Source organism: Muscardinus avellanarius (genome assembly GCF_963383645.1).
Source record: "Muscardinus avellanarius genome assembly, chromosome: 9".
Lineage (NCBI taxonomy): Eukaryota > Metazoa > Chordata > Mammalia > Rodentia > Gliridae > Muscardinus > Muscardinus avellanarius.
In genome coordinates this window covers 52,037,222-52,161,969 of record NC_137795.1, presented here as the reverse complement: position 1 = coordinate 52,161,969, position 124,748 = coordinate 52,037,222, and the positions used below count along the sequence as shown (strand labels likewise).

At 35.4% G+C, this 124,748-nt stretch overlaps 1 protein-coding gene across 1 annotated transcript; it reads left to right on the top strand.

Moving 5' to 3' along the window:
• Window positions 1-4,053: 4,053 nt before the first annotated feature.
• GNAT3 (G protein subunit alpha transducin 3) lies at window positions 4,054-55,567 on the top strand (the record flags this gene model as incomplete). Its single annotated transcript, XM_080701321.1, has 8 exons — window positions 4,054-4,171; window positions 16,185-16,227; window positions 21,388-21,529; window positions 27,092-27,249; window positions 37,462-37,590; window positions 52,011-52,140; window positions 52,329-52,482; window positions 55,377-55,567. 8 exons carry the CDS (start codon window positions 4,054-4,056, stop codon window positions 55,565-55,567), a joined length of 1,065 nt encoding a protein of 354 aa, XP_080557447.1.
• Window positions 55,568-124,748: the final 69,181 nt, after the last annotated feature.

Below are 124,748 nucleotides of genomic sequence, written 5' to 3'. Positions count from 1 at the left end.
GCTCAAATCTCATGAGAATATGCAAGCATAAAGGTTATTGCTAAGGCAGCCAGGACTCAAACCACTCAGGGATCCGAGGCCTGAAATCAACACCTCACATAAGATATGGAATCACAGAATAACACAGAGGACAGCCCGTCTTGACAATTTCAGGAAGAGCTGAGCCATTGAAGTCACTCAGTGATTAGGCACAGACAATGTCCCCAAGGGAAATTCAACTGGATGACTGTAGAAACCCAGGTAATTAATATTGACAAAAAGACATACTGAAAACATAGGATGGAACCTGGTTATTAAAAATAGGTCACCTTTGGCTGTATGTTGAATTAGAAATGTAAAATAGTTGTGACTCAAACTTTTTAGAAACTAATGTCCCTGGCAGAAGGCTCCACAGAGAACCTAACCAAAAATAGCAGGGGAAAAGTCTTCTTACTACTCAGGCTTGTGATATTCCAGCCATGTTAAGAGCTTAAGGGCTTACCTTCTTTATTCAACATCCAGTCATTTTTTCCTCGTACAAGACAATGCCAAAAGAAGATATCTCCATTCAAACTGATGTGTGATGCAGAAAAAAAAATTCATATACAGTGATTATTCTGAAAGACCCCACACAACACTGAAACACACTCTCTTGCTGTTGGTGTGAATATGTGTGTGTGTGTGTGTGTGTGTGTGTGTGTGTGTGTGTGCATGAACATGTGTGCTTATATGTGTATACAGAACAATCTATTCTTGGTGGCCAGTGTACAACTCTAACACCATAATATTTTGGATAGCTTTATGTTTCTGTTTTGAAAAAGAACTGACATTTCTGGTCATACTATCTAATTTAGTTTTCTTTTTCTGTTGGAATCCTCTATAGATTTTTAGTCATTGCACAGCAAGTTTTAATAACTAAAATGGAGCATCTTGCTATTATTTTTAAAGCTGAGGAAGGAAAAGAGTGAATAGTGGACTAAAAACTGAAATTGTGTATACTGATATCCTCTAAGACTAAAATTGGGCTTCTTCTTTGTATTTGAGTTTCTCTAAAATTTTTAGTGTACTGAGATAGATCAATCCTGACCCTAACCCTCACAGAGAAACCTAACCATACAGTTGTTGAACAAAAGAAAGGAAGGAGTTTCGGATCTCGATTGATTTTTCAGCAAGAAATAATTTTGAAGCATTTCCTATTGCAAGTGCTTTGACAAATACTGTGGAGAACATTTGAGCTAGTAAAATATAATTCCACTCTAGTGGATTTTTTTGATATTTTCATCATTTCTTTAGGTACAGAAATCTACATCCCTAAGTAAAGCAACATGTACTAATAGGTGGATTAACAATGCCAGCTCATTAGCAGTGCTGTGTCCCAGGCACCCAGGGGACGGGGCTGAAGAGGAGCGGCTCTTTTCTCACTAGCTCTCTCCAGCCTCTTTACCCAGAACACAGGCACATCTGGAATTTTATGTTAGAAATATTTTAGTCACTGATGGGAAAATAACATAACAATCTCACAAAGTTGATGACTGAATATATCTGGTTATGTATAAATGTGAAAGTTCATTTTTTTTTTTTTTTGGTGGTGGTACTAGGGGTGGAACCCAGGGGCTTTCTTCCTCTGGGCTACACTCCCAGGCCTATTTTACATTTTATTTGGAAACAATGTCTCACTAAGTTGCTGAGAGCCTCACTAAATAGCTAAAGCTGGCTTCGAACCTGTGCCATCCTCCTGTCTCAGCCTCCCAAGTGCAGGGATTACAAGCCTGCGCCACCATGCCCAGTTAAAGTTCATCATTTTTATACAATGCAGAAATATTTCTGTGTGTGTGTATTAATAGGGATTAAATTAGAGGTGTTCTACTTCTGTGCTACATTCCCAGTCTTATTTTGTTTTTTATTTGAAACAGGCTTTTCCTAAGTTGTTGAAGGCCTCCCTCGTTTTCTGAAGCTGGCCACAAACCTGCAATCCTCATGTTTCAGTCTCACAAGTACTGGATGTGCACCACTATGCTTGGCTATACTTCTGTTTTTGGCAGATTTGATCAGTTTTAATTAGTAATCCAATTAGAAATCATTCATAAATATATGTCCTTTCAAATCAAAGTACATCCTTGCAAGAAATCTGTGGGCTACATTTATGCTTGAATGCAAATTTATATAATGTGTCTTGTCTATTCATTGACTTCTATGGTATATACAGGATTCCTGACATTATGGGTACCACATACATTCAATTTCGTGTGTGTGTGTGTGTGTGTGTGTGTGTGTGTGTGTGTGTGTGACTAGGATTTGAACTTTGAAACTAGGGGAATTCTACCTTTAAGCCACACCCCTAGCCCTATTTTTTTATTGTTTATTTTGAAATGGCATCTCACGAAGTGGCGGAGGGCCTCACTAAGTAGCTGAGGTTGTGAAACTGCAATCCTCCTGTCTCAGCCTCCCAAGTACTGGGATTACAAACGTGTCAATTTTTATATAAAAGTAATAGAGAAAAAGCAATTTAATGTGTTAAGTATTTCTCTCATAGTGGGCTATGTCTCCATGGGTAAGGATAAATAAAGTAAGTAGTGCAAATATCATTTCTTTGGGATAGGCCCTTTGCACTGTAAAAACAGTAGCACATGATTTACACAAATCTTTGCATATGTACCTTTGCAAATCTTAAAAATATCCATAGTATGGCTTTGGAGGGATAAAAGCCAGGATGTTTTGACTATGTTTATATATCTTAGGTCCCATATTTTTAATGCATAAAAGTAAACAAAGTAGGAATATGAATTTAATCTGACAGCCTATTTCCTTGTATGAATATTTCAAAACCCACCTGTTCAAACTTTGCATACTATCCCACAAGAACAACACTGGCAGATTGATGGACTAACTATATTCTAGCATTTTCTAGTTAAGCACTTTCATAAATCCCAAAATGTGAATTGGGAGACATACCCATTATCACAGGCAATCAGCTCTGATCATAAAGAAAATATTTACGGACTACCAACGAAATACTCTCTGTGATAATATAAGTGAAAAATTGTACATCATCTTGGGCTGGGACCTGCAGATTTTCAAGAGGAATATGCTATCCATTGGGTTCTTAAAAGGAGTAGACATATCTATGTGTATTCATTGCTTTTACTTATCAGGAATTACTAAATTCAATTTCAAGGAACATTGGTCCTTATTCCCTTGGTACCAAATCAATAAAACCCCTCCAGTACATCAGCTGTTCCTTAATGGCCCAAAAGAGTTAATATATTGCCCAAGTTGAACACAAGTCAGTATCTACACTAAGTAGGCCCTCAATTAGTGTTGATGGATTGATTTTCCATTAGTGTTCTGGAGTGACAGACACTAAAAGCATAATTTAAAGAGATGGAGCCAATGAGACTAAAATCAATCATTTAAGACAACTGTTTTTTAAATTCTATGTTGGTGACAATAGATTATACATAAAGATAAAAACTATATGAATTCATTTTATTGCTTATAAGGAAATGTTTATAGTTTTCTGACTAAATAAGAGAATCCCAATAATTTTGTCATAAGCCAAACATAGACCAACCAACAAATTTGGTGAACAATATAATTATTCCATTTGTGACATAATGGTTAGAGAGAATTGAAAGAACCAAATATCTGAAGATTAGATTCAAACATTGTTGGTTAGTAAGAACTTTTCTTCTCAGTAATAGAGATTGTCTGTTAATGAGAAACATTCCATTTGAATTTCTCATTGCCAGTCATCTATAGATTCTGATAATTTCCTACATTATTTGATTCTACTAAGATAAAAAGCATGTTTTGAAGGTGTGCCAGATGTTACCATTTAATTTGATTGCATAATGAATTTCCTCTTCAGCTTCCATTAGGGTGATAGAGTTTTATCCCTTGATCAGGTGACAGATTTGAAAGCATCTCCTTAGTCAAAACAGAACCTTAGTGTGTGGGAATGGGCTGTGGGCTACTTAGCAAGCACTGCTCTTAAGTTCTATGTCCAGAATAGAGCTGTGTTGTGCAACTGAAAAAATCTGAGCAGATAAACTGAGATTTATCTAATATCACGAGATGGGAAGTGGAATTAGTTCAGAGAGCAAGGAATCAGCCAAAAGATCCAAAGAACTGGAGAAAAAGCTTCAGGAAGATGCTGAGAGAGATGCAAGAACTGTAAAGTTGCTGCTGTTAGGTAAATCCCGCCCCTTTTCTTTCAAAACTCTTTTCTTCCATTCTAACGTTTTCACTTTTCTCAAACTTTAATTTCAAGTGTATTACCATATGGGCGATTTCTTATAAAAAGTGTTTGGAAACTTAAGTTGATTATATGTGTACACTATAAAGATTTCCTATTTTTATACTTTTATTAGTGCATTGTAATTATATATCATGTAGGGGTTTAAAATGCAAAAATCATAGATTTCATATTTTTATGTTTAGTAATTTTAGTAGTTTTTATTAAGCAAGAGGTAAATATTTGGTGTCTCAATTTATCTATGCCAGTTTAGCTTTAGTGCACCTAGTCAGCTTTTAGTACTGAGAACAATGTTTAATTACAAGTTACAACGATCTACATCATCATCATCATCATTATTATTATTATTATTATTATTATTATTATTATTATTATTGGTACTGAGGACTGAATTCGTAGACATTCAACCTCCAAGCTACACACCCAGCCATTTATTTATTTATTTATTTATTTATTTATTTATTTATTTATTTGGTGGTACTGGGGTTCCTGGAAGCCCGTCTACCTCTGGTCTACACTCTCAGACCTATTTTATAGGGTTTTGTTTATTTGGAAACAGAGTTCGAACCTGCACGATCCTCCTGTCTCCGCCTCTCAACAAGCGTGCGCCACCATGCCTGGCTATTTATTTATTTATTTATTTATTTATTTATTTATTTATTTATTTGAAATAGAGTCTTGCTAAGTTGCTGAGGCTGGCTTCAAATCTGTGATTCTCCTGTCTAAGCCGCTCAAGTCCTGGGATTATAGGCATAAACCACCATTCCCAGTTAGCTATTTCATTTTGTTTGAAGAGAAATATGTTGAGTCTTTTGACACCAAATATGTTATTTACTTGTTCTGTTAAAATCAAATTGCATCACATAATTTAGCTAATAATGACAAGGTCCTTTAATCTACATCAATAATATTATTCAGACTCCTGACTGCTACCTGTAATATTATGGGTGCATTAGGAAAACATTATATTTAATTCCTTTTAGAACATATATATGTATATATGTATATATATGTATATATGTATATATGTGTATGTATATATGTACATATATAAGTGAGAAGGGGAAAAAACCAAGAATTTTTAAACATTAATTTATACTAAAAGTTATGTATATCATTATTTCCAAAAATAATAAACAGCCAGACAAAGGACCATTTGGTTATCTAAAATAAGCTTGCATAGAAAAAAATTATATAATTCTATTTTGCTATCTTTATTTACTGGCCTAAATGGCATATTAATAAAGTAATAAAAACAAATATTTATAAAAATACTTTTTGAAATGCAAGAAATCTCATATAGCACTTTAAAAAACACTATATACAGGTATGATTGACATCCAAAATCTACTTAACATATACAATTTTATAAGTGTGGAAACACCATGAAAACCACACAAATCTATTACAGTCTGTGCCATTCACATATTCATCACCTCTAAATGGTTCTTCCCATTCCCTTATTTATCATCATTGTTATTATTTATAAGAACACTTAACAAAATGTATTAGCAAATATTTTAGGTATAGAATACATTATTGTTAACTATGGGTACTATGAATAGTATAAGCTAGTTTTTAGAAAGACTATAGAATTAGAAGTTGCAATATTCAAATAAAATACCACCAAAAATAACACAGTATTCATTATCATAAATGAAACATGCTTAGTTTGGCTATCAAGAGATTCCATAGACTCTGAAGGCTCATTTTTTCTATATTATAAAAATACTCAGCCATACCAATGGCCATATAAATTAATTTTACACCACTTACTAATACAATATAATAAAAAACCACAGTATTTCTTATGTAATATTTATATTAAAATATCTACATTGGATATAATAACCAGACAAAAGAGTATTAGACATTGTATTAGAAAATAATTACAGGCTTTAGGAAAATGCTAAAATTAGGAATGTATAACAAAAGCATTATAAGAGAAATATTCTATGTTAAAAATAATTTAAATAACATGAATAAAACAAATGTGTGAACTATAATTGGAACTTGAATCCAAATAATATTAATTATGTGTAAAACATTTTTGGAACAATTATGTAAATATGGATATGGTGTTCATAAATAGTTTGGATTAATATAAATTTAAAGTATAAAATAGTATATTTTATTTTAAAATCCTTATTATTGTTACTAATTTATTATTAATAATATATATATATATTTTTTTGGTGGTACTGGGGTTCCTGGAAGCCCTTCTACCTCTGGGCTACACTCCCAGACCTGTTTTTACATTTTTATTTGGAAACAGGGTCTCCTAAGCCAGCGCGCGCGGCTGGCTTCGAACCTGCGCGATCCTCCTGTCTCTGCCTCCCAAGCGCGGGGATTACAAGCGTGCGCCACCACGCCCGGCTTAATAATATTTTTATACTAGGGATTAAACTAAGGGGTATTCTACATCTGAGCTACATCTCCAGCCCTTTTTCATCTTTAGTCTGAAACCAGGTCTCACTAAGTTGCTGAAGGTCTTGCTATATTGCTGAGATTGGCTTTGAATCTGCAGTCCCTCTGTTTCAGCCTTAGTACTGAAATTACAGGCATAAACCACCATATTTAGTACTTAGTACTGAAATCACAGTACTTAGTACTGAAATTACATACTTAGTACTGAAATTACAGGCATAAACCAACATTATTCTTAGAAGATGAATTTCGAAGTACTTATGAGTGAAGTGTCTGATTGTTTTCAAAGGTCCAGCAGGGCTAAGCATATAAAATATATGCATATATATTAATGAAAAAGAAGGCAAATATGACACAGCATTAATAATTGCTAAAGGCTGCCGGGCGTGGTGGCGCACGCTTGTAATCCCCGCGCTTGGGAGGCAGAGACAGGAGGATGGCGCAGGTTCGAAGCCAGCTGCGCGTACTGGCTTAGGAGACCCTGTTTCCAAATAAAAATGTAAAAATAGGTCTGGGAGTGTAGCCCAGAGGTAGAAGGGCTTCCAGGAACCCCAGTACCACACACACAAAAAATAATAATAATAATTGCTAAAGGCAAAGAGTATAAAATACAGGCTTCTAAAGTACTACTTTTTCAAATCTCTGTAAGTTTTAAATTATTAAAATTAAAAATTTAGCCAGGCGTGGTGTTGCACGCTTGTAATCCTAGTAGTGGGAGGCTGAGACAGGAGGATCTCAGGTTTGTGGCCAGCTTCAGCTACTTAGTGAGGCTCTCCACAATTTAGTGAGACTCTGTTTCAAAATAAAGACTAACAAATAGGGCTGGGGGTATTTCTTGGAGGTAGAGTACCCCTGGGCTCAATCCTGAGTACTGCAAAAAAATAAGTAAATTAATTAAGTAAATTATTTGATTTAATTGAATTAAAAGTTTGAGAAAAATGAACATTGGATTATTATTCATTTTAATAATAAAGGAAAAGGAAGTGTCTAAAGGAAATGTCTATATTTATCTGCAAAGGATAATTTTGTCTACAAAGATAAATTTATCTACAGGGGAAGTGTCTAAATTTATCTGAAAATTTCTTCATATTGCTTTACAATTAAATTGTACCAAACAGTCCATGGACAGATCATTTTAACATTGTATAAGCTTTTTTTTTATGGTACTGGGGGTGGAACCCAGAGGCTTCCTACCTCCAGGCTACACTCCCAGACCTATTTTTTAATATTTTATTTGGAAACAGGGTCTCACTAAGTTGCTGAGAGCCTCACTAAGTAGCTGAGGCTGGCTTCAAACCTGTGCGATCCTCCTGTCTCAGCCTCCCAAGCGCTGGGATTACAAGCGTGTGCCACCACGCCCGGCTGTATAAGCTTTTTAAAGAGATTATTCTTAATTTATTGTTTGACAACCTTTAGTTATCTGATTATTAAAAAAGAGAAAAAGATGAGAGAGGGAAGAAGGGAGGTTACCCCAAGAATGTATGGTTGAAATACTTGTCAGAACATTAATGAATATTATTTACCACATTATCATATTAAGAGAGAAGGTTCATCACAATTATATCAGGAGATGAGAAAAATAAATCAACAGAAAATTCAATGTAAAATTCTTAACTTCTGATTAGAAACACTTATCAAAATAGAAAGAAATTCCCTTAGCCAGATAAACAGTTATGTTTATAAATCTTTCCAACTTGTATTTACTGATGCACATCTAGGAGTGAAAAAGAGCTTATAATGACTAACGGGTTTCCTGTTAGCAGAACAGACTCTCGGGTCTATAATAGATGGCTTCCTGTCCCTGACCTTTACCTCTGTAGTTCTCTCATCAGGTATGTGGGTGAAGGTGGATAAGACTTACATTTCAAACTTGGGAGAGATTTAATTGAAATAACATAGTGAGAGAACAAAGATCTCAACTAACAGAAAACTTTTACATTTTATTTTGCCAGCAAAATAAAATAAATAGTAGCCCAAAATTTATTCAATATAGAAACTAATAGAAATTCAAGAAATCAGTACTTTAGAATCTGTGTTTTAAGTTAGTAAATTAACAAAAGAGGAGTTAATAGATATTTTTATTGAGGTTAAAAATCATATATATGTATATATACATAATAGCTTATGTATAAATATACATAGTTATAGTTACATATCTATAGAGAAAGTTTGTGTAAAAAAAGCTTTTTATATATATTATATATACATATCAGATATAGCATATACACACATGTAAAATGGCGCATGCTTGTAATCCCAGCATTTGGGAGGCTGAGACCAGAGAATTGTGGTTCACGGACAGCCTCAGCTACTTAGTGAGGTCCTTTGCAACTCAGTGAAACCCAGTTTCAAAATAAAGAATAAAAAATAGGACAGGGTGTGTAGGTTGGGGATTAAGTGCTCCTGGGTTCCATCCCCAGACCCCCCCCACACACACACACGCCAAAAAAAACTCAAAAAACAAAAAACCAAACTTTATCAACTGCAGGCTCATAGGTGAAGAATGTGATAAAGTGACTGGGGTGGGGGGGCAAGCTAAACATGGTCCCCATTATGAAAAGTATTCTATTTACAACCAGGCAGCAAATGAAGCAAACATATGCATCCCTAGCCCACTGTATCAGAATATAAGTGCTCTTCATAAATATTGTATCTACAGCACAATTGACATTTCAGAAGAACTTTGGCTCTTGCATGGAGTGTGGTTCAAATCAAGCCTGGCGTGGTGGTGCATGCTTGTAATCCCAGCATTTGGGAGGCTGAGACAGGAGGATTGTAGTTTGTGGACAGCCTTAGCTACTCAGTGAGGCCCTCTGCAACTTAGTGAGACCCTGTTTCAAAAAAAAAAAAAATAGGGCTGGGGATGTAGCTCAGAGGTAGACTGCCTCTGGGTTCCATCCTCAGTACCAGAGAGAGAGATAGATAGAGATAGAAGAAGAAGAAGAAGAAGAAGAAGAAGAAGAAGAAGAAGAAGAAGAAGAAGAAGAAGAAGAAGAAGAAGAAGAAGAAGAAGAAGAAGAAGAAGAAGAAGAAGAAGAAGAAGAAGAAGAAGAAGGAAAGAAAGAAAGAAAGAAAGAAAGAAAGAAAGAAAGAAAGAAAGAAAGAAAGAAAGAAAGGGAGAGGGAGACGGAGAGGGAGAGGGAGAGGGAGAGGGAGAGGGAGAGGGAGAGGGAGAGGGAGAGGGAGAGGGAGAGGGAGAGGGAGAGAGAGATCTAAAAATCATGTTCCACATGAAAAAAATTAAAGGAATGGAAGATACTATAATTGAAAAATGTCCTTGCAAAGATGGGAGTATTCTTAGAATATGAGAAAATGTTGAGAGCTTGCTATAAGTTATGGTACGTTCTAGACATTAATATCACAAACCCAAAGATATAAATATTAGTTACCCATTTTGATAAAAGAGGAAACTGATTCTCATAGAAATTAATTTTATCAAGACACTCATTCAAAGTCGAAAATGAGTGCAAGCCCATATTTTAAAAATTCTTATCCCACTTTCCCTCTGGAAATCCAAACTATTTGAAGAGTTGTCATACAGAAGAGACAGAATTTTGATGGTGGTCCATGAGATGGAGGAATAACGAGTGAAACAAAATCGTTTCAATAAAGATTATTAAAAAATGTTTACGGCTAACAGTCTATCCAACAGATGACAAGCTTACACTGTTACACAATGTCTATGAAAGCACATATCTATATTTTATTTTATTATTTTAGCATGTTGTACCAAGTGAACAATCCAGCCTTGTGTGAATTTAGCCCAAGTTCAGTATCAATATCATGTAGCATTGATATTTTTTATATTTGCACAAAAATATGAAATAAATTCCTAACTTATTCTTATTTAAAATAAAATGGCGATTATTAAATGATAAACTAAAACAGTTATTTGAAATATTATCTATCTAAAAGGAATGAATAAATATATTGTTAAAATTCCCTTAATGCCTCCTGACCCAGAAGGTAATATTAGTGAGAACCGCAATTTGGAGGAAGAGACTATTTCAGGACACTCAGCCTATGTGAACAAGTTGTTATGGTATCTATATTTGACTCTGTAAAATGACCTAATCCTACAAGAATGGAATGGTGATTGTGAACTGAGACCTACAACCACTGTGAGATGGGACTGAAGAGTTTATATCCAAAATAGCTTTGATATGAAGTTTAAGTAAAAAGAGACTTTAGATAGATTAGATTTTCTTTAGAATTTGTAGTTATTATATTGGACCTTCTTATAGATCACCATAGTCGCTACATAGAGCAAAGACAGTCCAGGGACCTTTTTATAAAAAAAAAAAACACCAAGAGAGACTATTAATTCTCAATATGTAGTTTACATAAAAGTTGCTGGTAGCCGGGCATGATCACACACACTTGTAATCCAAGTAGTTGGAAGGCTGAGACTGGAGGATCATAGGTTCATGACCAGCTTCAGCTACTTAGTGAGGCTCTCCACAACTTAGTGAGACCCTTTTAAAAAATAAAGAATAAAAAGTTGCTGGGCATGGTGGCACAAATTTGTAATCCCTGGGCTTGGGAGGCTGAGACAGGAGGATCGCACAGGTTTGAAGCCAGCCTCAGCTACTTAGTGAGGCTCTCAGCAACTTAGTGAGACCCTGTTTCCAAATAAAATATAAAAAAATAGGTCTGGGAGTATAGCCCAGTGGTAGAAAAGCCCCTGGGTTCTACCCCCAGTACCACAAAAATAAATAAATAAATAAAAATTATATATATAATAAAAATAAAATAAAGAATAAAAAGTAGAGTTGGTGTGTATTTCAGAGGTAGAATGCTCCTGTGTTCAATCCTCAGTATCATACACACACACACACACACACACACACACACACACACACACACAAACACACACACACACACACACACACACACACACACACAAGTTGCTGGTCATTTTAAAAGGTGATTATTTGGCCTGCCCTTAGACACATCATGGAATTCCCAGCTAAATTAAGAATAATTATGTAATAACATACTGTCTATCCTCAATTATTTTGGGGATATTCCAGGTCATAATGTCATCAATATGATTATCAATTGACTGCCAGTCTGAAAATTCAACCAACCCCAGATTAAATAATTCTAAAACAATTAAAAAAAAAATGAGCCCAGCATGGAGGTGCATGCCTGCAATCCTAATACATGGAAGGTCAAAACAGGATCACAGATTCAAAGACAGGGTGTCATAATAGAACAACTTATTTATTTGTTTATTTTTAATTTATTTATTTATAGTACTGGGGATTGAACATAGAGACATTCTACATCTCAGTCTTTTTTTCTGTTTATTTTTCTGTTTTTGTTTTTTGTGGTAATGGGGATGGAACTCAGATGCTACTATTTCTAATGTCTGCTTCTACTGTTAGAGATTTTTAAAGAAAAACTATCAAGGAGAATTTTCTAATTGTACTGGGTAACTTTCCACTCAAAGTAATGTATATCCTACAGCAAAGTGGGGCAAATTGTCTAAAGCCAGCAAACTAGATTAGTGTGGAGAATTCATTGGTTTGCTCTTTCCACTCTCAGAAACAACTCTTAGCCGTGCAAAAAGTATGAAGAATGTCTTCATATTCGAACATGATATTCGGGCATGATTTCATTTTATTTTTTCAGTTCCTAGACATTTTATTCTTGGGTATAGCCATCTCCATTAAATGAAGCAGTCATGCCTAATCTGTCAGTTAGTGGTGATTAGTCATATTAAGTAAAGTCTATGAAGAAATATGAACAAATTACTTAGCTTGATTTTTACATTCAACAACTATTTTGCTATTTCACTCCCAGTTGGTGTGGTGGCACACACCTGTAATTCCACTATTTGAGAGACTAATGTAGGAAAATTGCAGGTTGGGGGTGTAACACGGAGGTAAAAACACCCCTAGGTTCAAATCCCCCATTCCACATAGAGTGCACTAGAACAAAGTCATAAAGACAATTCTAAAGTTTTACCTAAGGTAAAGAATTTGTATATCATCATGAGGTGATGAACATTCCCCATAGCTTCACTAGTGTTATTTCCTTAATATTATAAAAGGTAGGCAGCTGATTTCAACAAGTACAGAAAAGATACATTTTAAAAAGTTGGGGCAACAAAACCTGCTGTGAAACAAACTCAAATTTAGGTGTAGCTATATCTATTCCAGGTTTTAAAAAACATTGTAAATTATATGAAAATGTTCCATTGATAAAAAGTACAAGTTTATAGAATTTATTTGTTTCATTGAGATTCTACAGAGTTAGGCACAGGTGCTTTGGATACATCGGTGAACTAAACAAAGATCTTTCCTGTGGAATTTACCTTGCAGTATCAGAGGGCAGATAAGAAAAATTAAAATCAATGTACTAAATAATAGTAAATATTTAGAAGAAAATATATGCCAAGGAAAAAGTGCAAATAGAATAGGATAAGGAGACTTGAGCTCTTGGGAACGGGTTATCATAATCAGCATACTTTTGTTTACATATAAATCATACTAGTTTGGGTAAAACAAGGTAGTTGACTGACAAGCTGGCAAAAGATATGTTTATGTTTATCCTGAATTCCAGTGTTGCTGAGACATTTGAAAACAGCTTCAGTTGTGTAACTTATAAATCTGCCCCAAATTAACGGGCATATTTAGTCTTCAAAGATGTACTGCAACCTAAATTCTGAAACAGCCCTAATTTATCAAGCTCTTTGCTTCTCCTACAGATAGAGAACTTAGTATTAGAAGACTAAAACTCAACTCACTGGCATTTTATATCACACCTTTGGTCTTTTTGTTTCAATATCATATTTTGTCAATAAATGTCAGTTGTAGACTGGGGACACGGTCTAAAAGATATGACCACATTAGTTGCAAAATGCTGAGTTTTCTTCATCAACACTTTAGAAACTAATTAGTAAATAAATCAAAAAATTTATAGCATAATTTACACTATTAGATTTTATTCATTTTGGTGACTTCCTGCTTTTCTCCTATTTGTGAATCCTGAACTTTAAAATTCCAAGAAGTTGCCAGGCATGGTGGTGCACGCTTGTAATCCCCGCGCTTGGGAGGCTGAGAGAGGAGGATCGTGCAGGTTCGAAGCCAGCCTCAGCTGGCTTAAGAGACCGTATTTCCAAATAAAATATAAAATAGGTCTGGGAGTGTAGCCTGAAGGTAGAAGGCCCCTGGGTTCCACCCCAGTACCAAAGAATAAAATAAAATTCCAAGAAGTTGCCTCAATTTACTTCTTTCCTTTGCTTACCCCCAACTCATCTAATATTTATAGACAAGTGTCTTAACTTCATTTTCTGTTGCTAACAACACAGTGCCAAGACTGGGCAAATTATGAAAAAAAGAAAGCTTTCTTTTGACTGATGTTTCTGGTTCTGGTGCAAGGTTAAAGGGCCATATCTGATAATGGCATTATGGTTGGCAGAGTTCCAAGGCAGCCAAGGGCATTTACTTGGTAAGAGACAGGGGAAAAGGAGAGAGAGAGAGAGAGAAAGAGAGAGAGAGAGAGGATATGAATATGAATCCTGGCAAAACTGGCTTTTATGGCAGATCCACCACCACCTGGTCCCATCTCTTACTATCCCTTCTTGGGGATTAAATTTCAACATGAGTTTCTAAGAGGACAAACCATTTTCCACCTAGAGTAATACATAAAAATTTCATCAAATTCTTTCATTTTCATTCTCTGAAATCATCGTTAGAATTTTTTCATGTGTATATCTATTTGTTTTTCTTTTTTTTTTTGCAAACTTCTTTATTTTCTATATACTTTCATTGGTGCATTGTAGTCTTACATCATAATGTGGTTGATAGTGATAGGGACATGCATGCACACAGCACTAAATGAGCTTCTCCCCCCACCCTACGTACCTCCCCATACACGATACTGAAACTGGAATTGGTAATTCTGCTTAAGTGTTTTCTTCATTAATTCTCCCTCCCCACAACATCACCTCCCCGACTCCTCCATCCCTCCACTAAGGTTTCTCCACCATCAGCTAAAATGCTTCTGTGTCCCAATTACTCCCTAACATCTATGTATACTTTTATTCCCTGTACATACTTTTAAACATTCTTAATGATAATCTTCTTGAGCCCACTGCACTTACACTATGGGCTACATATCCTATGTCTAAGACAAATGCTATAAATATCTTCTCTTGGTCAGCAGCTTGCCCATTTTTAATTTTGATGCAGTAAATTTGCAATAGTTCAAGATTTTGAAGATTTTTAATTTTAAATGTTCCTAGAACTTCAGTAATAGGTTTTATATGCATGTTTATGAGTGATTTCAAATTCATTTTTGATACCTTATGATGAGCCAATATTTTTCTATAGAGATGTTTAATTGCTTCAGCATCATTTGCTATATATACGTAGGGCATCTACAGTAGGAAATTAGATTGTTCTCTTTATGAAACACTGTACAGTTTTTAGATCGCTGGATTTTCAGGTAACATTGCCTTATCTTAATTTTACTCTATAGTTTGCAAATAATCGCATGTCTATTATATCCTAAGAGTTCTCTAACATCCTTGGTAAGGTAAGTATTCTGTTTATAGATGAGGGCTTTAAGAATTTAAAGAATTTACTAAAGATATATATACACACACACAAACACACTCATACACAGGCACAGAGGGATGGAAACAAAAACTTAAATCTAGTAAACCACATTCTCATTGAGTATTTGTCAATTTTCATTTCCCAAAGAAGTACTTGTTAGTGACAAGGGACAGTCAAGAATTATCCCCCAAAGGCCTTTGGACATGGTCTGAAAAAACCACTGGTTTTTCATTAAGCGTTCATAGTTTATCTTTTAAAAATCATATTTTTATTCCTCTTTAAATTGTACATAGAGTTGACTTGATACCAAAGTTAAAGTTTTACATTGTATATCATCAACTAAAATAGACATTCTAGATAAATGTAACAGATTTCTCTATATAATTACAATAGGTTCCTCACTCCTAAACCCCCCCCCACACATCTTCTTCTTACTCATAGGTAAGAAGGAATGTGCAAGGAATTTCGAGACATTCTCATATCAGTTTTTACACCCACCACTTCTTTAGGTTTGCAACTGCTATGTTGCAACAGCCTTCCTTTAAGTGGAAATAAATATATTTGCCCAAGGTAAATGGGCTGCTGGAGAGACAAGCTCACCCTGGAATCAGAATAGGTTATGAACAATTTGGGAAATAAAAAGTTATTGCCTTGTTATTTTTTATTCTCTTCCCATTTATTCAAATAGGATATAAAAGGAAACATTCTGAGAGGTTGAGAGTAACTTAGAGCCTGGGAATTGTGGGCCATTTCCTTTGGTTGCAAAGCTAGGAGATAGAAGCTTCTGAAATTATATGCAGATGTAATGGTAATATTTTTCTGATAGTGTCCAATCTTTGCTTTAAAACACATATTAGAAAAGGTGACTTAAAGATTTACAAACAAGTGATAGGCCTTCAAATTTGTACAAATCTGGTGTATCACTTGATAACATTTCTTTTTTTTGGTTGCAGGGGCAGGTGAATCTGGAAAAAGTACTATTGTTAAACAAATGAAGTAGGTACAGAACTATTTCAAATGCTTAATATTTGATGTCTGTCCATGTATTTGACCATTCTTAAAATAGTGCTTTTGGAAACGCTGATTGGTAATCTCTTCTAAATCACAGGTTATGACAAAGCTATCACAGTTCCTAGGTAAATATTCCTTCTAGCCTTCAAGAAAAAGCATAATAGATGAAGAATATTATGTTTTTCTTTTAAATTTTGCCTCTAAACAAAATAAATACTAAAAGCATTCATATTTTAATTGGATTAATCTGGGAATTATTTAGAGGTCTTACAATGTAGGCATCAACTACAAACAGTTAAAAATGTGTCAATCAAGCCAGACATGGTGATGCATGCGAGACAGGAGATCGCAGGTTCACAGACAGCCTCAGCTACTTAGTGAGGCCCTCTGTAACTTAGTGAGACCCTGTTTCAAAATAAAGAATAAAAAGAATAAAAAATAGGGCTGGGGGTGTAGCTAGGAGGTAGAATGCCCCTGGGTTCAATCCCCAGTAACAAACACACACACACACACACACATACACACACACACACACACACACACACACACACATACACACATAGTATATATAATATATATTTCAACCAGTGATCCATTTGAATTATTGAGTAACCATATTATTAATCTCATTGATATTTTGCCTATGTGAAAATGAAATGCAATTTTAAATGATCACTATGATAAATTTTAATTTTTTGCTTTTATATTCTCTACTCTTTCCCTTAAAATTAAATAATTAGACCTGAATTTCTACTTCTTATATTTTCTGTAATAAATACAAAAGTGCTATAAATAAAAAGTTCAATGTCCAAATGAATAAAATGGTGGTAGATAAGTAAAACTGGTTGAGTGAAACCTTACAACTTTGTCATTGCTAGAAAATCTTAGGAAATAATTGTTGCTGTTGAAGGAGGAGGAGCAGGAGGAGGAATAAATTTTTATCTTCTTTAAAATTATGTGCTAAAGCATTCCTTCAGATTATTAACTTAATAAGTGATCCCAGTCAATGATGTAACTGTCTGGTTACAATCTAAACCCCAGGTTTTTTCCTACTATGTTATAATTTAATGTAAATTGCATGTCAACAGTATTTTAAAACCCTCAATTTAGAAACCCATCACCTATATTTGCAGAGAATGTATGACATTTCCTTTTCAGTCTCTGGTCTCCAAAAAACAGACCTCCTTCATGCGGTTCTCTGATCAGAATACTTTTGAGTTCTCAAGTCCATCCTAGCAACTAAGTCATCTCTCATTTATTTATAACATCACTACCCTGTTCTGCTTTTTCTTTCAGTTTGTAATCATACTTGTATCTATCTTATCTTTTTATGTCTCCATTTTTAAGTTCAAATACAGCAAAAGAAAAGAAAAAGTGACCAATTATTTGGCTACAAATAATACATTAAACTATAAAGAAAATTAGTCAAAAAATAGAAAAAAGGAAAATATATAATAAATATGATAATTGAGTACCCTAATAACCAATAGGTTGTTAAATAAAACAGTAAACTGCCTAATATAGATAAGTGGGAAAGTCTATGAGCAGATGGTTCACAAAAATCAAAATTAGAAGCTGGGCATGGTGGTACACACTTGTAATTCCAGTACTTGGGAGGCTGAGACAGGGGATCACAGGTTCTCTGCTAGCCTCAGCTACATAGTGAGGTTTCCACAACTTAGTGAGACCATGTTTCAAAATAAAGAATAAAAAATAGGGCTGGGGTGTACTTCGGAGGAAGAATGCCTCTAGGTTCAATCACCAGTACCACAAAAAATTAAAATATCTACTAAACTGAATGTAAGTAAATAATATAATTGAATTTCACTAATTATAATACTAAACTATAAATCAATAATTAGGTGCTTTAACTCTTAGCAAATTTACAAATGGTAATTTAAAAATAATATTACTAAGCCGAGTGTTGTGGGGCATGCCTGTAATCCCAGCACTTGGGAGGCAGAGACAGGAGGATAGCACAGGTTCGAAGCCAGCCTCAGCTACTTAATGAGGTTCTCAGCAGCTTAGTGAGACCCTGTTTCCAAATAAAGTAGAAAATAGGTCTGGGAGTATAGCCTGGAGGTAGAAAGCCTCTGGGTTCCACCCCCAGTACCATCAAAAAACTAAAACATAAAAATAATATTACTAAATAAAAGTGAGGTTTTGAGAAATAAATATTTTTGAACTGTGTGTGGTGGCTCATTTCTGTAATCCTAGTACTTGGGAGGCTGAGGCAGAAGGATCACAGTACAAGAACGAAGGAAGGAAGGAAGGAAGGAAGGAAGGAAGGAAGGAAGGAAGGAAGGAAGGAAGGAAGGATTCTCACCATTATTTGTAAAATTATTATATTATGGAAATTTTACAAAAATAATTATTTTAAAAATGCATAATAAGCCAGAAAAAATATAGTTATCATTTAAATATATTTCTCAGAAATTTCAATAATAATTAAAAGTAGGCCACTGTGAAATAAAGTAATTTAAATATATAAGATATAAAAATGTATGTATAATAAAGATATTATTTATTATTATTATTATTATTATTATTATTATTTTGGTAGTACTGAGGTTCCTGGAAGCCCTTCTACCTCCGGGCTACACTCCCAGACCTATATATATTATATATATATTTATATATATATAATATATATATTTATATATTTAAAAATAAAATATAAATATAAATTCTTTATTTTATATAAAATATAAATTCTTTATTTTTATATAAATATATATTTATATATATTTATATTTATATATAAATATATATAAATATAAATATATATATATATATTTTTTTTTAAATTTGGAAACAGGGTCTCTTAAGCCAGTGCGGCTGGCTTCAAACCTGCGTGATTCACCTGTCTTCATCTCCCAAGCGCGGGGATTGCAAGTGTGCGTCACCACGACCAGCTTATGTTATTATTTAAAATGATGAAATATAGAATATAATAAGGTACATAAGTTGAAAGAATACACAAGAAAATAGTTTGTAAAATTATACGACTATTCATCCTTCAATTGCAATATTATGCAACCATTACATTTGCATATGAGAAATTTAAGTTACTATAGATCTTGATACATATTGAAAACTTGATAATTTAAAACACCTATTTGCTCATACTAATATTTCTATCTAGAATAATCTGTGAATATAACTGTCTTCCAGATATAATTATTTTGATCATTTGACCATCTAGGAATAATTATTTTTCCATCCTTTGCTCCTGGAAAACCTTCCTTAGTATCTTATATTCACTCATAATAGAGTTTTACTTTGTTTTATTTTCTTCTTCTTTTTTTTTTTTTGTATGTATGTGTAGATGCACACAGGGGGTGTGGGAAGGCTCAAGATTGACCCCAGGGCATTCTATCTCTGAGATAAACCCCAGCCCTGTTTTATTTATTTTTTTACTTGATACAGGGTCTTCCTAAGTTTTAATGGTCCTGCTAAATTGCTAAGGCTGGCCTTGAACTTGCAATTCTCCTGTTTCAGCCTTCCAAATACTGATTTACAGGCATGCACTACTACTCCTGGCTCATTCTTTTTTCTTTTCTTGCCCTTCTTACCACATTTAGAGGTAATTGCTATAAATTTTACATATAAGAGAAATAAAATATGCTTTTTTGTTTATAAACCAATACTAATAGAACTTTATACAATGATAGGAAAGTTCTATATCTATGCTCTCCTTAAAGGTACCCGTAGCCAACATGTAGCTTTCGTAGCCACCTAAATGTCACTAGTGTGATTGAAGAACTATCTTATTTTATTTAATGCAGCTAGTGTGCACACAATTGTACAAGGAGCTCTGATCTGTATGGTTTGGAGTCAGAGAGATGAGTATGATTCATTCATTCTCTTTAGCACATATAATGCAGTGTGTTACAGAAAATGCCCAGAAAAGCTTATTAATTTGAATATAACTAGAAAAGAGCTTGTAGCTAGAGGGCTCTAGGTCACAGAAATTTATGTGTAGCTCATGGAAAATTCATGTTGCTTAATGCCCACTTCAACTGGACATTTTTAATTCAGCTTGCATCATTTTGTTTTGTGATGGTTGTTTCTTCGTCTTCTGATATAAAGGGAGCCATGAGAACTTGTTCAATCAAGAAAACCTAAATGCTGCAAGTTTATTTTGTATTACTAGTTTAACTAAATAATTTAAAAATCTTCCCAATTCAATTTTTATCTCAGATTTCTTTGTTGAACTTAATTCCTGATCTGACCATAAAGATGTTTCACTGCATTTTTCTGTCTATATTATTTGTTTAGTAAAGAAAAGCTGCATTTATTTGCAATTAAATCTAAATAAGTAAAGTGCCTTTATGACTTTCATCTCCAAATCCTTGTTTGATAAACAACAAGAAGAAAAAAGAGAAAAGAATAAGTACATGATACACAGCAGCAATGCAAAAAGCATAATTAGCACAGCCATAATTTTAACTTCTAATATATAAATCTATTTTAAGCTATTATTCCAGTGTTAGTAAAGCCTTGGCATGACTCAATCAGTGGAAGGAAGAGAAGAGTTCAGCCAAATACAACGTCTAGATATTTCAACTTGAGAACTCAGTGGCACGTACACACATGGAGAGGAGACAAGGAATTTAATAGAGGGTGATTACCTCCATTGAAAACTGCCTCACTAATGCTGTAAATAGAAAGCAGGCACTCCTATTTTCCAGGGTGTCTTAAGTGATAGGAAAAGACATGAATGGTCTACTAAATGACTTCACTTCCTCATGACATCCTGTTGTAAGCACAGCTCAGGTTCAGAACTCTGTATATATCTTTGTCCTGGAAATGTGGGAATGTTTCTCCTGTAAGAGAAATGTGCGTTCTAAGTACAATCTTCATAATTTACCCAGTTAAAAAAGTGTTATATCTACAGCAAATACCAAATCCTCTTCATATTTCACATGAATGGCCCAGAAAGAAAATTCTGTGTTAAAGGAATAATGATAATAAAAATACAAAAATATAACATTGCCCATACCTCGTATATACATATGTGATTTAAATTCTTCCTTCTAATGACTATGTACGATAATCTTATTCTAGGAATTTATTGTTGATGTGCTTTAGTGTTACAATCAATGGTTCATCTCACAAAAACTTTTCATGTTTAAATTATAGGATCATCCATAAGAATGGTTACAGTGAGCAAGAATGCATGGAGTTCAAAGCAGTAGTTTACAGTAACACCTTGCAGTCCATCCTCGCCATTGTTAAAGCCATGACTACACTTGGAATTGATTATGTAAATCCCAGAAGTGCTGTAAGTACAGAAATGATGACAATTACAGCTCCCACAACAGAGTTTGAGCCACAAATTTGTGGGAATTAAAACGATTGTAGTTCTAGTCAATATCAAACATTTTAAACACACAATAAGAATTTTGGAGCCATTACATCTGTCTTGCCTTGCTTTCTTGAATAGAACTCTTTTTTATTGTGCATCATAATTTTACCTAATATTCACTGCTATCCTAAAGATCAAACCTAACACCAATCTTATACTATAAGAAAGGAAAATATTCATAATATTTTTGTATATAATGTATTGACAAAATTGAATCTGTAATTCCTAGCATGAATCATTTCATAGGGACTATAAACATTTTAAATAATAACAACACCATAATTATCATCAATGATCAATGATAAATATAAAAACTGTGTGGCAATAGAAAATTGCTATTTAATTTTTTATTTTGGTACTGTGGATTAAAATTTGAGGCATTCTACCTCTGAGCTAAATGCCCAGCCCTTTTGATTTTTTATTTTGGAACAGGGTCTTGCTAGCTAGCTCCACTTTCCTTCTCACGTGTAAAAGGGGATCTTAGAAGAACTGAGCTCCAAGATCTTTTTATTCCTTTATCATTATGTGACTTAGCAACCACATTCTACTTAAAGGTAGTTCAATTATCTCTGACCCTACATTTTCCTAGGAACTCAAGATTTTTAAACTGGCCCTTAAAAGGGAACTTAGTATAAACTGGCTGTGGTGGTGCATGCCTACAATCTCAGTTCTTGGAAAGCTGAGAAAAGGAGATCACAGGTTTAAGGCCAGCTTCAGCAAGTTAACAAGACCTTTAGCAACTTAGTGAGATACTGTTTCAAAATAAAAAATAAAAAGGGTTAAGGGTGTATATTGGTGGTAGAATGCCCCTGTGTTCAATCTCCAGCATGCATATGTGTGCGCGCTCACAAATACACACACACACACACACACACACACACACACACACACACACACCCCTAGTTCTTATAACCCCTGTTTATTTATTTGTTTGTTTGTTTGTTTGTTTGTTTATTTATTTATTTATTATTTTTGTGGTACTGGGGTTCCTGGAAACCCTTCTACCTCCAGGCTACACTCCCAGACCTACTCTTTATATTTTTTTTGTTTGGAAACAGGGTCTCCTAAGCCAGCAAGGCTGGCTTCGAACCTGCGCAATCCTCCTGTCTTTGCCTCCCAAGTGCGAGGATTACAAGCGTGCGCCACCACGCCCAGCAACCCCTGTGATTTAAAGATGAGAAAAATAAAGACCAAAGAAGATTCATTGGTTTACATTAAGTAGCTAAAAGTTTAGAGAAAAAAGGCCACATCTCCTGGCTTCCACTACAGTGCTTTTCCCTAGGCAAAACCTTTTTCTTTCCAGTACTTATAATGATTAGAAATATTTATTTTTTTTTCCAGGCAATAATAGTTACTGAAGTAGACATACCTTCCAAATTCCTTTGGCAATAATTTAATGGTGTTGAAATTTGCATGTATAATATTTTATGTATTTATATCAGAGAAGTTGGAAATCACAACATTCACGTTGTTACTTTTCTTAAATAGGCATGCGTTGCACAGCTCTGTGTTTGCAAATCAGGGATGCCAGACCACACTAAATACCTGCAATCTGTTGGCTAAGAGACTTAATGATCTGGCACAATTGTGGCCTGAAAAATCACAAATTCTACACATTGCTGCCACTATGTCAACCAAAACTAAAAATAAGTAACATTTATTCAAACAGTACCTTGAATAATATAAAAAACGCAACTTCTGCAGCCCTACGCAACTGCCACAACTTCTCCGGAGTGTCTATGTCCTCAAGTGTCAGACATCCTGGTTGTCAGGCACTGCATAGCTCCTATTTTGATTTTGACTGATATAAACATTTGCAGTTCCAAGCACATTCTTTATTGTTTAATTTTAAGATTAATGTGCTCTCTACCTGGTTTAATTGTTCACTCAACAGATTAATTGCTAAGTACTCCCAACGTGTGGCGTTCAGAGTTCTGATTACCTTTTGATTTGTTTATACAAGTGTGTGTATTTTTTTTCATAACCACGTGCACATCATCCCACAGACCCCCATTCAAGGAAAGTCCTGATAGAAAATTTACATCAGCTGTACTAGTAATTGGCTCTATGAAGTCTGGACATGTTCCTAAATTCTTTCAAGTTTTAGTTTTTTTATACACAAAATCTTAGTGCTTTTCTCATTGAATTACAATTAAAGGAAGAAGCAAAAATCTACCTTTGCAGAATATTGCCAAATGTAAGCTCCCAGCAATTACTAGCTATTATATTTTTTCAAAATAATCTTGAATAGAGGCTCATTGAAATTTATGTATTTAAAATTAGTCATCCAACATCACTTGAAAAATAATATTTCTCATTAAGCTATTATTTTTGTGGTGGGCATTGGGTTGGATACTGGGGGGATACTGAGCACTCAGCAGCAACTGAGATAGAAATAGTCTTTGTCTTCAAGTTTGAAGTTTAACAAAAAATTCCAAAGAATCTGCTATTTCAGAATGGCAGCTGGGAGGAGCGTGGAGCTCTACAGATCCTGATTTATAGAATTTCTGGGAAAAGAAACACTAACACCAAGTATTCATGCAGGAATAACTACTTTTCATGCATTAATTTAAAAAGTAAAAATTACAGCCGGGAGTGGTGGCGCACGCTTGTAATCCCCGCGCTGGGAGGCGGAGACAGGAGGATGGCGTAGGTTCGAAGCCAGCCGCGCTGGCGTAAGAAACCCTGTTTCAAAAATATACAAAAAATATAGGTCTGGGAGTGTAGCCCGGAGGTAGAAGGGCTTCCAGGAACCCCAGTACCACAAAAAAAAAAAAAAAAAGTAAAAATTACAGAAAGACAAATGTTAATCTGATAGCGTATTTCTTTGGGGAAGGTGCTAGTGTTGAAGGCGTGGTCAAAGAGGACTTCTGGACATTTAAATATTTAAAGTGAGACTTTATATGCCATTGTCAACATGGTCCACATTATGATGTGAGACTATAGTGTACCAATAAATAAAATAAATAAAAAAGCGAAACTCCATTCAGGATCCCTATACAAATAAAGTGTATTTCAATTTAAAATGAAATATTTTAAAAGATAGGAAAGAGTACATTGGTTTATGAAGAAATGCTGGCCAGGCATGTAATATTTTCCCTTTAGGGATTGAACTGCTTGGGCAGCTGTTTCACTGAAACATTTGTCCTAATAGCACTTTTGTAGTGAAAAGAACCCATTAGAACCCTGCCAATAGAAGAGACCTGATCATATTTCACTGGATTTGCAGTTTTCTCTCACATCTAACTGATAGGGAGAAAGTCTTAAAAAAATGTTATCCTATGTTGATATAAGAAAATGGGGTCAATCCTTCATTTGGACCATTTAATAGTTAGCTAGACACAGTGTGTTTTTAACAATAAAATGTGATTTTGAAGAAAGATAAAGTAGGAATTTTTTCAGTCTTGACAGTCTAACAAAAAGATATACCTTAATTTTTATACAAAAAACAGATTTCTGATAAAATGACTAAATAAACCTGTCTTCAAATTAATATAATAATACATTGAATCCTATAAGAAAAGCAGCAGACTCTTATTGAACATACTTCATTCCTAGCAGTCTGATATTACTTTTAATGTTTCTGGGTTTGACTTGTCTTCTGATGCTATTGTATGTATTGGTTTAGCAAATTAATATTTTTAGAGTTTTTAGATCCCCACATGTAAATGGAGAAAATATAGTGTTTATCTTAATAATGTTATTGTGAGGATTATATTAGATATTTTATGTGCTCTTTTATAAATTGTTCTGATAAGCCACCAATGTTGTGTCCCTATTGCACGAATGTTATATAAATGGAATCGCGCAGTGTATCATATTTGAGTCTGGTTTCCTTCACTCAGAATGATGCTTCTGAGGCTTACCCATGTCGTTTGCATGAATAGTTCATTCCCTTTTGTTGCTGAACATATCCTGTTTCATTGGTGTGTCATAGTTTATTTCTGTATTCTCTACACTAGAGGTATATTTGGGTTGCTTCCAATTTAACAATTCTGAATAAAGTTGAGTTGTATAAAGAAAAAAAATAAAAAAATAAATTGTTGTGATAATATTCATTAGAAGGATTACAGGTCTGAAAGAACATGAACTTTGGAGTCTGGACTACCAGGCATTGAGCCCAGATTCCACCATTTGCCTGAGCTATTACTATTATCAATTTAATTGCTCTGAAACTTAAATTTTTTTTTTTTTTTTTTTTTTTTTTTTTTGGTGGTACTGGGATTCCTGGAAACCTTTTTACTTTCGGGCTACACTCCCAGACCTGTTTTATATTTTTATTTGGAAACAGGGTCTCTTAAGCCAGAGCGGCTGGCTTCAAACCTGCATGATCCTCTTGACTCTGCCTCCCAAGCTCAGGGATTACAAGCGTGAGCCAACACGCCTGGCTCAAATTCTTAATCTTTAAAAAAAAAAAAGTTTTTTTTGTCATAAGAGTCTTAATTATTATTTTAAATAAATTGTAGACCATAATAAACCCAGTAGGTTTAGTTTATTTACTCCACAAACTTTTACTTCCCTTTTCCCTTGTAGCTTCCAAATAGCAAATAACAGAACTAACACAGTAGTTGCTTTATTCTTTTCTTTTTTAAAAATTTCTTAATCATTGCTTCAAAGGAATGCATTCTGTACCTACAAGGAAATTTAAAAGCTTTGTGTAGATCTAACTGTTTATCTTTGCTTATTTATATAATTACAAAGAAGTACCGAAATGATATTGTATATTAATATAATATATATGTGTGTATATGTGTGTATGTATGTGTGTATGTATGTACAAATATATATATATACATATATATATATGTATATATATATATTTATATATGGATTTATTTCCCATTTTTCCTCTAATTCTTTTTTTTTTTTTTTTTGGTACTGATGGTGGAACCTAGGGTCTTTTCTACATTTTGATTACACTCCCAGACCTATTTTATACTTTATTTGGAAAGAGAGTCTCACTAAGTTGCTGAGAGCCTCACTAAGTAGCCCAGGCTGGCTTCAAACCTGTTTATTTTTCTGTTTCAGCCTCCCAAGCCTGGGAATACAAGCCTGTACCACCATTCCTGGTGACTCTATTTCTTACATTTTTTTCTTGAAAATATGTATGGCTATCATTTGTAAAAGACAAAATGCTAGCTTAGATAATTTCCATTATTCTTACCCCCAGAACTCAATGCATGTGTACCAAAGTATTAGCATTTTTGACATTATATTCAAAAGTCAATAGTATAGACCAAAATATATTAATTTCTCCATAAAATATTTTGCAGTTTTTGCAGAGAAGTACTTTTATGGAAATCCACCAGCTATTATAAGGAACTTTAACTGTATAGATTTTAACACATTTTGAAAAGATATTCAGTGGAATTATTACTGAAAGAAATAAAATAAAAATAATCAAATTAAAATATTCTATTAAAAACAAAATTAGATGGCAAATTTCCCATTTTTATCCTTATCAAAACATCTTTTTAGGAAGATCAACAACAACTTTGTACAATGGCAAATACCCTAGAAGATGGTTCCATGACACCTCAACTGGCTGAAATAATAAAACGACTATGGGGAGATCCAGGAATTCAAGCCTGCTTTGAAAGGGCATCTGAATACCAGCTCAATGACTCAGCAGCTTAGTAAGTGAACTCGCTTTAGGAATTGCAATTGAGACACAATTTCATAATTCTGTATACTATATACTGTGCATTTCTTTCTTTTTTATTTTTTTAATTAATTAATTAATTTATTTTTTAAATTGGTGCATTGTAGTCATATATCAATCACATTGGAGTACAAGACTTGAGAGGATATACAAGCACACATCATCCAATTAGCCCTCATCCAGCCCCCATCCCATTCCCTCCCCCTCCCTCGATCCCATGCTTCTTTGATGATTAACTTTGATACATTTGTTTATGTACCTCCTGCGTTTTAAAGGGGCTCCGTCCTCCACTATTACATACCCTCTGATTGGTCATATTAGTTGCTTCACTATAGGGCCCTTTATATAGCTCAACCTCTTCCTGTTGCCCCTTTCCTCCTAGTTAGTGCTGATTAAGAGAAGCGTCTGATTTATATTTTCTGCGATATTTCTCTGTGCATGCTGCATTGCAAGTACCAATCCCACTCTTGATGGCCCCAGTAGTGGCCTGGCTATTCAGTGGACTGATCCAGACCTTGCTGGCTCAAGCAGTGGCCTTGCCTCATGGGAGGCCCCGGTTCTGGTCTTGCTGGCCCCGACACCGGCCTAACCCCTCAGCTGGCTTCAATCCTGGCCTTGGAGGCTGCAGGAATGGCCTTGCATCACTGCAGGCTCCGATGCTGGCCTTGCTGGCCCCTGCACAGGCCTAACCCCTTGGCAAGATTCCGATCCCAGCCTCGGAGGCCCCAGCACCAGCCTAGCCTCACGGCAGGCTCTGATGCCGGCGTCGTTGGCCCCAGCACTGGCCTAACCCCTCGGCAGGTTCTTATCCTGGCCTCGGAGGCCCCAGTACCAGCCTTGCCTCATGGCAGGCTCCGATGCCGGCCTCGCTGGCGCCAGCAACAGCCTAACCCCTCGGCAGGTTCCGATCCTGGCCTTGGAGGCCCCAGCACTGGCCATGCCTCATGGCAGGCTCCGATGCTGGCCTCGCTGGCCCCAGCACCGGTCTAACACTTCGGCAGGCTCTTATCCTGGCCTTGGAGGCCCCAGTACCAGCCTTGCCTCATGGCAGGCTCCAATGCCGGCCTCGCTGGCCCCAGCACCGGCCTAACCCCTCGGCAGGCCCTTATCCTGGCCTCAGAGGCCCCAGTACTGGCCTTGCCACAAGGCAGGCTCCGATCCCGGCCTCGGAGGCCTCAGCACTGGCCTTGCCTCACGGCAGGCTACGATGCCGGCCTCACTGGCCCCAGCTCTGGCCTAACCCCTTGGCAGGCTCTGATCCTGGCCTCAGAGGCCCCAGCACCGGCCTTGCCTCACAGCAGGCTCCGATGCCGGCCTCGCTGGCCCCAGCACCGGCCTAACCCCTCGGCAGGCTCTTATTCTGGCCTCGGAGGCCCCAGTACCGCCCTTGCCTCACGGCAGGCTCCAATGCTGGCCTCGCGGTCCCCAGCACCGACCTAACCCCTTGGCAGGCTCTGATCCCGGCCGTGGAGGCCCCGGTACTGGCCATGCCTCACAAAAGGCTCCGATGCTGGCCTCACCTCACAAAAGGCTCCGATGCTGACCTCGCTGGCCCCAGCACCGGCCTAACCCCTCGGCAGGCTCTTATCCCGGCCTCGGAGGCCCCAGCACCGGCCTTGCCTCACCGCAGGCTCCGATGCCGGCCTCACTGGCCCCAGCTCCGGCCTAACCCCTTGGCAGGCTCCAATCCCATCCTCGGAGGCCCCATTAACGGCCTTGCCTCAAGGCAGACTCCGATCCCGGCCTCGGAGGCCCCAGCACCAGCCTAGCCTCATGGCACGCTCCGATGCCAGCCTCACTGGCCCCAGCCCCGGCCTAACCCCTCGGCAGGCTCTTATCCTGGCCTCGGAGGCCCCAGAACTGGCCTTGCCTCACGGTACACTCTGATGCTGGCCTCGCTGGCCTCAGCATCGGCCTAACCCCTCAGCAGGCTCTTATGCTGGCCTCGGAGTCCCCAGCACCGGCCTTGCCTCACGGCAGGCTCCGATGCCGGCCACGCTGGCCCCAGCACCAGCCTAACCCCTCGGCAGGCTCCAATCCTGGCCACGGAAGCCTCAGTAGTGGCCTTGCCTCACAGCAAGCTCCGATGTTGGCCACTGGCCCCGGCACCCGCCTAACCCCTCAGCAGGTTCCGATCACTGTCTCTGTGGTTATTATTTCAAAGGTTCCAGGTGTAATGTATCAGATCTCTGCCTCCCCTGAGTACTGGCCACTGCCATTGCCACTGCCTCCACCATTTCACATCCTTCCCAGGCTCTTATTCCATTCTGAATATTGTCCAGTGTTCCTAAGCATGAGTGACGGTAGCGTTCGACATTTGGTGTAATTTCTCCAAAAAAATGAGGTTGGTAGGATACGGTTTCTGCTTCTCCTGAATACAAGTCTCCACCACCATCACGGAGACCTGTTTCAACACCAGCTTTCTCCTTGGTCTCTGCTAAACTCTCTCCTTACAGGTGATGTCCGAGATTCTTAACAATATAGGGAAATAGCAGTCCTCCTTCAGGGGAATTTTTCCATAAGTTCCAGTGCATTTAGTTAAGTTTTGTCTGCATCTCCAGTGTCCTGGCATCCGCCATGGCTTTCTTAACTCCTCTCCGATATTTTTCTTTTTCTTTTTCTGTTCCTTTTTTTTTTTTTTTTTTTTTTTTAAATAAGAGAAGACAGTATATGTGGTTTGAGGAGGTAGTGGGATCAGGCACTCACTCAGTAGCACTGTAACCCAGTTGGTTTCCCCATGGGTCAAGAGTGCTCCGCACTACTCTGCCTGGGGCCCAGGGTCCCGCAACCCGGGCCCCGGCTGGCGTGCTCTGCAAGACCCCCGCCCGGAACCCAGGGTACTGAGCCTGGTTTCTCCAGGGGTCTGGCGTGCTACACGCAGTTCGGCCTGGGGCCCAGAGTCCCAAGACCCGGGCCCCGGCTGGCGTGCCCCGTGTGACCCCAGCCCGAAACCCAGCGTCTTACTGGGCCCGGTTTCTCCAGGGGTCTGGCGTGCTACGAGCAGTTCGGCCACATTGCTCTTGAAGGAAAGTGGTTTTTTTTCTTTTTTTATGAAGGTGAGTGTGGATGTCATTCTGAGATTTCAAAAACTTGTTAACTACTTTTTTAAGTGTCTGAGTGTCTGCACATTTTAATAGTAAAAGGGATCTCTGCAGTGTAGTAAAATATTACTTACCTACATTAACCATTGTTAAAGGCAGTCACAAGAAGTTGGAATCTAATTTACATAATATGCCCATAAAATGTTGCTTGGTAAATTTCAGGGGAGGGAAGGAGAGAAAAACACATAGGTATTGGTAAGCTGTAATTAACATATTTGGTTTAGATGTTAATTTTGAATTATTTTTCCCTTATAATTTTGAAAGAAATATACTTTTTTTTGTTTTGATGGTCCTGGGGTTTCTGGACACCCTTCTACCTCTGGGCTATACTCCCAGATCTATTTTATATTTTTTTATTTGGAAACAGGGTCTTTTAAGCCAGGATTCCTCCTGTCTCCGTCTTCCTTCCAAGCATGGGGATGACAAGCTTGTGCACTACCACGCCTGGCAGAAATAGACTTTCAATTATGCTACCATTATGTTTGTCAAATCCTTTGATCTCTCATAGCAAAAGGCTATCTACAACTCACATAGTCAAAAATGGGCCAATAGAATGACATTTATTATACATTTAGCTTTATTTCTTTTGTTAAATATTTAAAATATTCTTTCTATCCCAAAATAGATTAATTTTTTAAATATTTATGTTCTTCAAGTTATATACAGCTAAACATGCAGTTACATTGATTTTGTAAAAGTTGCCCATATTGTTATAGTTTTTTCCTACCCAGATTAATCTACACAGAAGTAAAATAACAATAAAAAAGCTGATTTCTCTCCGTGTTTCAGAAATGTGTATAAGCTAAAAAATGTAACTGTTAACATTTTCCTGCCTTTTAGTATCCTTAAGGGCAAATTAAGTTGAAACTTGTTAAGTAAAGTTAGCAAAAGCCATTTGATTCCTTCAAAAAATTTGAACAGGGGTTTTTACAAATACTGAATTACACTTGTAAATCTAAATATAAAATCAGATGGGTACAATATCACATGCCTGTTTCATATGAATTACATAGAGCATTGTCTCTAACATTTCTTTCCTTTATTGAGGGAGCAGCTATAATATTTGTTGTTTTCTGAACTCTAGAGGTCCCCCAAACTGGGGATTCAAAGAGATGAACCTAATTAGAGTAAAAAAAAAGGAATATTGAATGTTGTGATTAGCAACATAGCCACCCCATCAATTCTAGTAAAATGAAAAGATACTCAGCAGTGGCAAGCAGGGGAAAGCTTTCCGTTTTACTGAGTGGGATCATCTACTGCACTGTTTAAATTCCACATGCTTCAGCCGGGCGTGGTGGCGCACACTTGTAATCCCCGCGCTTGAGAGGCTGAGAAAGGAGGATCGCACAGGTTCGAAGCCAGCCTCAGCTACTTAGTGAGGCTTTCAGCAACTTAGTGAGACCCTGTTTCCAAATAAAATATAAAAAAGGTCTGGGAGTATAGCCCAGGGTAGAAAGCCTCTGGGTTCCACCCCCAATAGCACCCCCCCAAAAAAAAATTCCACATGCTTTAAGAATTATTATGGACTTCACCAGGAAAGATACCATTTTTATATGACTAGAAAAAGAATCAAGTATTTTTAATGATTTAAGCCATACGTTTTAAGAGTCCTCATTTGGTCTAAGTTTTACACTACAAGCTTGAACACTCAAATTCTCTCTTTGTTTATTAAAATGAGCATTTTAAATGCAAATTTGTCAGGCTGCTAAGGCCTCTGCTTTGCCTGAAATCATTTGTAGATGCAAATACAAATGCATTAAAACTTTTATTTATCATTAAAATGAATTTAATTTTTATTTTGGTAGATATGCTTATTTATTTATTTTTAACTCAGGCATGAACCAAATCCCTAATAGTATATCCATTGTATATGGAGGCTAAGTCAATGAAGAAATTCACAAAGAGATTGGTTTCCCCAAAGAGAAAACAAAAAACTAGAAAAACTTGTCTATATCTTCTTTGAAACATATATATTGTGATTTATCACTCTTGGTTTTTTTTTTTTTTTTTTTTTTGGATACTGGGGATGGAACTCGAGGCATTCTACTTCCAAGTTATATCCCCAGCCCTATTTTATTCCTTATTTTATTTTATTTTTTTATTTTTTTATTTTTTTTTTGGGGGGGGGGTCCCAAAGTGGATGTTCTTTTTACCTTCATTACATCTGTGAGAAATTTATCAATTTTATTTTATATTTTCAGAACCAAGTGGTTTTTTATCCATTTTTATGTTTTAATTAATTTTTATTTTCTCTTTAGTGCTCTTTCTGTCTGATTGGATTTTTCTAACATCTTGATAGAAAGGCTTGCCTTTTGCTGTTGGCAAGCCTTTGTCCTTTAAGTCTATTAACTTGTCTGTATACGTTTGAAAACATCTCATAAATGTTGCATGATTTTTATGACTTTCTTTTTTTTATTTTTTTTATTTTTTCATATTTATTTTTAATTGGTGCACTGTATTCATACATCATAGTGGGATACATACTTTTGTAGACATACATGCACACATTGCCCAGTCAGCCCCCACCCGATCCCCACCCCGTTCTCTCCCTATCCCCCCCTCCTATGCTTGGCTTAGTAGTTGACATCTAGTATTATGGCAATTTATCCAAAATTAAAAATGATAATCTCTCATAACAGTTTCATTTGTCTGATACCAAGCTTTTGATGACTTAAAGATAACATTTCAATATTTCTTTTTGCTTTCTTTCTTACCAGAGAATCTATTTTTTTTCTATTTTTTAGGTGAAACTATCATATATTTATATATTTATTTTTCATAAAAAAAAATCTATCCTAATATGGAATATGGACTCTAGGTACCCACATCGATCTTGAAAAAGAACAAAGCTAGAAGATATATATTTTCTGATTTCAAACCATATAAAGCTACAATAATTGAAACAGTGTAGTACTATTCTAAAGGCAGATATATAAACCATTGGAGTTAAATAAAAGCCTAGACCTAAATTCTTCCCTATATTGTCGTTATTTTTGACAAGGTTTCCACGAATATTTGGTGGTAGAAATAATAATCTTTTAACTAAATATTGTTGAAACATAATAATTACATGGAAAAGAATAAAATTGGACCCTTACCTAATCCCATATACAAGTATTAACTCAAAATAGAGAAAAGACCTAAATATAAATCTTAAGACTATAAACTTTTAGGAGAAAATCTGGGTCATAAAACCTCACAACATTGAAATTGGCAGTGATTTCTTGGTTATGATTTCAATGGCACAGGCAACAGAAGAGTATACAAACTCCCTAAAAAATAAAAAACATATTGTATATCCAAAGACAATGTAAACAGAGTTAAGAGTTACTAATAGAATGGGATAAAATATTTCCAAATGCTATATCTGAAGGTATATTAATATTCCAACTAGAAATCCTAAAAATTAACAACAATAAAGGCAAACAATACCCTTTAGAGATAAGTAACAGACTAACATAAATAATGAATCTCCACAGATAACCAATCTTAGTTGTCTGTTGGATGGAAAATCTTGTTTCTCTAGTTCTGATGTGTGTTACCTATTTCTTCTTTGTAGTTAATCTCTTTGAGTATTTTCTCTAGTGCTGGTTTTGAAGACATAAATTCCTTCAGTTTCTGTTTGTCATGGAAGCTTCTTATTTCTCCATCTAATTTGATAGAAAGTTTTGCTGGGTAGGAAATTTTTGGCTGGAAGTTGTTTTCTTTCAGAGTTTGGAATATGTTACTCCAAGCCCTTCTGGCTCTCATAACTTGGTTTGGGAAGTCTGGAGTGATTCTAATTCGTTTGCCTCTGAATGTCACTTGGCCCTTTGCTTTTGTTGCCTTTAAGATTCTCTGCTTGGCTTCCACATTGGTCATTTTGACAATTATGTGGCGTGGGGATCCTCTTCTCCGATCCTGTCTAAAGGGAGTTCTATAAGTTTCCTGGACCTGCGTATCGACCTCTTGCTCTATGTCTGGAAAATTTTCTGCTATTACTTCCTTGAAGAGATTGTTGATCCCTTTAGTTTCACTTTCTTTTCCCTCCTCTATTCCAATTATTCTTAGGTTAGCTCTCTTAAAATGGGCCCATATTTCTTCAATATCAGATTCCTGCTGTCGGATATTTTTTCCTAGATTAGAAACTATGCGTTCATTTTTGGAATGATCATCTTCTAAGAGCGAGATTCTGTTCTCCATGTGTTCTAATCGGTTGTTTGTGCTTTGAATTGAGGCCTTTACTTCATTAATTGCATCCTTTATCTCTTTTTGGCTCTCTCTGAGTTCTTTTCGAAGCACCTCTATTATTTCTACAGTTATTTTCCTGATTTGATCTTCTAGAAATCTCTGATTTTCTGTTTTATCGGGTTCTGATGTTGTGGGGTTGTGAGCATTCATTGCTCCAGTATTATTCCTCTTTCCCATGATTTCGGAAGTTTGTGCCTTCTCTGGGTTCTTCCCTTGGGTCACTATGACTTCACTTAAGGTGCTCTGGATCTCGAGTCAGTAGTATCTCAGACTCCACTACTCCTTTACTGGGTTGTATCACAGAGTCTCTGACCCAGAGAGTCGATAGAGGCTGCTTTAGACCGTGGGGGTTGCCAGGTTGCACGTTCTCCTATGGTGTGATATCACTGCCACCGCCCCTCTCCCACTGGGTCAAGTCCCAGTGAGTACAGTACTGGGATTCCTCTGCTGTGGCCCGCAATTTGACTCACTGTTCTTGAGTACGCAGATGTAGCTGTAGTGAATTCGCTGCTGCTGCCGCCAGTGGCAATATGGCGCCGCTGCTACGCACTCGGCTGTTGGGCTGGCGTTTTTTTTTTTCTTGATTTTGATTTCCACTCTGAATTCCTGCAGCGTGTGCTGAGCTCAGACACTGGGAGCTTTAGATGTCCTCTGCGCAGAGAAATCCCGCCTGGCTGTTCCACAGCGGCTCCCCTCGGCTTGCTGTGGCCGTCCCGTGAATTCGCCGGCAGTATGGCGCTGCTGCCGCGTCCTCGGGTGGGAAGCCACGTCCTCGGGCGTGAGGATCTCCTCTGTGGCTCTGTTCTCAGTCCGCTTTCTCTCTGGAGCCTGGTGATTTTTTTTGTTTTTCTGGTGATGTTGTTTTCTGGCTTTGAAAGGCGCTGATTTTGTGGTAATGGATATTTGTTGTTAGCGGGGCTCTTAAGCCCCGCTTTTCTCGGTCGCCATCTTCCCGGAAGTCTCTATTCCTTATTTTAAAACAGGGTCTCACTGAGTTGTAAAGGGCCTCACTAAGTAGCTGAGGATGTCTGCAAACCTTGATCCTCCTTTCTCAGCCTCCCAAATGCTAGCATTACAAGTGTGCGCCACCACGCCCAGCTAAATAACTCTTTTAAGTCACTGTGCTAGATGCAAGGCATAATACCTCCTCAGTTTAATACCTGAACAAATTTAACTTTTGAACAATAACATGTAGCAGGATTCTACCTCTCAAATCTTAACTCAGTAGAAGTGCTTCAGTTTTTATCTTTCTTTAAGCTGAAGAGACACACACACATATATACACACACACATATACACACACATATACACACACACACACATACACACACACACTTGCTTCAACATGATAGTTAAATTTGTCATAAAAATTACCATGCTATTGCTATTTGTTTCTAAGCTTTTCACAGAAATAGTCATGTTGCCATGATACTAAAGCTTTAGTATCAAATGTCTAGAATGATGGTTTAAAAATCTACCCAATAAAACACTTTATTTTAATTTATACCCACTATCTGGCTTTAAGGATAAAGAAGCCAAGCGCAGTTTTCTGCTTCAAATCTAACAGAGGTATAGAATACACAACTTAATCTGATTTACTTGTCAGATTACTGCCCCTAGATCCTATGAGGAGTAAAAAGACAGTATTAATTTTGCTGAAACAGGGATTTTTAACATGCCTGTCTGGAAGGGTTATGGACATAGCAATACACTAACAGAACAGGAAGGAAGTGGGTACAATGTATAAGTTCAGCCTTCTGTCCCCAGAAGTCTTGAGTCAGGACTAGTTTTGCAGTTTCATGAGTTACTTCCAGTGTGGACCAGCAAGAGACCTAGGCAATTCTTTCATTGAGCCTTCTAGCTACCATCATGGCTCTTAATGGCAATGACTACGTCTTGAACTAGACAGCCCATACGAAAATAACAACAACCTACAGATTTTAACATTTAAAACAATTCCTCTACTAAAATCTAAAGTACCTGAATTCAAACTACAGAATTTTGAGGTAAATTAGAAGTCTAATAACTACTATTTTAAGTGATAAAAGTAGACAAATATAAATTATAATATATATTTATTTAAAATATATATAACTATATACTACATTGGATATAATATATATTATATATTTATATAAAAATAAAAATGTATTCCAATATATTTATATATAATACAATATATTTTACATAAAATGCAAATTTATATTTTAATATATTATACACACATAAATATATATTTAATATGTATGCATAAAATTTTTCCAGGCAAATGTAGAGATAGAGACATATTTATGGTCCAGGCCCTATAAAGATAAACTTTCTTTTATATTCTTTTCTTCATGCTATTTTACTCTATTAAAAGCTAAAGTGCCTAAATTCAAACTATAGAGCTTTGAGGAAAATATAGTAACTACTATTATAAGTGATACAAAGCACATGCATGTATGTGTGCATGTCTATATATACATACATGTAATATATATCAATATTTACGTTCCAGGCCCTAAAGAGAATTTTTTTTTTAATCTTCATACTAGCAACTTTATCAGCTAAGCCTCATAAAGTCTGGGCTAAGGCTGTGTTGATTGGCTTCCTTTAGAAGAGGCCCCAGTTGTAGCCATGTGCTGTGCTCAAAGGTACAAATCTAAAACATCCCAACCACCAAACTCTTGTAAATTAAATCATCAGAATTTGCAAAGCTAGGGTCAGAGTTTATTATTTTAACAAACTGAAATAAAAATTAATTTATACTAAATTATACTGTCTTCCAATGCAAACTTAAATATATATGTATATGTATATGTATATATGTATGTATATTCTATCTCATATTTGTTTTTGTTTTGTTTTATTAGCTACCTTAATGATTTAGATAGGATAACTGCTCCTGGTTATGTGCCAAATGAGCAAGATGTTCTACATTCTCGAGTGAAAACAACTGGAATCATTGAGACTCAATTCTCCTTTAAAGACTTGCACTTCAGGTATGATTAAATATATTTTCTAAGTGTGGGGAGAAGGATAGGTCAGGCTCAATACTTCTTCCTGGAAAAAAGCTCTAACCCACAGACAGGGGGCAGTGAATTGCTGAGCATGTGCCCTAGGCCTTGTCAACTTGCAGCAACACTTCCCTTTACCCCTGTGACCTCTCACTCCACTTCACATCAGAGCCTCATCCTTCCTCGAGGCCAAAATGTTTCTGTGTTGAACAGGGGGAAGATAGCTTTTTTTTTTCATATTTAAAAGTGATGTTGTACTTTGGATTAAAATAAAAGAAATATATTTAAATAGCATTTAAGCAACAGGTGACAGAGATCCTATTTCCTTCTGCCCTTTTACTTTCCCATTTGCTTGAAATATTCCTATTAAATCTGTTTCCTTACCTTAAAAATGCAAATGATTATAGAGAGAAAGTATTTGAATATGATGTTTTACTTAGAATAACAAGGTATATTTCATAAGCAGGTTTTAGGTATGAAAATGGATCATTATTTTTATTGTTGCATGTTATCAAGCCTTTCTGAGAAATTCTACTGCAAAATTACTCTTTGAATACACTGAATATTCAACCCATAGTGTTAGAGAATATGACTTGATACTGAACACTTTTCTCTGGATAATGGGCAAGGAGGAATACTGAACATTAATACTAAGTTCTAGTTGTATTCTTCAGAATAAAAATACCAATAAATTATCACTAATAAGGTCATTCATACATGCAATAATGGAAACATTTACAGAGTAAAAAACTGGATAAAAGCTGGCGTGAATAATGTATATCCACTTGTGAAGTCAAAGTAAGTGAATGACAAAGTAGTTTCATAAGAGTTGTTTCAGTGGCATGGAAAATTTTAAATTTTTTAAATTATGAAAATGGGCTAGCCAGGCATGGTGATGCACGTTTGTAGTCCCAGCACCTTGGAGGCTGAGACAGGAGGATCACACAGGTTTGAAGCCAGCCTCAGCTACTTAGTGAGGCTCTCAGCAACTTAGTGAGACCCTGTTTCCAAATAAAGTATAAAATAGGTCTGGGAGTATAGCCCAGAGGTAGAAAAGCCCCTGGGTTCTATCCCCAGTACCACACAAAAAAATAAAGTAAAAAGAAAGAAAACTGGTTATACATAATATTCCATTAGAATGGCTGTAATGTAGATAGAATATTTTCAGTTAGTGTAAAAGAAATCTCTTCAAAATTCACACTAAATGCCAGGTCTTCAAAGAGTTAATTTTCTGAAAGATTAGCCAGAGATCAAACCAGCAGAAAGGGACTGCATGGACTGCAATCAACATCCTCTCTTGGCAAATGTAATAGAAGTTTGTCATCAGTTTTGACTCCACAGCTCTATAGTCAGTTCCTTTTTGGAAAGGACTCTTTTCAGACTGCAGATCTCTGATCCATTTTCTGAATTCTTCCTTTGGGAAGTCTACTTGCTTCACCCCTCTACCTGTCCTAACCCCAACAGTATGTGTTTTGTTTTTGTGGGTTTTATTTGTTTGTTTGTTTTGTTTTGTTTTGTTTGTGATACTGGGGATGGAACCCACTGGCATTCTACTCCCAAGCTACTCCCCCCGGTCCTATTTTTTAATTTTTTTTTTTTGAAACAGGGTCTCACTGAGTTGCAAAAGCCTCACTAATTAATTAGCTGAGGCTGTCTGCAAATCATGATCCTCAGGTCTCCACCTCCCGAATGCTGGGATTACAAGTGTGCACCACCACGCCCGGCTCCAACACTGTGTTTTTGACACACTTCTTTTTCTGTCTTATCTTTATCCTTCCAGAATTCCTGAATAAGGCAAACACTAGAACTGCGTGTATGTCTTGAGGCTAATCAGTCCAAAGTTCTAATCCCATGTTCTCCAATAAACAGCAACTGGAGTTAAGAAACACTGGCCTGTAAGTTTGTCATAAAGATTAGATCAGCTGAAGTCTTAGTAGAAAGTTATGTAACCTGATATAGCTTATTTTACATAGTCTCATGAACTTTTTTGTGTCTCACATTATGTGGGTCATAAACAAGTTATGACAAAATAATTAACGTCACCCATTGGATATCTAAAAGTTCATAGTCGTGGTCACTTTCAAGAACATTGACCAGTTTAGTACCTTCTCAGGAAAGGTCACTTGGAAATAATATTGTTATCTATTCTCTCACGTCCCAGACCCTTTAGACTTTGGGCTTGCTGTTCTTTTTGTCTAAATGTTCTGCCCTTAGGTCTCAGCAAGAACTAGCTCCTTATCAGGAAGATCCTAATTCAAATGCCAACTTCTCTTGGATCCTTGTCCATTTTTATCTATTTACTACCTCTGCATATCTTTGTCATGATTACTCCCGGCAATGTGCAGAAAGACATTTAACTACAGGCTTACTGGAGCCATGGAGTGAAGGGAAAAGGAGAAGGCAGATCTGCAGCTCTTGATCTTTTCTTCTTTTCTTTGGTGTAAATACACCCACCACAGACAATTTTGACCAGTTTTATAGTATTATGTTACTAAAGGCAGAGTTAGAAAAAATGCAAATAAACACCTGTCACTAGCCATGCCAGTATTCACTGTCTCGATTATAATATTGATATATCAGAGTACTTAATAAAGGAACTTACTAGTATATGAGATTTCCTTGCTTCTATTTTCATTTTCTCTTTTTGTTTCTGTTTTTATCTCAGATACCTTGAGCATCAGGAGGCCAGGGACCTTGTCTGTTTATAGCTCTACTTCCAGTATTTATCACAGTGGCTAGTACAGAGTGAGCATATTGTCAATGATTGATAAATGAATAAATATAGTATGTCAAGCACTCTAAACCCACAATCTCTACCCCTTCAAGAACATAAACTGGGTAATGCTTTCATTATGTAGGATATAGAACCAAGAAATAGAAGCCAAGTTTGGTACTTGCAAGCCTATAATCCCACTATTTGGGAGGATGAGAAAGGAGAATCACAGGTTCAATGACAACATCAGCAAAGTAGTTAGGAACTAACTAAATAATTTAAAATATTGGGGGTATATTTTGAGGCAAAACATCCCTGAGTTCAATCACTAGGACTTCCCACTCCACAAAAAATGAAAGAAAGAAATAGAATGGAAGTAAATGAGGTGAAAGATTTCCCTTAGGATCTTACATAGAAGTGCTAGGGATTGCGGTGCAAGATGGTATAAAGCCATGATCCCAGTACTTAACTCAGACACAGAATGCCTCTGGGTTCAATCCCCAGTAACACACACACACACACACACACACACACACACACACACACACACTAAAAGTGGTAAAAGTGTTAGTGATCAAAAAATGCATATCCTTTTGTCTTTGAAGACAGTGCTCTTTTCACTGTATGTCACTGATGAGTTTTTAGATAAACTGGGGAGAAAATTTTTCTTTACTGTAGGGTAAATGCTTTTTTCCAATGTTGATTATATATTATAATTGTATTCAGAGAGAAGGGGAGAGGGAATCAAATGACAGTTTGCTGGGGAGATGCAAAATATTCTTTAATATTTTTTCTCCTGGAACTATTTAAAAATTTTAAATTTAGTCACAATTGAGGCATGTTCATAATTTAATAAATCTTCATAGTTAAATCACACTTCTTTCAAGTGCTGCATAAAACTGTCCAAATGTGCCCTGGCTTATGTAGTATAAAATTTTGTATTTTAAAATGGGAAACATAAAAATAATGAACCTTTCAACTTCACTTCGGCAGTTGCCCAGGTGTTAAAATATATTACATTAGCATTGATTTGTATTCATATAGCACATTTCATCCTATGACTATTTAAAACTCAAGACTTAGTTTACATATTAAATTAGAGAACTCTAGAATTTTAAATAGGAACACCAAAATAAAAAAATTTCTCTGCCAAGGTAGGATATCATCTCCATGTATCATCTAATTTAATGTAAATTATCTCAGAGTTCTTATCAAACCTTAACTCCAACTGTCAAACTGATAAATCATCTCATAGTTCTTATCAAACCAGACCTTCACCTGTCAAACTGATAATTATTTTTACAGATGTTCAAAGTACTATGTAAGTGAAAAATACAATGCAAGTGGGAGAGTTTCCATTGTTCGAGAATAATCCCTCAGAACAAGTAACTTAGAAACAGATCTACAAGGATTCATCAAACAATTATAGAGAAGTCACTTTCTTCCTAAATGTTCCAGAATTGAGAGTCTTTCAAACTATACAGAAAAAAAGATCTGCATCTGTTACAGCATGGGTCTTAATATTTTGCAAATTTATTTCAACTACTTTTTTGAACCTTTGAGATCTCTGATAGGCAATAGACGAGCGTTTTCCAGAACATGAAGTTGAAGCATGTTTGTTGTATTCATTTGTGTGGAGTTTGAGTCACCTCAGCTTAGAAGTGAGTCTGGGTGTCTACCCAGAAGCCTCATCTTTATTTAGCTTTGTTATTTACTATTACATCTCATTAGATCTCAGTGCACATTAACTCATATATACTATATATTTGTTTCAGGTATCTTTAAGATTCATATTACCCAAATAATGTGATATCATTTGATGTGTATTTATTCTAATGATGAAATTTGTTGTATTGACTCCACAAATTACAATATAAAATAATTATAGAATAATCTATTCAGCATTTAGAGTTATAAATGCCTAGACATATGGTGAGTAGAAAATAGTTAATCATGCTGGGCATGGTGGCGCACGCTTGTAATCCCCGTGCTTGGGAGGCGGAGACAGGAGGATTGCGCAGGTTTGAAGCCAGATGCGCTGGCTTAAGAGACCCTGTTTCTAAATAAAAAAGTACAAAATAGGTCTGGGAGCATAGCCCAGAGGTAGAAGGGCTTCCAGGAACCCCAGTACCACCAAAAAATCAAAAAAGAAAGTAGTTAATCATAAATTAGTATTATATACTAGTGTTACTATTATAGATGTTCAGAGACCCTGGTTCCCCTCTGGTATATGTCCTTTTTTTTGTTGTTGTTGTTGTTCAGGATTGAACCCAGGGATGTTCTACCTCTGAGTTAAACCCAAGCCCTATTTTTTATTCTTAGAAATGGGGTCTCACTAAATCGGGGACGGCCTCACTAAGTAGCTAAGGCTGTGAACCTGTGATCCTCTTGTCTCAGTCTCCCAAGTACTAGGATTACAATCTTCAGCCACCACATTGGGCTTCTTTCTAAAATCATGAGTAAATAAGGGATTTAGAAAAACCTCTGTGCATATTCTTGTTGTCTATAAGTATCTACCCTTTTCTATCTCTAGAAACGAGGTAAGTGAAAGATGTACATAGACCATTTTGCTATGTCTATGGAGTGACACAGATACACTGGTGAACTGTCTTGTGTACAGCCATCATAGCGAGGTATGTCGCCTCTGATAGAGCCAAACATCTTGAATAATTTCCGTCCAATAGAGGAGTTTAAAATACATTTCTGCTCAGATTAGATCTAACTTTTATGTGGTTAAATATATAGTAAAGGTCAGAAATGGTAATTTTTCAAGCAGTCACATGATATAGGGTGAGTCACATACTGATTTTATCAATCTTAGATTACACAGTAATTTGTTAGGAATTATAAAGGGCAGATTATTTCAAAATAATTTAGTTACTATGAAGTGAGACTAATCTTGGGTGGTCAAATATTTAGCCAATTGTTTAACATAAACCTCTAAAACTCAACAGTTCTCTAACTGCCTAAAATAGCACTGCAAAACTTAACTATTTTGTCAACTTTTCAATATAAAGCATTATAACCCTGATGGCTCACCCTCTATTAATACTTTGGTCAATTTAACACATAATCAATATTCAATGGTCGCTTAAAAGCATGGCCTGTAATTTTTACCTCTATCACGATCAATCATTTAATAAACTTCCTTTTAGCTTTAAGAATTCTAATTTAAACAAAAGATTTATTAAGGACATATTTATTACCTTTTCTGCCCCCACCTGCAAAATTAAACAAATAAAACCAAATAAAAGCAAAATTAGAACTGTATATTACATTTAGCATCCCTGAAACTCTGCTGAGAGCGTTGTCAGTCATCTGCTTTGAGATCACCTCCATCTGGCTTGGGAGGGGCACAAACTGCCCATCCAAGTGGGAATTATTTGTACACAGACACATTCCCAAGGATTAAATGGGACCAATAACAAGGGACCCTGACAGATAAGCAAAAACCCTGAGTTTACCCTTTCCTTGCCTGATTCATCTGTGACTACCTTGGTTTTATTCCTTGATTCATCCCATGATTTCTTTGTTATTTCCTTTGATTAATAATATCTTATAATGTTTTGGTTATAACCCTCAATAAAACCAAGATGCTAGAGGAAGGACAGTAGGAATAGAGACATCTCTCTCCTTTCCAGCCTCCCCAGTTGCCAAGTTGACCTCATTGTCATTCATGTGAGAGATGAGTTCTCATCAATCATTATCAATGCCATCTGCTACAAAACTCCAGTTACTTTATTCAGGGAACTTAGGTTATTTCAAGAATGTCCATTTTTCTCATTAATTGTGTGTTACAATTAATCATTCTAAACATCTAGGTAACAACTATATCTTTTCTTTTAATTTTATTTTTCACAGAATGATCACAATGAAGTTTATTCATTTATTCATTTATTTATTTATTTATTTTTATGGAAGTAGGGATTAAACCTGGGGTCATTCTATATCCATCTTTATTATTATTATTATTATTAATATAATATATAATTTTATTATTTTTATTTTTGGTGGTACTGAGATTCCTGGAAACTCTTCTACCTCCGGGCTACACTCCAGACCTATTTTTTATATATTTTTTTTATTTGGAAACAGGGTCTCCTAAACCAGGGAGACTGGCTTCTAACCTGCGCGATCCTCCTGCCTCCCAAGTGCGGGGATTATAAGCATGCGCCACCACGCCCGGCTTTATTAGTTTTTTGAAACAGGGTCTCACTATGTTGATGAGTCTCACTGCTTGCTGAAGCTGTCCTCTAACCCATAATCATCCTCTTATTTAAGCTTCCCAAGTACTGGGATTATAGAAGTGTGTCACCACACCTTGCTTGCTTTGGTTTTTATATATGAGAGAATACTTCTATAGTAAAATTTTAAGTAAATATTCCACTTTGGAATTCCCTAAATTATTTTAACAGAATGTAATACTTTATATCTCTAAAAACAGGTCTAGGTTAAAACTTAAGAGAAAAATCTAAAACTGAAAAAATACATAAAAAACAAATTGCTACAAAAATAGTGAAACCAAATTTAACTTATTTTAGAGCCAACGTGATGTCCAAGAGAATCAATATGAAAACAAAACTCTGGTCCTTAATATGATTTACTAATAAGTATTTTAGTTCAATAACAGTAGATGGAATTAGAAAATTGTTTAATGTTCCTAGTATTGGGTCTACTACATCAATGTGTACAGAAAAAATACTATTTGTCTAGTGAGTCATAAATTAGAAGATCATAAGAATTCAATATCAGAGAGACTTTCAGAAGCCAATTTATCAATTACATAAAGACTGAATAATCTTTATCTTCCCTTCCTTGGGAGAAAACTAAGCCTATTATTTTGGGCATGGGGGTGCACGCTTAAAATCTTAGTACTTGGGAGGTGTAGATGGGAGGATCTCAGGTTCGTAGTCAGCTTCAGCAACTTGTGAGGCCTTCCAAAACTTAGTGAGACCCTATTCCAAAATACTGAATAAAATAGGGCAGGAGGTATATTTCGGAGATAGGATGCCCCTAGATTTAACCCCCGGTGCTGCAAGAAAAAAAAAAGTTTATTGGAAGCTACATAATGTGCTGAAAGAACACTGGTTTCAGGGTCATAATGCAGAAATTCTACCATGACTAAGTGTGCCTTTGTAAATGAACCACTGAGCTTCTCAAAGTTTCACTGTTTTCATTTGTAAAGTGGGTATAATACTATTTCCCTTCTGACACACAATATAAATGAAGACAACTATAGATATGAACTAATTTCTTTTTTAATTTTTTATTAGTGCATTGTATTTATACATCATAATGGGGTAAAAAACTTGTGTAGACATAAATGCACACATCACCCAGTTAGCTCCCACCAAGTCCCCACCTCACTCCCTCCCCACCCCTCCCTCTTATGCTTGGCTTAGTGGTTGATTACAATATGAAGTACATCCTATACTTTAAAGCGTTTCATATGATTCCAATATGACTTTCATACAACTGTAAGGTATTATTCTCACTATTGTTACTTATTTTTGCAGCACTAGGGATGGAAGCCAGGGACATTGCAACTCCGAGCTAAATCATCTCTAGCCCTATTTTTTAGTCTTTTTATCTTTTAAACAGGGTGTCATTGAGTTGCGAAGGGCCTCGCTAAGTAGCTGAGGCTGTCCACAAACCACGATCCTCCTGTCTCAGCCTCTCAAATGCTGGGATTACAAGTGTGCATCACCATGCCCTGCTTTCACTACTGTTACTTATTGCAATTGTTTCTACATACCTGAGAAGTGCTACTTCTCATACCTGGCTTTAATGTGTCACTAGTGGGCAAAAAGGTCAAATTATCAGAGACTGTGGGGATACAGCAGTGAGATCGCTGGGCTTGCTTTCATGTTGATTTTTATCTCAGAGACTCTAAATGCTTTCATTTGGAGAAAAGCTATTTGAGACCATTATGTGATAGAAAATTAACATGTAGGAAGAACTTAAAATTTTTTTCCTGGTCCTATATAATTTATACCATCTATAAAGTTCTTAAATTAGAATTCCCATAGCTGGATAATTCTTACTATTTTTTTTCTGGGGTCCCCCTGTCAACACTAAACAAAACTATGAACATAAGAGAAATAGATTTTTTTCCTTTAAGGTAAAAATACTTGTTCTCCATACAGGGAATTAGAGCAGTTTACTCAAAATCACTTCAAATATAGAAAATTTTTCCTCAGACATTTACAACTTAAATATAAATCTAGTTGAAATATAAATGCTATTTAAAACGGAAAGTATCAACTAGAATAATGGGAAATGGATAGTTAAGCGTGAAAGCTAGAAAAGGAGACTTGAGAGAAAGTGTTAACGGGTAAGGTCAAGTTCTGTTCATTGGAGACAAAGGTACCCTGGAGTAGTTTGATTCCTATAGCACAGCCATTTTCCCTGAAGAAACTGAAGGTTGGGCCCTCCTACCACAGATATTAGATTCATCCAATCACCTTTGCCTTCATTCCATTATAAGTTAATTTTGCATCCAGTAAACCCTGGGGAAGAGTTTAGAGTAGAAAAGGGAACTAGAACTAAAGAATTTCTTATCTATTAAAATGTAGTGAGCAGAGTTAAGACTGGTGGTTTGAGTTCAAAAGGACCCAAAATTTAGCCTTAGGGATGTATATTCTGTCTTTAGCTCACCAAAATCTATGTGTTAATGCAACTTTGTTCAATCACAGTGTCACATTACAGTTCCAACAAATAAAAATGATCCATAACATAACCAAATGGAGAGTACTTACAATGCCTAGAATCCAGAAGGTCTATACAATTGATATCTAGGGAGTTTAATAACTTATCTGAGCTCTCATAGCCACAGAACCTGTCCTGGTGCCTAGAACATAGCAGTCCAACAAGTATCAGTTGAATTAATCATCTGTAAGCAAGGAGCTTAAGACCTCATATGATAATTAAGAAAAAGTAATTATACATAACTTAGTTTATGGGAGGTTTGTTTGTTTATTTATTTATTTATTTATTTAATCTGTGGCACTGAGGTTCCTGGAAGCCCTTCTACCTCCGGCTACACTCCTAGACCTATTTTATTTTTTTGGAAACAGGGTCTCCTAAGCCAACGCGGCTGGCTTCGAACCTGAGCGATCCTCCTGTCTCCGCCTCCCAAACTCGGGGATTACAAGCGTGCGCCACCACGCCCGGCTTATGGGAGGTTTAAATGAGTTAATTGCTGTAAAATGCTTACATGCCTGGCAAATAGTAAATTCTTAAGTGTGATAAATTACAATCAATCCACTACAGTTTGTGGTATGAGAATTTAAGGAAGAAATAAGAGTCATGATCAGAACTATTTTAATTTCTCTCTAATTTTATATTTTAGGTTATTTCAATAAAAGGATTAGAAAAAATTTTATTTTGCAATGTCTCAAAGAAATACCCTAAGATAGTGTTTATGGATGACAAAAACATTCAGCTAAACATTTAAGTTTCAGAATGCATACCTATAATGCTTGTTTATAGAATGCTGAGTGTTAAAAATTAAAGTTATTAGTCTGGGCATGGTAGCATACCATCTGTAATCCCAATACTTGGTTTGATGAAACAGGAAGATTACAGATTTGATAACAGACTCAGCAATGTAGCAAGTCTCACAGCAACCTAGTGAAACCCTGTTTCAAAACAAAAAATAAAAAAGGACCAAGGACATATCTTGCAGGTAGAATGCACCCAGGTTCCTGAGTATCAAAAAAAAATTAAAGTTATTATTTAATTCTCAAATTATTTAACCTTAGAGTCAAATTTCTGTCACCTTTCATCTGTTTTACAAGTCAAAAATTTTAATAATTAGTAGCACAGAAAATATTCTTTATTGATGGGTATGGTGGCACACTCTAGTAATTCCCATGCTTGGGAGGCTGATACAGGAGGATTGCGCAGGTTCGAAGCCAGCCTCAGCTACTTAGTGAGGCTTTCAGCAATTTAGTGAGACCCTGTTTCCAAATAAAATATAAAATAGGTCTGGGATTGTAGCCTGGAGGTAGAAAGCCTTTGGGTTTTACCCCTAGTACCACAAAAAAGGAAAGTATTCATTATTAACACTAAATTTAAATTTCCAATTCACACAACTATTGCACTTTTAGCCATTATGTTCAATACTATATTTTCTCTTTTCATTTACTATTGAATAGTAGAATTTTGCATTGTTGCTATAAATCCAAACTTCTAGAGACCAAGAGATACCTGAAGTAGAAGGATTTATTGAACCTAACACTTGCTAGCCAGAAAGAAAACACTAGTACTGAAACAAATTTCCTAAGCTACTGGCAGCATGGCTTGGTAGAGATTGGGAAAAAAAAAAGTTCATTGGATCTAAGAAGCCAGAGTATCTTATAATAAACATTAGAAGAAGCAAAAATACAAACTGCTTACATCGAACCTATTTTGACTAGAGATAAGAATAAGCAATGTGAAGAAAGCAAAAGTTTGGGCTAAAAGGAGCATCCGTAAGGAGAAGCCCTTGTTTCTCAAGGAGTTGGAGCTGTAAGAATAATGCAAAGATATCTTGATAGTCATCCTTCTGGGGTTCATTTTTTTTTCTTTTCTGTTTTCTACTGGGAATTGATACTAAGGACATTGTACCTCCAAGCTATGCCTCCAGCTCATTTTTCAAATTTTACTCTGAAACAGGGTCTTGATAAATTGCTACGGTTCTGGTAAATTGCTGAGGCTGGCCACAAACATGCAATCCTCTTGTCTCAGCTGCCTGGGATTACAGGTGTAAACCACAGCCCCCATATCTCCTGGGATTCTGAGTCGGGGATTGCAACATATGCTAGGAGTGTGTCATGGTTTGTTGTTACTTTCTCCCTTTTGGTTTGGCTGGATTTCTTTTCTTTCTTTCTCATCTACAATATCTTGTATTCTCCAGCCTGTATACTAAATTTGGTATATCCAAGATTGGATACATGCATATTGGATATTTAAGTATATATTTGAGTGATTTTTGTTCTATATATCTATTCCCTATGTGGTTCATGTGGAAAATGTGAAGTACAATGTATTATATTTTTAATTATCTTCAGAAAATCATCTAATAGAAATTTATTATACCAAGTAGGGTTATTGCCCTTGAAGTCTGCATAGATGCTTAGAAGCTTACATGCTTTATAGTAATTAATATCTTGGTCTTAAACTATCTCCATAGACTTATAATGTATTCCTCTGCCTCTAGTCTCCTCCTCATCAAATCCATCCTCTGGATTCAGTTCAATGTAACTTAAAAATAAACAAACAGTGTTAATTTCTTACTACAAATCTCTTCCAGGCCCCCATTGACTACAACATGAAATCTAAATTAATTTCTCATGCAACACGAAAGATTCAGTTAACCTATTGCTGGTTTATCATGTCAACCTTACTCTTGTACCTCAAACTCTTTATCTGTTTTTTGCCATTGCCTAGAACATTCTTTTCCAGGCATTTGCCAAATTTAATTTCTCATTACCTTAGGTTTTTACACCTCTGCCATTTACCACAGTTTCTGATAACTCTACTTCTAGTAAAGGCCCTATTTTATCTTGCCTATATGTATGTTTTAAGCTTATTCCCAAATAAACACACCCACTTCAAGTTATCAAGGCATGAGAAAACATAGCATGTTTGGGGTAAGCAAGTAATTTCTACATTTAGAAACATGATGATTAAGGTTAAAACATTAAGATATATTACCTAATAATTGTGATTCAATATTCATTCAACATTATTTATTACAATTTTTAACCTTAATCTTTATGTTTCTAACCACAGAAATGACTTGCTTACCCCAAACATGCTATGTTTTCTCATGCCTTGATAACTTGCATATGTATTTTGTGTAAAAGTCACCCCCTCCATTTCATTAACCTAAAACTCTATTCACTTACTTGGCGAGTATTTACTGCATGTCAGTTATGTGTCCATCACAGTGCCCAGCACTGGAAATAAAGAGTTACTAAGATAAAGTCCCTGCCCTCAAGAGGATGTTATCCTATTAAAGAAACAATAGATATCACACATGTAAACTTTTTCAAAGATCATTATTGATTGCAATGATTACTATAAAGGTAAGAGAGTGGTTCTATAGAAAGCAAACAGGGTAAAGAGAGACACATTACATAAACTCTGAGAAAGGCTCATTTATGGAGGAGATAATGATACTAACACCTGAAAGTAGAGAAAGAGCAGTTATGTAAGAAAGAAAGAAATCTCTGACACAGGAAAAGGAAACAGCCTGTGCAAGAATTTCCAGAGAGAAAAAGCTTAGATTTACCCTAAAGGCACTGAAAGAATAGTCATGTGGTTAGAAGGCACTAAGAAGAGAAAAATGACATGAAATGTGCTTGGAAAGGTGGGCAGGAAGCCTTGTAAACCCTCATAAGTTTTCTTTTTTTTTTTTTTTTTTGTTCTAAGAGAAAGAGTCCCATTTAAAGATTATAAGCAGAAAAATGATATAATAAGAATTTTAAAGTTCATTAAAATATTAAATTAAATATATTAAACTGGGCCTGGTGGCTTACATTTGTAGTATCAGTATTTGGGAGGCTGAGATAGGAGGATCACAGGTTAAAGGCCAGACACACACACACACACACACACACACACACACACACACACATTGAATACCTTAAGACAACATATTGAGTACTTGTGATAATTAACTTTTGGGGCTGCAAGAGTCAAACAAAAGAAACCACTCAGAACACTTGTGTAGGTGAGCTGTTGGTGAATTGGAGCAGAAGAGATAGAAAGAAATGGATGATTTAGAGGTTGTATTTTGGATGCATAATATTTGGACATATGGAAAGGATGCATAAGACATAACTCCATTGACTTTATTGAATGTTTCTGTCCATGATGGTGCCTTTTACCAAAGTACATAGTAGAGGATGTCCAAGTTTTTAAGCACATCCTATAAGCTTCAAGATTCCACAGGCTGGCTTAGATTTTCTTGTGTGCTGACAATTTTTCCCTGGGTGTTACAATATTTATTACATAATTTTATAATAACTTGTTTGATTTTCTCTCTAGCAAGCAGGGAGCTCTTCGAAGAGAGTGGACATATCTTTTTATCTTTATGTAAGAGTATCATCCGGTCTAGGATGTGGAATACAAACAATATTTACTTGAAAAAACAAATGCATGTAGTAAGTGCTAAGAGCAAAATTCATAGCATCAGAATGGTAGCAGTTTGTGGTCCTTCAGGGATTGTTTTCATTCTAGAGAATATGTATAAACATTGACATCTTCTAAAATTCATATATTTTTTAATAAAATGTTAAGCTGCTTTAAATCTTCCAATTGCTCAGTGTGAAAATCATTTTACTCTACTGTAGACTGAAAAAAAACTGAACCTGAATTGCAAAAAAAAAGAACTTAAATTGCATGTTGACCAAATAAAATTTATTTTATTAGCAACAAAAATAAAAAGAACACTGCTGCTTTAAGTCTTCCAATTGCTCAAACTCAGGATAAAATTTATTTTACTCTATCATGAACATAGATTGAAAAAAAATGAAACTTAGTTGCAGGTTGAATAAATAAAATTTATTTTATTACCAACAAAAATCAGAAGAATACCTTTCAAAAATATGGGAATAGCGCTTTATAATTTGAAATGTTAATCTTTCTACAAAATTTGGAGGATCTTTGCAATGTTCATTATTTATTTGTTTTTTTTTTAAAGAATGTTTGATGTAGGCGGGCAGAGATCAGAGAGAAAGAAATGGATTCATTGCTTTGAAGGAGTTACATGCATTATATTTTGTGCTGCGCTCAGTGCCTATGACATGGTCCTAGTAGAAGATGAAGAAGTGGTAAGTCTGAAAGAGAAAAAATGCCATGGTAAAAAGCAAATGTTTGTGTTGCCAAGTAGCACAACCACACTTCCAACACAGTGAAGTCTTTCCAAGATCGATGTCACTTCTAGGATCTTGTGTATGATGCTTAACTCTCACATTCTGCAAATAATAATTCTACACATTCTTATTTTTATGCCTAACAGAACAGAATGCATGAAAGTCTCCACCTGTTCAACAGTATCTGTAATCACAAGTATTTTGCCACCACCTCCATTGTCCTCTTCCTCAATAAAAAAGATCTCTTTCAAGAAAAAGTAAACAAGGTGCATCTTAGCATCTGCTTTCCAGAATACACTGGTAAGATTTTATTTTTATAATCCTATATTTCTGTATAGAGATATAGTTTTCTATCTGAATTTGGACATTTAATACTTAAGAAGATGAGCCATATAATCATATTTGATCCGTGCATATGATCCAAAGTGAAAAAAATTTCCAAATAAAGAGCAATCTTCTTTATGCTGTTATATTAACACAAATTCCCATTGAACAAACTGGAAAAGCTAACATGACAGTCACTACTCTGTTTAATGCATTGAATAATACTGAAGTATTGTCTTCAACATTGTAATAGAAAAGTAAATTTTCTTTTTTTTTTTCGGTACTGGGGATGGAACACAGGGGCATTTTACCTCCAAAATACACCCCCAACCCTATTTTTTATTCTTTATTCTGAAACTGGGTCTCACTGAGTTGCAAAGGGCCTCACTAAGTAGCTGAGGCTGGCTGCGAACTGCGATCCTCTGGTCTCAGCCTCCCAAAGGTGCAATTTTTTTTAAATGTACATACTGATGAAAGCCAGTAATGCTATACTAGATTTCAGTGGCTGTTCAATACCTGAATTGTCAGAGACTGAGAGCATGAACAGATTTGAGAATCATGACATCTTTTCCTCTTTTGGTTTTTTTTGGGCCCTGGAATTTTATTATCTGTCCTGTGAGTCAGTGACTATAAAGGTTAAGTTCCATAGAAGGATTACTTTAATATAATATCAGTAGCAATTTTGTTTTTTGTAATAGTTAAAATGCTTTGTTGTTAATAAGATTATGTATGATGGAAATACTTTCAACTCAAATAAAAATACAAACCCAAATTCACCCTTTAGGTAATGTGGGATAGCACAGATGTAACTAGGAGCATGATATTCTGTCAAAAAATAGGTACTTAGGCTGATTAATCTATATAGTGCTATGTCTTTATTCTATAGTTATAAATGGTATTTAGATATTTATCAGGTGATTAAATATAAGAATTATTTTATGTTCAATATTATGAATTAAATATTAATATAATTAAGGGTTATTTATACATATTTAAGTAAAAGGAGTTTATTTTTTAAAGCACTTTTTAGTTAAAGAGAAACTGTTTAAGTTAAAGTACAAAAGGTTCCCATATACTTTCTTTGCTTGATTCTGTTCTTTGAACATCTTGCATTGTTGTGGGACATTCATTATAACTGCTTCCCTGATATTGATACATTAACTAAAGTCCATAGTTTAATCAGGGCTGACTCCTTGTGTTGTACAGTTCTATGTGTGCCAAATGCATATCATTTATCTACCTGGATTAGTCAGCTTTCTGTTACTATAGCAAATGTCTGAGTTAAATAAACTTATAACAGGAAAGAGTTTATTTTAGCTCACAATTTTGGAGATTTTAGCCCATGGTCATTGGCCTTGCTGTGTTTGGGCCTGTGGAGAGGCAGGGCATCATAGTGTGTGTGGGGGGCAGAGGAAGCTCATTCATGTCATGGCAGCTGAGAAAAAATGAGAAGGAAGAAACCAAAGTTCCATGATCCCCTTGATGGCACACCCTCAGTCTCAATGCCTGGAACACCTCTACTTGTTCTCACCTTCTGTTTTTTTTTTTGTTTGTTTGTTTTGTTTTGTTTTGTTTGCTGTTGGAAATAGGATCTTACTAAGTTGCTGAGACTAGTTTCTAACCTATGATCCTCTCGTCTCAGTCTGCCAAGTACTATGGTTAAAAGCATGCACTACTACCTCCCACATAGTATATGTGTGTGTTTTTTTTTTTCAGTACTGTGGATGGAACCAAAAGACATTCTACCTCCAAGCCACATCCCAGCCCTATTTTTTATTTTTTATTTTGAAACAGGGTCTCACTGAGTTGCAAAGGGCCTCACTAAGTAGAAGTTGAGGCTCTCTGCAAAATGCAATCCTCCTGTCTCAACCTCCCAAATGCTGAGGTTACAAGTGTGTGCCGCCACGCCTGGCTTGTTATATGTTTTTTTTTTGTTGTTTTTTTGTTTTTTTGTTTTTGTGGCACTGGGGTTCCTGGAAGCCCTTCTACCTCCAGGCTACACTCCCAACCTATTTTATACTTTTTTTTATTTTTGGAAACAGGGTCTCTTTAGCCAGCGGGGCTGGCTTCGAACCAGCATGATCCTCCTGTCTCTGCCTCCCAAGCACGGGGATTACAAGCGTGCGCCACCACGCCCAGCATGTTATATGTTTTTAAAGATAGTCCTTGATAGAAATCTGATCCTAAAAATAATAAATCAAAGAACAAATCCTTGGGAAATCTTTATGATCCTTTCTATGTAAAATCCTCACAAAGCATATTCTGTTATAATGTCAGTCCAATTAGTTGTCAATGCTACTGATTTCTACAGTTCTACAAACACATCAGTTTCTATTCAACCAGATCCTGCAACTCTCAACTCGTTTCTCAAGTCTAGGAGAACAGGCCATGCTCACTTTCACTCTATTGTTTTTATTTATGCTTTTCTCCCCTCCCTTCTAAACTGCCTCGCAAAGTCTATTTCAAATACTATCTTCATTTTTACTTAGTGGTCTGTTATTTCCATTATTTTCACTTTTAGCTCATATTAAACATATAAATACCCACAGAAACACAAATACCCATCACTTAAAGCATAGAGTGGTTTATTTTACTCACTTGCTGTGTAAATATATCGGTGTTTCTATTGCACTGTGAGCTTTTTTATAGACAAGATTACATATTTAGACCCCAAAACCTTCAGAAGGAAGCACAGGTTCCAATACCAAGCATGTTGCATAAATTCCTAAAGAGGACTCTTTCCATTTTGATTTTTTCAATACCTAGTTTACAAAGCAAAATCCTAAAACTTACTGGTATTATTTACAGTTCTATTTTTATTTTTTGTAACATGCAGTTTAATGTTTACTTCTTTACTTTTATTTAATAAGGGCCAAATACATTTGAAGATGCAGGGAACTACATCAAGAACCAGTTTCTAGACCTGAATTTAAAAAAAGAAGATAAGGAAATTTACTCGCACATGACCTGTGCTACTGATACCCAAAATGTCAAGTTTGTATTTGATGCAGTTACAGATATAATAATCAAAGAAAATCTGAAAGACTGTGGGCTTTTCTAATCAACCATTTTCTCTTCTGTTCTTTGATTACTCTTTACAAGATTGAAAAGGTGCTGTGCAATTAGTATGAATAGATATTAACTTATCTTAAAATATAATTATCATTATACAGCAAAAAAAATTGTACTGAAAAATTTTATTGTGTTGCCACCTGTATTTCAATAAGTTTTAATTTATCTGTGACTTGGAAAATTGGTTTCTGATGTCCTCAGGTCCAAACATAAGTATATTTCAGTAAGTATAAAAGTACATAATAGTGAACCTAATTTTCTTAGAAATAAACTTCCATAAGTTGCCTATTTTAAATCAGAGTGAAAAATGCGGAGCATTCCACATCATTTCCAGTGAACATATTTTTTAAATTTTTTTATTGGTGTAATGCAGTGAACATATTTTAAAGACATTCTATTTTACTGCTAATGTAACCATGTCCATACTGTCGACTCTTCAAAAATTGTCTGAGGCATTTTATTGGTCAATTATCCCTTGAATAAGCAACTACTAATGAAATGTTCACTATACATGTTCTTGATTGAGAATTACATGTGTATAGTTTTTTCTGCTACATTTTTTCCTTAAAAGCAATTAATTCTGAGTTAACTCTTAGAGCTGAACACTTCAATAATATATTTTTGCTATATATTATTTTGCAATACATTTTCCAATATATTGGTTAAATGAACAATGTCACATTTTATTACAGAATAATATGCGAAACAAATGCTATTATAATTGATTACCACATGGGCTTGGGATAAGAACACTAGATTGAAAGAGGAAAACATAACCTGCTATTTTACAATAAGTGTGTCTTATATTTTATGAATATGAAGTGGAAGTTGGAACAAGCAGAGAGGAAATATGTAGAACTGCTGACTTCTCTATTAGTATGAATGGTCTGTCCTAAATACTAGATTGTATACTAATGGTCAAAGCCTATGTTTTCAGAGCTGAACTGGTTCCTTACAAACGAAATCATGTCATTTATAAGGAGAAAAGATGATTTTAAAAAAATATTCCATTTGCAAAACTACTCGTGAGGGATGTTTTAATATCATTTATTATTTTACACTCATAAAAATCATATGTCAGACTATTAGGTCAGTGCATAGATTTACAATGATTCTTTTAGGAAATTCAATTAGGTTTTTATAAGCTAGGTGAGCTACAGTAGATATAAATGAAGTAATTTGCTAATGTACAGTTGAGGTGGATTCAGTATCTCTGTCTCTCAGTGTGACTACTTCATTGTTGTATAACACATTTCTCTTCTAAATGTGTAAGTATAATCATTACTCGGTAAGTGACTTTGATGAGCGTGCCCATGACTTTTGCTCCCTCAAAGCATGAAGTAAAAATAGTCAAATGAAAAAATAAACTATATTAAATTAATTTAAATTCCTTCATAGAATATGAATTATTAAGAAACTTACTGTATCAAACACACACAAAAAGTTCAGCCATCCAATAAAGTTTTCTGACTGAGAATCAATATATGACAAGCCAGTATTTTGCTAGTAGAATGTCAATGCTATGAGATTTTAAATCAATATTACAAATACTATAATTATATCCACTGCTTTATGTCCTTCCCCTGACTCTATTTAACCAGTTTTTCTTCATTAGTATGAGAATTTTTCAGAAAGGAAAATATATATTTTATTTGAAATATTAATATTATTGCTATTTAGATTTTGACTCTGAATTTACATTCATCTTTTAGATGAAAAGGTGAGATAAAAATGCTTCAATTATCTTTTAAAAATGCAAAACTATCAAAGCGTGGTGGTACAGGCTTGTAATCCCAGCATTCAGGAGAGTGAGACTGGAGGATCACTGTTCACGGACAGCCTTAGTTACTTAATGAGGTCCATTGCAACTCAGTGAGACCCTTTTTCAAAATAATGAATAAAAAATATGTCTGGGTGTATGGCTAGGAGATAGAATGCCTCTGGGTTCCATCCCCAATACCCCCCGCCTCCACACACACACGGAAAATGCAAAACTCATTTTGACCTGTGTAAAAAGTGACAGGCATGAATATTTGTTTATAAAATATTATTTCCTGAGTACTTTTAAAAGAATGTAAAGTGAAAAACTAAAATGGTAGTCAGTTTAGGTTCTTCAAAAAAAGCCTGTTAGATTTCCTTCCATCTTGTAATTATAAAACTTTTCTTTATAATAAAAATATTATTGTGCTAAATAATTTTTTGGTAGTAATATGATTTGAACCTGGGGTGTTCTACCTTTGAGCTACATTCTCAGTTTTCTTTTATTTATTTTATTTTTTAAAACAGGGTCTCATGAGATTGCTGAGAATCTCAGTATGTTGCTGAGTCTGTCCTTGAACCTTTAATTTTCCTGTCTCAGTCTCCCACTAGGATTACAAGTGTGCACTACTACACCCAATTGTAAATAATTAATTGTAATTAAAATATAATTTTAATAGAGAAAATAAAGGTTTGTATTATTTATTTTATGACTGCAATCTTTAAAGTTGAATCTATTTTTAAGTTTTCAATATAAAAAGTTGGAATAGATACACAATATTTTGTGCTATTTAAAGTAACAAAATAAAAACTCAAAATTTGCTTTTGCCCGAAGAAACTTCCATTGAGAATAGAAACTTTAGAGTTGGTTAAGATCAAAACACCTGAGGCTGAGACAAGAGGATCGCCAGTACAAGGATAGCCTCAGAAATTTAGCAAGACCCTCAGGAACTTAGCAAGACTCTGCTTCAAAATTTAAAAAAAATATCATTTTGAAATATTTCAAAACAAGTATCTCAGAGGTAGAATGCCCTTAGATTCACTTTCTAGTACACTCCCCCCCCTCAACACACATACAAATTGAATCACTTGTTTCAAGGAGAAGGTTGGCCTTTTAACTGTACAGCTGATGCCTTGATTATACAGTATCCCAAACAATAAATTTAGGTTATTGCTGTTCAGTCATAAAACCTATGACTTCAAACAAATGAAAGACATTCAAACAAACAAAAATAAGTGCCACTCAAGCACATTAAAACATAACTATACAGATGTTTTCCTTTCCTGTTCTCTGAGGTTTCCCTTCATGACAGAATATCCCCAATCATGCCTACTTTAGACTATCAACACACTCAGTACCTTACTTTCTAAGATTTGCTCAGTGCAGACATACAACACTGCTACAGAAATCTGATATGCGCTTGTCCAACAGGGCTATTAGCAACCAGTCCTCATAGAGCCTTCCAGAAGCAGAAATAGGAAAACAGGTGAGACTTTGTATCCTGAGATTGATCATCAGAAGAATAAATGAAGAGTATTATTAACTGGGCAACACCTTTGGGCTAAAATACCATGAGGGCTATCAACTCTACAAAACAACTCTATAGAAAATAAGTTGAAATTCTGTTCAATCTATGATACTTATTATAAGTGTCCAACATCCTACTGATTCAAATGAGTTATCACTTAATTGAAAACGTATGGTTTTTACACCAGGAACCTTTCCTGGAACAAACTTTCTTACTTGATCTATCCTCTTGCTTAACTACAAAAATGTGTTTTAAAACATGTATGCTCCTGTTTGGCTTATCCAAATACTATATTCAATCTCTTGATTTACTAAGTGGGCCTTTACTACTTCTGAATCAGAGGTAGATAAACAGGTTAAAATATGAGACAGCTAAACATAAAACATTTGTAAAAATCATGGAAGAAATTGTGAGTTCTGCAACTTAGACTGCTTTTCAAAAAAATAGATAACATATGCTTTTGATGAAATATTCACTAGCAAATACAACCAATTAAAGATCTATTTCCGTTAATGCCTTTTTCGACATTCTTATAAATAATATCCAGCCACATGGGGGCACACTTACATCATGTGTTTTTTCAACCCAAATGTTGCACACACCAATTTGGATTACCAATAACTTTAATAAAATAGATAATTGAACCTTATTAAGAATCACTGCTCATTTTGTGCTTCTAGATTAGTAGTGTATGATAATCGAATAATCATAACATGTAATATTTTAGTCAAACTCTTCAATGACAAAGCTCTTGAAATAGCTGCAGATTTCTAGTGTCAGATAACATAGTCTCTTCTCATGCTCTTGTATTATTTTTGTCACTTTCAAACTGTTATTTAAACCCAAGTAATCATTAATTTTATAAAGTGTGATTTCCATTAATCTGTGTTGTGTTTCAAATCCTGATTAGCTCACAGTGTAAAGTAGAAGGAAAATAATTTGATGTTTGACAGCTACTATGTTTTGTGAGTTTCAATCAATTGACTGCTTATTAATGTGGTGCTTTCAGTAAATCAAAGTAAAATTCAATTCTGCTAAAGCACGAACGATTTCATTATTCTGTTTATTACAACTTTTCCTCAACCACCACTCTACCAAATCAAGAGGAAAATGAATGCTCTGTGACATTTTCCTTTATCATTATGGCTGCCAAGACATTTTGCATTTGTAATAGCAGAATTTTTATTCTAAGACACATTTGTCACACTAGTTCAGTAATAAATAGAGTCATATGAAAGAAAAAGGAAATAAAAAGGCCCTAATTTACTTCTTAGGGACAATAATGGCCCTCAAATTATTATACCTTCCAGATAAGGAATAATGTACGAGACATTGGGAAATCCATTATTTTACTAGAAAAACATTCACATTATCTCAAGAGCTCAGATAGAAACAAAACCAAGTACAGGTATGTGATTGAAAAAAAATCTTTTTTTCACTTTATTCTGAAAGAAATGGTCAAACGGTATAATATTAAGGCCAATGGAGAATATTTATATATTATTGTATGAAGTCCTACACTGGAGAAAAGACCTAGTATCTTGAGTTAGCATAAGAATATTCACCATAAGATACATCCTGTCCAGAATACCAGAGAAAAGGATGATCTATGCTACACCTATCTAATTCAGTTAAAAATATAAAATTTTATTCCACTTAAAAATATTGGTACATAAATACAGATTTATATAAAACACAAAGTAGGTGAGATAGTTTACCAGCAAAAAGCAATTTGATTTTTCTTAGAGTCAGTGAGTCTGTCAGTCCACAAATACTTTATCTCTCCTCAATTCAGGAAACAATCAAACATCTTTATTCAGGTGGGTGATATGCACTCCGCTGATGCCTGCAGCAGGTAGTCTAGCCATCTCCACTTTTTGAAACAAAAGGTAAAAAATGTATTATTAAAAATGTACACAAATCATTTATATATATAAAGACAGACCAAAGACTTTGTAATTACTAGAAGAGGGCATAGACCAGCTCTCCGACATATAGGTATTGGTAGACTTTCTCAGTAAGGTACTCAAAGTTCAGAAATGAAGATGAGAATCAATAAATGGCATGACATTTGATTAAAAATCTTCTGTGCATCAAAGGAAACAACCAAGAGTCCAAAGAGATTGTAAAATGAGAAAAAATCTTTGTCAGTTATCCTCTGAGAGAAAACAAATATCTAGAATATATAAAGAACTTAAAAACTTAACACTAAATGATAGAAATAAGCAATTGAACTGACTAGATACTATCAAAATAGAAAATAGAAATGGACAATAAATATATGAAAAAATGTTCAACATCTCTAGCAATCAGGGAAATGCAAATCAAAACTACACTGAGATTCCATACAATTCAGTTAGAATGGCAATCATCAAGAATGCTAACAATCACAAATGCTGATTGGGATGTGGGGTAATTGGAACCCTTATACACTTTTGGTAGGATTACAAATTAGTATAGCCTCTATGGAGATTAGTGTGGAGGTTCCTCAAAGGACTGGAAATAGGACCACCAGAATGACCTAATTATACCACTCCTGGGTATCTTTCAAAAAAAAAAAAAAGAAATCAAAATGTTATAGTGTACGTGCATATTCATGTTTCTAGAAACACAATTTCTAACAGACAAATTACCCAGGGGTCTGTCAGCAGATTCATGGATTACAAAACTGCAGTATGTACACACAATGGAATTTTACTCAGCCATAAAGAAATTCCAAAGGAATTATCTCAAGGGCTCTGTGTGTGTGTGTTCCTATTATTCTGAGCCTTGTTATGATGTATAATTACAATGTATCACTAAAAGTATATTTAAGATAAAAATAGAGACAAATGATTGCTCTTGTTTATAATTCTGTTATTTGTAAATATAAAATGTAGTACTCTGATGAGGTTCAGGACAGGCTACCTCAAACATGGCAGCTTAATATTTAAAAAAAAATATCAGAAGCAAGAAGGTCTCTGTGACCTTCTCCTACCATCCTATGAAACACGCCATAAAAGAATCCTCTGGCCTCTTCTAAAGTAGGTCACAAAATTCAGATTCTGGAAAAGACTTTCCCTTATGCAGAGGAAAGGAATGAAAATACTTAGAGGCCTACAAGAGTTGAAACCACCAGGCCTTCCTAAATTCACTCGATTTTATTACTCACATCACCTTTTTTTCTCATTACACTTTTATACAATTCTCCAGGTTTCATCAGACATAAGCATAAACATAAAGTTTTCCCTGTTTCTTTGGGTCTTTACTTCCTAAGATTCCCATACCATGCCATAAAAAATTTTTACTAAATGCATTTGGCTTTGTTTCTGTTAAATTTGTCTTTTGCTGTGGGGTCTCAGCTAGGAACCTAGTGACAGATAAAGAAAAGGTAATTTTCCCCCTATAACTGCTTCACAAGCCTAAGCAATAAACCCACTATTGTATTATGCTTTTTCTAGGATTGTTTAACTTTAATACAGTAGTGGAAGGACCTAGGCTCTGGATTTTGAATTCTGCACTCTTAGATGACTTCACCAAATGCTGAGATTCCAACAGCAAACTACTGTTTCTTTGTTAGTGTCCTTGTTCTCTTGAACTATGTGTTCCCTGCTGGGGCAGGTGGCATGGCTACTCTAAAGAACCCTGAGCAAAGTTTCAAGATCTGATTGTCCACCCCAGGTCTAGCATTGATACCAGAGAAAGTATAACTGATACTAATAAAAAGCAGGAAGAGGAGGTATGCAAAGGACATTTAACATATACAAACACTTATTTGACTTAAATGCCTAAAATTGTCACTTTCTCTCCCTTTAGGCTATAATAAAGTGTTGTTATTCCTTGGAAAGGACTGGGCATTTAACAAGACCTCTAATAAAAGTTTCACAGGCAACATTTCATCCTAAAACAGGGTAGACCACTTATTGCCACCCAAGAGTGAGAAAATGCATTGATTAACATATAAACATTTTATTAAAGAATCACATGATAACATGGTAAGGTTATCAAGCATCATTGAAGAGAGTACACTACAAAGAGATAACTATATAAAATTTCCCTCAAAAAGTAATATCAATAAAGTGAGTTTTAAAAAGTAGTATTGTGGTCATTCTTCTTCACTGTGTCTCACATATATAATAAAATTTCAAATTAAAACATGATGAGTTTATATTTCCCATAGAGACCTCTGAGCCTGAAATGGAAATATTCTAAACAATTTTTCTATCTGTCTAGGTCTACCTTCTCTGCACAGTTGATTGCCTAAATGTAATAATTGTTACTTTTTAAATTCCTGGAAGATGAGCCAGGCATGGTGGTCTACGCTTGTAATCCCATCATTTGGGAAGCTGAGACAGGAGGATCGTGGTTTGTAGACAACCTCAGCTATTACTTAGACCCTTTGCAACTCAGTGAGACTCTGTTTCAAAGTAAAGAATAAAAAATAGGGCTGGGGGGTAGCTCAGAGGTAGAATGCTCCTGAGTTTCATTCCCAATCCTGAAAAAAAAAAAAAAAACCCTGGAAGATAAGATTATTCCCATGTTGGCATCAGCTTTCGGGAATATTGCTAGCACTCAAGGCTCATGGGCTGACTTCACACATTTACACTTGAACAGTTACTGTCAGGGTTGCTCCCTGCTAGTAAACTGAGACCTGTTGGTTCTTATTCATTCACTTCTTAAGACAGAGATTCCCAGATTTGACAGATTAGAAGTTCACCTGTACATACTTCTATAGTTATTTATAATCTTACTCCTTATGACTTATTAAAGTTTATGTCATTTTAGAGGAAATGGATGGAACTAGAGAATATTATGCTAAGTGAGATCAGCCAGTCTCAGAAAGTCCTGAGTCATGTTTTATCTCACATGCAGAATCTAGAACAAAAATAGGAAATAAAAAGATCTTCAGTCAAATGAGGAGAAAAGCCAGTAGAAAAGTGGAAGGGGACTGGGAGAAGGAGATGGCCAGACGTAAGGTTTGAGGAAGGAAACAGTTCAAATAAAGTTATGTCCATAACATGAAAGTTTCACCACCAATCTCACTGATATGTATGGCGAGAGAAAAGGCCACGGGGCGGGGTATGGAGGGAAACACCAAGTTCTGTGTGCATGTGGGTCTATATCACCTTGAGTATCACTATGATATATAGTTACAATGCACCAATAAAGGTGTAAAAATAAAGTTTACAAGGAAACATTTATCTGTGTGATTGTTTGACTTATATTTGTTTCTCTACCTCGCAGAGTTCATGTATGCAAGATTCTAAAATTGTTCTTGACATAAAGTAGAAACCTAATGAATACCTGTTACTAAATCAATGAAACAATGATGTTTGCCAAGTTCCCCTGGAAAGTTTCTTTTCTCTTGGCTTCTAGAACGCCATACTTGGTGTTTCTCCTATCTTCCAGGTTTTATCTCCTCAAACTTCTTTGATCACCTTGTAAATGTTAGTATTTAATATATTTACTAGATCTCATCTTTTTTTTTTTTGTGGTGCTGGGGACAGAACCCAGGGGCATTGTACCTCCAAACTATACCCCCAGCTCTATTTTTAGTCTTTTTATTTTTTGAAACAGGGTCTCACTGAGTTGCAAAGGGCCTCTCTAAGTAGATGAGGCTGTGCATGAACCGTGATCCTCCGGTCTTAGACTCTTGAATGCTGGGATTACAAGTGTGCACCACCATGCCTGGCTTCTTTTCTTATTTTACACATTCTTAAGCATTTTCATGGCTTAATTTTTTTATGTCTAGGTAAACTCAGTTTCCTGATCCCTAGATGCATATATTTCCTGCCTCTTTGAACGTATGTAAGCTAGTAAAACTCAATTATTTTCACACTTGTACTCGTGACTATTTTCCTTCACTAAGCCCATCCCTCCTTTTTTATTTTTTTATTTTTTTTATTTTTTGGTGTTACTGGGGTTCCTGGAAGCCTTCTACCTCCAGGCTACACTCCCAGACCTATTTTTACATTTTTATTTTGGAAACAGGGTCTCCTAAGCCAGTGCATGTGGCTGGCTTCGAACCTGCGCGATCCTCCTGTCTCTACCTCCCAAGTGTGGGGATTACAAGCGTGCGCCACCACACCTGGCACATCCCTCCTTTTTTGATTACTCTCAGATTAAGTTTTATCCTTCTCTTTCTTACATTTATTTCCCATCTCACATTATTCAACGCATTGAACTGGTTTTACATTCTAAATATCTGCCTGCTTTTCTCCATTATCATGCTATCCCTGGAACAGCCTCTCAAACTGTCCCTGCTGCTGTCACTTTTGCCACTTTCAGTCTGTTTCACCAAACTACCAAGATAGTCTTTCCAAAATGTAGAACAACCACACTCCATGGCTTCAAATGTCAACAGAATGGTTCTCTGTCAACAGAACAACACCTCGCTATCACAGTACTGAAACCTTCTCCATGGTCTGGCACCTTCAAATCTCTTTAGCTCAATCTTTTGCTGTTCTGCACTCTGAATTAACAGGGAAACATTTCTTTCCTAGAACACTCTTCTTAGCTTCCCCCATTTTTCCTTTCTTCAGAAGTGTTCCCCTCACCTGCCGGGTGCTGGCTAGCGGTGTCACATCTGCCCCTTGATAGCCTCCTGTTTAATCCTCATAAACCTGATCGTGATAAGAAAAACATCGAGAAAATTCTTTCCACGCCCTGTGAATAGTATCTGAACAGATTTTTGGATAAGCACTGTTATGTGTACTCTTACTCCTCTCTCTCTCTCTCTCTCTCTCTCTCTCTCTGCATTTGTGTATGTTTTAAGGTTCCTGTCTAAAGGAAAGAATGTATCATGGATTTATAAAAAAACAAAAACAAACATCATTTGCTTCTACTCAGTTCAGATCTAAGAAAAGTTTTGAGTACATTTGACAAATTTACCAATTGGTAAATCTTACATACATATTTTATATTCTAAATAAATAAATATTAGCAATCCTTGCTTTCCAAAGCTACTGACCAGATGGCAATAGTGTCAGTAAGAATTATACAAAATTCTTTCTGTGTGTGGGGAGGGGTCCATTGGAGATTGAACTCAGGGAATTCTACTTCTGAGCTACATTCCCTTTTTTTTTTTTTTTTTTTTTGAAATAGGGTCTTGCTAAATGGCTGAGGGCCTCACTAAGTTGTGGACTGGCTAGAAACTTAGAATCCTTCTGTCTCAGCCTCTCAAGTACTGGCATTAAAAGCGTGCACCACCAGGCTTGGCTGAGTTATACAAACTTTTAGAGAAGAAACCAAACTCATTGTTATTCAATGAAATAATAGCAAAAATCTAAGGAATTAGAACTTCAAAGAAAGCAGCTCTACTCTTGTCTTTACACCTGAGTAATGTAGACGAATCAAGAATGACCTAGCTGTCACAGAAGGCTTGGGATGAGATTGGTGAACCCGGAGGAAATGAATAACAAATTGTGACATATCACAAAGGCAGTTAACTGTTTATCAGTCCATTATATAAGAAATATGAACCTTGAAATGTGCTTAGGAGAATTTCTTTAGTCAAACTGCTTAGAAAGGCAGAACTGTCTGATACAAAGCACTATCTTTAAAGCAGCAAAACACAGTAATAAAGAAATCAACCTTTAGAATGCTTAAACATTTTGTTTCATAACTTTTTAGTGGTATTTTATAATAATTAGAAGCCAACCTATTTAAATTTCCAGGTGTATTTTTTATAATCTTTTCTCCCTACTCTTTTTGAGTTTTTCAAGAATAAACTTTTGTCTGGTTAATAAAACAAGAGATTGTAAACTACATACCCAGCCACTTTACAAACCTAAATATATTTTCTTCAAAATATCAATATCTTTTAAAGCTCTAGAAACCTCTATTATAAATGACCACTATCTGTAACATTCTAAAAGGTTACAAACTGTGTATTTGACCAAAGTTCTATCACAGAGCATTGTGTAATGATTATACCTCAAAAATTTTAATATAGCTTAGATAACTGATGTATAATTTAATGACTATTTTTATTTCTTTTTATTGGTACATTGTAGTCATACTTTTTTTGTGGTACTAGAGATGGATCCCAGGGACATTCTACCTCCCAGCCTTATTTTTTATTTTTTATTTTGAAATAGCATCTCACTAAGTTGCAGAGGGCCTCACTAAGTAGCTGAGCCTGGCTGCAAACCTGCCATCCTCCTGTGTCAGCCTCCCAAGTACTGGGATTACTACACCATGCCCGGCTGTAGTCATACATCATAATGGGTTACAAGATGGTAGAAGCATATCCACATATCACTCATTAATGTCTACAAATTTAAGTAGATAATAAAACATCTCTCATTGGAGTTTTCTAAAATATCATATATTTTGGTTTTTTAAATCTCTCACATTTAAAATGCCATTTTATAAAAAATTTTCCTTCACTAGAATGTATTAGATTAGTCACCCAAAGATAAAGTTCAGCTGACAATCAATAGACTCTGGAGGATGTTTAGCAGTTAAATTCTTTAATACTAAAATCGGAATGAATATTCATGCTTTTAAGCTAAGAGCAAAACACAATTCAATAAGATTTTATTGTGTACCTATGTTTTATGTTTAGATGACCAAAGATGATCATTTCTATTAATCATACAAGTCAGTGAATACATATCTGTATTTGTGTGTGCACATACACATGCAACTTAGGGAAATCATCTTCAATTTTACAGTTCCTTCTATTGTACTTTTTTAAAATTACAAACTGATTAGTTTAGCAAGTCCTAAAGGTTTTGTCTTCTTGCTATGAAGTATCAAATCAAGTTGCTGAATAGAATTAATGGTATCATCTCATGCTTCAAGAATACCTAGAGGCCTTGGCTAAATACAGTTACAGAAGTGTTGTTTTGTTTTTTTAACTAGTAAAACCTACCATTTACTTTGAACTTTTTAAACTCACAAATTTATGTTAATTTGAATAATATTTTTACATATTTTGCACACAATTCCCAGGATTTCTTTAATAAAATATTGAGTAAAAACTCTTCTAAGGCTTAATAAATTTCCATTGTTCATGTAGTCAGTTTGTGCTATAGCTCAGTTGTTTATCATTTCAAAATATAAACGCTATTGTCTCTTTGTAAATTGAAAAGGCAAATTTCCCAAATTAAATTTGCAAGCTATCATCAAACTTACACAGAGCCTTAATGAATTTCTGATGATCCTACAATTTACAAAATGTATTGTGATATTTACATGCCGAAAACAATATTTTTGCCTTACAAATCTTTCTTTATTATTTATTTATTTTTCTTTTTTATCCCAAAGTCTTATTTCATAAGAGGCATATATTCAAACTCCATCTCAGCTGAGGTCCAGAAGATGTCTGTTTATATTAGCATTGTGATCGATGATCAAAAAATGCCCAGCTGAGCCCACAACATTTTATAAGTACTACAAACCCAAGAGACTAGCATATTAAATATCCACAGACTAATTGTGACATTAATCTCCAACTGTCAGCTGGAGGATGTTAGAGCTGTGTAAGTATCATGTTAGAGTTTTAAGTCATTTCATCAGGTTACTCATGTAAGCCCATAATGTATTACCGTTCCAACAAGGGATGTCAAGAACCAAGAAGAATATAGCTTTTTATGAATTGTGACACAAAAAGCTCTTATTTTGATATATAAGTTATAAAAACAGAATATAACAAAACAGCACCATCTATAAGCCAAAGGGAATTATTTATTTCTGACCATCTGCCTATAGGGGAATTTTTTATTAAAAGGGTGCTTTTGGACTAGAAGACGATATATTCTTTTGAAACCTTGGTATCTTAAATAATGATGAATAATTAACTATATTATAGGTTATTCTGATTTTAGATGTAGACTATTTTCAACACAGTTTATCCTTTTCTTAATGTTTCACAATTACTATGATGAAAGATAATTTTATTGCATTTTAATGTAATGATATTATGATTTTCAATTTACGCATGGGGTTTTTATTTTATTCATAGTTAAAGGGATTTATATGTAGAAGTAACTAATGTAAGTTACCAGGAAAAAAAGATCCCTGGCCTTTAAAGTCAAACAAGCAAAGTAGGAGAAACTCCCTCTCTATTGTGAGAAGAACATAAATAAAGGAGAGTTTAGCCAGGTAAGGGTGCTTCACTTAGACATTTGGCAACATTTTCACTTAGTAGGTATGCAGCCTGGAGTTAAGTTCTTAAGTCCTTAATATCCACATCACTAAAACAAGAAAAATAACAACAGCTACAACTTAGAGTATATTAATAAGTGACCTTATAAATGTAGAATATCTAGAAGAGCACCTGGTATGTGTTAAACATTAACAGTCCTCAAAAGAGGTGGCAGAAAAGTTGGCATACAATTGTAATATTGGATGATAGGAATATAAATGGCTTCATAATATTCATCAAGGCAAAGGACCTTGATGGGGAGGAAGAAGAGATGGAAAGAAGGGAGCTGAGAGAGGATGAGATTTGAAAGAAACATTCTCTAAAAGGCTAACACATTAAGAGGGTAATATTAGAGAAGTTTTTTTTTTTTTTTTGGTGGTACTGTGGTTCCTGAAAACTCTTCTACCTCCGGGCTACACTCCCAGACCCATTTTATATTTTTATTTGGAAACAGGGTCTCTTAAGCCAGCAAGTCTGGCTTCGAACCTGTGCGATCCTCCTGTCTCCACCTCCCTTCCCAAGCGTGAGATTGCAAGAATGCGCCACCAGGCCCAGCTAGACTTTAATATCTCTTGCAAATACTATTTAACCTTTTTTTTGGGCAACATTTGACATTAGCAATTCTTATTTCTAAAACTATAATTAAAAATATATTCATTGCATTAGTTAGTCCTAGAGGTTATTTTTATTCATGTGTTTATATGTTCACCCACTCATCACTCATCTATCTATCCACTCACTGATTCATTCAGTTCTTCAGCAAAAACTACTCTGATTGGGCATTTTGAAAGTCACCGTGGAATGATTAAAGTTCAATATGAGGCAGATGTCATCAAGATACATCCAAATTGTTGTCACATAATTTCCCACATTGAATTAATTCATCAAAAATCAGGTTCAAATTTGGTGTGGTGACTCATGCTTGCAATCATAGTATTTGGGAGGCTGAGACAGGAAGATCACATTTTATGGCCACCCTCAGCTGCTTAGGCCCTCCTCAACTTAGTGAGACCCTGTTTCAAAATAAAAACTAAACAATACAGCTATAGGTGTAGCTGGACACTCATTGTTGGGAGGGGGAAAGTGGAAACAGGAGGGGTGTGGAGAACACCAAACTGTGTAAATGTCATGGCAACACAAAAAAGAGGGAGAGTGAAAAAGAACGCAAAGCTCCACTCTCAAGTCATTGAGGCAGGAAACAAACAAGCAAAAGAATTTAAAAACGTAAGTACCATCGTTTTTTTGTGAAAGAACTCTTTATTCTTAAAAGATTGGAAATGTTTCAAAATTTGAAAAGTGTTCGCTTTTTATCAACTTTAGTATCATATTGGAGTATAATTTTTGATATTTATTTTTAAAGTTTATTTTTATGTGGAACATATTGAACATGGCATGCATTTAGACTGTGGTTGGTGCCCTTCCCCCACCACCCATCTCCTTCTCCCCCTCCCAACAATGAGTGTTCAGGTAAACCATGCTATATTCATACTTTTACACATATTTGGATGTAGCTCCTCCATTATCCAACCTCAGCCTTTTTCCTCTCCTATCCTTCCATTCTAGCTTTGCTGAGATTACCCCTCCATTATCTGGAGTCTCTCTATTATCCCTACTACTCCCTAGTTTGGGATTGGCTGATCTCACTTAACATAATGTACTCCACATCTTTTCATCTTCTTGCGAATGGCATGATTTTGTTCTTCTTTATAGATTCCATTGTGTGAGTAAGATTCCATTGTGTGTATTTCCCATAATTTTGCAATCCATTCATCTGTTGATGGAGACCTAGGTTGGTTCCATATTTTGGCTATTACAAATTATGCACCTATGAACATGGGTATGCATATGTTAATGTAGTTCTCTGATTTCAACCCCTTTGAACAAATACCTAGGAGTGTTATAGCTGGGTCATATGGTGGATCTATTCTCAGTTTTCTCAGGAATCTCCACACTGATCTCCATAGTGGCTGAACTAGTTTGCACTCCCACCAACAATGTGAAAGAGTTCCTCTTTCCCCACATCCTCACCAGCATTTGTTGTTATTTGATTTTTTTATGCTTGCCATTCTGATTGGGGTTAGATGGACTCTCAGCACAGTTTTGATTTCCATCTCCCTGATGGCCAATGATGTTGAACATTTTTTCATGTATCTATTGGCCATTTCTATCTCTTCTTTTGTGAAGGGACTAAGGCCACAGGGACCTTCCTTCTCTAGCCTTACCCCACTGACCAAAGTTATCACCTCGAGTCAGATAAAACCCTCATGAACTTAACTGTATCAACCATAAGCGTTTCAGGGGACACACTCTATCTGACCATATCTGAAAACTACATTCCATACCTGCCCCCCCTAAAAAGCTCATGCCCAGTTCAGAATGCAAAATGCATTAGTCCCTATCTAAGAATTCCCAAAGTATTAATAATTCCAGCACAGCTCAAAAGCCCCAAAGTTTCCTCTAACTCAACCTAAACTCTTATCTGTAAGCCCTTGTAAAAGAAAACAAAAATAAAAAGCAAGTTGCATGCATCTAATATACAATTGAACAGAGTAAATATTTGCATTCAAAAACAGGGGAATAGAACCATAGAAAGAAGGAATGGGACAAAACCAGTATCCAAATCCAGCAAGGCAAGCATCCAATCCTGTGGATCCATCTCTGGCATCCAAGGCACAAGGCATTGAGATGCAATTTCCAAAGAGCCTTGGCAGCCCCATCTCTGTGTTCTGGTTGATTGCAGTGAGCAGTGTACTGGCTCCTCCAGACTGGTTCTGTAGCTTGCAACTTGTAGCCTTTCTTCATGGTTGTTCCATGTTTCTTGCATTTCTAAGTCTCAGAGATTTTTTTTACAACCTTTTCTTCACTCTCACAGCTTCACAAATTGTCCCACCTGGTCTACTTGCAGGGATTCTAACACATTGCCTGGCTTCCCAGGCCTTCCTTGTAATTTGGAGGGAAGACTCTAGGACTCCTTTATTCTAACAAAACCAGCATTATGTGACTGTCAAAATAGAGTGCCAGTAGGAAAGGTAGTCACTTCTTTTTCAATCACTACCTCTGGGCCTGTTTCAATTATAGTTTTCAAGAAAGGGAGCATTGTTCTGGGCCTGGTGGAGCCACCTCATGAAGAATGACTTGTGCCAATCAACAACGTTGGATGGAGCTCAGCTACCATAGGAAAAGATTTTGTAAAGCACTTTTCTGATAACAAAACAACAAAAAACCAGTGAGTAAGTAGAAGCAGGATGACATTTTCCAAGGACTTGACTCTCATCTTGACTCTACATGGTGATTTTACATGAAATATAGATGGCTCTCTTTAGGTTATGAAACAAAAGAGATGGCTATATTTACATCCTAAAATTGCAGTGCTTGAACACAAATCCTACTGTAGCAGAAATCCTACTGCTTCCAAAATGGTTATCATTAGAATGTTATTAATCTGAGTTATTATTGTTTTAAAATGCTGAACAAAAGACAAAATTCTCTCTTTTTCTCTAGAAAATGACTTGTCCCTTTATATAAAATCAAAGCGATGTTATTCATTTGAGCAAAATTCTTCCTTGACACTAATTTTTCACTAAAATGGTGTTGTAATAATCTTATCGTGGCATCCTAGGCCAAGCTATTTTCCAGACAATTTAACCCACACAGTTGAACGTAGAAAAATGTTAGCATTTAGGATGATATTTCCCAAAAGAATCTGTAGTAAAATGTATGAGGTACAATTGCACCATGGTGAGTTAGGATAAATTGTATATACTAGCATCCAACCTTAACCAGTGTGTCTCCCACCTCAAGACACATGTAACAATTCCTTTATCATGCAAGAAGACAGCATGTTTCTGTAGTTAGAGAAGCATGGGTCAGATGAAATCCAAAGTGTACTTATCAATCAAGAGAAAAGGCAATATTTGTAAGTACATTATAAAGCACTCTTTATTTTGTGTTATATCAATCTAATATACAGATAGAAGAAAGAGGAAGCTAGAAATCAAAGGCACAGAAAATCAGTTTCCTTACAATGTATGTGAACAATGTCATTAGTATTGTTCTTATTATTCAATTAATATAAGCTTATTATTATTATTATTATTATTATTATTATTATTATTATATTGGTACTGGGGATGGAACCCAGGGGCATTCTACCTCCAAGCTACACCCTCAGCCTTATTTTGTATTCTTTATTTTGATATGGTCTCACTGAGTTGCAAAGGGCCTCACTAAGTAGATGAGGCTGTCCTTGAACTGTGATCCTACTGTTTCAGCCTCCCAAATGCTGGGATTACAAGTGTGCATCACCACGCCCAGCTTCAACCCAATTTTTTAAAACATTTTTTTAAAACAAGGTCTCATAAGTTTCTGAAGCTGATATCAAGCTTGTTATTCTCCTATCTCAATCTCCTCAGTACTGGAATTACAGGTGTGTATCATCTCATCTAACTTATGTGAATGTATTAAACTGGCATTTTTCAAACTCATCTTTCTAATGCCACAGATAATTGTTAAAAATAGAAATTTACTTGTCCATTTTTATTAGGTTGTTTTCTTAATAGTGAATTTCTTGAGCTCTCTGTATATTCTAGATATTAGTCCTCTTTTCAGAAAGGTATTTGGCAAAAACATCTATTTTTCTGTTCTTTGTTAAAGTTCTTGATAATTTCATTTGCTCTACAGAAACTCTTCGTTTTTATAAAATCCCACATATTGATCCTTGTTTTAAATTTCTTGTGCCTTTAAGGTCTTGTTGAGAAAGCTCTTACCTGTGCCTAAGTGTCGAAATGTTGGACCTATGGCCTCTTCAAGGAGCTGCAAGGTCTCTGGTCTGATTTCCAAATCTTTGATCCATTTTGAATTGACTTTTGAGTAGGGTGAGAATATGAGGTTTATTTCCATTTTTCTTCATATGGTTAACCAGTTTTGCTAATATCATTTGTTGAACAGGCTATCTTTTTTCCACTGTATGTTTTTGGCCTCCTGTCAAAAATCAATTGGCTATAAGTGTGCAGATTTGTTACTGTGTCTTCTATTTTGCTCCATTGGTCTATGTGAAATTCAAATGGCCAGCAAATGTATGAAAAATGTTCAATATAATTAGCAATCAGAGAGATACAAATCCAAACTACTCTGAGAATTCACCTAACTCCAATTACAATGGCAATCATTCAAAACACAAACAACAAATGCTGGAAAGGGTGTAGAGAAGTGGAAACTCTAATACATGGTTGATGGGATTGCAAATTAGTTTAACCACTTTGAAAAACAGTATGGTGAGTCCTCAAAAGAATAAGAATGAACCTACCATATAATATAGCAATACTACTTCTGGGTTTCTACCCAAAAGAATGGAAATCAAACTACCAAACTAATGCATGTGTATCCATGTTCATAGCCACTCAATTCACATTTGCCAAATTATGAAACCAGCCAAGATGTCCATCAACAGATAAATGGATTACAAAACTATGGGATATGTACACAATGGAATTTTAATCAGCCCTAAGAAGAAAGATACTTATGTAATTTGCATGGAAATGGATGACACTAGAGAATATTAGGCTAATAAGATTACCCAGTCACAAAAAGTAAAAAGTCATGTGCTCTCTATAATATGTGGAAGCTAGAGAGAAACTCTAGATGAATGAGAAACCTTAGGTGAGCAAATAAGGTGACCTAACTGAGGGTGATGGGAGAAGAGAAGAGAAAAATTCTCTAATGTACTTGATGTACTTTCACAAACCTATCAAAGTCGATCACTAAGCCAAACATGAGGAGGGTGGGAGGAGAGAATGGGATGGGAAGAGGGGAAGAGCTAAATGATGGGTACATGCAGGCCTCTGTCATATTATACCACATTAAGATGTATGACTACATTGCACCAACAAAAACAAATAAAATAAAAATATAGAGATATATAAGTTCCTATACTTATTCTGATGCCTGAAAGAATGGTCAAGAATTTATGATTTTTATTAAGTATTACACATGGTATAGCTTTAAACATCTAAACAAAACACTTAGACATACCAAGTTTTAACTCCACTCATATGTTTTCATTTTATTTGTGAACTTAGTATATTGAAATTTGGACATTTGAGAGAAATGCGAGTGAATAAGATGGAGTATCCATTTTCAAAATGCTTCAGTCTAATCCAGGCATGGTGGCACACACTTGTAATCTCAGCATTTGCAAGGCTGAGACAGGAGGATTGTGGTTTGCAGACAGCCTCAACTACTTAGTGAGGCCCTTTGCAACTCAGTGATACCCTGTTTTAAAATAAAGAATTAAAAATAGGGCTGAGTGTGTATCTTGGAGGTATAATGCCCCTGGGTTCCATCCCCAGTACTGAAAAAAAATACTACAATATATTGTAGTAAGGAATATAAGTCATAGTTCTCAGGAGGAATTATATGATGATAATATTTCCAAACAATTTAAACCATTAATTATTCATTAAACCATAAATTACATATTAAGCCACTCAATTACTCATTCATTTATTCAATATATTATTCTCCTATCCTTGCAGCAAATAAACTTGAACTAAGGATGAAAATATAATAGTAAATGAAGAGATTAATGAAAGTATTCTAGCCATGGTATGTGCATGTGCATAGGTCCAGAGGCAAGAAGACTCCTGGGGTCTTTAAATTATAGAGGTTGCTGCTTTGCAGTGAACAAAGACAAGAGAGTGTGGTGCTCTTTGAAAGACCAGACTACACAGGATGCTTCCATATTAAAGGTTTTAAATTTTATTTTCAAAACAAGTGCTCAATAATAGAATGGTATTATAAGATTTGGCATTTAAAGAGATCACTTTGGCTATAGTTAAAAAAAATGACCCAGGGGAGACAGTGAAGACTTATACAGATGAGTCAGAAGCTAGTCACAATGTTACAAAGGGAGATAATGATAACTTGAATTAGGCCACTAAGGGTGTAGAATAAAAAGGCAGAGAGAAATATGATGTATTCTGGAAGTCAATCCAACATACATGATTAATGCATCACCATAAGATATGATAATAGAGAGTGGGAAGCTGGGTGCAGAAGACTTAGGAATGGTTGTGACTTGCTGATGTAGGGAATGTAGAGAAGGTGGAGAGAAGTCTGAAGCAAGGAGGGCTCAGATCAGTGATTCTAAACATGATCGCTTTGAGGGGGCCTTGGAGATATCACAGCGGAGCTGGGTAGGCGGTTAGAAAATGCTAGTCCAGAGTGCAGAGAAATGTAGATTGCAGAGAGATATTTGTAAACCATCAAAGACAGATTGTAATAGTGGGTACAAATTAGTTTGTGAATAAGGTTATCAATGAATAATAAAGACCTTAGAACATTGCCTTAAAAACTACAATAATTATTTGACAAAAAACAAGAGATTCAAAACAGACTGAAATATAATTATAATATGAAGTAGCATCTAGACCATGGGATACACTATGATGAGACATTGAAGAGAATGTTTCAAAGTCAGAGATGAACTGTATAGACAACACTTGGCTAGGATGTGGTATGGAAAACAGCCATTGGAATTCATGGTGCAGATATCATTGATGAAGCTTTGGAAAAGAGGTTAAGCTGGTAGTGATGGTGAAGTGAGACCTGTGAGTTAAAGAATAAGAGGACAATGGTGGCAATTAATACTTACAATTTTGTTTTGCTAGAAAACAGAAAAAATAGTGTTGGTTTTCAAATGCAAATATGTTTCAGCTATGTCCCAAAGTTAAATCAACAATCCTAGGTCTCCATCAACAGATTAATGGATTGCAGAATTATGGGAAATACACACAATGGAATTCTACTCAGCAATAAAGAACAAAATCATATTATTCGCAAGAAAATGAAAAGACCTGGAGAACATTATGATAAGTGAGATCAGCCAAGCACAGAAAGAGAAGAGACATATGTTTTCTCTAATATGCCCAAACTAGGGAGTATTGGGGATACCAGAGGGACACCAGATAATGGAGGGAAAACCTTAGCAAAGCTAGAATGAAAGGACAGGAGAGGAAGAAGTCTGAGGCTGATTAAGGGAGGAGCTACATTCAAATTTGTGTATAAGTGTGAATGTAGTATGGTCAATCTGGACACTCATATTTGGGGGGGGGGAGGGAAAATCGGGGGAGGGAACCAAGCACTGTGTGAATGTATGCCATTTTAAATATGATCCATATAAAATAAAGAAAAACAAATAATAATTAAAAAGGGATGGGGTTATAACTCTAAGGTAGAATGCCTCCTGGGGTCAATCCCCTGTACCACAAAAACTTTAAAAAATAAATGAATAAAAAGAAGCCTGAAAAAATCAGCAATCATCTGATACTTCCTTACTCGATCCTTTAAACATGTACCTATTTTCTTTTAAATGCACTATGAGCTTCTCTTTCCATGAAGCTAGTCATCTCATTCAAAGGCGCCCTTTTAATCAAGATTTTGGTGGGCTCACTCCCTCCATGACACATCAATGGAATCTTTCTTGCCCTGTTCTTCCCCTTCAGTCTTGATTAAGCATGATGAGAGTGTGTCTTCATTTTACCCAAAGATTCACTTTAGTTCCACCATTTAGCTAACAACTTGTTTTGATTTGAATGTCCCCACCAAAAGTCCCATTCAAATTCAATTCCTATTGTAAGGTATTAGGAAGATGTATATATACGGAGGGAAGGGAGAAGGAGTAGGGAGAATACTGGGGAAGGGCTCAATGAGTGCTGTGTGCATGGGTGCCTCTACCACGCTGAACTTCATCATTACAATGCACCCATTTTAAATAATGATGGTAATATAATCCAGGGATTTGATTTACGATTAAATGAAGCCAAAAGCATTGGGGTCCTAAATTAATGGGACTTCAGCTACATTCACCTATCATGCAGTTGCCCAGTGACCTCTTTTCTCTGATGGATCCCAAAAGAATTTTTGAGGTAGGTTAGAGTGACTACTTTGAAACTTAGTCCATGTTCGACTAGACATTGGACATCTTGCAGTGATAACAACTTGTTTGAATTGATTAATATCACACAGTATCACTTCCTTCAAAGCAGCAGATAGCAAGAGGGAAGGAATAGGTGACAGGGTTTCTCTGACTTACCAGTGCCTGTGATTTCCCTCAGGGTTCCCCTGGGTGTAGATGTATCTCCCACAGAAAGCTGTGGCTCATTCACCTTAAGCAAAGACTTATAATCTCTTTTCCTTATCTTTATCATGTTGTACTAAAAATGTAGAATGTTAAAATCAACTTTTTATGACTGACACCTCAATATCCTTGTTTCTGGAATTATTACTTCTATCTCAGAAAATTTTCTATTTTATATATAAAAAGATGAAAGTATAAAGAGACATTCTTTTTATTCCTATTCACTTTGATAGATCACTTCAGTCTACTTTAGTTCTGTTTGAGATGTCAAAGACATATCACTCCTGCCAAGAAAAACAGAAAACTTTTCCCCACTCATTCATGATTTCTTTTGCTACAAAGGCTTTTGAATTTTTTTCTTATATTCTTTATGTATTTGTTCATATATGGTCTTATTTTTTCTTTTATTTAGTAAATTCAAGGGAGATAAGTGGTTAATTATATCTCTTTTTTCCTGCCTAGAATATTTTGCTCATCCCTAATATTAAAAATAAAAGGGATAGGATGAGTGTGGTGATACATGTCTACAATCTTAGCACTTGGGAGGCTGGGACAGAAGGATCACAGGTTTAAGGACAGCTTTAGCAATGTAGTGATATTCTTAGTAGTCTAGAGAGACCCTGTTTCAAAATAAAATAATAATAAATATAAAGGGCTGGGCATATACCTCAAAAGTAGAATGTCCATGGATTTAAATTCCAGTATCATACACAAAAAATAATAGTAATAATAATAATAATAATAATAGTGATAAATAAAAATAGTAAACTTTTTGCATTTCTGGTTGGAAATTTATTAAACAAATTTCTAAATAAAAAGAGTATAAATTAAATTATCTTATTATTTTAAAGCATATCACTCAATCCAGTAGCATATAATAATAATAATAATAATAATAATAATATTTAATACTATTTGAACTTACACTACAAAGAATCATAATGAACCAGAACAGAAACCCATGTGTAGAATGCTTCATGGGAAATAGTCCTGAGTATGGAAAACTAAACTGTAAATGACAAATTATAGATGGCTCAGTGTGGACAAGGTTGAGAATTAAAAGCTCTTAGCGACCAATTGTAAGAGGGTCTCTAAACTCTGTGTATTCTCACAATCAATACAAGAGACAAATCTTTTTGTGCTTCTGACAGTGAGGAAGAAAGTAGCCACTGTTTAATACACCAGCATATCCTCTTAACATGGCCTATTCTCCTGTTCTACAGCTTAATTGTTGCAATCCTTTAAAGATCTTATTTGGGAAAAGGGAACGCCTGATTTAAGTTCTCTCTTACCTCTCTTCTCCTCACACTTTACTACACATTACTAACGGCTTATTCACCTCAGTTCCTTTGGCCAGGACATTATGTCCAGCTACCAGGAAAAAATTTACAAGGTATACAAAAGATACACACATATGGGCGCACGTGCGCGCGCGCGCACACACACACACACACACACACACACGCACACACGCACACACCAGTTTTTTAGAGACCAATAACTTATAATTAGACTCAGATATGGCAAAGACTTTATAATTATCAGACTGGGGCTGGGCGTGGTGGTGCACGGGAGGCGGAGACAGGAGGATCATGCAGGTTTGAAGCCAACTGTGCAACCTTAAGAGACCCTGTTTAAAAAAAAAAAAAAAAAAGTAGAAAAATAGGTCTGGGAGTGTAGCCTGGAGGTAGAAGGGTTTCCAGGAACCCCAGTACCACCAAAAAGAAAAGAAAAAAAAAAAAGAATTACCAGACTGGGAACTCAAAACAACTGTGAGTGATATGCTAAAGACTCAATGGAAAGAGTCTGGTGTGTGAGAGCAGACGGGCAAAGTCAGCAGAGAAGTGGAATTTTAAGGAAGAGTAAACAAAAATGCTACAGCATTTTTATCTTATAAGAAGTTATCTTAGAACTTAGATATATAAGAACTTAGATATGAATCTTATAAGAACACTGAAACAGATTGATCTTTGATGGACTTATTAGTATGAATGATGAAAGAATCACTGACTTAATACAATAGAAGCTAACAAAATAATAAAAGAAACATAAAAAGTAAAAGATAACAGATTATTCAAGAATTGTGGGGCAACTACAAAAGGCATAATATATACATAAGTAAAAGAGAAAGAAACAGAAGCAATAGTGACTAAGAATTTCCCCCAAGTCAATGACAAACACCATCACAAATCCAAGAAGCTCTGAGAACACCTAATAGGATAAATGCCAGGAAAAAAAAAAACAAAACTAGGCATATCATTTGAATTTCAGAAAAATCACTGATAAAGAAAAAATTCTAGCTGGGCATTATAGCCCACATCTATAATACCAGTATTTAGAAGGCTGAGACAGGAGAATCCCAGCTTCATGGCCAGCCTCAGCAATGTAGTGAGACTCTCAGCAACTGAGACCTTAATCTTAATCTATTTTGCCAGAGCTCCATCAATGACAGTATATAGTTTCTGAAGTTTCTGAGTCAAAGAGAAACATTGAAACTTTCTGATGTTCTTTTTTTTTTTTTTTTTTTTGGTGGTACTGGGGGTGGAACCCAGAAGCTTTCTACTTCCGGGCTATACTCCCAGACCTATTTTATATTTTATTTGGAAACAGGGTCTCACTAAGTTGCTGAGAGCCTCACTAAGTAGCTGAGGCTGGCTTCGAACCTGTGCGATCCTCCTGTCTCAGCCTCCCAAGCACGGGGATTACAAGTGTGCACCACCATGCCCGGCTCTGATGTTCTAAGTTAAGGTATTATTTTTTAAACTCTTTTGGAGGGGGTCACCACTGAGAAGGTACTTCTTTGATGTATTTTTTAAAATTCTGTATAAAAAAATCCAAGCTTTTGACACTTTCATAGGCCTGGAGTTATCTGTAGCTTGATGGGGAAAAGAACAAGAGGGTGGGTTCCTTATGGTCTACCTGGCCTAGGAAATTATTGTAGCTTGCAGTGTATCCAGCTCCATCCCCTCAGATTGAGACCTGCAAATTGGAATTTGGGTCTAAAGACCGTGGGATCACAAAATGATTTCATAAGATTGGTCCTACATGTCTGGTCTGTCTTCATTTACAGTTAGTATGATAGCCTTCTCGTCTTTATTATCACTGGACCATCTTTCTAGATTTCTACTGTTCAAAAGCCAGTGGTTTCCTACATGGTATGTGATGGTGGTTGTAATGGACAGGGGTGGCCCTCACAGTAGTTGAGATTTTTTTCCTAATAACTTTATGCTGTGTTCACATTTGCTTACTCTCTCGCTCCCTGCACAAGCTCCCTGGCTGTTCTCTGTTTCTCTTGAAGACACATTTTCTTTTCTGTCCTTCCTTTTTTTCCATGTACTTTTATTAGTGCATTGCAATTATACATCATAGTGAGGCTCAAAGTGTTACAAAGGTACCTGTGCGCAGCATCAGGAGTGTTCTCTTCTGCATCCCTCTCTGCCCCGCCTCCTCCCTCCCTGAACACATTAGTAAGATTGGCAGCAATACCTTATATAACACTGTTTGAACTTTTCCCTTCATTTAGCCTCTTTATCCCTTCCTGGCCTCCTTCCCTCAGTCACTTTCCACTATTCAACCAGACCCTCTCCTCATTTATTCAAAGTCCCTTTTGTTTTCTATCTTCCCTAGCTTCTACATATGAGAGATCCATCAAATTATTGATTTTTTAAATTGGCTGATCTCATTTGACATAATATTCTCAAATTCTATCCATGTTCATTAAAATAACATAACTTTGTTCTTCATTATTGTGAGTAAATTCCCATTGTCGATATACCACATTTTTTTAATCTATTCATCTGCTGGCTAACACCTAATTTGGTTCCACAATTCGACTATTACTGCTGTAAGTATGAGTACTTATGTATCACTAGAATAGTCTAACTTGAATGATTCTTTTTGAAAAAACACCAAATTTTGTGGGGTTATACAGTGGATCTTTTTCTAGTCTTTGGAGGAATCTCCATACTGCTCTCCACAATAGTTTTATTAATTTGCAATTCTAGAGTTTCTATTTTCCCATATCCTTATAAACATGTCATTTTTTGTATTGTTGGTTACTGTCATTCTAACTTAGATGGAATCTTAGTATACTTTTTCTCTATATTTCTCTGATTGTTAATGATGTTGCACATTTTTTCATATATTTATTTGGTAATTGTATTTTTTCTGTTAAGAAGTATCTATGCAGGTGAATTGTTCATTTTGGGCTTGAGTTACAAGTTTTCTCAGTTCTTTATATATTCTAGATATTAGTTCCTTATTTGAGAAATAGCTTGTGAATATTTTCTGCCATTCAGATTTTTTATTGTTTCCTTTGATGATTTTTGTTTGTTTGTTTGAAAGAGTGTCTCATTAAGTTGCTGAGGGCTTTTCTAAGTTGCCAAGGCTTGCTTTTGAACCTGCAATTTTCCTGTTTCAGCCTTTCAAGTATTGGGATTACCACAACACCACGAGCAGAAGCCTTTAATTTGATTTTGATGTCATTTAATTTATTGACTCATGGTTTTATTTCCTGGGCTTTGGGGTTCTTAATAAGAAAGTCTCTACCAGTGCCTATATTGGAGAGTTGGTCCTATGTTTTCATTTAGTAGTTGCAAAGTTTCTGGCTAATTTCTAGGTCTTTTGACCAATCACATCCTGAGTTGACATTTATGCAGCATAAGAGATAGGAATCTATTTTCATTCTTCTACATATAAATATTCAATTGTTACAGCACCATTTGTGGAAAAAAGACAGTCTTCTCCAGTCTGTCTTTTCTTTCTTTCTTTCTTTCTTCCTTTCTTTCTTTCTTTCTTTTTCTTTCTCCTCTCATGCTTCAACCATCCCACCTTTCTTGGGATATCCTCAGAATCATCTGAACTGGCCTTTATATCTCCTAATATTTCCAAGTTCTACAGCTACCATGTTCACTTCTCAGAACTATGACCTTGAACTTATTCTACATTTTTAAGATAGATCTTAGGTAACTTAAACTCTACAAATGTCCTAAAATTCCTGAATCTAATACCCTTTATACTTACATTATTATTTTTTAATTTTTTAATTGGTTGCATTGTAGTCATACATAATAGGATACAAGATGATGGAGACATACCTGCTTAATTAGCCCTTACCCAGTTCCTATCCCATGTACATACATTATTGAGCATGTTCCAGCTTTTAAGGAGGCAATTCTCCATAAATATTTTATGTTTTTATATGTTCAGGCATTAGGAGTCAATTTGTTCCAGAATTACCTTTTAGGAATACTTGTTTGTATTATATGTCAGAAAAACAGAAACTTTCTTTGAAGAAAATTTATATATATATTTATTTCCTTCTACCCATAGAGAAATTTCCTTGACCAAAGGCATTCCAAAATAATAAAAATAGAGCTGTTTTTACCCCCTAATGCCTTGAAGCAGATTGTGTGTGTGTGTGTGTGTGTGTGTGTGTGTGTGTGTATTAGTTATTGGGTATTAACCCAGAGGCATTCTACTTTTGAGATACATCCCCAACCCTTTAAAAATATTCATTTATTTTTAAATAAAATGGTGGTACAGGGAATGGAACACAGGGGCATTCTACCTCTGAGCTATACCCCCAGCCCTATTTTTTATTCTTTATTTGGAAACAAGGTCTCACTGAGTGCCTGAGAGCCTCCGTAAGTAGCCAAGGCTGGCTTCGAACCTATGCAATCCTTCTGTCTCAGTCTCCAAAGTACTGGGATTACAAGCGTGTGTCACCACGCCCAGCTAAACATAATTTATTTTGAGAAAGAAGTTTCTGAGAAGCTCACTGTGTTGAGGTTGGTCTCAAACCTGAAATCCTTCAATCTCAGCCACTCAAATATCAAGATGACAGGCATTGTCCACCATATTCAGCAGAATTTTATTTTTATGTATCAAATTGTGCCATATGCTCTCACAATGATTTTTGTTTCTTGGCTTAAATTGTGTGTATTTTCTAATTTATCTTATCTTCTATAAACTGCAGTTTCTTATTTGAAAAAAAACTAGTAATATTAGAAATTATCCTTTTAATTACCTGAGAGATTAATTGTGTCATTAGGGCTATTAGAGCAATTAATAGTAAGCTTGCAATGGAAGTTAAAATCAACTTATTTTCAGTCTGTTTAATTTTGATTATAGGTAATTAAAACCCTAATAATTATACTTTATAGCTTCAAATTTACTTGTGATTGTATGTTTTTATAGAAATAAATACTTCAATCAGATTAAAATACTTCTATTTAAAAACTGCAAAATTTAATTATATTCCTTTTTGTTGCAGAAAAGCTCATGGAGCTGTATGTTTCCCTCTACTTGTAATCAAATTTCACATATATTTCTCTCAGTTGTCACAGGTACATTGAGTACATACCCTTTCCAATCCTCTGTCTTCCTAAATTTAGAGAATGATTCTGGTCTGATCATTTTTGTAGAGGTCTTCATTTGCCATATGTTTGTCTAGCTGATCCAAGCAGAAGAATACTCTTTGTTAATATTATGAGGTTTTGTTTTGTAAGAGAGAGAATGGAAATAATTATGAAACATCTGGAGAAACAAAAATATAGAAACAGAAGATGTGAAATGCATGTGAATGTTTGGGTCAATTTGAGGGGCAGGAGTCTTAGACTAAGTTATACAAAGATGTGGATTCACTGAATATGTACCATATTATCAGTTTGGGGAGCAAGTATGTGGATTTGTCTATTGGAACAGTGTAATTTAAATTACAATTTGAAAAGGGGGAAAGGGAAAGAAAGCAATTTTCTTAATGAGTCTAATGGAAAACCTGAGAGAAGCAGGGAATTGCTATTAATGAGAACAAAATCCCAGTATTCATGAGTCAATTGGAAGCCCCTAGACAAACATACCATACAAAATGTCATTCCATTCAGAATGAATAACATAAAGAGAACTCATGACTAAAAATATAGTAAGAAGACACCTGAAATTGGAAAAGCCTTATAAATGGGTGAAAAGTTATAAAAAGAAATTAAGCTATGGGGAAATAAAGATCTTAAAAGGATCAAAAAATTTTGCTTTAAGTAGCTCATAGCTTGTGTAAATTCATTGTGTTTCTTCAAAATAGGAGGACTCTCAGGTAATAGTGCCCAAAAGAACATGCAGCCTGCTATTACATTTTCTTGGTCTCTACTTAGGCACTGGAAATTCTAGTATAATTATCTTCTCCACAGGGTTTCTTTATCTGTCATTCATCATGGGTATTTTAAGAAGTATTTAATGTAATAGCATTGACACAAAGGAAATCAAGAATATATCATATTCGTAACAACAATTTGACATAACACAGAGGGCTTCTAAATATAAAAAACAATTTCATCTTCCAATAATACCTTGTTGTCTTTCATATAGACAACAGCAAATGATATTTTCTTATTCATATCCTAAAATTTCAAATGCTGGAATTCTTTAAAGCATGCGTTTTCAAGCATTAATTATATAACATTTTTCTTATTTCTTTGAATTTCAAGAATTATGTTTGTTTGATGGTAAATTATAATGTATTTGACCTTGAGATTAGTCTATAATCAGTTCCGTTTCTTTTTTTTTTTTTTTTTTTTGGTGGTGGTACTAGGGTTTCTGGAAACCCTTCTACCTCCAGGCTAAACTCCCAGACCTATTTTTTTATATTTTTATTTGGAAACAGGGTCTTCTAAGCCAGCGAGCCTGGCTATGAACTTGCGTGATTCTCCTGTCTCTGCCTCCCAAATGCGAGGATTACAAGCGTGCGCCACCACGCCCAGCAATCAGTTCCATTTCTAAGAAGCTCCCTTATGAGTCTAAAATAGGATTGACAACAAATCTATTTTTTTAGGGAGGTAGTGAGTATTGCACACAGAGACATTATACCTCTAAGCTACATCCCATGCTCCCCCCCATTTTTTAAAATTTGAAACAGGGTCTGCTTAAATTACCATGCTTCGGCCTTAAATCTGCAATCCTCTTCTCTCAACGTCTCAAATACTGGGATTAGAGGTGTGTACCACTGTGTCTGGCTGGTAATATAGCTCTTTTAAAAACTAGTGCTCATATAATGCCCTTTCTCACTTCTTGTTATTAGATTTAGTTCCTTTCACTGTCTCTCCACAATAGTCTTCTTCAGTCATCCTGTGTCCTGCATTGTTTGCAGGTGGAGCTAATGCTTGCATGCATATGGTGGTGCATGCTGCTCCCTGCTGGAGAAGGATAGGGTGGTGAATCCCCAGTACTGTCTTGTCCCAATAAGCCTTCACTTCATAGCATTGTGTTCACAGTTCCATTAAAGATAGAGATTTAGGAATTAGAAATACTTAACTAAAGCTTTCACTCTAGACTATATTTCTAGATATTAAAAACAGATAATAAATCTAGTCTGCAAATATATGCCACATGCACTCCAATGTCAGAAGAGTATCCCCTTCTAATATGTGAGAAAGACTAAAGCCAACAAAACAGAAGGAGTATAATAGTGAAAATTAGAGTTATACAGTCTTAGGTTTAAATCACATCTTCGCTTTTCTATGATATTGGGTAGTTTGCTGAAATGTTAGGCCTCCATCTCCTCAATTTCTAAACTATGTTACTTATTCCATAGTATTGTGAGTATTACATTCTATCTAGAAAGTATTCACTGTAATTCTTAGAATATAATACATGTTCAGTAAATGCCAAAGTAATAATATTTCTTCAGAGAGCTATTTAATATTTTCTGTTACCCCAAATCAAAGTTCCTTCAAAAGCAACTCCCCTCCTTCCCTTAATATATATCAATGAGAAAAGGCATATTCTTCTGTAAACGTCCCACCCTGTTCTTGAGCTCATCACCTTCTATTGCAATCACACCAAATGTCTCCTTCCTTCCTTCCCTCCTTCCTTCCTTCCCATCTTCCTTCTTCCTTCCTTCCTTCCTTCCTTCCTTCCTTCCTTCCTTCCTTCTCTTTCTTTTCTCTTTCTTCCTTTCCTTCTTTTCTTTCTTCTTTCTTTCTCTCTCTCTCTTTCTCTTTCTTTTTTTCACAGTACTGAGATTGAACTCAGGGGCATTCTACCTCTGAGATACAACCCCAGCCTGATTTTTTTTTTTTTTTTTTTTTTTTTTGGCGGGTCTGGGGATGTAACTCAGAGGCAACTCTTGCCCAATTTTTTATTCTTTATTTTGAGACAGGGTCTCACTGAGTTGAGGAGGGCCTCACTAAGTAGCTGAGGCTGTCTGTGAACCATGATCCTTTGGTCTCAGCCTCCCAAATGCTAAGATTACAAGTGTGTGCCTCCACACCTGGCCCCCAGCCCAATTTTTTATTCTTTATTTTGAAATGGTCTCACTATGTTGTGGAGGGTGCCACTAAGTATCTGAGGCTGGCTTCAAATCTGTGATCCTCCTGTCTCAGCTTCCAAGTACTGGGATTACAAGCATGTACCACCACCATGCCTGACTCACTTTTCTTAATGATTTCTTCTTTAAAATTCCTTTCTTCTTTTCTCTCTGGGAACACATACATATTTCTTCCTATTTTGAGGTATAGTTTTATTAGATTTTTTTTTACAATCAAAATTTCTCCATTTTAGTCTGTGTCTGCACCTCTCTGTCTCCTTCCTTTGTGATACAGAAATGCTTTTCTAACTACACCACAAGGAACCATTCCCTCCAAGGTCATCAGTGTTGGATCTCCTCTTGCCACGTTTGGTATCTAAGTCTCTATTCTTGTTCTCCATGAACTATTTGCAGCTTTGATGTGGGCTTCTTCAGTTTTAGAACAACGTTCTGATTCCGTCCATTCTTAAATTTCACTTTCACATTGACCATTTAAATATGGACATACCCTTGAACCAGTGCTTTTCCTCTTTGCTTTGCTCTGTGCTTTTCCTGACTTTATCTTCCTTTCAATCTTGTCACTCTTTGCCCCTCACTGAATGCATCTCAAATCTATGTTTCCCAGCTACATTCTAGAATGGCCTGAGGCCTGAGGGTCATCTCCATTTAGAGAGCTCAATATTCTATAGCTTGGCTATTGTGAATTGTGCTGCTATGAATATGGGTATGCTTATATTTCTGTAGTTCTCTGGTTTCAACACCTTTGGAAAGATACCCAGCAGTTGTATAGCTGAATCATATGGTGAATCCATTCCCAGTTTTCTAAGGAATTTCCACATTGATCTCCAGTGGCTGAACTAGTTTACTATCTCACCAACAGTACAGAAGAGTTCCTGTTTCCCCACATGCTCACCAACATTTATTGTAAATTGATTTCTTTATAATTGCCATTCTGATTTGGGATAGATGAAATGTCAGTGTAGTTTTGATTTGCATCTCCTTGATGGCTAATGATGTTGAACATTTTTTCATGTATCTATTGGTCATTTATATCTCTTCTTTTATAATGTGTCTATTCAATTCAGTTGCCCACTTCTTGATTAGTTTATTTGTTTTTCAAATGTAAAGTTGCTTAAGTTCTTTGTATATTGTATATATTCTATAGCTTTCTCTTTAGACTCTTGATGATGTCCTTTGATGAGCAGAAAATTTTTAGTTTAATGTTATCCCAGTGTTTCAAATGTCTCAAATCTTCCCTAAATATGATTTTATTTAAAAGAAAACCATTTTTATTTTCCATTCCTATAGTAACAGTTCTAGTTAGGGTTCTTATCATGTGATTCTCAGGTAATAATTACCTTCATTTTGAACCCCTGTGATCCAGGTCCTCTCTATTCAAAGGAATTCAAACACTGCCACAAGTCCCAGTGTTCTAATTCAATGCCTTCTATACCCATTGCTGGCCTTACGACTTTCACATTGGTGGCATTTCAGTTTCATAGAGTCAAAAGGAAATGTAGTGAAGATGGTAAGTTAGCAATCATGTATTCCAACCTTCTCATTTTATTAATGAGGAAACTGAGATCTAGAGAGTTTATGTGGTTTACCAGAGTTTGGAAAACTGGTCAGAAACAACCCAGAATTGAGATTTTATGTGCTTTAGTTGAGATTTCTTTGCAATTGTATAATTTGTTGTCCATAGGATAAATGCAAATTTCTGTGGCTAGTACATAAGACTTTTTGTACCAGGGCTCTATCAGACTCGCTGCACTTAGTATTCAGTATAAGCAATCTCTTTGCAATGTTGTCTCTCTGATCATGCTATGTTTTTTTTTGTGCCAGAAATAATCTCTATGTTTTTTCTTTTTCTTTCTTAATTATTTACCATAATAGTCTTGTACAAGTCCTATGTCTTCTATTAATTCTTCCCATTAATTTCAGCCCTGGTAAATATTTCCTCTGAGTTACTGTAGCAGTAATTTTGTTTGCTGTTTAAGTTTTCTACACATGATGTATACTTCTGTACTTATTAAGAAAATTGAGGCCTTTTCTCATAATAACCCATTTCTCCCCTCTTTTATTGGATAGCAACTTTTGTTTGAGGGTTTGTTTTTAACTTCAAATTCAGGCATTGTCTAAGACTCTAATTTAGAATGATAGAGGCAGGAATTATCAGGTTCTGCTTCTCCTTTTTCTTCTAAAAATTATATTCTAGCCAAGCACATACTTGTAATCCCAGCATTTGGGAGACTGAGACAGAAGGACTGCAATTCGTGGCCAGCCTCAGCTACTTACTGAGGACCTTTGCAACTCAGTGAGACCCTGTTTCAAAATAAAAAGTAAAAAATAGGGCTCGGGGTGTCCCTTGTAGGGAGAATGCCCCTGGGTTCTATCCACAGTACCACAAAAAAATTAATAAAAATTATATTCTTTGGATAAAAGGCCCAAAACCATTACCAATATAAGAACAGAGATAAGAGAATTGTGGGTAGCAAAGCCAGGCCAAATAAGTTTTCCTCATCCCTCCCCCTGATCTCAGAGGTTGAAATTGTTATATATTCCTTTTTTTGTTTAGCCCAGTGAGAAACACCAATGTGTCTCATATTTTTCTGTCCTAAGCAGCAAACACAACTTCTACCCATACTAAAAATTAAGTAAAATGTATTGGTAGTTACATAGGTTTATATTGTATGCCTTCTCATTCCTATCTTACTTCCATATCCCTTGATTTTTTTCTAAAGGATTTTGTACAGCTCTACCTAGCACTCACTAGGATTTCATTGCATTCCAATCAAATGTGCACGTGTGTTCATGTCTATGTGAACTGCCAGCTTCCAAAAATTTTTTTAGAGAATAAACATTACAACATCTAATGAATTCAAATCCTGTTATTTTTTGAAAAGCTGTGCCAATATAAATAAATTTAAAATGTTTTGATATTTGCATTAAGGAAGTGTTTAAATGTCCTTTAGAGCTACTTTTCTTGGAAATTTTAAATATTTTTTACTATTGCCCCCTACTACCTGCTCTGAATAATCTGTATAAAGTGCTCATATCTTTAATACATGGAAAATATAGTAATTCTGTATACTGAAACATATTGGTCTTATTATATATAATGTCTGGTTTCATTTCTTTCCAAATTTCCAAGAAGAAAAATAATAAACAGATAGTAATGTCTTCATAAGCCAGAAGAAAAGAGCATAATACACCTATCAAGTTTCTTCTCCGCATTTTAAAAGGTATTTTTGAGCATTAGTACTACTTTGTCCCCTCCACTGCATAGGACTCCCAGCCAGAGGACCCTGGACCAGGAGATAGTGTGAATATCAACATGGGTCAAAAACAATAATAATCTGTGTTTTAAAAAATACTTGTGATATTCCATTCATGTGTTATCTAAGAAAGTAATATGGTAAATGAAACTTTCTGAGAAAAATTAATATTAGACTGAAATAGTAGTAAACTTCCAGTAGGAGAGACACTGATTTTATACCACCTTTCATGTATCCCAACCCTCTTCATATCAAAGCCTTGAGATTTTGTATGGAACCTCTCTCCCAGCTCACTTTCTGTGATGTACTAGACAGGATCTTCCAGAGGAGCATAGCAAGATGATGTATGTATGCACAGAGATATTTATTTCAAGAAGTTGGTTCATATGATTGTGAGGGCTGGCAAGTATAAAACCCACATAGCAAGCAGGCTGGCAGCTGAAAATCCTGAGAGTTGTTGCAGTCTAAAGGTCGTAAACTCATACAGAATTCCCACGTTCCAATCCAGCAACAGTTTCTTTCTACTTGGGTGACCCTATTCTTCTTACAGCCTTCAGCTGATTGGATGAGGCCCATCCACAGCTTGAATGGCAATCTACTTGACTAGAAGGTCTATTGATTTAAATATTTGTTGTATCTAAAAGTATCTTACACTCATCTGTTGAAGGACATCTTGGCTGGTTCCATAGTTTGACAGTGGTGAATTGTGCAGCTATGAACATGACTGCTCATGCATTAGTTTGGTATTTTTGTTTTCATTCTTTTTGGTAGCTACCCAGAGGTGGTATTGTTAGATCATATGGTAAGTTCATTTTCCTTCTGAGGATCTTCCATACTGTTTTCCAAAATAGTTGCATTAATTTGAAATCCCACCAATAATGTATTAGAGCTTCTATTTCTCCACATCTGATCAATTACAGTTTCTTTCTTCCTTGGAAGTCCTTCTTTTAGTTCTCACACTGATTCATACTTACTGAAATCCTGAAAGCCAGAAGGTGAGTAACTTTGACAAGATGATCCACTCACAACCAATTATTTAAATAGAGGTCACTTGGATCTGGAAATCTGCTGAGAGATGAGGTGAGGCAGCGGCAGCTTCTAGTGTTTCCTGGATGCTTGGTTGCAGGGACCCTTTGGCCCTTTGTTGTGGAGCAGGCACCGTCTCAGCCCCACAGTGCAACAGGCTCTGGGCCCAGGCTCGCTGGCTCCAGGATTAGGAAACTATGGGATGTGTACACAATGGGATTTTACCCAGCCATAAAGGAGAACAAAATTATGGCTATTAGAGGGAAATGTCACAAAAAATAAGAAATCAGATGCTTTTCCTAATGTGCGAAAACTAGGAAGAAAAGCGTAACAGAAGGAACTCTAGATGAAGAAGGGATCCTATAAAGGAGAAATTAAGGTGACCTATCTGAGGGGATGGGAGGGGGAAGAGGGAAACTCTTTAAAGCACAGGATGTAGTTAAACATATAAAGTCAGTCAGGAAACCAAGCATGGGAAGGAGGGGAGGGGAGGGAAGGGGTTAGTGATGGAGTAAGGGCTGATTGGGTGATGTGTGCGTGTATATCTCCACAAGTTTTTTTTATCCCACTGAGATATATGACTACAATGAACCAATAAAAATTTATTAAAAAATAAATAAAATAAATAAATAAAATAAAAGTATCTTACAGGAATATCTAGACTGGTACTTGATAAAACAACTGGGTACCACAGTCTAGCTAAATTGGCACATGAAATTAACTATCTTGTGAGCTATGGAGAGAGTGGTTTATTTACCTGATCCCAAGAGTGAAGTTGTGACTCCACCCTATCTGATAAGATCCCAATATAGGAATTTGTTCTAAGGTAAACAGTGAACTCAATTCAAGACATGGTCAGGCACAGAAATTTTATTTAAAATATTAATAAAAAGAAAGTTTACTTATCAAATGAATTGGGAATATTGAAGAGTAACTTACTGCTGATGGTGGCCACTTTGCAAATTTGGAATTTAACTCAAGACAATAGAAGTGAGAGAAAAGAAATGTCGGGCCCGATGGTATTAGTGTGCCTGTGGATTCAGTTGTACTTGAGGCAAGATGTACCCACGGACCTTTCACTGATGTTAGTCAATGCATACAATCTTTGCCTACATAAATACAAGTTGATTTTCTATAACTTAAATGCTGAATTAGGCCTGACACTGAGAAAGTGCATCATATATGCATATTATCAAGAAAAGCAATGCATTCAATGACAAATATAGGATTATTAGTGACTTTGTTCTCAACCATATAAATAGCAAATAATGATATTTGTTCTTATGTTTGTTTGGCATCATACGTGGTTGCCTACCATAGAACTATATGAAGATAAACATATTTATTGTCTTGACATGGACATTTTATGACACTATCTTCCCAATATTTGCATACATTCCTTACTAAGGAGAAAAAAAATGTAATTTTAAATTTACCAAATAATATTTTTTATCTTTGAATGATAAAATCTCAGTAAAAAAGGAAAATATAATAAAAAAATTAAAGAATAAGCATGGTCAGGTGAGTTTTAAGAATAAAAAATTAGGTAGAGTATTGATACAAATTTTTACGTTTCTTTTTTGGGGGTGGTACTGAGGGTGGAACCCAGAGGCTTTTCTACCTCCAGGCTATATTCCCAGAGCTATTTTATACTTTATTTGGAAACAGGGTCTCACTAAGTTGCTGAGGGCCTCACTAGCTGAGGCCAGCTTTGAACCTGTGGGATCCTCCTGTCTCAGCCTCCCAAGCGCTGGGATTACAAGCGTGAGCCACCATGTCCAGCTAAACTTTTACATTTCTAATTTCTCAAAATGATGAGATGACAAATATCTATATGCAAAAGAGTAAAGTTGTATCTCTGAGTTAATTTGGTATGTAAAACTTAACCCAAAATGAACTATCGACCCAGTATGACACCATTGAACCCTTGGAAGAAAACACAGAAGTAATTCTGGGTTAAGCAATGATTTCTTAAATGAAATGATTTTCAACGGAAAAGTAACAACCAAAGATAGATAAATTGGACCACGTCAAAACTTTAAAAGCTTGTCTTTCAAAGGATAACATTAAGACAGTCTATCAAAAAGTCAAAAGACAACTTGCAGAATGAAAGAAAAGATTTACAAACAACTTATCTGATAAGGGACTACTAAGCTGAATATACAAAGAACACCTAAAACACAGTAACAAAATGGCAGCACAATTTAAAAAGGGTAAAAGATTTGGAAAGATATTTCTGCAAAGATATACAAAGAGTTAAGTACATTTAAAAATGTTCAACATAATCAATCATTACAAAAATAAAACCCAAAACCTCCAGAGAAAGCACTTTACTCCATTCCCTATTATTTAAATCAGACAGCAACAAGTATTATAGAGGAAATAGAGAAAATAGAACCCCCTTATCCTGCTAGTAGGAAAGCTGAATGGTTTAGCCAGGGTGAAAAGCAGTTTGGAAGTCCCACAAGAATTAAATATAGAATCAGCATATGGCCCAGAAATTTTACTTCTATTTATATACCTTAGGGAAGAAAAAACATGTGTCCACCTAAAAACTTGAACAAAATGTTCATAGCAGCATATTTATAATATCCAAAAAGGAGAAATCATGCAAATGCACGTCAACAGATGAGTGTATAGATATTATATATGCACAATGGAATATTATTTAACAATAAAAATAATCATTGGGATGAATAACATGGATGAAACTTGAAAGCATTATGCTAAGTGAAGAAGCTTATCACAAAATTTTTATATGGCATGATTCTATGTGAAAAATTCAGAATAGGAAAATCTAAGATGATACAATGTATATTATTACTTGAGGTCTGTAGGGTGGGAGTGGATAATAACAACACTGCTTGACTGTTAATTAGTGCAGGATTTGTTTTGGAGGGGGAAGAAAACAGACTAAAATTAGATTATGATGATTGACAAGAAAATATATATGAAAAAATACATAATTTATATACTTTAAGTGACTGAGTTACATATCTTGTAAATTTTATATCAATAAAATTATCATAATAAATAAATGAATTAGCATCCAAATTAATATATTAAAATTGCTTTTCCTTAAAGCTGTTTCTTTTTTTTTTCTTTTTTGTTGGTACTGGGGTTCCTGGAAACCCTTCTACCTCTGGGATACACTCCCAGACCTATTTTTATACATTTTTATTTGGAAACAGGGTCTCTTAAGCCAGCGTGGCTGGCTTCGAACCTGCATGATTCTCCTGTCTCTGCCTCCCAAGCCCAGGGATTACAAGTGTGGGCCATCACGCCTGACAAAGCTGTTTCATTTTGAAAGTGTAATTTCTCAAGCTGGGTGTGATGGTACACACTTGTAGTCCCAGCACTCAGGAGGCTGAAACAGGAGGATCACAGTTCGCTGCCAGCCTCAGCTACTACTTAGGCCCTTTGCAACTCAGTGAGACCCTGTTTCAAAATAAAGAATAAAAAATAGGGCTGGGGATGTAGCTCAGAGGTAGAATGCCCCTGTGTTCCATCCCCAGTAGTGCAAAAAAACAAAAAACAAAAAACAAAAAAAAATGTAACTTCTCTTAATTGACCCATTTCCATTTGTAAGTATTGAAATTTATGATTTCCATAGCTTTCTTTATTTTATGTAAAAATCTATTTTTGCCTATTTAATCTGACAGCAGTCTCTGACCTAGATGAACTATATAAAAATTTCTATCTTTATTTACTTTTTTGGTAGTAGAGAACATACTAAAAATTTCATAAGACAACAGATTTATATTATACTTAATGTGAAAAAAGAGCACACTTCTTTTAATCTGTATTGATGACTTAGAACTTTTTACTTTGAGTCGTTTTGATTGGAAATTTCCCCTCCTTCTATTTTGCAAATGGAGAATATGAAGGTGTGGATGTCTGGAACCATATACATGCAGCAGAGTATCCATACGGCATCTAGCAAGGTGATCTATTTGTTGAAGTGATGACCCCCAAGGACAAACTTATTTTTAGTGGTGGGTGCCAGTTATCCTATGGAAATCTTGTCTTCCAAGAAAGCAAAGTCAGTTATTTTTTATTTACTACCATATATGACCTTTTGTTTCACCAAGCTTTTTATTCCCACAAAAAAGAGATATGAAGGTGACAGGAAAATATGACTACGTGTTTTGAAGTGAATGATCTGTCAAACACACAGCAAAGCTGCTCAACATCAAATTTAACATGTTTATAAAATCTTACTGCAGACATTGCTAAAGTCAGCATCAATCAAGAGAGCCAAGAGGTTTGAATTTTTTTGATAGCATAAATTCTTTTTCACTGGAAAATTCAGAGTATTGTTTTCTGTCAATAGGTCTTATTGAACTATTGAAAGCAACAGAGTCACAGGTCTTGATTAATGTGGTCTGATCAGAACTAAAGATGCTAATTATCTTGATTTTCTGTAATATACATTCAAAAACTTAAATGAAGAGAAATTGTACAGATAAGCTTAGCAGAGAAAGAATACCTGAATAATGCTTTTAAAAAGATGATAAGAACCATATCATCGGAAATATCTGACATTCTAAAATAATAGGAAAGTATTTTTTGTTCCCAGACACGGTTGGCAATGTTAACACTTTCAATTTTCACTCTTTCATGTAGCTGAACAGAATTTCAAAAGGTATCTTTGTGTATCACTAGCTAATTTTTAAAGTTCTCATGTCTAAAGATTTTGTTCCCATCCTTATTCAAAAATATGTTCTTTATCTTTAATGACTAACTTATTCGCAACATACTGAGCATATAAAAATTACTTTTAAAGTTTCTAAAAGATTTCCGATGTTTTCTCTTATTTTCCCCCTCAAAATTTCTTATCTTTAGTTAGGGCAAATATTGTTATATATAATTTACAAAAAAAGGGCATAGGGATATTTGTTTTTTAAGAAAAATGGTCAAGAATAATATTAGCCTTTTTGACATTAAACTCAAAGCATTTATTCTAAAATTTTAATTTTTATTTTCTTTTCTAAAAATAGCTTTTTTTTTCTTCTTAAATCAGGATAAAACATGTACATTAGAAAATATTAAAATATAAGCCGGGCGTGGTGGCGCACGCTTGTAATCCCCGCGCTTGGGAGGCAGAGACAGGAGGATTGCGCAGGTTCGAAGCCAGCCGCGCGCGCTGGTTTAGGAGACCCTATTTCCAAAATGAAAATGTAAAAAATAGGTCTGGGAGTGTAGCCCGGAGGTAGAAGAGCTTCCAGGATCCCCAGTACCACCAAAAAAAAAAAAAGAAAATATTAAAATATAAAATTTGTAGTGTAACAAGCGAAGAGTCCTAAATTCTTAAATTCTAGCCACTGATTGTTCATATTTCTTTTCTTCCATTTACATTTGAATATTTATTCAATACATTCACATTTGAATATTTATCAAAATTAAGTACCTTAGCTTGGGCTTTCAGAGATTTGTTTCTTCCAGTTCTCAGACTATGAAGTCTAAGATCAAGGTGCCAACAAGAGAAGTTTTATTCTGAGGCTCCTTTCTTGACTTGCAGGTGGCTACAATCTAACCGTGTGTTCACATAGTTTTACTCTGTATAAAAGGAGAAGGAGGGGGTAGGCTCCCTGATGTCTCTTTTTATAAGGATATTCATCCCTCTTAAGGGATTCATCTAAACTTAAGTATTTCTCAAAGGTCCCAGCTCCAAATACTATCACTTTGAGAGCTAGGGTTTTAACATATGAATTTTGGAAGAACATAACAATAAAACATACTTTAGTGCAAATAACTTTTATAAACTCTTATTGTCCATCACTCCCTGTTACTACAACAGCATTTTATCATCAACTGAATATTCACATACTATTCTACCAGATGAATTCAGTAAGATATAACTTATTGAAATACTGCTAAAATTATTCTTTTACATAGTTCTTCATTAGATTTAGCAGTTCTCATAGCTATAGATAACTAGATTAGCAGAAATGAATATTTAACAATTTAAATAGTATTGTTTATTAATGTTTGTTTCTTGCCGGGCATGGTGGCCCATGCTTGTAATCCCAGTACTGAGAGGCTGAGACAAGAGGATAGCAGGTTCTCAGCCAGCCTCAGCTACTTAGTGAGGCCCTCCACACCTTATTGAGACCCTGTTTTAAAATAATAAATGAAAAATAGGGCTGGGAGTAGTCCCTGGGGGTGCAGTGCTGGGATTTCTCCTCTAGGGGCCTCAATTTCACTTACAGTTATTGTGCACACTGATCTGGAGCCTTCGCAGATGTAGTGAACTCGCTGCCCCTGCTGGCAATATGGTGCTACTGCCATGCTCTCAGCCGTGAGGCTGGCTTATTTCTTTTCTAGTTTTGAGCTCCGTTCTGAGTCCCTGGGAAGGCATGATGAGCTTGGCCAATTGGAGCTTTAAACATTCTTTGCACTGAAAGAACTGCTGAATTACACCCAAATGATCTACAGCTGCTCACTTCAGCTTCTTGTTTACCTTTTCTCTCTGGAGCTGTGAGGCATGAGCTGTGAGCCATGCTGTGAGGCATGATGGCACCGGTAGAGCTTTGCAATGTGGGCTGGTTTCTTTTCTGGTCTCTGGTTGTTCTTCTAGTCTTCTTTTTCTCTGTCCCTGTGTTTACATCTTTTATTGCTCTGCTGATAGTGTTTTCTGGCTATGAAAGCACTGATTTTGTGGCAATAGAGATCGAGTGTTAGCAGGACTCATAAATGCTGCTTTTCTTGGTTGTCGTCTTCCCAGAAGTCCTACTTCTTATACTTTTATTGGTGCATTATAATTTCACATCATAGTAAAGTATAGACTGATAGGCGTCCACATCATACAACACGAGGAGCATAAACCTGTGGATCCCACTCCCTCCCTCCCCTTTCCCGTGTGTGTCTTTGTGATTGGCATTGACAATTTAATATATATGCATAGCATTTTTTCAACTTTTACTTTCTTTACATCTCCATCCCCCCTCCTCCCTCCCCTTAGTCTCCTCGGTCACTCCATTGGCATCTCTGTCCCTCCATCTGAGTTTATCTTTTTCTTCTGGATTTCTATCTAGCTTCCATATATGAGAAAACATATAATGATTGGATTTTTGAGACTGGCTAACCTCACTTAGCATAATAGTCATAAATTCTATCCATTTTCCTTCTAATGACATAATTTGTTCTTCTTTATGGATGAGTAAAATTTCATGTGTGTATATACACCATGGTTTTGTGATTTATTCATTTGTTAGTAAACACTTAGGCTGGTTCCACATTGTGAATGGATGGTATTCTTTATTTTCTTCGATGAATTCAAGGAGGCAGGAAAGGCCCAGTTTGGCTTGCAGAAAGTGTACATCATCCCCTTTAAACCTAGAGCTCTTTTGCTTGCAGGATTCTTTTCATACTATTTTTGTACCTGTTTGCCTATTCTTATTTTTTGTCTAGGGCATTTTTTGCCAAACATATATCAAATCTAGATATGGTACCTTCTCAATTTTGTATCCATTCCCTTGGATTTGATACTCTAGGTAGTGCTTTTATTCTCAGAAAAAGATTAACTTGAAGATTAAGAAATATCAGCAGGAGCTGGGCATGGTGGCACATGCTTGTAATCCCAGTGCTGAGATAGGAGGCTCTCACAGGTTCAAAGACAGCCTCAGCAATTTAGTGAGAATCTCAGCAACTTAGCGAGACCCTGTTACCAAATAAAGTATAAAAATAGGTCTGGGAGTATAGTCCAGAGGTAGAAAAACCCCTGAGTTCCACCTCCAGTACCACACACACAAAAAATAAATATCAGCAGAAAATGGAGCTCAGTTCTGCGGCATAATAGTTTCTTTATACTAAGTGTGAGATATTCACAGTTATGGGAAAGACTAGGGATTAAAATGTATATTAAATAGCTGTACTAAGATCTGTGTTCATGTTTGTATGTATGACTCTGAACCTAAGATGTATAATTAATATGCACCAACAAAAGCATAAAAAATAAATATCTCATATTCTAACCTTTAGTAGACAGAAGATTTACAAGCATACATCTTTCTGGCTATACTGATAGATTACCCTTTATAAAAAATAGAACTTCTACCAAAAAAAAAGAAAAAAGAAAAAAGGAGAATTTCACTACTCTAATAAGCAGGAATTCAATTAGTAAGAACTGGAAAGAGATTTCAACATGACAATACTATACTCATCATATGTCTTCCAAATAAGCATCAAGTATTTCATCAAAATAGGTAACCAAGGTGAAATTCTACCTAAAATATTACATTAATACATTAAAAATGGGCAACACCATAAACAAAATTTGATTAGACACTAAGAAGTAAATTCTAACATTCACTTAAAAGATTTAGAAACAAAGTATAAACATAGGTCATATAACAACATTTTTGTCCACAGTGGACCGCACATACACCAGTGGTCCAATAACATGGTAACACTAAGTGACATCATCACATCTGTTTGTGAGTGCACTCTATGATGTGCCCAGTGATGACATCACCTCAGATGCATTTCCTAGATCACATCCCCTGTTATTAAATCATATGTGACTGAACATAACCACTCACACTGTGTACCTTAGAAGTCAGTATTTATGCTCCTTGTTCTCCTCAATTTTCTCAGTCTTTGATGATTTTTTAAAATTTATCAGTGACTGAATATTTATTACAGTTAGCATATTGTAAAATGCAAATATTTTTAAAAATGTTTGGAAATGTATGTGGGTAACCAGCTATTCATGCATCTCGTATCAATTAGTATAGTCTAATTATTTTCCTTGTAAACATAGCTGTTACCAGATTCTGTGTGTGACTAGGAATACCAATGGAAATAAAAGCTACAGCAAATGCTTTAACCACGGTGGATAATGTGACTGTGTGCAGGTTCTTGGTACAAACAGACACTCTGGACAGTAAGAGGACACTAAGGAGAGAGAAGGGTGCTAGATATGCATTTGAGCCAGTGCAAACCAGGGATAAAAGCAAAGACAAATTCTTTGCGGCTGCCTAACTTGAGGAGACAAGTCAGATGTTAAATAAACATTTTATCCAACAATCTTTCATGTGTTACAGAACCATACTGAAATTTCCTAGTTACCAGCTCATAATGTACCCCGTCCTTTAGATATCTCCCTGTTCTGGACCATCCCCACTTGGCACTTCTTTATCTGTGACTCAACTTGTTACTCCTTCTGGCTTTGACTTTCTTTCTTTTTAATAACGCAGGCATTAATAGTTCACAGAGACTCACTCTCCTAAGGGCTGTTTCCCACATCTTTCTTCAGTGCTGAAGTCAAAACAAAAAGAAAGCTAAATATGGAATTCAGAAATGACTGATCTGGCCTATTTTTATATATCCAGAAAAGGACATCACGCCAGTATGAGGTACAAATAGGCTCTAAAAGGCTGTATCTTCATAAAAAATGCCAAATCTAGTATTCTAGTTTTTAAGATCGTCGATGTCTTTGCATGAATGATCATGTGTTTACCCTTCAGGTCATACTAAAATAGAAAGAATGCTTTTCCTTCAACCTGACAGAAACAGTTATAAAAGTTTTTTTTTATTTGGTTCAAAAATGTTATTCTCTAAAATATAAATAAATATGTATATTCACATGAGGGTAAACTAGCTTTTATTTCATGAAATTAGTAATTTCTACTCCGGGGAGGTTTCTGATTGCCATTCTAAGTTAATGCCTCTTACTCTACTAATCCATTATCAGAGTATTATCAAATTATCACACATCTTGGTAGAATTTAAATTAATATCTTCATATGGTTTTTGTTCTTTTATTGCCTTTAATTATGAATTAATTAATTAATTTTGATATGTGTGTGTGGTACTTACTAGGTATTGATGCCAGGGGGATTCTACCCCTGAAGTATACCTTCACAGCTTTTCCTTTATTATTTTGAAATAGGGTCTCATTAGGTTGCTGAGAGTCTTGCTAAATTGCTGAGGCTGAATTTGAATCTGAAATCCTCCTATTTTAGCCTCCCATATACTGGGACTACAGGTATAAGCTACAACAACTGGCCAACATTTTTTCTTTTTATAAGTTGTTAATTTTATTAACCAGTTATGTAGATATTACTTTTGTGTATGTTTATTTATAATTTTATTAACCAGATGTCTAATCAATATTACCTTTGTTTTTCTTGATCTTATTTAAATTCTTTTTTTTTTTGGTGGTACTGGGGTTCCTGGAAACCCTTCTACCTCTGAGATACACTCCCAGACCTATTTTATACTTTTTATTTGGAAATAGGGTCTCTTAAGCCAGTGCAGCTGGTTTCGAACCTGTGCAATCCTCCTGTCTCCACCTCCCAAGTGCAGGGATTACAAGAGTGCGCCACCACGCCCGGCTAAATTCATTGTTTTATACTGTAATTCCTACTCAGTTTTTTAATCTTTGCTTCTTATGCTCCTTGCACAATCTTGCCTACTTATAAATTTATGACAATTTGAGAGATATTATTTGTGTACATTTTTACATGCTACAAGCTTTTAACCTTTAGCATTTTAGCTTTTTTATCTTGTATGTAATTTTATCTCTTATTTTTTCCTCCTAATTTTATCTTATGTCTAACTCCTTCATTTTCTAAATCATATATAACTCTCTAAAACTGATTTTATTTTAGCCTATTTTGATATTATTCTAAATTTAATCTTTTTAATTATCTGATTTCTGTTGATGAATTTAGTTCTATTTTTCCTATTTCTTTGTTCTCCAAATTTATTGTATAAAATATGATGGTTATAATATTTATGGCTATGGGTTGGATATATGGATAAAGCTGACACCAAAAACCAGAGAATTGGAACCGGGCGTGGTGGTGCAGGCTTGTAATCCCTGCATTTGGGAAGCTGAGGCAGGAGGATCAAGCAGGTTCAAAGCCAGCCACGTTGGCTTAAGAGACCCGGTTTTCAAATAAAATATAAAATATGTCTGGGAGTGTAGCCTGGAGGTAGAAGGCCTCTGGGTTCCATCCCTAGTACCACCAAACAAAAAACAAAAAACAAAAAACAAAACAAAAACAAAAACAAAAACCAGAGAATTGGTAAGACTTCTCTGACTTAGCTATCCCCATAGATACTTTGATTGACTCTCAAAATAGATTTCCTATTTCTTCAAGAGATGGTTAACAAACCAAGTCCTAACTAACTCCTAAGAAAACTAGATTATCTCTCATAGAGAAAATTACTCTCTTGAAACAAATGTTACATTTAAAATATTGTTACTGGGTGCCAAGCTCATCTTTACCTTAGGAACTTGTGTTTGTTACTGTTTACTTAATGCCTGTTCTGTGGCATAATTGACAACGGACTGGTAGAAAAAGCTTGTTTGGGCTAGGAAAATGTCTGGATACTAAGGGGCCAGGTGGTCCCGATCTTCCCAACACACATTCATGACAAAAGGCATAGGTAAGCACACTCGTTTTCTCCCTGATGATGTATTTATTAGCAGGCTCCCTTTCTTCCCCTTCCCATAGCTCTGTGGAGATCTCTTGGCACATTCTTCCCACTCCCATTGCCTGGCCACATCCTAATGGTCTAGGAGAAACTGCAAAGAAAAGACATTATTTTAAAAATGATTTTATGGATCTTTTGTGCATTTATTTGCTAACTAATAATTTTTTTAGGAAATTTTATGGGCTTGGATTCACTGAAAGATAATCTTAAAAAGGGGAGGCATCCTTGATTGCTCTGGACATTTACTGGGGTGCAAAGAGACAGATCTCTCTCTCTCTCTCTCTCTCTCTCTCTCTCTCTCTTTCTCTAGGTAGACATGAGAATAAGGCATTTTTAGAATCAAATTTCTGATTTCTTTCAATGAATTAGAAGGGTTTAATATGTAAAATAAGCTTAGCTCTTTTTAAATGACAACATATGAGTTTGAGAGCTGCTCAAATTGTTTCAAAATTATCCATCATAATTCAAAGATGCAAAACTATAAAGTAATTGTAAATAAGGAAGTTCTTTTCTAGGTAATTTTTTTACTTTGTCAGAAGTAAAAAAAAAATGTGTTCAAAAGAAAAATATAGTACAAACACTATCTTATAAAAGGAAAATGAGAAAGAGAAAATTGGTAGAACATTTCCAGCATTGTCCAGGAAAGCCTGGCTGCACAGACACCAGCCTATGTTCTGCATAGCAATTATATCTCCATGGAAAAGGTATATCATTTGGTACCATAGTTAATGAAACATACATCCTATCTGAAAAAGAAAATTTGTATTCTTATTATTTGCATGTCTGTGATCAACTTTATCATATGTGAAATGAAAACATAGCGGCATCTACTTTATACTATAAAGTTTAAATAATATTTTATAGTAAATAATACATGTGAAGTTTAAATAATAATACTAAATGAATATAAGGTTATTATGTAGTTACTGAATTTATGCATATATAACTGTTGCTATACGTATTACAATGTTCTTCTATGCACATATAATAAACATAGCATTTAGAACTTTTGTCAAATATAGCAGCGATATTAAGAGTTTTTTCATTCTATAATTGTAAGAAAAACTCCTCCTGAGATTTCCCTGTGCCTATTATCCAATTAATTACAATTCATATTTGTTTGTGTTGAAATACATGTGCAGTTTGTTCAATGTGCCTGAAGACCTAATTATAAACTGCTTTATCAGTCAGCTCAGGCTGCCATAACAAAAATGCCATGAATGCAGTATCTTAAACAACACAAAATATTGTGTCAAAGTCCTGGAGGCTGACAAGTCCAAATTAAGACTCATGGTGCTCATTCTATATTAAAGGCTCTTTCCCTGACTTGTAGATGGCCAACTTTTTGCTGTGTCCAAAGATGGCAGAAAGATAGTGAAAGATTTCTCCAGCACATCCTATACAACCAGAATCTTTGCATATTAAAGCCCTACCCTTGTGACCTCATTTAACCTCCTTTACCTCCTAAGACCTCACGGCCAGATACAGACACAGTGTGAGCTAGAGATTCAACCTATGACTTTTGTGATGATACAATTCTGTTCATAGCAACTGCCAAGTCCAATTAGAGAAAATTATCATTGTAATTTGAAGACCAGGCAGCATGCTTTCAGGGCACTCGAGCAAGCAGAACGCTCGGCATAACACATGTGGTGTGCTCTTTTCCGTAATGAGAATAGTTAGATTTGTTGGGGAATGAACCCAGGGACATTCTGCCTTGTAGCTACACCCCATCCTTTTCTGTTTGTTTGTTTGTTTGTTTTGTGGTATAGGGATGGGATCCAGGGGCATTCTACTTTATTTTGAAACAGGGTCTCACTGAGTTGCAAAGGGCCTCAGTAAGTAGCTGAGGCTGTCTGCAAACCACAGTCCTCCTGTGTTAGCCTCCCAAATGCTGGGATTACAAGTGTGCACCACTACAATCAGTTCTTTTTTTGTTTTGAAAAAGGGTCTAACTAGGTTCCTGAATGTCTTGCTACATTACTTCTGAGGCTGTCCTCAAACCTGTGATTCTTCTGTCTTAGTCTCCCATGTTGTGGGATTAAAGATATGCATTATGCCTGGCTGCTCTTATTGAGTAATTTTATTTTTGTCCTATTTGAGGTACATATATTTTGAAGTTGATTTCAGCTTGGAGATTAAATTTGCAAAAAGCATGATAAATATTATAATCCCTTTGCTGGTCGATATTAGTTACTATAGATGACTGCTTGTGTGATCATCCTCACTTATCAACAAAAAAGACAAAGTAACGCATTTACTTACCTATTATCTTTCACATACATGGGACAATCTATCAACTCATAAAATCCAACATATAATTCATATCACATACTGTGTATGCAAATATGTATGAATATAAGTAAAACATTCATATATTCTGTAAACAAATAGTAAGCAGAAATCTCTTTATGAAAAATCCAGACTTTTCCAGTATTAGACTCTATATAGAAGATTTTATGTTAATATAGAATAGGAAGGATTCAATGATAACAGAATTTAGATAGAATCAGAAAAATATATTTATGTTATCTATCAATTCTAGGGTATCTGAGAAGAGCTAAAGTTTCGAGTAGTGAAGATCAGCATTTTATAAAATAAGAGATGAGCTGTAAATTGAAGTAGGAATGGTGAGTTCAAGTCAACTGAACACATTATTATGAAGCACTAGCTAAATGTGGTGGTGCATGCCAGTAATCCCATTCAGGACTTTTGAGGCTGAGGCAGGAGGATTGTAGGTTCAAGGTCAGCCTCAGAAATTAGTGAGATTCTCAGAAACTTAGCAAGACTGTATTTAAAAGTAAAAACAGAGCCAGGCATGGGAGGCTGAGACAGGAGGGCCATACTGGTTCCAAGCCAGCCTCAGCTATTTAGTGAGGTTCTCAGTTACTTAGTAAAACCCTGTTTCAAAACAAAATATAAAATAGGTTGCGGGTGTAGCCTGGAGGTAAAGGGCCCTGGGTTCCATCCCCAGGACCACAAAATAAATAAATAAGTAAAAAAAAAAAAAGTAAAAGGGATTAAAAAGTTTAGGAGTATAGCTCAGAAATAGAATGACCCTGTGTTCAATCAAGGAGGAGAAGGAAGAAGAGGAGAAGATAGAGAAGCACAAATCACATAGAAAGTATCTTCTTCCTAGGACCTAGGAAATAGTGCTGGATTATTCTTAGATTTCACCTTTTCTGGAGTGTTATAAAAATAAATCCAAAGGCGAATTAATTCTGTTTTTTGGTTTTATATATTCTGATACTTAAAAATATAGGTTGTAAATAACAATCATTTTTATTATGCTATTATTATTTGTTTTATTACTATAAAGTTTATTTTTACTTTATAAATTTTAATTTGAACCTTAGCATATTTGTACTTAGCCTTCTTTTATCTGAGAAACAGTTTATAAAGCAATAATTTCCCTTAAACATCTTACTTAAATAATTAACCAAGTCATAATCTTTTGTGTCACTTTATAGGTCTACAGCTTATTTCCACTGCATGCATTGGAAATAGCTAGACATGAGGATAATTCAACAAAATAATCTTGCACTGCATATTATTTTTGGTTACATAGAAACAGTAATTTTTTTAAAACCTGAAAACTCAGTACTTTTTGCAACATAATGCCTATTTTAGAACTGGAAAAATAAGGAAAACTGACATACTACTTGAGTCTTCTCTGGATTTAGAAGCAGTATAGGTGACAAAAGTAATTTGCCAAGCTACAGATGTCTAATACAATTGAGTCTTTATGCATTAAAAATAGATATGTGCTTTGCCGTCAGTGTTTCTCGAAGTAGAACATCCCTGAGTCAGTCCTATGGCACTGCTTGAACTAATAATGGACACATAAGACTATCTGACTCAGGAGCTCATCAGGGATTGAGACAAGCACTTCCTAAATTCTAGCCTCCTGGGACATCATTCATATATATTATTCAAGTAGCTAATGAGACAAGAAGAGTGTGAACCATAATTGACTTGTGTTCTCCTGGGAAGCCAGCTCTGAGAGCAGATCTAAGTATATTCCCCAAGTGTACTGTAGACAGAAAGGATTGTAATTAATTTACCAGTCAGGCTCAAACCATTATGAGTGAAAGAATTATTCAGTCCCTCTCTCACCCACTCCCGGATTCTAGTCTCTCCAGGAACATTAAACAAAATGACTTTTCCATATCCTGAAATACAGGTAAAATTTGAAACATAAAATGTAAATTTTAAATGTTTTAAATATTCCAAGGAATATGGTGCAAATAAAAGCCTGCATGCACACGCGCACGCACACACACACACACACACACACACACACACACACACACACAAAATATAGTTTAGTTCTAGGTTTCATGGACGTTCAGGTATACCAAGTGCTGTTATATAACTACTTATTCTAATATAAAAATCATATTATTCCCACTCTAATAAATATGCCATATCCTAAAAACTTATACTTTAGCCCAGCATGGTGGCTCACCCATGTAATCATAGTACTTGGGAGGATAAGACAGGAAGATCAAAGCTTCAAGGCCAGCCTTGGCAATTTAATAAGACTCTCAGCAACCTATCAAGACCATGTTTCAAAACCAAAAAACAAATTTTTAAAAAAGATCTGGAGGTGTAGCTTAGAAGTAGAATGCTTCTGGGTTCAAACCCCAGTACAAACAAACCAACAAACCAACAATTTACAAAAGATAATTGTAAAATTTTAGTTAAGAATAGCTCAAACTATTTTCACTAAAACAAAAGTAAAGATTCTTTTAAACAGAAAACCACAATCACAAAGAATCGAGAGAACAGGAGATAAGGACAGATGAGACATTCCAGCACATTTTCAAAAGATTCAAAACTTACAGGCAAGTGGTAATTGACTTTCTAGAGCACAGAAAGCTACAACCTGGGTAACTGCAGAGGACTATCTTGATGGAAAAAGGCTTAATTTCTTCACACATAGAAGTTCAAGGTGTTAGAAACAGAATCTAGGGAAGCTGCAAATAAAAAAACTCATGGAATCAAAAGTAACTTGGCAAGGCAACTTACTTTTGCAGAAGGGCGAGTGACCTACAAAAGTCTGGCAAAGAAGCACACCGAGTGGGCAGTCAGCTCAGTTTTTATCCCTAACATGATTCTACCCCCTCCCTGATTGGTAAGGGTGAGAGTTTATAACTCTGTGTCATTAGCTATTTCTAGTGAAAGTTTTCAATCAAAGTTTAGGATTTTCAAAGATTCTCACCAACTAATGGTTATATGAGCTAAGATGTCTAACATTCTGGAAGATTCCTGGCCAACTAAAGGTTATATAGGCAAAGGTGGCTGATATTCTGGAAGATTCCGGTCATCCAAAGGTTATATGGTCTAAAATGGCTGATACCTGGGAAGATTTGGGCAGTGGAGCATGCAGACATATGTACACAGTTACAAAAATGAATGCCTAAGCTACAGTTACAAAATGGAAAATAGTATGCTTCTTCATTTTGCTACCTCAATAGAGAAGATTCTTTTTATTTCTTCAAAGGTCCTGGAAAAGGCAACATAAAATTAAGAGCAGATATAAGCTGATTTTAGAAAAATCTACCATAATGGTAATTAGCTTCCAGATCTGCTTCCCAAATAACAACATTCCCCTCTACTGACCCCCAAACAGCCTCAGCTTTCATTGTTGGCATAATATAATCAGAGAAGTTTCAGACTAATGTAGGAGAGTAGCAGGAGGTTGAGAATTGAAAACTTAAAAAATCAATAAAACTCTTGGGGCACAAGCTCACATATTTTGAATAAGAACTATGATCAAGTTTAAACACCCTACATATATTCCACAGACTGGAGGTCACATATTCTTCTCTAGGAAAATGGAATGGGCCCAGAAAACATGCTTTTAAATACTCGGATTAGAGGGTACTCAAAAAAAAAAAATGTTATGTTATATGATGCCGGAAAATCCGAAAACACTAAGCATGTGCATGTAGCTTCACATTCACTGAACTGTGAACAGATAGCCAAAGACCAACAGGTGTTAAGGCAATGCCTCCAACATGGGAAAAATAGGACACAAAAAACCAGAGGCAGAAGAACTACTAGAGGAGCCAGAGAACATATAAAAGAAAAATATCCTAAAATCAGTATCCTCAGTAGAGAAGCATGAAATTGCATATATGCAGTAAGTAAATAGAATCTAATAAGTAGGTAGCAGAGAAAATTTCTGTAAATTAGTACTGTGGTAGAAATTTTTAAAATTTGGAAGAACTAGAAGTAATCTGAAGAATATATTCCCCTATAAACATATATATATATATATATATATATATATATATATATATGTATATATGTTATATATATGTGTATATATATATATATATATGTGCGTGTGTGTGTGTACATACACACACACACACACACACACACACCACAAGAAACAACAATGAAAAGATACAGTAACAGAATGGGAGAAAACAAAGAAAATTAATGAATCATTCTAGGTAAATGAACATCTAATGAAAAGGAGTTTTAGAAATAGAAGAGAGGGGGGAAATTACTGTTCTTTAAAACTGAAAGACTGAGCGGGACTTTGTGGCGCATGCTTTGAATCCCACTACTGAGGTTGAGATGGGAGGATACCAAGTTCACAGCCATTCTCAGCTACTTAGTAAGGCCATCTACAACTTTTTTTTTTCCCTGTTTCAAAATAAAAAGAAATAAAACATAGGTCTAGGGGTATAGCTTGGAGGTAGATTGCACCTGGATTCTATCTCAGTATAGAAAAAAAAAAAGACTGATGCTGTGATCCTTAATATCAAGTAACAAAATACTATTTTTATTTGAGTATACATATATGTGTATATGTATATATGTATGTATATAGTACTTTTATTGGTCCATTCTAGTCTCACATTGTAATGTAATCCAGGGTAGAAGTGACATACATGTACACAACTTAGCTGTTGTTTTTAAACCTCAATTTATTGTACAACAAGGATTTGTAGAGCATCCAGAGAAAATGGCTTGCCACTGCTCCATCACTGCTAGGAGCTCACCTGTGAACACTCAGTGGCTGCTGGATTCACCTGGAGCATTCTTTCTTCACCTACTCTCCTGGCAGTTGATGCCAGTCTTCACTTGTGACCTCAGCGGAGGTCATGTGAGTTGCATCTGGGACTTCCCTGGGGAACTGGCCTTCTACACAAAGTGAAGATTGTAACATCGTCAAATTTCTTACTGGGTCCAGCAAGCAAGGTAAAGATTATCACATATAAAGTCCTAGCCTTGGAAGGCTATGCCAATAAATCCTCCTGGTTAGAAACATGCCATTCAATCTGGCCCATTCCAAGCACGTGAGACCCAGAGTCCACTTCTTGAGTGGAATGTCAAAGATCAGGAGGTATTTTTTAAAACTGCCAAAGTTTGAATATCACAATAGAGGTCTAGCATAAAGAAAATTTTTTTGGTGGTCCTGGGGTTTCTGGAAACCCTTCTACCCGAGGGCTACACTCCCAGACCTATTTTGTATATAGTTTTGCTTCGAACCTGAGTGATCCTCCTGTCTCCGCCTCTCAAGAGCGGGCATTACAAGCCTGTGCCACCACACCCGGCCAAGAATTTTTTTAAAGTCCTTTTCCAGTGCATTGACAATAAAATGTCAAACAATTTTACAATTAATAGATCTTCTGTAAAGATTCCAAAAAGAGAAAATTACCAAATATAAAAGATAGAACTTAAAAGTGATGTGCTTTTCAGCCAGGTGTGGTGGCACATGCTTATAATCCTAAATGCTTGGAAGGAGAATCTCAGGTTAGAGATCAGCTACAACAATTTAACAAGACTCACAGCAACCTAGTTAAGACATGATTTCAAAATTAAAAATAGAAAGGGCTGGGGTAGAATACTCTTATGTTCAATCCCAGCAAAACACACACACACACACACACACACACACACACACACACACACACACACACAGATGCAGGCTTTCTGAAAGTTTATGCTAGAATCCAAAATACTACACAAATATTGTCGGGACCCACTCGGCTGGACCAAGATGGCACCGAGGCTTGTTGCCAGCGTGGACTCAAGATGGCGCCTGGGTTTGCAGCCAAGTCACGAGGCTCACGAGGCTGGCGGTGCCCTGAGCCTGCGCAGTGAGCCCTATCAGGTGCCTTACGGATGATTAGTGACGCAGCGCCTCGTGCTACCACCAGCCCGCCTATGAGAGGGTTAGAAATGTGCATGCCCTAGCTTCAGAACTAATTATGGTCTGACCGATATGCCACAAAATATAAGTTAAAAAAAGTCTTTTTAGCAAATGGATTTAGGATAAGTAGAGAGCAGCAAGTAAAAAAAAATGTTATATACCCATTTCAAACCATACAGTCTCAAACCATAAACAAACTTAATTCAAAACAGATCAAATGATAATGTAAGAGGTAAAGTTATCATTAAACTTCTTGAGTTAAAAAATGTAAGTCTTTTTGACCTTGGATTAGACAATGTTTCCTCAGCTATAGCACCTAAAACACATGCAAATCCAGAAAGATCAATTAAAATTTAAACCTTTTGTGCATCAAAGGAAACTACCAAGAAAATGAAAAGATCAAATGGGAGAATATATATATATATATATATATATATATATATATATATATATATATATATATTTTTTTTTTTATGTGGGTTTGGGGATGGAACCCAGGGGCATTCGATCTCTGAGCTACACCCCCTGCTTAATTTTTTATTCTTTATTTTGAAACCAGGTCTCACTGAGGTGCAGAGGGTCTCATAAATAGCTGAGGCTGTTCGTGAACTGTGATCCTCCCATCTCAACTTCCCGAATGCTGGCATTACAAGCGTGCGCCACCACACCTGGCTTACATCATATATTAGATAAAGCTTTAGCATATGCAATATATAATAAACCCTTAGAACCTAGCCATTAGACAGGCAACTCAATGTTTTTAAATCGGTAAATAGAAATGGATTTGAATAAACATTTCCTCAAAGAAGATATATCAGTAGCCATTGGGAACATGGAAAAAAACAAAACTCAGCACCATGAGTCACTATGGAAACACCACAAATGAGAAATCAAAACCACAATGAGATATCACTTTACACACTTTATATTCATCAGTATGGCTATGGAGACACAGGAATCTTTGCACACTGTTGGTAGGGATATAAATTGGTATAGTTACTGGGGAAGAGCTACGTGATTCCCTAAAGGTTAAACATAAGTCTCCATAATACTTAGGGATGCTACTTCTAGGTACATATCCCAAGAGAATTGAAAGTATATGATCACATAGAAATTTGTACATTAATGTTTATAGCATTATTATTTATAACAGCTAAAATATAGAAGCAACCTAACTTCAATTAATAATAAGATAAAATAGATTTTATTGTATATCATACAATATTTCAGCTATGAAACATATTGGAATATTGAAACATTCTACAACCAGGATGGCTTTTGAAAACATTATATGTAAGATGCCAGGTGTTAGCTCAGAGAATTTATGATTCCATTTATATGAAATACTCAGGAAAGGCAAATTCAAAGACATAGAAGAGGAGGAGCAGGAGGAGGAGGAGGAGGAGGAGGAGGAGGAGGAGAAGGAGGAGGAGGATATCTAGAATTTGGGGACTGTAGCAGGGCATAGGTGATAAAAATGTTCTGAAAATTGATAACAGTGATGACTAAGCTATGAAATAAAATTTTACACTTTAAATTGATAAATTTTGTGTTATGTGAATTATCTCATTAAAAAGAGATGTTCTAAGACAAGATATTTTAAGACAAAATGAAAAAGTTTAATTGCATTGCCTAGTCTTGTCAGTTGCCACGGGGGGGTGATATATCCTTCATTGTAAGCTCTTGAGTCTTATGCATTTTAAAACTATATGCATATTTATTATTTTAAACTTGACTACGAAATTTCAACCTAATTGTTTTAGTACTATGATTTTAAAACTATAAGATTGTTTGATTTTTTAAAATAACCTTTTGATATATTGTCTAACATATTACTTATTTTATAATGTGTTTTATTTTAGTTAATAAGCACAATTAGAGAAGATTCTCAATACCATGTTTATTTCAGCATTTTAAGGAGTGTAAGACTTACTTAAAAATTACTTTCTAAAGACATTTTATTTTTTATAGTATTTATCACATATCCCAAGTACATCCAGATTTAACATGTAGAGGACCAAACCAATAGCTGCTGACACCCAGTATGCCTAACATGCCTAATCGATTATCTATTTAAATCAGAAATTAATCAGAGTTGGGGTGTATTCATTTCGAGTCACCCCCCCATGCCATTTTGGCATGGGACTGTATTTCTATTTTCTGTATTTCTATCTTTCTAATAAACTTCTTAAATCTTAAAAAAAAAAGAAATTATCAGAGTTTTTGTTTGTTGAGGTCATGATGAAAACATAATGAGTAGATCCTCTATAACACAAACAACCCTGGCTTTCATTACTATATTTGGCTCCATTGATCTAATGGGATTATTAGGAAAAACACCTGCAGCATATAAGTTTAACAAAGATCCAGGCACAATGGTGCACACTTGTAATCTCAGCTGCCTGAGAGGCTGAGGCAGGAGGATTGTGTTTTGGAGGCCAACCTGAGCAACATAGGAAAAACTGCCACTCAAAAAAAAAAAAAAACAAAGTGCATATAAGGAATTGTTGGTACACCAAGATACCAAATAATCTGGATAATCACAAAAACTCAGAGTCAATGGTTTCCAGGGAATGGCGATGATTATTAAATATGCAGGGTAGACAAATTCCTATGAAGTTTTTTAAGCTTACTTTTAGGCTGCCTCACTTGTATTTAATTTTCAGCAGTTACATATATTACATTGTTAACTAAAAATTAATAACTTATATTTGCCATTCCATATACTATCTGTTCAGAATTTTTCTGTTTGCTTGGTTTTTAGCAAAAATGAAATTTGGTTTCAGGTTAAGATAATTTCTGTCCCCAACCCTCCACTTTCTGAATTGTTTCAAAAGCATCTCAGAATACATTTTTTTTTTTTTTTTTAGCTATGAAGTGTATGAAGTGTAGATCTTGGATTTAGTGCCTACCTTGGGACTAAATACACAGGTCTAAATTAAGAACTTTTAAATATCACAAAAATGATAAGAAAGAAAGAAATATGATATATCTCCCCAACACACACACACACACACACACACACACACACACACACACACACACTGGGGCATCAGTACATACAAATACAATGATAAGGCAGAAGTCAGAAGTCAGAGGGAAGGATGTTAGCTGACCAAGAAGAGAGGCAGAAATCATTACTCAAGCTGGGCGTGGTGGCACACGCTTGTGTTCCCTGCGCTTGGGAGGCGGAGACAGGAGGATCGCACAGGTTCCAGGCCAGCCTCGCTGGCTTAAGAGACCCTGTTTCCAAATAAAAATATAAAATGGGTCTGGGAGTGTACCCTGGAGGTAGAAAGGTTTCCAGGAACCCCAGTACCACCAACAGAAAAAAAAAATCACTATCCAAAGTTCACTAAGTGGGGGCTGTAACTCGGAATGCTGTAAAGGGGAACTCTGGAAAAATTGAGACTCATGCAGCTTATGTTTAAGGGCTAGAGCCAGGGCCTGAGCACCCAAGTGCAAAACTCACTTAAAAGTCTGTAAGAAGCTCTTTATACAGTAAAACCTCCATACTGGACCTGCAGTCATCTTTAAACCCAAATAGAGACCATCATGAATCTTTCTTTTTTTAATTTTTTTTTTTTTTTTTTTTTTTTTTTGGTACTGGGGATGGAACCCAGGGACATTCTACCACCGAGCTATACCCCTAGCCCTATTTTTTTTCTTATTATTATTCTGTATTTTGAAACTGGGTCTCACTGAGTTGCAAAGGACCTCACTAAGTAGCTGAGGCTGTCTGCAAACCACAATTCTCGGGTCTCAACCTCCCAAATGCTGGGATTTACAAGCGTGCACCACCACACCTAGCTTAAATATTTTTATTAGTTCACTGCAGTCATACTTCTTAATAAAGTACAAGATGGTAGAAGGATAAGTGCACACATCACTTATTTAGCCTTTTCTCAATTCCCACCCTAATTTCTCCCCCTTTTATCCTTCTCATGTTTGCCTTAGTGATTGACTTTGATATGTTTATGAATGTACATCATGTACATTAGGAAAGTTCCCTCTTCTACCTTTCCCATCCCCCTTAGTTAGGGCACCTTATTTGCCATCTATGGATTCTCCTCTTTCATCTAGAGTTCCTCCTATGACCTTTTTTTTTTCTCCCTAGCTCTGTATATTAAAGAGAACAACTGATTTTTTACTTTTTGTGATTGACTAATCTGACTTAGCATAATGTTCTCCAGTTCTATCCATTTCCCTGTAAATGACATAATTTTATTCCTCTTTGTGACTGATTAAAATCCCATTGTGTACATATCCTACAGTTTTGTAATCCCTTCGTCTGTTAATGGACATCTTGGCTGGTTCCATAGTTGGGCTATGGTGAATTGTGCGGCTAGGAAACATAGATACACATGCATTAGTCTGGTAATTTGGTTTCCATTCTTTTGGGTAGATACCCAGCAGAGGTATTGCTGGATCATATGGTAAGTTCGTTCCCATTCTTCTGAGGATCCTACATACTGTTTTCCAAAGTGGTTGCATTAATTTTTTTTTTTTTTCTCACCAACAAGGTATTAGAGTTCCCACTTCTCCACATCCTTACCAGCATTCTTTAAAAAAAATGATAGAGAAAAATGGAAGGCTTGTATGGAAATGAGCAACGTAGCAGAAACTTCTTCCTGGCATTTGGGGCCCACTATGAGAATCACTGGCCCTAAGCAACTCCCAACTACTTCCCACAGTCTCCAGCACACTTTTCTTTGAAGTATGGATGAAAATAACCAAGGGTAAGTTGGGGCCTTCTGAACAGATTTTGCTGAAGCTTAGGATCCTCAGCAAAGAACAAGATTGGGAAAATTAATTTACAACTGTGCAGACAAGGAGATAATTCCAGAGGGGCTGCCTTAGTTCTGGAGGCATGAATTTGCATTTCAAGGGAAGAAAAAGCTTAGGACTCTGGAGACAGCTCTAAGACATAGAATCCACTATGGAATAAGGCTCTTGGAAGATGTATTTACACATTTCAAATGTAATTGTTAAAACAGAACATACTTCCATGTATGAACAGGAAGCAAAGATTTCTCTCCTTTCCTTTGGGTGGGTAGAGGGAACAGTTGCCTCTTTCAATTTTAGAGAAAATCAATTTTTCCATTTCTTTTCTTTGTTATTTTTAAATTTTTTTCAACTTCATTACACTTATAGAACATTATATGCAGGTTTCATCAAATGACCTAGAGATAACAATTAGAGTATCGGGAATTATACAATCATAAATTTTTCTTTTTAAGAGAATAATGACAACCTGTCATTTATACAGAAGCCCTCATGTGTTATTATTTAGGATAAAATTAATAATGATTATTATTCAAAACCTAATGTATACCCTCACCAACTGGAGACTAAATTTCAGTCCTATTAACAACTCCAGAGGTTAAGAATAAAAACTCTCATATGGAAGCTTTTCAAGGAGATAAGTAGACCTAGTTTTTCTCTTTGGAATATAAAATGATAGCAAAACACATTTCAGAGGAAATGTAAGATAAGCAAGAAGCACATTAATCAACAGTTGGTCTCACTGAACAAAAGATGGATGATATGAACCTTTTGGAAATAATTACTTATAAATATCACTGAACTCAACATAAAGGAATGGCTAAAGCTGGAAAGTAATATTTTCAGTTGGGTATAAACCAAATGCAGGAAAAAATAAGCCAGTATGTCAAAAATTAAGCTAATCTTTTATATTTTCTTTTTTTTTCTCTCAAGAAAGAAAATCTACTGTGTAAAAACAAAATACATCACATATCATTCCATTTTTTTACTCAGGAGTAACTTAACTGAGTGTGGAAACACACAGATGTAATATCAGTTTCTTGAAGGCTGAAGGAGGAGGGATTGAAGCCAGCCGAAGCTCTCCCAAAGGGACATGGGTGGAAGGATTCTCCATCAAACTGCAGCTAGAGAACTACAGTGATATCAGGAGGCTAAACTTACTGCTAACCGACCTAAAGGTATACCCTGGTTGTTAGGGTATCATTCATATTACCACCTTAGACACTCATATCCCTACTTCCCCAGCTCACTTAGGTACTAATGGAAGTTTTCAGCAGGGCAAATTCTTCACAGACACAACAAAGCTGTGGCACAAAAGGAGGCACCAATCCCCCCTCCAAAAAAAAAAAAAAAAAAAAAAAAAGCAAATACATGAGGTTTCCAGACTGAACAACAATTGCCATGAGGAGCGCTCATCCCATTTTCCCACTCCCAGACAGGGTCATTCCTAATCATTTCTCGGGAACATAACCTCTTTACCAGGCTTTCACTTAAACTATACTTTCATGTCCCTAAATAAACCTCTGGTATTCCTGCTTTCTATTTAAATATTTTTTTTGTGGGAAGGAGTACCAATAAAGTGGCCACTGCTCTATAATTTTCTCTTTTTTTTGGTAATTAGAATTTAGACTTTTTTTTTCTAATAAAGATTTATTGTAATTTCCTTAAGCTTTATAACTCTAATGTCAATATTATATGATGGAGTTTTTCCTTGCATTTTATTTTATTTCTCTCCCCTCTCTCTCACTCTTTCTCTCTCTCATATATATATATATATATATATATATATGAGACACCCCCCCACACCCCCCCCCCACACACACACATATATATATATGATATATATATAAGATATATATCTTATATATGAGATATAGACATATATATAAGATATATATATATATATATATATATATATATATATATATATATATATATGAGATGAGAGAGAGAGAGAGAGAGAGAGAGAGAGAGAGAGAATATGAGAATAGCAAACATTTCGCAGTACTGGTTGTCACTTTGAGGTGCTATTTTCTTCTTCTCCCTTGTCCTATGTTTAAAACAAATAGTCACAGTTGAAGCACTTGATGCTCAAAGTTTAAGATTTTTCATATTTTTTTCATTTGTTTGTTCTGGTGACTGAACCTAGGGGAATCCCTCCATGCTACACCCCCAGCCCAATTTAATCTTTTTTTTCATTTTGAAACAGGGTCTCTCCAGGTTGGGGAGGGTCTCTACTTGCTGAGGCTGTCCTTGAACCTTTGATCCTTCTATTTCAGCCTTCCAAATACAATAAATTTTTAATTTTTAATTATGAATTATTAATTCATCATTGTTAATTATGAATTAAAATTCATGAGCACTGTCTACAAACCTTCTTTGTAAATCTCACTCCAATTTCCTTAATCTAATAGTTGATTTTACAGGGTAATCTTTCAAAAACCTTTCTCGGGGCTTCCTTTCTTACTTCGTACTCCTCCATCCCTCTTTTTCCTCTCAAATCTAAACAAGCCAGGTATCCTTTCTACTTTTCAAGGCTAGTCTGCTCCAGACCCCTATTGCATCTTCCTCTACTACTCCAGGACTTGTCCCATCAAGTTCCTTTTTCTGCCTTTTGCAACTTCATAAGCCCCTCTCACCCTCTCACCTCAGACTATAGATATCCTTTGCTTTTTTGTCCTAAGTCTACCCTAGATCACTAGCAAATTCTCTCTCTCTCTCTCCAGGTAAACTTTCTGATATCTTTCACTTTGCAAAGTGTTCCCAATCTGTCTTCCTTTGTTAAAGAAGAAGTTCCTGGTAACATCCTGATGCCTAAGTAGTGATTGACCTCCAGCTTAATCCTATTTGGTTTCCCTTCAGTATTTTATAGTTTATTCAATCCATTCTTGAAATACTTCACCCTTGACTACCAACTTGCTTTTTTTTTTCCTGGTGCTCATGTGATTTCTGGTTTTTTCCATGTACACTTCATAGGTATCAGCCTTTCCATGCTTTGCCTGAATAATCTTACAGAACCCAGTTGTTATAGCACATGTGAATGAATATTCAGTGAGTCTCAATTCTTTACCTGTCTTGCATTTGGCTTACCTCCTGATAGAATCAGGGAAACTTTTACTCAGAAGTTTATGCTCAGCAGGAATTTAATTTCTGTAAGAGTTCAATTCTGTATTATTTAACTGTTTGCTACAGTATAAATGCACTTAACTAATAGACAACTGGAAAACTATCACTCCAAGTACTATTCAAGGATAAAAAAATAAAGCAGACCATTATTTAGTATTTTTCAAAGCAATTTTTTGCAACCTTGCCTAAAGATCATGCAGTTTTTCTAAAGATACTAAAAAATTTGCTTTGAGATTAAGCCAGAGCATTAGGAATTGTGATAACTTCCTGAGTTGATTATTGACACCTTTCCCCCAAATTTATGTATTTCCTTCCTTCCTTCCTTCCTTCCTTCCTTCCTTCCTTCCTTCCTTCCTTCCTTCTTTCCTTCCTTCTCTTCTTTAGTACAAGAGGTTACACCCAGAGGCATCTTCCTCTGAGTTACACCCCTAGCCCTTTTTATTTTTTTTTTTGTTTTGAAACAGTCTCTCCCTAGGTTGCTTGATAGTATTACTAAATTGCTAAGGCTGGCCTTGAACCTGAGATACTCCTGTTTCAGTCTTTCAAATACTAGGATTATAGGTGTGTGCCACCACATTTGGCTCCAAATTGCTTTTAATGAGTCATTTTTTTTAGCCAGATAGGTTGGTATGCATGGAGAAAGAGTAGGAAACAGCTCCAGAATACTTACTACAGTATTTAATTTAAAAATATAGACTGAAAAACATAATTCAAAAAAATTAGACCAATAGTTACATCATTGTAGAATCTTCCAGTTATTAAGAAGAAATACATGTGATTTTTTCCAACACTACAAATTCTTTTTCTAATAGCTAGCAAGTTTATCTGTTTATTTGTTTAAATTTCCCATAAAACATATTCTTCATTTAATGTTTTCATTTAATAGCCTTAAATGTATAACTGAAGAATTTATATATATATATATATATATATATATATATATATATGCATACAGTTTTGTATATTCTATCATATAGTCATGTGGTTAAATCAATGATGTTCATATTCCAGAGAATCTTTGTAAATTCTCTTGGCCTAGCAGTAATTATAGAAACTGTCAAAATATGATACTCCATCAAAATGATTCAAAGCAGTTCAGACTTCATCAGGATTTCTTTTTCACTAAGCAAATATATTTGAATTTAGAATTGTGATGTCTTCATTCAAAGACCAAAAAATAAATTATAAGGAATATTTCAAGCAAATGTGAAAAAATTCAGCATCATTTTTTATTCCTGGTGGTACTGCGGTTCCTGGAAACCCTTCTACCTCCGGACTACACTTCCAGACCCATTTTTACACTTTTTTATTTGGAAACAGGGTCTCTTAAGCCAGCGCGGCTGGCTTCGAACCTGTGTGATTCCCTTGTCTCCGCCTCCCAAGCGTGGGGATTACAAGCGTGTGCCACCATGCCTGGCAAGAAATTCAGCATCATTTGAGGTAATGTCACAGAGCAGAAAAAGAACATTGACTTGGAAATTGTTAAATATGAATAAAATCTTTTCTTCATTTTATTACTGATTATCTGAAAAGTTGTTTCACATAGCCTAAGGGTTTTAATTTACCTTTAAAAAGATAGTTTTGCTATTAAATTATATCTTAAATTGCAATTACCACCCTCTAATCAGGCCTAATTTTATTACATCAATCATTGACTGAGATTAACAATATTTAGATTAACTTTGTAGCTTAATACGCCAAATGTTACTGGTTTTTTTCTGATATAAAACCCAGTTAATTGAAAATTGTGCCCCTCATAATACTATCAAGAATAAGAGACATAGCTTCCTTGTAAAAAACAAAATGCATTGAAAATCAAACCTATTTATATAACTTTATGTCCTGAGCTATCACAGTGCATAAATGAATGAAATAATGAGTGAATACGATTTCTTTCATTTAGCTTTCTCTACTATGTGAATAAAAGTAGTTAATGCTCACTTTATTCCTAATATATCTGATGTGAGTGAAAAATATAGAGAGTGGTTTTCAACAATTCTAGTTTATGAATTTAGTACTAGCTTTTTTCTCATATTTGTGTTTATAATAATTATAGGTTTATTATAATAGTGCATTTGCAGTTGTTGATAACAAAATACTCAGTCAAGACAAGAAACAAAAAAAATTGAAAGTAATTCTGACTTTATATTAAAAGATTATAACCACTAACAGTGATTTTCTAGGAAGTGATTTGTAATAAAATTGAAGCCATGGCCATTCTATCTCCAAGCTATACCTTCATCCCTTTTCATTTTTAGTTTATGAAACAGGATCTTACTAGGTTGCTGAAGGTCTCACTAAGTTAGTGATTTTCTAGGAAGTGATTTAGTGTGATGTTCTAGGAAGGCAGTGTTGGATTGTGTCCAAGAGCATCTCCCTGGAGCCAGGCACTCTGCTAAGGCCCAGTTCCATACAATTTTATTTCGAGCTCCTTCTTTTGTGATGTTCTGTCTAGAAATTAATTATGTAGCTTGATTTTTTTCAAATTTCAAAACTGTTTCATTCAGTAATTATGTCAAATATAACCCTGAGCATTTTTCAAAACTTATTATTAAAAATTGGCATTTAAGCCAGACACTGGTGGTGGATGTCTTAGGAGGCTGAGACAAAAGGAATACAGATTTGAGGCTAGCCTCAGCAACTTAGTGAGACCCTCAGAAACCTAGCAAGACCCTGTTTCATAAACAAAAAATAAAAAGAGATGAAAGTATAGCTTTCTGATAGAATTCCCATGGGTTCAATTCTTATTACAAAATTTTTAAAAATGCATTTAGTAGTTGCATAGTATTTCCAATGTTTGCACATGCCTGAATGTTTTAGTAATTTTACTACAATTGAATATTTAGTTAATTTGGGTATTTTAGTATTATAATAGTTCTATTAATAAAATAGTAATATTCATAATTATTTGATAGCTATTATATTTATCTATAAACCTTCCTTGATCATCCTCTTCATATTTACCTAAAAAAACTGAAAAAAACATTTCAAATTTTTGAAAATTTAAAACACTCATATGTTCTGATATAAAAAAATCAAACATAATTTTATAATATAGTAACATAACTTTAGGAAAGAAAATAAGATTCACAAATTCTCCCTGCATCCTTAACATTCAAATACATTCTTGCATATGCATATACCATTTATAATTTAATGATATTTTAAAATATTGGATTCAAACCAGATAGAATATTTAGAGATTCACTTTTATATAACTTTATTATTTTGTAGCTTTTCTCCAATGAGAAAATTAAAAAACTTAAGTGAGTCATTAGACATATAGCATCATGTCAATCAATTTATGTTCTTTGGGAATCTTTTATGTGTGTATTAGTTCATTTCATTGTCTCAGTCATCAGGCTGCATATGTATTATGATCCATATGCAATCCATTGCATACGGATTATTATTAGCATGGAGCACAATATATATATATATATATATGTGCATGTATATCACCCTAACTTTCCAGATTGCCAATTCCCACTCATATCTCTTCATATCATATCCAACTGAATAGTATAGTAGATACTATTTTACTTAACATTGTACAGTACATACAGTTCTAGCTAGTCTCAACTTCTTTTTGTTTCCTATTCTATGCAGGCTTATCTTATTCTCAAGAAAAATTTGCCATCCTTTGTGATTATACTTTACACTTTATCTGTCCTTTTGCTTTTGTTATGCTTCAGAGTAAATTTATCTCCTTTGTATTCTCTTATATTAACTCCTTAGAGACAGGATCTATGTTAAATATTCACACACATTCAAACTTTTACAATTTAGTATCTTGTACTTACCACTTAGTTCATCTTTGTATGATTAGCGTGGAGCACAATTCCTGGCTTAGCACTGGCAAGGAATGAATGAATGAATGAATGAATCCATATATATTCTCATTGCATTTAATGAAGAATGATATTAAAATTTCTTGTACCCTTCTAACTCCATTTTCTTAGGCAATTTTACTACAAAGAGAATATCATCTAAGATACGGTTATTTTCTTTATATCTTATGGATTTTCGACCTACTTATCAAAAACACATTCAGAAAGGAAAATAAAATGATGATTGGCAATCTTGCAAGGATGATATTTTTAAAAATTCATTCTTGGCATCCAGAAAATTGTGATCACAACCTGTCACCATTCTAAACATCATTTTTATGGTTGTGAAGAAAATATATTTGGTAGGGAATAATTTTAGAAAGTTAAAAAATCTTCACCCTGATTTCTTAAGTGGGAATGGAAAATATCCTGTGCTATCATCAGCATATTAATGTTATCCACAGAATTGTTTTTAAATGTAGCATATGTGTTAAGGGTGTTTTTATTTGTAAGGTAACCACGGTGATAATTGCACTGACTACAAATTTAAAAAAGGCTTTTTTTAAAAAAACAAATTCAAAATTTGAAAAAGCCTAGAAAATATTAAAGGAAAACAAACCTGCATATTTATCTCCCTGGTGAATACTTAATTATATTTTAGCAAAGCCATTTAATTTATTGAATAAAGAAATCATGGAGATAGGATGTAGGAAAATCCATTAAGAATGTGAAGGCAAACACGAAGCAGAAGGCTTGACTCTTCCTTTTCCTTCCTGCACACGTGCTCTGACCTCTGACCTACAGAACTCACCTCCATTTCTGTCAAGATGCTTTTGATAATGAAAACTATTGGACCCCTAAAAAGTAAAGTGTTTTCACTCTAGTGTAGGGGTGTTTTAAACAGGTAACATCAAGACCTAAAAAGATGTATTATTATTATTATTATTATTATTCTCATTATTATTGCTGGGAATTGAATCCAGGGGCATTCTACCTTCAAGTTATACTTCTATTTCTTTTAATTTTTTTTATTTTTGAAGCAGAGTGTTTGTTCAAAAACTAAACCATCAAGAACCTAAAGAGGAAGCCTACAAATGGGAGGAGACCTTTACCAGCCACCTGGTAATATCCAGAATATACAAAGAGCTCAAAAGACTCTACACTAGCAAAACAAACAAACCAATCAAGAAATGGGCAACTGAAATGAATAGACATTTCACAAAAGAAGAGACACAAATGGCCAATAGATACATGAAAAGATGGTCAACATCACTAGCCATCAGGTAGATGCAAATCAAAACTACGCTGAGATTCCATCTAACCCCAATCAGAGTGCTAAACATAAAGAAATCAAACAACAACAATTGCTGGCGAGGCTGTGGGGAAAGAGGAACTCTTTTACACTGTTGGTGGGAGTGCAGAGTAGTTCAGCCACTATGGAGATCAGTATGGAGATTCCTTAGAAAACTGGAAATAGATCCACCATATGATCCAGCTATACCACTCCTGGGTATCTTTTCAAAGGGGCTGAAATCAGAGAACTACATTAACATATGCATGACCGTGTTCAGTTTGTAATAGCCAAAATATGGAACCAACCTAGATCTCCATCAACAGATGAGTGGATTGCAAAATTATGGGAAATACACAC